Source organism: Dermacentor silvarum, chromosome 1, assembly GCF_013339745.2.
Source record: "Dermacentor silvarum isolate Dsil-2018 chromosome 1, BIME_Dsil_1.4, whole genome shotgun sequence".
Classification (NCBI taxonomy): domain Eukaryota; kingdom Metazoa; phylum Arthropoda; class Arachnida; order Ixodida; family Ixodidae; genus Dermacentor; species Dermacentor silvarum.
This window is the reverse complement of record NC_051154.1, coordinates 100,881,838-101,004,629: the sequence shown is the minus strand read 5'-3', so window position 1 is coordinate 101,004,629 and position 122,792 is coordinate 100,881,838. Positions and strand designations below refer to the sequence as shown.

The 122,792-nt window shown below is 45.4% G+C and overlaps 3 protein-coding genes across 3 annotated transcripts; 1 reads left to right on the top strand and 2 right to left on the bottom strand.

Annotated features, from left to right (window-relative positions):
- Positions 1 to 17,511: 17,511 nt before the first annotated feature.
- LOC119433645 (dynein light chain roadblock-type 2-like) lies at positions 17,512 to 23,261 on the top strand. The gene is made up of 4 exons (XM_037700902.2): positions 17,512 to 17,652; positions 18,055 to 18,130; positions 22,542 to 22,709; positions 23,192 to 23,261. The coding sequence occupies exons 1-4, from the start codon at positions 17,647 to 17,649 to the stop codon at positions 23,233 to 23,235; spliced, it is 294 nt and encodes a 97-aa protein (XP_037556830.1). The 5' UTR covers positions 17,512 to 17,646; the 3' UTR covers positions 23,236 to 23,261.
- Positions 23,262 to 30,592, bottom strand: LOC119433635 (glycine cleavage system H protein-like). Its single transcript, XM_037700894.2, has 5 exons — positions 30,308 to 30,592; positions 29,497 to 29,576; positions 28,540 to 28,603; positions 26,199 to 26,330; positions 23,262 to 23,533 (listed from the first exon to the last, which is right to left on the bottom strand). The coding sequence occupies exons 1-5, from the start codon at positions 30,438 to 30,440 to the stop codon at positions 23,439 to 23,441; spliced, it is 504 nt and encodes a 167-aa protein (XP_037556822.1). The 5' UTR covers positions 30,441 to 30,592; the 3' UTR covers positions 23,262 to 23,438.
- Positions 30,593 to 54,246: 23,654 nt separating this feature from the next.
- LOC119433626 (F-box only protein 22) lies at positions 54,247 to 121,788 on the bottom strand. The gene is made up of 4 exons (XM_037700885.2): positions 121,322 to 121,788; positions 120,262 to 120,475; positions 108,106 to 108,328; positions 54,247 to 55,929 (listed from the first exon to the last, which is right to left on the bottom strand). The coding sequence occupies exons 1-4, from the start codon at positions 121,688 to 121,690 to the stop codon at positions 55,293 to 55,295; spliced, it is 1,443 nt and encodes a 480-aa protein (XP_037556813.2). The 5' UTR covers positions 121,691 to 121,788; the 3' UTR covers positions 54,247 to 55,292.
- Between the last annotated feature and the right edge of the window lie 1,004 nt (positions 121,789 to 122,792).

Genomic DNA, 122,792 nt, shown 5'->3' with positions numbered 1-122,792 from the left:
AAATATTCATAAAGATAGACTGATGAAAGGTGAAGTGCGGAATACCTGTCCAGTAATAAAGGTTGACAAGACGAGTGTCCCGGGGGCCAACCAGCGAAGCCATTACGCATATATACGCCTCTATGCGCCGCATCGCCGTTTCGGTGTCCCTTTCTTGCGCGATTGGAAGCTGCAAAGAGCGAATAAGAGCTCTCCTGCACATTTACTACGGCACAATTCTTGTTACGTTATAATGGACATGTCATACAGTTTTACCGATTCCTAGTAACTGCTGCACTTTCGTATATATGCATGTACATTGCAGCTGCGTTATGCGCGCACAGACAAAAGCACCGGTAGAACCATCAAGTAGACGCCGCCAAAACGCCAGCGATGTGTGCAATCTTCTCAAGCGCCGCCACATAGAGCGTTGTTATCTCTGTTGTTTGTTTACGGATTCAAAGAATTACAGAGACAGATAGCTTGGCGCCTTGTTGTCAAAGGAACACTCCTTTCTCATCGCCTCAGCCTGATAAAAGTGGAGGTCATCAGTTGAGTCGCTTAATTATCAAGCTCGAGGCGACAACGAAGAGTGCTGTTGCGTTCTCTGGTTTCCTTGGACCTTCGCTTCGCAATAGTTTGGCGCCGCTGCTTTGAGCCACGCTTTCAGACAGCGGGAAGTGTATAGCGCGTATAGCTACAATGGTAATCCGTAATGGTTTTCCTTGCAGCTGCGTGTCATAACATCTGGTGGATGCCGATATTTCGTACAGCTACGTACAGTAGACCGCCGCAAGTCTTCGGAGCGCAGCAGTTCTGAGAAAGTTAAATTTGCTGGCGACTTCTCCGCTCAGCCTATAATTTAGGTGTATATTCCAGTGGTCGTACAATGAAGTATATTCTATATCAGGGCGTGTCTAATCGCTCTGACCTTCTTAAATTGTCGTTCTTCGAGAATCCCGAGCTCCTAAAACTTTTGCGGTCGGAGGACAGGGGGAGGGGTGAAAACGTCTTTGTCGAAAGCATTTTTTTAAATTAATAAGTATATGGTCTATGGTAAGGGGGGAAAAGCTGTCAGTAGCAGCTCTGGCTCTAATGGGCGCCCTTTTTGTCAACTGTCGCCCCCTCCCCCTCCCCCATTCAATCCCTCCTATTTTAGTATAATTCAGCACAGATTTGAAAACTGTCTTTCTATAGTCGGTCTATATCTACAGGTCTAGCGCACCTTTGCAAACTTTTTCCCTCATGATTAGCATTTGATTCGCATTTTTTTTTTCATTCTACAGCAGTTTCATAAAAAAATTGCCATGATCACTTTTGAATTATATTCTTTTGTATTTATTATTATTATCATTATTTAAGTATAGGTAATACATACAATTACCTTTGCGGGTAAGAACGCATTGCATTATGTTTCCATTAAGAACCTGTATTGGCCAAACTACCCTCGTGGGTACGTGCCATACGTTGGAGGCAACAACAACAACAACAACAATTATACTTGCACGACGAATCGCAGTGTCTATGGGGCTAATCAATAAGATGTTTACTAAATAACGTTTTCATTGTTTACCTTAAGACACATGTTCCAATTACGAAATTGAATCCAGGCAGCTGCGAAATTATGGCCGTGTTTTGTAGGAAATCCTGAGACTAGCGCCATTATCAAGACATCCGTCCCCCAAAACTGCTACATTGGCGTTTCAGTTAAGATCGTTCATAACTGCTTGACGCACGCGGTTGCGAAGCGGTTAACTGGAACGCCATTGTATTTCGTAGCACACTCTGAGAACGGGTATAACTTGAAAGTGGTGCTACGATTTACGCTAGTAAGCAAACGTGACTTATCTATAGTACTCGGATTCACTTGGGCAATTGCAACCTGCGCCCTGTAGTGAATAATCAAAACCTTAATCAGGGGATATTCTTTTAGTTAGCCGCCTGGACATTACGGTTGCTTACGATTTTTTTTACTTCATTCTGACAATAGTATACGACATGATTGCCACGGCGCAGGAGCTAAAGGCGAAGTAATATGCCTGGCTCGGCTAGCACCGTGTTAACCCAGAGCGCGGCCAGAAATAAAAAAAAAGAAAAGAAACGTGAGTAAAACATAACACATGGCCCCAATGGTGCACAGTACTTTGCATACAATAAAACACCAAACAACACGATTTAAGGTGCAGAGAATGAAATACACATTTCAGTACTACGAAGCAATGTATACCACAGTGATCTGCGTCATAGTGTATATACAAAACAGCTAGTGAGCGCACGAGAACATCAGTAAGATTACAAACAATCCATAAAATACAATTTTTATTGCCTGCTGAACGTGAGCGGAAATCAAGCTTGTTCTATGATGATTATTAGTGAAGAATGAATTTTTAGTAAATTAGAAACCTGTCAAATTAATAGCACAGTACCCTAATTTGTTCTTTTTTGTATTAAAAAAAAAACATGTTTGCTTCCAAAAGAATACGTAGTTATAGCGGTGTACTTAGAAAAAATAAAGTTTTCAAGATCCGCTTTAGCTCTAGATGGCGACTTAAGATTGACATAAGTCTGTCTCTTACCTGTCGCAGTAGAGCGGCAAGTTGGGCTAGTTGGTGGATGTTCATCTTGTAAAAGGGGGATACTACGCGCTTAAAAACACGGACAACACAATTATAAGTGGACGGGACGTACGCCTTTTTTACCTGTCCCCCTTTTTTTTTTTTTTTTTTTTCATGTCCCGCACTTTGCGCCAGAAACAGCATGTTAAGCAAGGATAAATACAATACAAATTGTCTTGTTTTATTTGTCTTACAATTATTATGTACTTTGTCTTACGCAAATCATTGCCGCCTATTCTAGAAATGCAACTGAAAAGGCAGCATAGCGTTATATATCACAGGCATTTTTTTTTTTTAATCTATCCAAAGTAAACAAAAAACTGGTGGTACTGCGGTCCATAGAGTTCCGAACGGGTAGTTTGCAGAAAGCCATCAGTCGATAAACGTTAGTGCATTCCAAGCAACCGCCCCGCAAAGAGCTGTTACAGGTGCGTCTCGGACTGACGAAATGAATGCCGAATGCTCACGTTCGGTCTCTATGCACCTCCATTGAAATGACACTAGAGCCGATGTTTCGCTTTAGTATTGTCATGCTTTAGACGATGAGATCATCGCAGATGATTTTCATAAAGATGCCACAGTGGCAACAGCGAGAGAGGAAGCAAAATAGAAAACAATCACGTGATTAAGAGTAAGGAAAAAGTTTAACATTTCCATTTGCCGTGGCGTGAGGAAACACTATGTTAGTGCAACGCAAGCTGACCTCAGCCCATACTGTTCTTTGTATGTGCTTTGTTTTTAAATGAAAAGCAAGAAAGAAAGAAAGAAACTCGTATTCTCTTTCTCTCTCTCCGCCTCCGACACAGTTCCTTACTTTAAGTGCTCCCTCAAAAACTGTGCCACAGCTTCGTTCAGCGCGCCGCCTCATGTTGTGTGTGTGTGAGTGTGCGTGATTGTGTGTGTGTGTGTGTGTGGGGGGGGGGGGGGGGGGGTGGACGCTGTATTTTGCCTATACCGTGGAACTGGCAGGGCCATACACTTCTGCCACACGATCACGTTGGGCGACGCCCACTAGTACAGTTGTACATATTTCACCGGGGGATGTCACGGCCTACAGAGCACAGAAAAAAAAAATGTTATACGCGCGCGTTTTACCCTCCGATCTTCAATGTCGCCAAAGTGGGATTATGCACGTTTCTCGCACGAAAATGCGATCGCAGAGGGCAGAAGTGTATGTGTATATACATAGACAAAGGCTGACGGACAGCTCTGTATATTTACGTCGGTGCTGCGGACCTGTTTTTTTTTTTTCTCTCTCTCTCTTTTTCTTCTTTTTCTTTTTTTTTCTTTTTTTTTACGGAGTCACGACAATAAAGTATTTCACCTTCAAGTGTCTCGTCTCTGTTCCCCGTGGTTGGTTCCTGATGGAGCGGTTCTGGGCGCTCGCAAACGCCACACGCCATAAAACGCAATAGCAATTACGGCGCTCTCTCGACTCTCACTAACTGCGACCTTCTAAGAGCATGTGCAACTTAACAGCCTTTTGGAGCTTGATAACCAACGAGAGCATAGCGAGAAATCTTAAATGACAGCATGTATATACGGCAGTCGCAGTACTTCATTTCTTCTTACACGGATATTAATCCGTATCTGCGACCTTTGACGATCTTCCACCATGGTATTGCACAACTATCCCCACCAAAAAGACCAAGCTTCGCCACCCTGTTCATCCGGCTCCGGCAACTGGGATGCCCGTATACCTGTATCGGGGACGCTGCATGATCTATACAAGGATGCGGTAGTTAACCAAAGAGGAGGACGCATAGCTCCTTTAAGCCTGACACATCTTCGAATTCATGCTGCTCGTAGCTCTTCAGCACATTTTCCAGAAGTGTTATTAGGGAGTTTTAGAAATAGCGCACCCCCTCGCCCGGCTAGCGTTGTTTTGTACGCCGGCCAGCGGTTTGCGTCCCGTAAGTTTGGGTGCTCAAAAACCTGAAACTCCCTATTACTTGAGGTGCAGTCTATACGCAGTGCGGTTGAAGTCGTCGTCAACTTGCCTAGCGGCAGCTAGGCGCCATCAATATTACTAACTCAGTGCGGTTACGCACCTTGACACTATGAAAAGATTCACACATTTTAACAACTATTCACGTGTTACCATCGAAGCGCGCTGGGTGCATATATATATATATATATATATATATATATATATATATATATATATAATATATATATATGGTCCAAACCACTGTACAAAATGGCCTTGCAGACCGCAATGCTCGCTTTATCTCATCACCTGTAACCCCACCCATTTATCTTCCTTCTGACCCTGCTCCATCCCCATTGCCCAAACGTTTCTCCACCGACGCGTGCTCCGTCCTCCCGTCTGCTCCCTTTTTCTTTTTTTCTTTCTTTTCTGTTTCTTTTTCTCGGGTGGAGGAAGTCTCTCTCATGCAGAGCTACCAATTAACTTCCGAAGCTTTCCGCGGACTCGGATTTTCAAAAATTCTCGAGACTTCTCTGCATTTTCGTTTCTGTTATGGAACTAGACTGCGAATTTTAGAGTTTAAATTTATTCTTTAGCTCTTTTCAAAATATTTACAAAGAAGTCACTCCCCTCAAGCCTTTCGGCGTTTACTTGCCTGCTTCTCCGAGCCATGACATCACAATGTCGATGCTGTCAGTAGCCCGGGATGATCGACGTGCGTCGTTTGCTGAACTAAGTGTTTTTGTCGGGTTCGTGAATTGTATACTCACATATTGTCACGAGCAATGGCAAAGACAAAGACGTTGTAGTGGGGCTGGGTCAGAGGCTCTCTTGTCGGATTGAAACCTGCTGGAACCTGTGCGCTCTGTGCAGTCTTGACTAGACAAGCGCTAGCCGTTTACTGTTAATTAAATACTCCCCGTAACATCTTTTTGGTGGAGGTTGCGGGCTCTATTCCACCCGGCCCTGGATCTTCGGAGCGGACGCCACGTTTCTCCCGCCTCCATGGCCGAAGACAGTACGCAGTCATCGCAGCCCGCGCCCGCGACTCCGGCAACCGTGGTCCTTCCCCTCGACCCCGGCACGTTTTGCGGCACGGACAACAATGACGTCGACGATTGGCTCCTATTGTACGAGCGCGTCAGCAAGCACCACAGGTGGGATGAGACTCTAATGCTTGCCAACGTCATTTTCTACCTACGGGGCACGGCTCGGGTGTGGTTTAACACGCACGAAGAAGAACTTGCAAGTTGGGACCTATGCAAGGAGAAGATGCGCGCATTGTTTGGCCGATCGGCCGCGCGCCAAATGACAGCCCAGAGGAGAGCTAAGCACTCCCGCTCAGTAATGGTGTAATTATTCTCCGACTGTGACAGAAGACGACTAGCATACGCTAGTTCCCGTGACATATTATACTCCCCGTAACAATATTATAATTTTGAATCCTAAGACATACTTTGTTGATCGATAATTCAAGACAAATCGAGGGTAATTATTTTACTTGCGATTCCAATTCTAAAACACCTACGTTCGTGTGACCCGTTTAGGGCGTTAATTAAAATAAAGGGAAACCAATCGCGCGGTCATACTTGATTCGCGATGTACCGAATCTGTATCCACGAGTTCACGATTGCAAGACAAACAAAAATTTTCTCCTGCGCACTCAGACTGGTAGAAGGATCCTGGAGCGGCTGGGGTTCGAGCACCAGGCATGTTCCAAGCAGACAGGAAAATTCCCACCGCGAGTCAGGGAGAGGCTGAGAATACTCCCGTTGCCCAAGAATATGCACCCGGTGCATCACGAGGGCAGGCGAAGGGACAGATCTGCGGCGCTGCAGAAAAGGCTGGAAGGCAGGCAGGATGTGATATACACGGACGCGGCCGAATACAAGCAAGGCAAAGTATACGCAGCCGTAATTACACGCGAAAACGGAGGCCCTGCCTCGTGCTGCAGCGTCAGACCTTTAGGAGCAACGGAGGCGGAAGAAGTCGCCATTGCGCTGGCTTTGACTCAAAAGAATGTGAGAGTTATTGTTAGTGATTCAAAATCTGCAATCAGAAATGTTGATGCGGACAGGATCTCCGCCGCAGCTGTACACATATTAGCCATCGGACAGCCCCTGGCGGAGCAGGTTTCGCTAATCTGGACGCCGGCTCATCAGGGTTTGCGAGGGAACGAGAAGGCGCACGTGCTGGCCCGATCGAGGTCTCACTTTCCGGGATTCCAGCGCTGTCTCGACAACACCCCCAAGCAAGGAACCCCTACAGACCGCTGACGAACTGAACACTTTTCAATAAATTCTTAACCATTATAAGCTGGGGCGTAAGACTTACCCGCGAGCGGATAAGAACCTTACCAAAAGCGAGGAAGTTATGTGGAGGAAACTGTAAACAGGGGTATTTCCGAACCCACAACTGTTGAGCAAATGGCATCCCTCGGTGTATAGCCCTCGGTGTAGGCATTGTAATAGTATAGCGGACTTAGTCCACATGGTTTGGACCTGTCCTAACTTTGATGAGCCAGATAGATGCAGAGAATCATGGGAGTTCTTGCTACTCAACGAAGAAGAAAATGCTCAACGGCAAGTCATCGGTCTCGCCCTGACCGCCGCCGCGTCCCAAGGGATCCCGGTCAACGGTTAGGGAGGATGAGTGTGGGTTTAGGCTGAAGCCTCTACCCCGTCATCTATTTGACGGGTGCAAATAAAGTCTCTTCTCTCTCTCTCTCTCTCTCTCTCCTGCCTTTGATTATTGTCACGGAATGCGGATAGAGCATGTCAGGTGCGAAGGGCCAATTCTCATCACGCCATCTCCGGGATCAACACCCCTTACTCGGCAAGAAGCCGACCTAGCAGACACGCCAAATCCCCGGAAACAAGGTATAGAAAGCTTCGATAAAGGAATTGTGCGATCGAAGGCGTGTATTTGTTGCAGTGAAGGTTCCGTTTGTTGTTTTACCGCGTAATTCCGTAGAGAAAAGAGCCGGCACGTTGGCAAGAGAAGTACAGATTGGATATGCTGATTTGTTACATACGAGTGCTGTCCTGTGTGTGAGCTATTCGGCAAGACATCAGCAGCAGTTGGAGCCACGCGGTAAGCAAAGTCCGGGAATGTTCGCCTACAGAAAGCTTCGTTTTAAATTTACGGCGTATGTTTGTATCGAAAAGCCGATTGGAATCGTCATAAAAGTCTTGTTCCGTGTTTCTACATTTCAATATGGCCATGAATAGATAGAAATAACCATATATATGCACTGCCCTGAAGTCAACTTGAGTAACTGGGTCGGCATAGATAGATAGATAGATAGATAGATAGATAGATAGATAGATAGATAGATAGATAGATAGATAGATAGATAGATAGATAGATAGATAGATAGATAGATAGATAGATAGATAGATAGATAGATAGATAGATAGATAGATAGATAGATAGATAGATAGATAGATAGATAGATAGATAGATAGATAGATAGATAGATAGATAGATAGATAGATAGATAGATAGATAGATAGATAGATAGATAGGCTGAAAATGTCTGAAGTAGGCAAAAAATGCTAATTGCATTAATAATATGGTTATTGTAAGAGTTGAGCAAGCGATGCGCAGTTAAGGGCTTGTAGCATGCTCGCTTGTTATGACATCAGTCAAACTACCCTGCGTAGAGATGCATGCGACTTTAATGCGCGTACACGGCCCAGATCGAGAAGACAAAAATATAAGCGGTTGAAATTTTACGTAATATAACAGACCGGCGATAAATCATCGCTCCGCGATAATTCTGGCGAAAGTTGCAAGCCGCACTCCCCGCGGCGAAGGCTGTGAACAGTATGTTATATTGCGACAAAAGCGCGTATAGCTACATTTATGAAAGATCGCGCGAACTGAATAACCAATATCAAAACATCGGGTTGCTCACTCGCTAAAAGCCTTTGCTGCCCTACACACCAGACTGGGATGTACGCGCGAGGCTGTCTTGTAGCCGAGACGCCACACATACAACGCTTACAACATACAAACACTCATACTTAACCGTGGCTGAACTGGAGATGCCTCTCACTGCTGCTCACCTCGCAGCCGGTATCTTATGATGTCGCTTGCTACCACGGAGATATACCATAACATGGCCCTACTGTATGTCCTCGAGGTCAATCTGGCTACATTAAAATACATGATGTGCGTTTATATGTTAAAATAGTAAAAAAAAATTCACCGACAATTACGATACTCCCTAATGCAAAATTTGAGCGCAGCTCTATACGTGTTTTCATTTCGCTATATATTGGCTGGCGCGGACAATCAGTCTCGTGCGGCACGTTGCAAACGGAGCGAAGTGTGGCGCGACTGCCTCGCTAATCGAGAGATCGTGAGAGAAAGCGCGTGGTTGACACGTGGGCGCGATTCACAGCAGCCGCCGCAGACAGACCTCCGCTCATGCAGCGCTTTGTTTCCATATATGGTATCGGTGGTGTCATCGGTGAACAGACGACGCGCGCTACTCTGACGTCATCGTCGCCGCAGAGCCCGTCTTGCGCGGCACTACGCTTTTCTTCTCACGCTTTCGCCACACCCTCCTCCTCCGCTTTCCTTATCGCGCTCTCTTCGCTATCGCCATCTTTCATCCTTCGCTGTGCTCATTCGCTCGGTTACGAGGGACGCCGACGCAGGAACGGGAGCCGAAGAGCTGCGTTCTAAACGATTCCGCGCTATACCATAGGCGCCGACTACGGGGGGGTGGGGGGGAGCCCCCCCCCCCACCCCGGAGATTCATAGCCTACCCCCCCCCCTCCGCCCCTAAAATGTCATTACCGGAGTTCTGTTACCCACATAATTTGAGGATTCTCTTGCGTTGCCTCCACATTTTCGCTTTTGTTGTGGCTAAAAGCTTACGGCAATATTGTTGGCGCGGACGTGCACGGCTTTTAATTTATACTTTCGCTTTATTTCGGCAAATCCTGACAATAGGCGGACAAGCGCATTAGAATCACCAGCGGCGGCTACCGTATCCGTGTTTCCTCACTTTAACATTTTTTTTTTCATTGCCGCTGAGAACACCACGCACAGACAGGATATATTTAAATATATACAAAGGACAACGTTTATTATATTTTTTAAAGAGAAGGAGGTAGCCAACTAATTGGATAGGGTATATCTAGATAATCAATACATTGATGTAAGTTCACCTCACTTCAAATTAATTTGCGTGCTTTTTTGACCCTGAAAAATACCTGCAGACTTCAGTGAACTCTTCGACAGAGTCTTCTATCAACGGCGTGTGAACAGCACGTGAGTGATATGTGTCTCAATATTGATTCTCTTTCCAGTAGGCAATGCTAACGACTGGCGACAAAATAAAAGAAAAAAAAAGCTCTTCTGATTATTTACAACATTTACGCATTAGGGATGGAAACATCGCCTCTTGCATGCAGAGGCCATAAATACGGGGTGTATCAGCAAACACTTTCAAAAAATTTTTAATGGTTGCCTGTGGCAGATAGCACAATTCTAGTTCATGAGCTGGTGTAGTCGAAGAGGTGGACATTACTTGCACAAAAAATTGAAATGCATAATCGACTAATTTAAAAATCACCGATTCGATTTTTACCATATTTACTTACCCGTGTTGCAATTTACAAATTCTAGCCGTGGAATTCGTAAGGCGGATGCAATAGGAACTAATTCTCAGGATGGAACCAGTTTCGAGATATTAATTCCCGAACATTGCGGAGAAATGCATGCATTGGCGTTCCAGTTACTGTTGTGCTTACCCGCCTTGGTTGTTTAGTGGCTATGGTGTTGGACTGCTAAGCATGAGGTCACGGGATCAAATCACGGCCACGGCGACTGCATTTCGATTGGGCGAAATGCTAGAACACCCGTATACTTAGATTTAGGTGCACGTTAAAGAACCCCAGGTGGTTTAAATTATTCCATAGTCCTCCACTACGGCATGCCTCATAATCAGATCGTGGTTTTGGCACGTAAAATCCCATAATTTGTTCTTTTCATACTTTTATGCTTTGATGCACAAACCGATGTTTTGTTGAGAAAGTGACTGGCACTCCAATGTATTTCTCCGCAAAGTTAGAGAATTAATATATCGACACTGGTGTCAGCCTGAGATTTAGTTTAAAGTGGATCCGCACTCCACGGCTCGAATTTGTAAATTGCAACATGGGCCATAAGGTAATTAGCTAAAACTTAATTGGTCAATTTTTTGTAATTAGTCGATTATGCATTTCAATTTTTTGTGCAAGTAATGCCGGCCTCTTCGAGTAGACGAGCTCATGAACTAGAATTGTACTATCTGCCACAGGCCACCTTTAAAAATTTTGGAAACTGTTCGCTGAAACACCTTGTATATAGAATTCACTCAGTAACCGAAATGATGCCAAGCCGGATTCACTCAAAATCAGAATAAATAGAAGTCTAGAAGTCATGCGCAACAGCGCTTATACTCGGACTCAAAGTACTAAAACAAAAAAAAGAGTGTAGTTTGGCCGGGAAGGCGAAGCAGTATTAGAGAGAGTGAAGTAGAAGACAATTACACGAAGGAAGATTCTTACCGTGTGAAACCGTGTAAGGATCGCACCCGTGTAAGGGCCGCACCCATAACTTGACAGCCAATATTTAAAAAAGAAAGACATCCAACCGAGAAGCAATCGCGTTCCGTGCGCTGATTCTGATCGGGCTCAACAGCGAATTGTAGCGCGTAGCATACTTTCGCGCGTCGCTACTGGATGTCGGGAGGAGACGATCGCGGAGTTTTACGGCGGGTTTTATACTCGTAGTTGGAAAAAGGAGGTCAAATAGCCCGGTCCCATGAAAGGCTCGTCAAAATCGCGACAGAAAAGTGTGGACCTTACACGAGTCTATACGTTAGTTATAGCGGCCATATAAATTGTAGTAAACATTCACCTAAGCACGGACCATGTAAACCTGTAAATACCTCACTGGATGACCTCGAGCACTCGCTTTCACAACGCAAGCATTGTGAAGAACGCCGGCAGCGGATGCGAACGGTTCGTACAGCCGCGCGATTCATCGCAACTCTGAAAATTAGATTCATCATCATTATCTGCCCATTTTTATGTACACTACTGACGGCCTCTGTGAGTGATCTGCGATGACCTCTGTTTCTTAACTCTGCAACACTAGGGGCGCAGAAAGACAGCCCGGCAAGGAAGACAGCGCGCATGAAGTTAGCAGCCATCCCTGGTCGCCCTTATCATTGCACCCACCAATGACTACCAACAATTAGATATGGCACACGGCCCCCATAAGCGTCAGCCGCGCACAGTCATTCACAGTTACAGCAGGGCTAGAGGAGAAGACACGTTCTCTCCTTCCAATTCGCGTTTGATTATGTGACCTACAACTAACCCGAATATTGAGCGCGTGGGAAATAATGCCCATCAAGCCGCCATCCTTTTCGGCTCACTGTTAGATGCTTTTTCCCGCACCCACAGGGTATGGGTCGCTCATGTATATGGCTTTTGGATTTAATGCGGAACATCACGGCGACGACAACCGCGACCATTATTTGCCTGAAGTGTCGATATAATTGCTTTCGCCATAAAGCTAAAATAGAAAGTTGTTAGCAGAGCTAGGTATATATATATATATATATATATAGGCCGGTTTCGGAAAGCTGGTCGGGCTCCAGCCCCCCCTCCCTCCGGAAAAATGAAAACTTTCCGCCTATGGCGCTTACCATTCTTGCTCTTTCGCGTTCTTGCTGTAATTTTGCAGCAAGATCGCATTTATGGTGCGAGTCGTTTAATATAACACTTGGCACTGTTACTTACCCAATAATACAGGCAAAACAGTCGAGGTTTTGCCCGAAAGGCGCTGCGTTGATAGCGACAGCAAAGTATTAGACATCTACACGAAGTAGGGTTCGTAGGGGTCCTAGCTCCATCGGTCGTGTAAATTGCAGTAAACATGCGCCCACTGATTAAATTAATAAGCACGGTATCACGCACGCACAGGCTAACATGAACAGATCTCACACGACGACCACGAACATTCGCTGTCACGTACAACACGCTGGCGTGGTGAAGAGTGCCGGCTTCGGGGAGCGACCGTTTCGGTCTGCCTCTAGCTTAAACGCGTGTCCGGCATTGAGATTACGCGACCTCGAACATGAAGCGCGAGGAAAGACAACGCACGGGAAGCGACCAGCCATTTCGGCTCGCTGAATCTTTGCCCGCTACGTAGATTACCTCCAAGATACGGCACCTGGCCTGCATATGCGCGCAGCCGCGCGAGAAGCCATGCGCAGCCACGGCCGGGATTAAAAGCGGACACGCACGCTCACCTCACCCCCTCCCTCCCTGGCGCGCAGGCTAGAGCACTGCACGGGCCTGATTTTTCGGCCCGAGCCCGGCCCGGGCCTGCTTTACGAGGCCCGAGCCCGGCCCGGGCCCGGGCGTACATGACCGAGACCAGCCCGGGCCCGTGGTTCCAAGCCCGGGCCCGACCCGGGCCCGGGCGTTCATTACTAAGCTTAGCTAGGGCCCGCGTGTGCATGACCAGGCCCGGCCTGTTAGAAAAAAATTCTTTTTTTTTACTTACAGATTGTACCGTATCTGTCAGTCTCACTTTCTCGAGGTTTAATCAGCTGCAGTATATAATCAATAAAAGGCCAAAATCTTTGTTTCTCCCACGGGGACATCAGTAATCCGGCCCATTGTCTGTGCTACTATTTTTCTGGTGGTGCGCATGCACTTACCTCGATTTGTACGATATGGTTTTATGATCTCATTTAGCATGCAAATTTACAGGGCGTTTCATTTTAGCTGAACCAAATTTTTAAAGATTGCCTGTGGCAAATAGCACAGTTATAATCCTTGATCTAAACTACTCGATGAGGCGGCCATTACTTCCACGAGAAATCAAAACGCCTAATTGAAGACTTACCATAATTACGCTAATTAACGTTTTAATTAATTATTTTATGGCACATCTTTCAATCTACGAATTATAGCCGCCGAGTTCGCAAGGCGTATCCACTTGAAACGAATTCTCAGGACTAAACCAGTTTCGAGATAATAATTTTCAATGTGTCCGACGAAATCAATCAAATAAAATCAATTTATTGTCCAGTTTACATGCTGGACGGTCATTTTTGACTAAAAGCTACATATGTAGCTTGACGTGACCCATAAGACCAGGCCAGGCAATAGTACAGCAAACAGTGGGCACACATGCACAATAATTCACATATATTTCCAGCTGTCGCTGGAATTCCTCATAGACGAAATAGCTATGAACGGAAAGACAAAGAATATTTGCGTCACGGCGAGTTAAAAGAATTGGAAAAAGTTTTAACAGAATGCATTTTAAACAACACTACAATAACAATACTAGCTATACAAAACAACGCAACACCAGCTATACAAGATAGCATGAGACTGAATTTTACAAGATCAACATTTGCTAAGAAAACGAAACAGGATTTATATTACATACTCTGCAGAACCATACACAAAGGCAGAATAATAATCACATCAGATACATTACAAGCGACCAAAGTGTCAGCTGAGTTCTTTCTTACTGAAATTACCGCCATTTTTGTATCTGTTCAAAGTGAATGGTAGGTAATGTATTAACGACTGATGCTTATAGAGTGTTCTGAAGTATGGAATTGAGCATATCTCAGGATTTCTTGTGTTCGCATTAATGCGACTACGCTCTAAGGAGGCTAATTGTTTTATGTAGTTCCAAGCTAATTCTGACATGGATGGCCTAATGGATGGTCAAAACGCCTAATTGAATATTTAACATAATTACGCTAATTAACGTTTTAATTAATTATTTTATGGCACATCTTTCAATCTACGAATTATAGCCGCCGAGTTCGCAAGGCGTATCCACTTGAAACGAATTCTCAGGACTAAACCAGTTTCGAGATAATAATTTTCAATGTGTCCGACGAAATCAATCAAATCAAATCAATTTATTGTCCAGTTTACATGCTGGACGGTCATTTTTGACTAAAAGCTACATATGTAGCTTGACGTGACCCATAAGACCAGGCCAGGCAATAGTACAGCAAACAGTGGGCACACATGCACAATAATTCACATATATTTCCAGCTGTCGCTGGAATTCCTCATAGACGAAATAGCTATGAACGGAAAGACAAAGAATATTTGCGTCACGGCGAGTTAAAAGAATTGGAAAAAGTTTTAACAGAATGCATTTTAAACAACACTACAATAACAATACTAGCTATACAAAACAACGCAACACCAGCTATACAAGATAGCATGAGACTGAATTTTACAAGATCAACATTTGCTAAGAAAACGAAACAGGATTTATATTACATACTCTGCAGAACCATACACAAAGGCAGAATAATAATCACATCAGATACATTACAAGCGACCAAAGTGTCAGCTGAGTTCTTTCTTACTGAAATTACCGCCATTTTTGTATCTGTTCAAAGTGAATGGTAGGTAATGTATTAACGACTGATGCTTATAGAGTGTTCTGAAGTATGGAATTGAGCATATCTCAGGATTTCTTGTGTTCGCATTAATGCGACTACGCTCTAAGGAGGCTAATTGTTTTATGTAGTTCCAAGCTAATTCTGACATGGATGGCCTAATGGATGGTCAAAACGCCTAATTGAATATTTAACATAATTAAGCGAATTAACTTTTTAATTAATTATTGTATGGCACATCTTTCAATCTACAAATTATAGCCGCTGAGTTCGCAAGATGTATCCACTTGGAACGAATTCTCAGGACTGAACCAGTTTCGAGATATTAATTTTCAAAGTGTCCGACGAAATGCATGGGCGTTCCAGTTAACTTTTTGAGGGAAACGCTGTTTCATGCTTTGAAGCACAAACGTAACTGGCCTTAGCGCTAAAATAATGCCATAATATCGTCACTGGTAATAGTGCGATCGCAAAAGCGGTAACATGGAAATGGTTTGAGGAGTGGTTCTTTGTATAATTTATTTTTCCTTACGCGGAAACAATGTTCGTTTTTGCGGAAAAGAAAAAAAAATTGCGTAGCTTGCACTGGGCGGCGCAATGCTAAAGAGACAGCGGAGATGATGGGCACCTAGGTAGTCCTGGCTTTTGGGCTAGACTAAGCACTACCAAGTCATCTCCAGCATTTCCCGGAATTTATTTATTATTGATTAATTATTGATTAGCTATTGATTGGCTATCGATTGTCTATTGCAAGGTATTGGCCAAGTATTTGGGATAGGCTAAGCACTACCAAGTTATCCGAATTTATTGATTATTGATCCATTATCGATTAGCTATTGATTGGCTGTCGATTGGCTATCGTAAGGTATTGGCCACGTATTTGGGCTAGGCTAAGCACTACCAAGTCATCCCCAGCATTTTCGGGAATTTATTGATTATTGATTGATTATCGACTAGCTATTGATTGGCTATCAATTGCCTATCGAAAGGCAATTAGTCCCCACCATTCTTAGCTAGACTTATCCAGGCTCAGCTTCGCTAGTTCACAGGTGTATGTGCCATTGCGCTTGGACCCTTTCTGCACTGCTGCCAGGATCGGCCCACATTTTTGGATTCAGCGGACACATTAGGCCCGACTGAAACAGCTCCGCTGTTAAAAGTGAGAACTTAACCTGTTTTACTATTTTCTTTGATAAGATATAGTCATGTGATAAGATATACAGTCAAGAGAGCGGTGTGGATCTGAGAACAAACGGGGATAGCCGATATTCTAGTTGACATTAAGCGGAAAAAATGGAGCTCGGCAGGTCATGTAATGCGTAGGATGGATAACCGATGGACCATTAGAGCTACAGAATGGATACCAAGAGAAGGGAAGCGCAGTCCAGGACGGCAGAAAACTAGGTGGGGTGATGAAGTTGGGAAATTCGCAGGTGCAAGTTGGAATCAGCAAGCGCAAGACAGGGTTAATTGGAGATCGCAGGGAGAGGCCTTCGTCCTGCAGTGGACATAAATATAGGCTGATGATGATGATGGCAGTCATCTTGCACGTGTCACTTCAGCTTGGCACAGAATGCACTGAACCATGCAATGCATAACGGTCGCGTGTGCTCGAAGGCCTACTTAGACCCTTCAATGAGCGGGCCCGAGTCTGGCCCAGGCCCGTGGCTTCAAGCCCGAGTCCGGCCCGGGCCTGCGGCCTCAAGCTCGAGCCCGCCGACAAACGCTTCGGACGGCCCGGCCCGGGCCCGTGCAGTGCTCTAGCGCAGGCTGCTATCTAGGAGGTGTTGGCTTGATCACGTAACCGCACTCACCACAATTCCCCTCCCACCGCCCTGGCGCGCGTTCGATCACGTGACCTCCAACATTGGGCACGCAGGAGCACGTGCATTAAGTCATCATCCTTCCCGGCTCCCCTTGCACGCTTCCCTTGAACCCACAGCAAACGGCGCGCGATCTTATCGCACTTGAACTTCATACGGAACCTCACACCGACAGCGAAAATTCGCCGGTACCAATCCTCCATGGCCTAGACCTAGCCTGGAATGTCCATATAACTGCTATCGCAATAAAATATGCGAAGTTACCTTCGTCGGCGCCTCTTAATGCACGCCTGAGCAATTAATAAAACTGATCTCTAAGGCCATGCTTTGTCGCACCGCTAGCGCCAGAAGCAAGCCAAAAGTGACATACCGCCATGTTTTAAACATCACTCGTTGCGAAAGTCGCAAATGGATGAAAGCTCGCAGTTTTTTTTTTCTCTCGACAAACCAGGCGAGTCACAGTGCCAAGTGAACAATTGAACGATTTAGACCATAATATTCAATATTACTGTGATATTTGAGCAAGAACAACATTGACAGAGCAGCAATAAGCGCAATCTTTTTCTTTTTTTTTTTTTTTAGCAAACAGGAACAGGAAAACGCACACCCCTGTAACGGCAGCCACACGTATTAGCGGTTCCTGCAATCGCTTTCGGCGCACGCAGTCAGCAAAAGCATAGCCTTCGAGACTAGGTTTTGTTAGTCGAAGGACGCTGTCGCTAGACGTGGATTGTGCTGCTAGTCCTCGAAGTTTATCCAATCCGAGTCGGTTTCGGCAGCGTCGCGTGAGAGCGTGAGCGTGAGTCCGTGATCCAAGTTGAGGGGTGCGTAACTGAAAGTGCGATGACGGTAAGCGTAAATTTTGTTGTGCAGTAAATGATTAATGCTGATGGTTGTGTGTAGATGATAAACTTTTACTGATGTGGCTTTCGTCATTTATTTTCGTGTTGAGGTCAAAACAATGCGGCATTTGGAAGTGCTTTTGCGTCAAACCACTTGTCGCCGTTGTTTAGTTGGTTAAAGTGTCCTTTAGAAAAACAACGTCCTGCAAGATTAGCTGTATACGCGATACATTACGTTGTCCCTAGCAGTCCAGCCAGATTTTGTACTCGTAGTGGGCATCTGGGTGGAACAGTGGAACTGTTGCCCCGGCGACTTAGTACGTTGACGTGCCCGTTCAGGTGTGGTGGCCTTCACACATTGGTAAAGAATGAAATATTAAAGCTATGCTTTTTTTTTATCACACTGTAGTCCGAAGTCGAAGAGATATTCAAGAAGCTGAAAGACCAGGAGGGAGTCGTTGGGGTGGTGGTTACAACATCTGAAGGTTAGTACCAAAGATTGCTTGGCGGTGGCAGCCGCGTTTGATATTATGCTTTTTTATGTATTCGGTTGTGCGGATCGTTTAACAGTAACCGTAATACGACCTTACGCAGGCACAGTCAGAGCTCTCGCGATTTTTTTTTTTTTATTGGACCTTCAGAAGTCAAATGTCCGACGTTATAGAAGTATGTAGTTAAAGACCTCAATCCCGTGTAAAAATGGGTTTCTCTATTCTATACTACGTGTATTGGTCTCCTTGACTATGGCATATGCCACGTTGTCAACATGTTTTTAAACGTTACGGAGGATGTTGATTGTGCTGTCTCAGTAGTGACATACTGGTGTCTGCATTGACCAACACATTAGTTCACGCACTTCAGTGTGGAAGTGTACTTTGGTCAACTGCATAGCGTCTGAACACAGCTCTGCCACAAAACACTCCATGGCAGCTGATAAGCCTGTCATGCATGTCATTGACGCATGCATGTTTTGGACTACTGTGATAATACTATTTTGCATAGGTACATGAAATCACACAGAATGTTCCTGGAAACATCACATCCAGCTGTATCATAACTTCCCTTTGGCTTTACAACACTGAAATGACAGGGGTAATTGGAGATCGCTAGGAGAGGCCTTCATCTTGCAGTGGACATAAATATTTAAAGTGACTGTGGAATGAGAAAAAAAAATGGGAGCATTACATTCAAAATAATGCTTGTAAGACCGCATTTATTCAACTTTTAATGGTCATTGTTTTGTTAGCCATCATATCCTCAGAAGCCGCGACATTTATCTTCGAGAATTCATTGCTCTTCTTGCGTTTGTTGCACATTGAAGCTTACATGCTGCGCACAGTACTGTACATCCTTTAAGCAAATGTTAGTGGCATTATTTTGAGGTGATTACAGTAGCCAATTTGTATGATTTTTTTTTTTATGCAAGCACCTAATTATGTGGAACTTCCAATCTATTGTTTTCAAAAAGTGTTCTCTGTCCAGTACTTTCCAGCTGATTGCTCTAGTTACATGAGAGCTGTTAAGGGATAATGTTATGCAGCTATGGCTTTTACAAAACATGTAGACTCAAAATTTGTATAGCAGTTAAGTGTCAAGTTTCACATGTGCATGTGTATATCATGACTAAATGGCAACATAAAATCACTGTCTTTTTATTTTCTTTGTCAGCGAGCTTTTTACTTATTTCATTTATTCTGGTTTGAGCTAAGGGACTCTAAAGATTGATTGATTGAATAAATGTTTTTTTTTTATTGAATAAAAGTGAAGCGGTTTTTACATTTGTTCTGGCCGGCTTCCTCAGTCTAGGAAGCCGTGGTCGTCAGCTGCTCTCGTCGCCCTGCTGGTCAGCCAAAGCTGGACCTCCAGGGTCGGGGCAGACAGCAGGGCCTGCCAGGGTGCTAGGGGTGATGGTAGAGGCCGCAGAACTGGTCTGGCCATGTGAGGACAGTCCAGCACCATGTGTTGCAGACATAGAGTTTCTAAATAAAAAACCTAGAGGGAAAAGTGGCGCTAGTGTCTACGGGGGTTCTCCTGAACGTCGCCTCAACCTACATGGGAATGATGGGAAGTACAGGCTTCGGATTGACTTCTGTCTTGAAACTGGTGGCGTTTGCATGCGGCGCAGTAAACGAAGCTGTATTAAAACATTTTCGTGCAAAAATTAATTTTATTTATGTTGTGTTTTATATAATGCATAATACATTGAATGAAGTTTGTATGACTTTGAGATTGAAGCATAGTTTACCACCTGGGTATGCATCGTTCTGCCTGATTTAGCGCCATTGAATAACTATTTATTTACTTTCACAACAGCAATAAAAACCATGCATGTGCTTATATAAAAAATACTCATCAAATATTTGTGGGAATAAAAATTTTGTATTATGAGAAAAGTGTTGCGCCTTTGAGAGACGCCTGCTTGCTGCGACGCTGCGAGCAGGCGTCGCAGCGAGCAGGCTACGACTAGCTACGACGCCTGCTCGCTGCGAACGCGGGGAAAGTGAACTTTTCTCGCAGACGCACTTGCGAACTCTCTCGCTCTTTCGAAAGGCTGCATCGGCTGTCACGATTGATGAACGTCTTCGAGTACTTTTAAACACATCTGCTGCAGTGCTATCTTGGACGCTTGTGGCCTCTTACGAGCATGCTTCACTATATTTATGTTGACGTACCGCTTCTTCTGAAGTGCGCGCCAGCAACTGTTATGTCGTGGCTTTGCGCTTACCCGTTTTGCGACAGCAGACTACAGCCAGGAAGCAGCAACCTTTCCTACCACAAGTAAGTTTGTGTTCTACGGATTGTAGCAACTGCGCTTGGAGCAAAACTAGCGAAACCAAAACTGACAAAAAATACCTGTAGACTAGTTCGCCAGTCAACAGAATACCAATCCGTAGCCTGTACTTCCCATCATTCCCATGATAGTTGAACGATCGCAGCGCCACATTGCCCTCTAGTTATAGTAATATGAAACTCTATGGTTGCAGAGTATTCGGCTTCTCTTTACAGTATTGATAATGCTGCTGGTAGATTCGGGGACGTATTGCATGTAGTAGAGTGCGGTGCTGCTACGTGTTGGTCTGTAAGTGGCACCAGGTGGTGGCCTGTTCGCAGTTGAGCTTGCAGTGTGGTGCTGGGTATTGCTGGCGTTCCTTCCGGTGGTGTTCCAGGTCTTGATATGTGTTGGGTATTGCTCTGTGTCTTCGGTGTCCAGACGATGTGGGTGTCTTGTAGCAGTCAGTGATGCGAGATGAGACTTGTAGTGTGGCACTGCTGATGATACTTTTTTGGTAATTGTGGCAGGCTTGTTGGGAGTCTTGACTGTTGCGACTGGTTCAGTGCCAGTGCTATAGACAGCTCCTCCACTGCCGCGGAGTTGCGGGCTCGGGTGGTTGCTGTCGTGATCTCTTTGCCATGGGCGTCGACCAAGCTGAGGGTGTAGCTCTTGTGTAGCACCTGGGTATTTCTCGTGTCTGTGTAGCATATGCCGGTGGTCTGTCATGTCATTAGTTGTCGCTGTAGGTGTGTGGCTCTTCTGTGGCGTCATTCTTTATTGTATTCTGGGTGCATGTGGCATGGGATGCTTGATATGTAGAACAGAAAAATTATTTCAGCTCAATAAGGCCACTCTTACTGTCAAAGAGCCTTGGTAGGCCTGAAAAAAATGCTAAAACTAAAGACCCTGAAGTTACCACACCAGCTCGCCATGACTTCATGCATTTTGGCACCGTTGGCTTGAGCCTGGTTCATTTTCTATCTGTAAAGATTGACTGCATTGTATTTTAAAAGAGCTAAATGCTTAGCTTACCAAGTTTCAAGAACATTTATTGAGCAACAACAGCCTAAATGTGAAAAAGTACATTGAAATCCACGACATTGCACTGGTGTTCTGGCGTGAAATTTAAAAAAAAAATTTTTCATTAACTGAGCTTCATTCTCTTCATACTCAACCTCTTACTATGAAGTTCAGGAAAACAGTTTTGAAAGATTACTTTATCAGTCTTAACTAATTCATTGTTTCTTTTTGGTGTCCCTTTAAGCATAATTTGGACAATGACGAACAGTGCCATTCTATTGTAGTTAATAAAATGAATTGAATTCTGGGGTTTTATGTGCCAAAACCACGATTTTATTATGATGCACGCCGTAGTGGGGACTCCGGATTAATTTTGACCACCACAGGATCTTTAATGTGCCCCCAATGCACGAGACACTGGCGTTTTTGCATTTTGCCCTCATTGAAATGCAGCCGCTGCGGCCGAGATTTGATCCCGCGACCTCGTGCTTAGCAGTGCAACACCATAGCCACTAAGCCACTGCGGCGGGATGCAGACCATTAACCAATGTTAAAAATTGTAAATCTGCACATTAGGGTGTGTTTGGTGTCGGAAATGTGTTTACCTCTGGCATTGCACTTGTAATAACTCACTCAAATTTGAGAATAAACAAATTCTTTATATAAAAGTACATACTAAGCTTCCTCCCTGCCTGGTTACAAACTTCAGATCATATTATTGTTGTATCAATTTCGTTTTTGCCAATGAGCAGACTTCCCACTTGTATTATATGAATCCACAACCTATTGATGATATTTGATAGCACTCACTCATTCTTGAAGCTTCCCTATGCATGAGAGGCAGAAAACAAATTTTGTAGAACAGTTTTAAATTGTGAATGCGCCATGTGTAGGATGCAAGCTAACATAAGTAATTCATTGTATCAGAATACACCAAAAATTCCTCTTATTTATACAGGGCATGCAGAGAAGGAAGACTGGGCATAGCAAATTCATGTTGTCAACCATGCCATCCTGCTGTATTGCATCGTTTGCTTTATTGACTTGCTGCCATGCATTGTGTGGTGCTGCAAAAAGCATTGATTTTAAATTCCTTCTTCCAGGAGCACCTATCAAAACGTCGTTCGACAATGTAACGACTATGCAATACGCTACTCTTGTCACACGACTGTGTGAACAGGCACGAAGCACTCTGCGGGACCTAGAACCTGGAAACGACTTGACATTCCTCAGGATGCGGACCAAGAAGCATGAAATTATGATTTCACCAGGTAATAACATTTTTGGCTGTTGTGCACATGAACTGCGACATGCTTAGTTTTGCATTAAATGGTATATTACTATGTTAATGTAAAATGAAGCATGTTACAATTCAAGTACCCGTTTGCCTTTATACCTAGTATTTCAGGGGGGGGGGGGGGGGGGGGAATGCTAAATGTAAAGGCAGTTTAGTGCAAAGCACCCTTCCGTGGATAGAGAGCGTGAGATTAGGAGAAAAATGGGTGCTGAAGTTTGATACCTGTGAGCTACTGCGCTAACTCAGAGAAAGAACTACCCTTTAGGTTGCAAGTTCCTTGATTTGGTATAACATTTCTGACTTGGCTCTGCTGAACTGGTCTTAAATAAAGAAGTACTTTAAGATACTGGAGTGGAATTCAGTGAAATTTGGACACACTATTTTAACGGGACCTGGCAAGCTTAAACAAAAAGGGCAATAAATTTTCTAATCTGTGCTTTCTTTATTACTTTCCAGATAAGAACTATTGCTTGGTTGTGGTGCAGAATCCATCTGGATGAATAAAAGATGACAGATAGAACCTTGGTGGGCTTGTCAGCTGCTATTTATTTAACCTAATGGCCTGCAGGGCCATGGTACATTTCATTTTACCACATTTTGGCGACATCATGCATGAAAAATCTGTGGACACAGAAACGAGTCATTAAAACATTTTTTCATTGTACAAAATTACGGCATCAATTTACAGGTGCAACCAACTATTTCAAGCACTAGATTTTAGAAATTCTTCGTAGGCCTTCTCATCCATGAGGGACTTCAATTCATCAGTATTCTTCACCTTCAGTTTGAATATCCACCCTGTAATTGTTAAAGACCACTGAGTTAGCTCTTCACCTAAATGGTTTACCACAAACTGCAGATAAATAATTAGTTCACATTGTTCTGTCAGGAGTATGACTTCCCTCCACTTATCACAACATCAGCCATGAATCAGTAGAACAAACAATGTAGTGCAGAGAAGGATAGCAGTGAGTGCACACATCACTACCGCAGAGCCTTGCATCATGAGACACTATTTTGGTGTTTTAGACATCCAGCTCCTCACAAAGCTCAATACTTATTCAATAGTCCGTTTGAAACATTTTTATACACATCACCTTTTCTTGGAGCAGCCAAACAAAGCTCTTTAAAACTTGCTAAGCAGAAGAATAATGATAAATTTTCAGTTGAAAACCATGCAGTGTTGTGAAGAATGGGGGAGCAACAATATCAAATTAGACATGTACCTGTCATGTATTATTTTTACAACTTGTGATTCTTCTAATAAAAAGTCAATTGTGCAGTAGGTTTTATCAGGAGCCATATTTTGCAATTCTTTTCCCTATTCTATTAATTTCTCATCATCCGTACTGCTGAGTGGCTGATCCCGGTGATAATGGAGGCACAGTTTTGGGCGACAGTCACGAAGGGGGAAAAAAAATGAATCGCTACAAAATCCCTGAAGTGTATTTTGCTGGTGTTCAGAAACCTGAGGCAAAGACAAAATTGGGACCTGGAGCAATACAAGGCAAGTGATACTATACTTTCTACAAGCCAAATGAACAAGTAAATACATTCCAGGTGCGAAAAAAAAGATACCACTGTTCAAATTTTGAACTGTACATTTACAATCTTAAAGCCATCCACAAATATTGCAAGGACACTTATGCTTCGACTTGATGTCATCGTTGAAAAATGAGGGTGTATTTGGCAGGTTTGGTAAACCTATGTACACAAATTGAGGGTCTCGGATGTTTTGGCCAGTAGACTGCACCACAGGTTTACTATGATCTCCCAAAGGCTAAGAACACTCAAATAACAATAGATGATAAAGCTGAAGCTTAATTTCCTGTTTTGCTTTTTGGACTGGCTGAGATTACCGTGATACATTTACTAAATAAATTAAGTTCAGTGTCACTAAGTAACACATGGGCTACAAGAAATGCCACAGTGTGGGACTCCAACCAGCTGGGATTCTTTAACATGCACCCAAAGTGTGGTAAATGGGCATCTTTGTAAATCACGCTCTCTGAAACGCACTCACCACGGCTGGGGACTAAACCCATAACTTTGTGCTCAGCAGCAGAACACCTCAGGCACTGAGCCAGAGTCACCAGATAAATTACCTTTGTACTTTTATGATACGTTCTTTGTCAGAAATCAGCCACACCAGATCCAACTTTTGTACGTATGTGCACTTTTATACCTACTTGCCTGGAGTGCGCCGTTCTATGCTTTGGAGTGCAGTAGCATTCGTAAGGACTGCTACGCCCAGAACTACTTTCCATAGCTGCCAACTCTGATGAATTTGCCGCAAAGCTTACAAATTTGAGCTTATTGTGCAATTTTACGAATGCTGCGTGCAGTTGCACAAAAAAGAAGTTTTGTTCGGGAAAGTTTCAAAGGTGTTGAAAAATATAGGGTGGCACAAGATTGAAAAAAAAAAAAAAGTAGCTGCAAAAAAGAAATTTTGATGGTACCTGCACCACCCCCTTGTGGCAGCACAAGACGCCATATGCTGCAAGCCATAGCGTTTTCTACAAAAGGTACTAGAAGGAGCTCTGGTGCTGTGATCATTCAGCTACCATGGAAATGATGGGTAGTGTACTACTGACGGTGAACCAGAGATTTGCTTCGAGCAAGATTATTCAGACAAGTTCCTAAAGCAGACAAAACTGGCATCAGCAAGGTTGTTGAAAAAGTCACTGTGCTGTGCATACAGGTAAATAATCATGAATAAAGTGTAAACGTATCCCACAAAAGGTGTGCCCTCAGGGTGAACTTTAAGAAATGCATGCTATTACTCCCTCTCTCCTCAGTGTCGTACGTGTCCACGAGATTTTTACAAATTTTAACATTCACTAGTTGACAGGTACAAATGGGCCAGCTCAACACTCGCCAGAACCCAGAGGCACTCATTCATAACACTATCACATGTGAGAACATACTGTTCACATGCTGTAAAGCACAGACTATTGTGAAGACTGCCATATTTATCTTTCTGCATGTCATCGACTGCTGCTATGTTCATCCAGTTAAAACAGGCCTGGAAGCCTGTAAAAAGCATACCATACAGCTCTCACTGTTTCACACAAGAGCTCAGCTATTTACACCAGTGGCTGCAGAATTCCACCATGAATCCATATTTTTGCATCACTCTACTGGCTCTTCTACTAATGTTGCAGGGCATTTTGGTGGCAGCAGGCAACTATTCATAAAGCCTATATAGGCTAGTTCTCACTTAGAGGTCACAGTTTTGAGACCTCCCAAGATAAATCCATGTAAACTTTTCCCACCAGGTAATATTGATGTGAAATTTCCTGATGTGTAGTTGCTACTATTGTAGCCACTTACTATGCCACAATAACAACCACTTTTGAGATGTTTCCTTAGCCATGTGGAAATTTTTGAATTAAGCACCCTCTGTTCCTTTAGCCCAAGATATTAAAAGCATGTAAACACATCATGGTGTCCAGCTGCCCACCTTCATTATAACAGTCGCTATTCACAAGTGCTGGTTTGTCTTCAAGTGCTTTGTTGACCTCTGTGACTTTCCCTGAAACAGGTGTATATATCTCGCTGGCAGCCTTAACACTCTCAATGGCACCACATTCATCTGCAAGAAATAAGACTGACATAAGCTTAACACATTCTCATACCACATGTATACAGGAGTAGCACTGGAATGTACCAAACAGTGGTTGTCATTATCATGTAGCATTCCTCACTCAACCATAAGAAAAAGCTAACTGAAGAGCATGCAAGCTCTAAAAAGCATGTATATTAACATATGAGCATACTTTGGGAGGCATAAAAAACTGTCTACTTAATAAAAAGCAAAAATTCTCTTCCAAGAGGTATCCTTTTTCCATCACCGTTTTAAGATGTGCCAGTGTCCTTTAAATGCCAACTGCAACATAATTTTACTTTGGCTAAATTGGTTATAAATCAGTAGTATATTGAAGCAATTTTACCAACGTTGTAGGGCTGTTAATTGTCTAATTTCTTTATTAACATCCTTTAAATAGCACCTAAGCAGACGATGCATGCACCTGGTAGTTATGGACGACGGTAACTCCAGACCATTACCTGCGCAATTTCCAGCACGCAAAGGGCACCACCCAATCTCGGAGAGAATGTCCAGTTTCCCGTACTGGTTCTCAACGTTATGAGTTGTACCATGTCGCTTCCAGCAAGTGGTAATAGCAGTGCCTTCGTTTTAAAGTTTTGGTATCAAAACCCTCTATTATTGAGAGCTTTTCACGTTTCATTTTCTTGTAGAATTCAGCTCACACAATCAATGAGAGCATGAAAGGAAAAGACACACGAACAGAAGCACTGACTCGCAACTCATTTTTTATTTCAAAGAAATCACAAATGCTTATCACCTCTGTTCTGCACATGCTGAAATACGTTTGTTGCTTGTTATGCATATTTAGCCTTTTATTCCTTCATGATTCCCCCTATTTACTTGCGATTTCCTTCAAATGAAAAATTTGTTGCATCAGCGCTTCTGGTCATGTGTTCCTTCCTTTAGTGGTTTCATCAATAGTGCATGCTGAATTCAAGAAAATAAATTAGCATCACCACATTCAACTTTCCGTTCTACTTCTCATGATTCATAGTGCCGAACTTAGCATCCCATACCAGTGATTTTCAGCAGCGGATGTGAGGTAGAAAGCATGCGACACATAGGTTTATGCTGTTCGTTTGGTTGGTTGGTTGGGCATGGAGATCATACTGTACATATTAACGCCACACATATGTGGTCAGTACTTATAAACAAACATGTCTTACACTTTTAAAAACTACACAGAGGTCTCAGCTGTATGCTGAGACCTCTGGACAGCACACTAGGTGTGATGTCCAACGATTTACACTGTTTACACAAAGCGCACTCTTCACATCACGTAGCGTTTGGCCCAGTGGTAATTCAGGTTTTTTTCAAAGGTGTTTTATGGCAACTGCATTCCGGTTCTGTCATATGAGAGAAACTCATTATCTTACCTGTAAGCATAAAAAGCTGTTTAGCGATATACCGAAGACAGGCGTGCACAGCAGTGTTGGTGGTGCCACCTCATAACATTTATGTCAACTACAGCATGCAGATCTATGATTGCAGTGAACGTGTTTATAGCCATGTTCTACTTATCTGCTAGTGCAATTGTGTTGGCAGCAACAATCATTAGCGTATACAACTCCTCTCTTCCTTTTTTTCCCCCTTCTGTGAACACAATGACAAAACACGAACGTTTCTCAGGTGTTGTTGCGGACGAAATCTTCACGAGATGTCACTACCAGCGCTCCGCATAGTAACATTGTCTGTGAAAAAGTGCAACTCTAGATCGTCATGGGAAGGCCACAGTGAAAAGACAGCTTCCGCTATCGCTGAATGTAAGCCACATTTTGATCAGAAGCAGCAGAAATTTTCGATAGGTGAGTGAAATGTGAAAGGGTATGCAAATTTTTCTTTTTTTTTTTATAAGTTGAATAACTTTCCTTTGTGCACATCAATTTTCGTAATTCTTCATGCGTCCACCTCATTACAATACAAGGAACGCATTATGGCGCCACGTGGCAGTAAAAATAGTGTCGCAGGGCCCCTTTAATAGGATGCGAGAGTGAAATTCCCAATGCATACTTTGTTTTTTCTTCGTTTTTGCATTGACTGGTCAATAACTGCTGCCTTGAGAATAGCAGAATTAAATTTCTATTCTACATCCATCAAAGCATTATGGCAGCAATGGAGCCATTCCTGCAAACTGCACATACAACGCTGCTGAATATTGGGCAGAACAAAAAGCACCTTAATTGAAACTACAAACCATGTTGTGTAAGTTCCATGCCAATATCTGGTGGCTGAACATAGACTACATCACCAAGTGCTTCCTGCAAGAAAAAAAAAATGACTAATTTTCTTCTGAAAAGCAAAAGCACCAGCAGCCTGACAAAACATGTCCTGCATGAAGTCATTTACAGTTAGCCGATTACAGCACTTGTGCTTGTGGCTACAGAACTGCTTTGCTGGAATTTGTCACAGCACAAAAACAGACAAGCATCAAGCTCTGATACAAAGCAGTGATATGAGGCTGTGTTTAATTTCGGCAAAGCACAAAAGTCATGCTGCTACATTCATCAAGCTACTCCAGATTGATGGTAGGTTTAGTCATAGTTAACAAAAAAGAAATATCACTGTATGCCTGGGATCAAGCACAGTAAAACATAAGCCTTGATAGTTTATTGTAAGACAAAAACATAATTGTGCAGCTGCTTCAGAAGAGCAGCAATAGCTGCCAACAAAAAGCATCAAAGCCATTTTCTGCCTCCACAAACACTGCATTATGATATCCTTGGAACATAGGTAGTAGGGGTAAGTGTGCTAATCAAAGGAAAGGAGATGCTTTTTTTTTTTTTTTTCCTATGCTTGTTGGTGTCCTTACATGATCTGTATGTGAGGAAAGAGGGGGGGGGGGGGGGGGGGGAAGCACATTTTTTGTCCAATACAGTGAAGCAGCATACTCCCAAATAGTTTCAAGCGATAGTTGGGGCAGGGGAGGAAATGAAATATGAGATTTGGCTGTGCTGTGCTACATAATAGTTTGGGAGCAGGGTGTCTTTATTCAGCCAGCATGCATCAACCCCCTCAATGTCTTTGATGTTTCCCTGCATGGTCACGTGCATCTATCCCACAGCCATTAAGTGTTGCACAAATGACTGCAAGCTACAACCAAATGCGTCAGTAAACTTTGGTAAAATTGATGTCGGTTAATGAGCATATATACCTGTGCATGCTGCGAGATGCCGACTGTACCAATATCTCCATCCATTACGACCCACTCATGTTTCTCTGAAAACCTTCGCTCTGTGAAAATGGCGAACATGAAGAAAAGAATACGTTTACAAAGTGTAACGTTGCATATCACCTAACTTAGCTTGCGTGACGAGCGATATAAGCACACACTTCGGCCACATACCACATACATCTGCGCTCTCCTTCCTGCAAAACTAAAACGACATGTGTTGCAAACTTTACGATAGTCAGTAAGGTTTTCGATCACTATACGCCGCGTAAATACAAGCTTGGCTGTAAATTTAAAGCTTCACGCAATTAAAACAACAAATTCTGACAAACTTTTGCGAAGTTTATTCCTATTCACAAAAAAGGGAAAAAGAAACAAAAACTGCCGACTCATCGACACGGCACACGAGACCGCTTCACCCGCAAAGATAAACGGTTTCGCCAAGAGGCGCGCGCTGATAAAAGCTTGTGTAGTATCACACCATTGCGACTTCAAGGGCACGCCACGCCGGTTTATCAAGTCTTCTCTTGCATCGTTACCCGCAATTATTTACTCCTGTGTAATAGAGGAATAAAAGCAGTGATCACGGCAGCTATACTAATCAAACGAAACAACGTATTCGTATTTACCGCGGCACTGCCGCAGCGTAACCGGATCCCGCATAAACATGCATCGCGACCGCGCACTTCCACGAAGAACACGTGCGCACATCGACTAAAATACAATTTGTGACACCAAGAACATGAGAGTGCGCGATGCAGAATGAATTAAATTTTTTTCGTCAAAGACGTACCGGCTTTTGATGATGGACTCAAACTGAAGCATCGGTACGAACCAGCGCATGGCTGCAAGGGTTTGAGGACACTGTGTTTCAAGTAGAGGGAATGCTGAAGCGTAGTCCGCAGGATGCACCGAACAGCTGCCATTATAACCTAAAAATTAGACTCCTACTCCAACCGCCACACAATCTACAGGATGAGTAGAAGCTTCGTCAGCTTCTCGTGCAAATGATAAGCTACGTCTCGTAGATTCGGAAAGGAACCAGACGACGCCGGCCCCCCCCCTTTTTTTTTTTTTTTCTTTTTTTTGCCAAAGTGATGATTTAGCCGCACAGCGACGCCGTCGTCGGGCGAGTGCTGGCAGTTTCGGTTTCAGAGGCAATGTCGGCGGTGCTACAAAAACAAAGTGCGCAGGCGTAATTACGCAGCATTCACATGCAAAATTATTTCAAACGACTCGCAAACGTATTTCATATGACGAACTGCCCTAAACAGTATGTGATGCACAGCTAATTTTGATCGGCTGTTCGTCGGTTTCGATAGTTTCGATCATGGAGGAAAGGTCGCCATCATTCTTCTTACACCGTGGTCGCCACGGCTTCGATTAGCGGGACTAGTTTGAATCCTACGCGGGATGTTGTCGAGATGGCAGTTTTCAATGTATAAATATTCTTAAGACGCAGCGTTTGCTTTTTGCCGTGGGCCTCTCTGCCACCGTCGCTTATGAATGCGTAATGATGCTTAGCTAGCTGCCCTGCCGTGTATCAGAGAGTGACGACAACGCATGACGGTGTTCGGGTGTTCTGTGGGGCTGCTAGCTATCAGCTAACTTGTGCATATGTACTGCAGATAGTTTCATACGAATATTGCTTTAACTCGATCGGATGGCGCTCCGAACGCAGACCTGCTAAAATCCCTATATAAGAAAAGTACCGCCATCCTTTGACAAATGCCGCTTCGCTCTCTCCTGTGTTATCCTGTATCTCCGATTGGACGATGATAGCGCGCGCTTTTCATTTCTTTATATTTTCTTTTTTTCCGCCTCAGAGCCATGTTGAAAGTCCTCTGTGCAACCGCAGTCGCCGGCGGCGGCGGCGGCGCGCGCCCGGCCTGAAAGCTTCAACGTGGACTTTCTAGGTGCGCCACCGTCGACTTGGCTTTCGCAAGCAAAAAGTAAAGAAAAAGCAAGCGCTTTAGGATAGGAGGCGGCGGAGGAAAGAGTAGATGGCGGTACGTTTCTTATATAGGTAGGGTGCCTTGATGCCCGCGCGCGCCGCTGAGGGTGAGGACACGCGCGTCGTCTGCTACGGCGGCCGCCATTACGCCGCCCGCCGCAGCTGGGTAGCATGCGAAACGCGGTACCGCTTGCGGTGCACGGATACGTTCGGAAACAAGTTCACGTTAGCGAGCTTTTCTTTTATTGTTTTTTTTAAAGCTTGGACAGCGCTTAGTGCTGTTGTTCCCTAAATGCTTATTAAGAGAACGATGTACTTCATGTAAGCTGATGGCCTGTGCATGTGTTATGCGCTAGAGGTTGACGTAGACTTCGTTATGTTAAAAACGAATCGTCTTGCTTAGGCCGGAAACAACGGTTTCGATAAGTGTAAACCCTTACTTATTTTCCTCGTAAACTCTGCATTCCAAATAGACAAACAATCGTTTAAAGTACTCATATACATGTCAGCAGCAGCAGTATATGTATCTCAAGACACAAATTTTAGCGTTGCGAATTAAGCTACCTGGGCGCGATTATGGTGGCTTATTTTGCTAAGTTTACAAACAATTTACTCATTTCTTATATATGGCATCATACGTATTGTACACAGGATAAAGTACCGAGGGGCAGTATGGTGCAAATAGCCTGGTAAGATGAAATGACAGCTTCTTTATCATTATTATGCTTGCTCAAAGGATTGAAATACTGAATATATAAACACCTGCCGTTCCCCTATTCATATCTGACTTTCGGTACCACCTCTCCCGCCTCACCATTTAAAGCATGCGCTGTGCTGGCTTACCTGACACATACATGTTAGCGCTCTACCTTTATGAAGCGACACCCAGCAATTCCAGTGTACAGGTCATTTATTTCTGTGCATAAATGCTCCGCTGACAGAAGTCATTTCTCAAATAAAAGGCTCCATGGCAGAATTTGCTCATGACTGCCACTGGTCGCTTCACAGTGATCGTGAATGAGTAAAAAAAAACTGCGTAATGATTTAAGACCGGACGAGAAGGCAACCTTAAAACACAGTAGTGAAATAAATAAAACTTTAACAACTGCACCCGTACTTACATCGGCATCAGACCAGCACAGAAGGCATACTTAAAAACATGGAAATGAATATACAAAACAAGAAGGATATCATGTGCAGACATGCTTAATATGTTCCATGATACAGTTGTCATTACAAAAAATAGCGAAAGCAAAAATCAAAGGCAGATACAGGAACGACCAAGTTCAGTAAGGAATGTTTACCAAGCAAAATGCAGGATTAAAAAGCATGCACACCTGAACCAAAATCTTTTAAGCAGACACCGGGGGATCTCAGTGTGTCCATTTCTTACGAAAGGTTGACAGCGGCACAAGTTTTGCTTGCATGCCCATTCGAACTACCGGCTGGAAACTGCCGCAGGTGGATGCGCAGCCTTATTCTTGCGTACATTCTGTATATACCCTCCTTGTGCTCCATGCATACACACATGCTGCAGCGGTGTACCTTGCTTAGGTAGGCTGTAAGTGAACGAAGCGGCGACTTCATTGTTATTATTTTATCCGTTATTTTATTGGGTCCCTTGGAAAGCGGTACAGCTTCCAGCCGTTCCTAGAATGGTTGGTGCACTGCGGCACGCAACACCCGGGCATGGTGACGGAAGCGAGCGCGTACAACTGGAGGTAAACGAGCACCGGTCTAACAACAAAGCGCACGCCACGCACAAGTGACCGGTCGGGGGCGTCAAAATGGCGGCCACGCTGCCGCCAAGGTCGAGGAAGCGGCACCTGCCCCTTCAAAAGCTGACACCACTCTAAGCGGGGGCGCTAGCATCGAGGCACTCTATATATAGGGATTTTAAGACCTGCGAGAACTGCTGACCGCCTACGCCTAACTTTCGATCACGATCGGCTACTTTGCGCAAGCTGCGGAAGGCAGCCAATCGTGGTCCAGGATTTCGATATGGATTGGACTCGATCGTGATCAAAAGCGGCCACTTCATTGCTGGAGAGGCACAGACCATGTCCACGGGTGGGAAAGAACTGATTTGCAGGTTCCGAGGTCCGAAGCCACCAGTAGGCGCCTTAGTAGCGGCGCGTTACCCATGGAGGAAGGAAAAAAACTCCATGGCGTTACCTTACCTTGCTACGGGAAATATGGCGTCATCCCAAGAGGCTCCGTGCTTGCAGAAGCGATGTGCGATATAATCTGTCCCCTGAACGCTTGCATCGCCCCCGTGAAAACGATACATGAAGCGTTTGTGCGATTTATGTGGCTGAATAGAAATGTGTTTCATATGCTCATACCATAGCCTATACAGATAAATCAGCTAGAATTAAGACTTAATTCCCTCTCCAGAATTGTCAGTACCATGGTGCAATCACAGCAGCCTAATGCGAAATTTGAGCGCAGCTCTATACGTGTTTTCATTTCGCGTGTCAATATTTTGTATTATGATTATATAGGTACACGGTTTATATTAGGAAGAGAACGCTGCGACTAGAGTGCGTAGCTGACACGGGCAATCTGTCTCGTGCGGCACATAGCAAACGGAGCGAAGTGCGGCGCTTCGCTAGTCGGGAGATCAAAAGAGCCTCCCCCCTCGGAAGCGCAGATGAGATCGCCCACGCGGCGGCGGATGCTGTGGTCGCCGGCAACTCGGCGTATGCGCAGGCCGCAGGCCGTCTCCTCTCCGCTTTCCGCCTCATGCTTTCATCCCCCGCTACGCTCCGCTTTCATCTTTCGCTGTGCTCAAGGTGTTCGACTAGAAGGAGATGAGGCAATGGAACATATAAGAACAATGATGACAGAAAAATTTAAAGAACGAAACATAGCCTGTGCTCAATCAGGTGAGGATAGACTAGTCAGTGCAGTGGCTCTACTGGCACAAAGCGAGTGGGAAAGGGCAGAGAAGAGGGTTCCTAGTAGCACGTCGACAGGTCCTGATGGCATCTGTTGATAAAGACATTGGGCCCAGAATCCACGAAAGCATTAAGAGAGGCAGTGAGCAAAATGATATTGGACAGTAAAGCCCCCGACGGGTGCACTGAGCAGGATGAGCATGATATATAAGGGAAGGGGGGACAAAGCCGACATAAACAACTACCGTCCCATAACAGTGACATCAGTGGTTTACAGGGTGGTGATGCAGATTATAAAGGACAGACTGCAGGCATGGGTGGAGAGTGAGGAGGTGCTGGGGGAACTACAAAATGGGTTCCGGAAACAAAGAAGGTTAGAAGATAATCTGTTCTCATTGACACAGTGTATAGCCTATGACAGTGTAATCCAAAAGGATTTGTGGGACATACTGGGCACTCTAGATGTGGAAGATGGAGTAAGAAATCTTTTAAAAGACATCTATAAAAGTAACAAAGTGCTTATAAAATGGGAAAACAAGGTATCTGGGCCTATAGAGATACAGCAGGGGCTTAGGCAGGGGTGCCCTCTGTCACCTCTGTTGTTCATGCTGTATTTACAAGGATTAGAGAAAAAATTAGAGAGGAGCAGACTTGGCTTCAACCTTTCCTATTTCAAGCAAGGAGAATGGATTAAACAGTCATTACCAGGACTGATGTATGCAGATGACATTGTACTTATGGCTGACAGCAAGGAAGACTTGCAGAGATTAATGGACATCTGTGGTAAAGAGGGAGATAGCTTAGGTTTGAAGTTTAGTAAAGAAAAATTGGCAGTCATGATTTTTAATGATAATCAGGGCAGCGGGCATAGGATACAGGAGGTTACGCTGGAGGTGGTGGATAAGTACAAATATCTTGGAGTGTGGATAAACAATGGGGCTGAGTACCTAAGGGAACATGAAAAATATGTAACGGTAAAGGTAGCAGAAATGCAGCTGTGATGAAAAATAGGGCACTGTGGAATTACAATAGGTACGAAGTGGTGAGAGGGATTTGGAAAGGGGTGATGGTCCCTAGTTTGACTTTCGGCAATGCGGTCCTGTGCATGAGATCAGAGGTTCGAGCAAGGTTGGAAGTTAAGCAGCGAGGGGTAGGTAGACTGGCTCTGGGAGCACACGGAAATACACCAAATCAGGGGGTACAGGGTGACATGGGATGGACGTCATTCGAGGGCAGGGAAGCCAGCAGCAAGATAGAATTTGAGGAGCGATTGAGAGAAATGGCAGAAAAGCGGTGGGCAAGGAGAGTTTTCAGTTATTTGTACATGAGGAATGTTGATACAAAATGGAGGAAGCTGACCAGAAAACTGTCAATCAAATATTTGGACTGCAGGAGGGGTGCAAACCAGGAAACAGCGGTTAAGAAAAAGGTTAAGAAAACAGAGAGGGGTCTGTGGAAAACAGGGATGCAGACGAAATCAGCACTGGGAACATACCGAACTTTCAAGCAAGAAATTGCCAAAGAAAACATCTACGATAATTCTAGGGGAAGCTCTTTGTTGTTTGAAGCCAGGACGGGAGTATTGCGGACTAAGATGTATCGAGTCAAGTACCAAGGTATAGACACGTTGTGCTGTGCATGTGGAGAAGAAGAGGAAAGGGCTGAACACCTCATACTTTTCTGTAAAGGGCTTAACCCTACAGTGCAAAGCAACGGGGCTGATTTTTTCAAAGCATTGGGGTTTAGGGACAGTGAAGGCAAAAGAGACTTTAAGCGGGTAGAAATAACCAAACAGAGGTTATCTGATTGGTGGATAAAATCAAGGCAGGGGTGAAATTTCACCCACCACAAAGTACAAAATATGTTAATAGTCATGGCTAGGTGGCGTATGCCACCGCCCGGTTTAAAGGGTTCAGCCTCATCCATCCATCCATCCATCCGTGCTCCTTCGCTCGGTTACGAGGTACCACGAGACACACCAACGCTTAGCACAGGAATGGGCGTCTAAGAGCTGCGCTCTAAAAGGAGCCAATGTAACCCTGATTAGTAGCAGTATAATTCATTTATAGAAAGGCAGCAGTAGCGCACCCAGGATCTCTGCCGGGGGGGGGGGTTGACAGTTTGCCAATACCACTAATTGGCAATACTGCCAATACCACCTAAACAGCACTAATTTTGATTTCTTCACGTGAAATTGTCAAATAAATGCGTTTTGCGAGTGTGCAGACGGTTGCGCATCTTACATCTTAGTTGCAGTACTCAAATGCGTAAGGAAAGGAAAGGAGTTAAACAAAAGGGGGGGGGGGGGGGCGGTTAAGTCGGCCTCAGGGGGGTGTTACAACCCCCGAATCCCCCCCCCGTCGGTGCGCCACTGAAAGGCAGAGAGGTCGGCCCAATCTTGTGCGTTCTAACCAGATAATCTGCACTGGGGAAGGCAAAGGGGAACGAAAGAAAGGTGGAGGTTGATAAAAATATTGGTGCAATGATATAGTCATCAAAACAGCAGCATACTTGAAATGTTGAAGCTAGTCCTGTGTCGATCATGTAAAAATTGTAACATGGCCTATACTAGTATATCTCAGGTGGGGCCAAGGAACCAGAATAACATCCTCTGATAATTACTTGGCATTGATGTTTGCCAGAGAAGAATCTAAAGTTTGCGACTACTGTCTGTATGTTAGGAAGATGCAAAAAAAAAATGTCACAGTTTCGCCCTAAGGGCGAAGCAATGAATGCGATAGCAACACAGCAATGTCATACGAAGTAAGGTGAGCGGCTTTGGTAACAATATGAATTGTAGTAAACATGAGCTGATTAAGTAAGCAGGTGTGCTGCGGCGTAAGTAGACCGACATGAAGAGAGACTCGATGACCACGAGAAGGCGCGTGTGAAACGGTGGTGTTGATGAGAAGCGCTTCCCGTGGGCAGCGCGCGTGCGAAGGGACACACCTGTAGCGCTGCACTGCCGATCCGGGCAGCATTACATGTGTAGCGTGCGTTGGAAAATGTGACCCGACTATTACTAACTGAAGCAACAAGCGTGGTGTGAGCGCGCACAAACAAACATGAAGAGATCACACTGAATGACTGCAGACAACGACTGTCAAAACGCTGGCAGGAAGCATACGCCGGTGCGGGCGAAGGTACGTGCGGTCTATCGCTTCAACAGGAACTGAGCCGCGAATGCACGGCTCATAAAGGTCAGAGCCGTGTGGAGATAAGAGACGGTGCGGCGAGCGACGAGCGCGGTTGTTGGCAGAAGAAAAGTGCGCCCCCCCCCCCCCCCCCCCCCCCCCCGCTTCCTCCGGCGCTGGCTTCCCGCTTCCTTGCTTGCGCGCGGGAGAGATAAGAGACCGTGCGGCCGAGCGACGAGCGCGGTTGTTGGCACAGTAGAAGTACCCCCCCCCTCCCTCCGGCGCTGGCTTCCCGCTTCGTTGCTTGCGCGTGGGGGATTAAGTGCGTTCGCTCTCCGTGATAGCGTGCGTCCCAGCACGCTTGCGCTCGGGCATACGGCGCGCGGTGAAGATTTTATCTATACGGAACCTCACGGCGACGGCGACGACGACGGCGACGGCGACGGCGACGGCTACGGCGACGGCGACGGCGACGGCGACGCCGACGGCAGAAATCCGGTTGAAGTGTCCATATAATTGCTATCGCAATAATATGTGCGTTAAGTGTCTCTATAGTACATGGAAGTGGTCGCAATTGGGGCTGTTTGTGATCAGTCTAGATTGCCAATATAAACTTAATATGAAGTCAGCATAGTGTTTCTTTCCATCTTCTGCATTGTCCCTACTATCGCAGCTTATGAAATCATTTTTAAATGTGCTTTTTTGCCTTCAATGTTTGAACAGAGGTGGGGGAAGAAAGAAGTATAAAGGCTCCGAGTGCATATTAACGGTAAAAAATGTTTTTTGGCAAAAGAATATTTGTGGCCGTAGCATAACTTTACCAATCATCTGTTATTTATTGTTGCAAGGCACATATAGCACTTTTGCATAGAAAACTATTATTTTTATGATTGAAGCTAAACAGTCTGATGCCATTTCCACCGACCAGAGTACCCAAGGCACAAATTTTGAGATATTGTGGTCCCCGATATGTCCTGGTTAACCTCTCTTCCTTTCGTTTATTTATTTCTCCTCTCCATAGAGGACTATTACATAATTTTTCTGAAGGCAAGCAAAGCTCATAAGCTACTTACTGTTGATATAGCGTTAACATATGCTGAAGTATTAGTGGCTTGAGCTTTAGGGGTGTGGTAAATTCACTGTTCCAAAAATGAATCCAACATATTTGATTCACTATTAAATTTACTAAACGCTTCGTCTCAAATACTATGTAAATATTATTTAAATATTATAGGCTGGGAGTCAGCTTTCAACAGCATGTAATATAAGGCACTACTGGCCCACATTAATAATAAACGAAAAGATGTTAACACTCATCAATATGAAACAACTTCAAAAGCTTGTAGCATCACAAAACAATGAAGTCTAATGTTTCTGCCTATTCTAGTCTATTGTTGCTAATGGTTGCCACCACCTGCAATCGCAGTGGCGGCAGCCATTGGGGAAAAATGCATGATTCTTGATTGTAGTGCGACAGTACTTTGTGATACTTGCAACACAGAAGTCAAAGGTGTCTTCAGTTTCTCAGATATAGTGACAGATTACAGAAAATTGCCCTTAAGACAATGTTGAGCAGCTTCTTTCTTGCACGTGACTCCAAAATAACTAAAGATATACAAATAAGTTCATGAACTTAATTATTCACCTAACTTGTATGCCATAGCCAGGCTTGTTTCAATGAAAGTATGCACCCCAAGATATCTATAGAATCTATCTGGGGTGCACCTTAACAAATGTTTGGTGGGGATTAATTTCTGGCTCACTTCACTCAAAAGTTTTGTATAATTTTCAAATTTTCTTCAAAAACAATTTAAAAAATTTTTTTAGCCCATAGTCTATAAAAACCAGCCAACTGCTGGGCACAAGAACGGAGGTGATACTGCCAAAGCCACATGAGAGGTATTGGTGGTTTAAAATGCTATACATGGATACCACAACAGCCAAATATATGTTGGATAATTTTAGAAATGTCAGTAGATGGCACTAGATGTCCACTTCAGATGCATTTCTTTAATTTTATTTTTAACATTTTTAGTTGGGTGCACAATGAAACAACATCCTAATGCAGTGCAATGTGTGCTGTGCAAAAAGACCAACCAAAAAATCACGGCAGAATTCATCGAACGATGACTGTCGACGGTAATGCTCTATCGGGCAATCTAGCGACAGACCATATTCTTGAAGTCACGTTTATTTAACATGTGTAATGGTAATTCCGAGACTTTTGTTGCTTCGGCTACCTGACACATACTCCGATATCGTCACACTTTGCTATGGCACTCGCTTGCCAAGGTTGCCCACGAGCGTGGAAGCATAACAACAACTGTACGATGCCAATGAAGTGACGATAGAATGACGAAAAAGGAATGACACTGATTGAACAACAAAGGCATATAATGACGACAGCATGCCAATGAAATGTTGATTTATAAATTATTACGATGGTATAACGGCGACCACGTGACGATGACATGACGACAATCAATGACGACGACGGTATGACGACAACCGAACGAAGAAGCGGGAATGACGACGATGGGACGACCAAGAAGGCATGATGCATGATAGTGCCTGTATAACGATGACGCAATGAGGATGATGGCATGACAACAGCGGCATAATCACAATTGAATGACGACAGCATGGTTACAATATAATGACGAACAAGGAATGATGTCGATGGATCGACGATGTGGTATGACAACAACAGCATGACGGTAGTCGGATGCCGAAGTTACAATGATGAGAATGGAATGACCGCGATGGCATCCCGACGATGGTATGACAATGAATGCATGACGATGACTGTATAACGATGATGCAATCATGATGATGGCATGACAACGGCATGAAGACAAAGAAATGACGATGACTGTATCACGGAACCTATATGACAACGACAGCATGACGAGAGTTGGATGAGAAAGCGGGAGTGGCGAAAGCGCGACCACAATGGCTTTACGACGACTGTCGGCAAGATAGCGACTGCCTGATGATGATGGCATAACAAGGGTGGCATAATCACAATGAAATAACAGTATGATTTCAATACGACAAGAAAGATAGACGTCAATAAAATGACGAAGGCGGTATGACGACGGCTTGATGACAATGGGATCACATTACTGAAATGATAACAATGACAGCGTGACGATGATTGTGCGATGACTGCATGAGGACAGTCGGATTACAAAGCTGGAATGACGACGATGCAATGACCACGACAGCATCACGATCCTGAACACAGACCTAGTAGCCCAAGCCCAAGCTATTTGACAACTTGGACCACTGGGTTGTGGTTAGAAGGTGTGCAATCACAGTATGAGAGTCAGATAACGAAGATGGAATGACGATTGAATGACCACGACGGCATCACTATGGCTGTGTGACACCGACTGCATGACGACGGTATGTCGACGATGGCATGACAAGTGTCGGCTGACAATCTGGAATGACAGCGATGCAACGACCACGAGAGCATACCTAGTGGCTCAAGCTATTACACAACTAGGGCCACTGGGTCGGGGTAGAAGGCATGATGGCAGTGGCATGACAAGAGTAAGATATTGCGAAGCTGGAATGACGACAATGGTACAACCATGACAGCATCACGACCAGGAGCACATACCTAGTGGCCCAAGCAGGTAGACAACTTTGGCCACCGAGTTGGCGTAAGAGGCTAGAGAAATAGATTGATAGGCCCAAAACGGCTGAAGTACGCAAATACTGCATTCACATTAAAAGCAAAAGAGTGTTTAAGGTGCAGTGCTGCTCTCCACATGGCCTCAGTGTTACAAGCTTTTCCACACAAAATTGAATCTGTGACAGCCTTGCAAGTACCATGTTTTGGCCTCGTTGGTATGACATCTTTTCTAGTGTTCAGCACAGAAACTTAAGAAAAAACGCACATGCTTGTGTGGTCCGTCTTCCGCCCGTTTTTTTTCTCAAGTTAATGTGCTAAACACTACAAAAGCTGTGACTGCCAGTTAAGGTATTGTCAATAAAGCTTATTTGTTTGCATTATTCAGCGTTTACTACAGTAACACAACAGCGGAAGTCTGCATAGCGCACTTACCGGGCAAAAATAATCAGAACGGTTGGCCACATAGCGTGCATATTTGTTAGCCACAGAGTTAATAATAATCTTTATTTTCAGCAGACTTGATACAGAGCCTGCTGGAGGGGCAGAGGCTAAAGATACCTGAAGAAGACCTCTGACCCTTTACAGTTCGTAAGCGGTGATAAAATACAAACAAGCAAAAACAGTCATGTTTTCTTTGCACAAAATCAAAACAATGTCATTTTATGTCTTAATACATTATCAAAACAATATCACTGTAGATACGCATCTATGCAGCATTAATATAGTTATTATTACACATTTAATTTCATAAAATACATGTTTTGGCAGGTAAAAAATACATAGACTACATACCCATGGAGACATTCATACAATACACACATATGTACACATATACACACATATATTTCCTGCACCAATATATCAAAAGTAAGGACACAAAACCATACAAAAATTTATAAGTGTACTTAACTTTAAAGTTATAATTACATTTTGAATGTGGTTTCTGAAAATCTTTGGACTGTTACTGAAGTTCTCTTCAAGCTTGTTTAGCACTTAAAGTATTTTGTATGCTCTTTTCTGTCTTCTGTATCAAGTTCATATTTCTTAAACCAGTCATTTAGGGAATCTTAGACAACAGCCAGAATTTATTTAATCACTTTTTGTGTAAAGTTTGTTTTGGTGTTTAAGTGATTTGCTTGTGATATACGATGCTTTGTAAATAGAGAAGGTGTTCTTAAATCATGCACTTTACCATAATTAAAAAAGAAAAACATTTTCTTTTGTAGAATAACAAGCTTGTTGTAGTTTGTGTAGTGGTGCCCACACTAGTAAGTCATATGTAAGTTTAGGATAGAAAAGGGAATAATAAATAGGCTATATTGACAAGTATTCTATTCATACTAGATTTTGTGCCACAAGTATCTGATTAATATATGTAACCGGATATATTCCTATTAAGCTTTTTAGCCACATTTCAAATTAAATTAAACAGTGATGTCCTAGGCATTTAGGATAGTATTCGAAGAACCTGCTTTAGTACATATATCTTGAAATTTTTGTATATACTTTTTGAAACAAACAAGCTAAGTGATAGCTGAACAATAAGTGAACATAACAATATATCACCTTTATTGTTCAAAACTTATACATATTACACACATAAACATGACAGCAGGCCTCCAAATGAGTACCCATTATATTAGATGATATGCAGTAAAAATAACAATATAATAAATAAGAAGGTATTGGTGACTAATCAATGAACATAACACACTTGTGTACAGTCAAGAGCAAGTCTGCAGACTGCAAATGCCATGGAAAAAAAAGCACACACACACACACACACACACACACACACACACACACACACACACACACACACACACACACACACACACACACACACACACACACACACACACACACACACACACACACCGGGTGTATATTTTTTATGCTACCAGAATTTAAAAAAAACTGCCAGTGGCATATCACACAAATCTAATCATTGAGCTGGGTTACTTGAAGAGGGGGACATTGCTTACACTAAAAATTAAAAGTGCAAAATTGCCTAATTAACAAAATGTCACTGAATGTCACCTAACCTAACCTAAATTACTTGAGCACACTATTGCAATATACAAATTGAAGCCAGTGACTTCACAAGTCAGATCCACTTGAAAGTTTTGAAAAACTAGCACCAGTGTCAAGATAAGCTCTCTCATACTTGCGGTAAAAATGCACTGTTGTTCCACTTAAAAAAAAGAAAGCCATTTTGTGCACTGAACCTAAAAATTACTGGAACATCAATGCATTTCACTGCAAACTTTGGGAACGTATATATCAAAACTGTGGTGGTGTGGAGCAGAGGTAGAACACCGGGCCTCTAATCCGAAGGTCGTAGGTTCGAATCCTCCTCCGGTCCACTACATTTTCAGGCTTGGAGGGGCGTCTGGCACCGCCAAAAAAATTAAAATTTAAAAAAAATAATAATAATTGCCGAGAGCCAGTGGGACTATACTAGTCCAGGTGCAACCAAATTAGGAAGGCCCACTAAGCTTCAACAAAACCACTTCCTCACCAGAACAGGAACAGGCCTCTGGTGCAGTATTCAGCCACTACCTCCCTCATGACTCCCGCAATTAACCCATGGCCTTCAGTCCTTAACGGCTGCAGAGCACCTGACCAAGGCGGCGGTCAAAGCTGCGACGTGGCAGAGGGTGCTAATAATCTCTGGATCCGAACAGGCCACCATTGGAAACTGAACCTGGCCACGTTCAACACACGAACGCTCTCGAGTGAGGCTAGCTTAGCAGGGCTGTTTGAGGAATTATCAGGCATTGCCTGGGATATTATTGGCCTTACTGAGGTTAGAAGAACTGGTGAGGCTTATACAGTGCTGACTTAACGGCCATGTCCTCTGCTACAGAGGTCTTTCAGATAAGAGAGAATACGGGGTAGGATTTCCAATCCATAAGGACATAATGGGCAACATTGACGAATTCTACAGCATTAATGAGAGGGCAGTAGTCGTAATAAAGGAGGTATATAATAAAGGTAGTACAGGCCTACGCCCCAACCTCCAGTTACGATGATGAAGAAATAGAACAGTTTTATGAAGATGTTGAATTAGCGATGAGAAAGGTGCAAACTCAGTATACTGTAGTCATGGGCGACTTCAATGCAAAAGTGGGGAAATAGCAGCCTGGTGAACAAGCAATTGGCAACTACGACATCAATACTAGGAACACTAAAGGAGAAATGTGGTAGAATTCGCGGAAAGCAATAGGCTCCGTATATTGAATACCTTCTTAACGAAGCATAGCAACAGGAAGTGAACCTGGAAAAGCGCTAATGGAGAACAAGAAATGAAATAGATTTCATACTCTCGGCCGATCCCAGCATAGTGCAGGATGTAGAAGTGTTAGGTAAGGTAAAGTGCAGTGACCATAGGTTCGTGAGGGCTAGGATTTCTCTCAATTTGAAGAGAGAAAGAGTAAAATTAGTCAAGAGGAAACAGGCCAACCAAGACGCAGTAAGGGTAAAAGCAGACCAATTCAGGCTGGTGCTCGCAAACAAATATGAAGCTTTAGAACAGAAAGATGAAGATAACATAGAGGAAATGAATGAAACCGTAACTAGGCTGATCTCAGAAGCAGCAATTGAAGTGGGAGATAAGGCACCAAGGCAACCAGTAGGTAAGCTCTCTCAAGTAACAAAGGACCTAATAAAGAAACGACAAAGCATGAAAGAGTCAAACTCAAGAGATCAGACAGAATTCGCTGAACTGTCAAAACTGATCAAGAAAGAAAGTAAGGGATATTTGAAATTATAACGTGGGAAAGGTTGAGGAAGCTGTAAAATATGGACGCAGCATTAAATCAGCGAGAAGAAAACTTGGCATAGGACAAGGCCAGATGTATGCACTGAAAGATAAGCAGGGTAATAATCAGCAATATCGATGTCATAATAAAAGCAGCGGAAGAATTCTACACTGACCTGTACAGTTCTCAGAGCAGCCAAGCTACTTTCATTCGAAGTAGTGATGAACAGGATACAGAGGCTCCTTCTATAACTAGCGATGAAGTTAGTGGGGCCTATCAAGACATGGCCTGGGAAAAAGCGGCTGGAGAAGATGCAATAACAGTCGATTTAATAAAATATGGAGGAGATATCATGCTTGAAAAGCTTGCGGCCCTTTCCACGCAATGCCTCATGACTTCCGGAGAACTGGAAGAATGCCAACATTATACTAACCCATAAGAAGGGAGATGTTAGAGAATTGAAAAATTATAGGCCCATTAGCTTGCTTTCAATACTGTATAAAATATTCACCAAGATAATTTCCAATAGAATAAGGGCCACACTTCAATCAACCAAGAGAAAAGGCTGGCTTCAGGAAGGGATATTCTACAATGGATCACATCCTATGTCATCAGTCAGGTAATCGAGAAATCTGCGGAGTACAATCAACCTCTCTATATGGCTTTCAAAGATTATGAAAAAGCATTTGATTCAGTAGAGATACCAGCAGTCATAGAGGCATTGCGTAATCAAGGAGTACAGGAGGCATACGTGAATATCTTAGCAAACATCTGCAAGGATTCCACAGCTACCTTGGTTCTCCACAAGAAAATTAGAAAGTTGCCTATCAAGAAAGGGGTCAGGCAAAGAGACACAATCCCCTCTTCCGAACAAAAGCATCGCCGCGATGCTAAAAAAAATAGGCGTAAGAAGAAAAAGAAGGCAGGCAAAGCGAAAGTACACAAAAAAAGTTAATGTCACGACGGCACATTCAATGATCGAAGAAGCAAGCTCACGAAGATAAATGAATAGTAGAAACAAAGAAGGGAATGAGAGACAAAAATGAAAAGAAACAAAAATGAGTTACGGACGCGCAATGTACGGCTTCATGCGCACAACATGAACTATGTCCGAGCTCGGCTGTCTTTGTGTCCTGCTCCGTGTCTGCGATGTTGTGTCCGGGACGATGTTGTGTCCGGGACGATGTTGTGTCCGGGACAACTTTGTAGTTTACGTCACTGACGCGGCAGAGCACTTTATACGGACCGAAATACCAGCTCAGCAACTTTTCACAGAAGCCACGACGGCAAATGGGGGTCCACACCCAAACTTGGTCCCCGGGGTTGTAGGACACGTCCCTGTGGCAGATGTAGCGTCATGCGTCTGCCTGCTGCTGCTGGCCGATGTGCAGCCACGCGAGCTGCCGAGCTTCCTCGGTGTCAGTTGTCAATAGGTCAGCGTCTTGACACTGCAGCAAAGCCTCCAGCAACATCTGGACTTAGCGACTGTAGAGAAGGCGAAAGGGCGTGAAGCGCGTCGTCTCTTGCACGGCAGTGTTATACGCGAAGGTCACGTAAGGCAAGATCCGATCCCATGTTTTGTGTTGGACGTCGATGTACAGTGCGAGCATGTCTGTGACTGTGTTATTCAGTTGCTCGGTAAGTCCGTTAGTCTGCAGATGATACACAGTCGTCTTGCGATGCCTGGTGTTGCTCAATTCAAAAACTTCATCCACAAGCTGCGCTGTGAATGCTGTCCCTCTGTCTGTTATTACAGTAGAGGGAGCACCGTGATGCAAGACGATGTGGCGCATGAAGAATTGCACTACCTCTGAGGCCATGGCTCGTGGGATCGCCTGCGTCTCAGCATAGCATGTTAAATAATCAGTCGCGACGATCAGCCATTTGTTGCCTTCGGCAGACAGAGGAAACGGTCCGAGAATGTCCCTGCCGACTTGATCGAAAGGCGTGTGAGGTGCTTTATTAATTGGCTGAAGTAAGCCAGTCGGCTGTGATATGTGAAGTGCGCGAGTGCCGTGATCGTAGTGGGCAAGTGCCAGAAGTGAGCTACAAGCAAGCAAGCGACAGCCATGATGGGGACTTGGAAGAAGAGGGAGAAGAGGATGACCAGGGTGCGGGGGCAGCGGCCGGTCGAGCTCCTGGCCCAAGGCCGCTCCAGGCTCCCACCTGGGATCGACACGACAACCAACTTCTTCCTGCAGTCTGGGGTTGGCGAACGTCGGTAGGGCGTCCGACCCAGGCGGTCCAGCGTCTCCAGCGCCGTGCCCGAGCTCCGGCTGGCGAACGCCGCAAGGGCGTCTAGCCGTTACCCGCCTCCACTATGCCTGTCTTCACAGCAGTGTCGATCATGGCTGCCTGACGATAAGGTGCCCACCGACATAAGAAGAAATGATCCCCTTGTACCGGTCGCAGAGGTGAAGCCCTTGGACTTGGTATCCGGTGACAAGACCTCTACCGTACTAGGGTGACCCATCCAGGTTCCCAACGTCACAGCGAAACTTGCAGAACTTCCTCCTGCATTATTGGATCCCTGGTGTTCGCCTGGGGGCGACCAGGATTTTCTTCGACTGCTTCTAGTTTCGTCACCGCTACTCCACTTCGAGCTCCGCCTGTGTCGCCGCTTCTAGCCCATCCCACAGCTCCAGTGCGAACCATGAAACTGTAGGCCCCCTTCCGACTTTTATGCTTTCTTTCTGGACTTATTCCTTTTTTTTTTGGTGATTAGTTTGCTGAGTTTCTTTTTCTCTTTTCGCTGTATTTTCTTTAATGAATGGCTTGTTGTGGTAACGAACGGCTTCGTCATTTCATGCGCTGAGGCTGTACCTCAGTAGCGAGTAATTTATTGAAAGAACCTCATCACATCGGCTTAATGGATGGTGTCTTGCAGCGCTGGCATTCACGACAGCCTTTAACATACTGTTTGACGCTTGCCAAAAGCCCGGGCAAATAGTACATTTCGCTTACTCTAGCGAATGTTCGTGAAAAGCCTGAATGGCCAGATGTCGGTTCGTCATGGCAAGCAAAGAGGACATCGTCTCACATGTCCCTTGGAACCACCAAGAGGTAAGCATGGCTGGTCGAACGGGCATTCTTCTTATATAGCACGTTGTCTCTCAGACAGAAGGACGTCAACGTGCAGGACAGATGGCGTGGTATGGCTGTGTCGCAGCCCTCTAAATGATCGATGATCGGTCGAATCTCAGCGTCGTCCCGCTGCCGTCTGCTTAGTCCGACGAACTAATGGCGCCCAGGAAGCCATCATTGTCCTCTGTTTCCTGACTGACAGGATCAATGGGTGCAGGGGACAGCGTGTCAGCGTCTTCATGCTTACGGCCAGACTTATAAACGATGGTGACGTCAAATTCCTGTAGCCGCAAGCTTCACCGTGCCAGTCGTCCTGAAGGGTCATGCATGCTTGCCAACCAACAGAGGGCATGGTGGTCCGTCACTACTTTGAAGGGACGACTATAGAGATAGAGGCGAAACTTGATGATCGCCCACACGACCGCGAGGCACTCCTTCTCCGTAGTCGAATAATTTGCCTCGGCACAGAACAGGGAGTGGCTGGCATACGCTATAACTCTTTCCATTACATCTTGAAGCTGGACAAGCACTAGGCCAAGGCTAATGTTACTGCGTCGGTCTATCTAAGTCTATCTAACGAGTCGTCGAAGGGGGCAGTGGATACACGTCCTTTTTAGTCATGTTGGGTAGTCGACGCAGAAGCGTAGAGTTGCTTCTTTCTTTTTGACAAGAACGACCGGAGACGACCACGGAATGTTGGAAGGTTCGAGGACGCCATCGTTAAGCGGACTTGCATACGTATGGCTTCGCGTACTTTTGCGAACATGCGGTAAGGCTGCTGGTGTATCGGGCGTGCGTCTTCGTACGTGATGATCCTGTGTTTAGTGATGGAAGTCTGGCGTACCTTTGAAGAACTTGTGAAGCAGGTCCTGAATTCTTCTTCTTCTTTTTGGGGTTTTACATGCCAAAACCAGTTCTGATTATGAGGCACGCCGTAGTGGAGGGCTCCGAATTCATTTTGACCACCTAGGGTTCTTTAATGTGCACTACAATGCAAGCACACGGGCGTTTTTGCATTTTGCCTCCATCGAAATGCGGTCGCCGTGGCTGGGATTCGATCCTGTCTTGTGCTCAGCAGCGCAACGCAGGTCCTGAATTCAAACAAGAGCTTGCGCAGGGCTGTGTGGCTATCGGTGGACAGATCAGAATAACGCCCAGAGACGTGTCTGCTGTCTCCACGACTTCTGATGTGAAACAGTTGTTAACGTTTGCTACTGCGTCTGGAAACGCTAACAAAGTGCCGCGGAACAGGTGTCGGTGCTGGTTGCTGAAGTTGGTAAAAAAAATGTCGCAGTTTTGCCCGAAAGGCGAAGCATCGATTGCGATAGAAAATTGGTAGAGAGCTATTCGGAGTAGGGATAGTAGTTTTATCGGCTGCATAAACTTGCCCACATTGGCTTACTAACTGAATCAACAATCATGGTGTCAGCGCGCACAAGAGATCACACTGAATGACCGCAGCCAACGACTGTCAAAACGCTGGCAGCAAGCGCAGGTTCGCGCGGTCTATCGCTTCAACGGAAACTGAGCGGCGAATGCACAGCGCATACAAAGGTCAGAGCCATGTGGAGATAAGAGACGGTGCGGACGACCGGCATCCCCGGGCAAAGCGCAAAGAAGAAGTTGTTGGCAGAGGAGAAGCTGCCCTCCCCTCCCCCCCTCTTCCCGCTTTGTTGCTTTCGCGTGGGAGATTGAGTGGCAAGATACGCCTTTGGTGCCGGAGCACAGCACCGCCCGCTTCCCTTCCTCCCATAGCCCGACGGTCTTTCGCGCGACGGTCACGTTTGCTTTCCGCCGAGCGTTTGCTCTCCGTGACAGCGTGCGTCCCCCGCACAAAGCTTCGCTTGCGCATACGGCACGCGGCGACGATTTTATCGCCCTTGAAATCTATACGGAACCTCACGGCGACGCCGACGGCAGAAATCCGGTAGAAGTGTCTATATAATTGCTATCGCAATAAAAGCAATTGCAAATGGAGATCACAAAGCTGTATAACACTTCGAGCAACACAAACACCTTGTTTCAGTAGGTGTTCTAAGTTAGTTTCGGCCACCACTTCGCCATCGCGTAAGCCACAGCATGTGAAATTGACAAGGACTCTGGCTTGTGGAGGAAGCGTTACACTGTCTGCAGAAATATGAAGTACATCACCACGCCATTGGCCATCTTGCAGGTCGACTGCTCGTTCGGCAGAGAAAGTGATACGACACTCTTGCAGATCAGTAATAGCACCGTACTCCTGCAGGAAGTTAACCCCAAGAATAACGTCGCAGGAGCATTCACATAAGACAAGGCAGCTCGCTACGAATGCAGATCCTTGAATCTCAACTCTAGTCGTGCAGGCGCCCAGTGGAGTAATGACGTGGCCACCAGCTGTCCGAATCTGCGAGTTATGCCCAGGACGTGATTACTTTCTTCAGCTGCGTTGCCACTTTCCCGCTTAATATCAAGAAGTCAGCGCCGGTGACCAATAAAGTACTAACGGCATAAACGTCAATAGTCACTGGTATATCGAGTGAAAGTCAGTTGTCCCGTGCAGCTGCAGGCCCGATGTCGGATTGGTATCTTTCCGTATTTGCGTCGATCAGAGGTCTTCAGCACTTCGACCGTCAACGACCTCGCCCCCATAGATCGCCTCAGTTTGTTTTCCCGGCCGGCTGGGCGACCGCTCGGGAGAATACCGCTGGGGTGGAGGTGAAAATCGACTTGGAGACGGCGATCGCGACTGCCGCCCGGCAGGCGGTGACAAACGCTGCTGAGAGAGGTAGTCCTGAATGTCCCAGGGTCGCTGGCCGTATCGGGGTGGCGGCGATTATGCGGAAAAGCTACGAAGCCCAAGGCGCCGGTATGGGCACAGACAGTACAAGTGGTCAGCTTCACCACAGTGGAAGCACAGAGGCCAGTGATCGGGTGTGCGCCAAACATCTGACTTCCGAGGGGGCATGCATCTGTTGTCAACGTAGTGAACCGCTTGCTCCGAACGATGGGCAACTGGAGCAGCACGAGCAAAGGGCGGCGGTGTGTACCCAGCGTCATAGTACGATATCGCCTGCGCCGACTGAAGTGACACTGTAGACTGTAGGAGGAGCACGAACGAACAGCGGCGGAGAGGAAGCAGGGTGCTTTAAAGCTTCCGCGTAGGTCGCACGGTGGTATTCAGGAGGCACTGCCGAAGTGTTATCAGGAGGCAAGGTGTCACGGAGCACCTGGTGCAGCTCATCCTTGATAAAACTTGCTATGGAGCTTACTGTAAGGTGCGGGGTTACGGCAACCTTTTGCAACTCTTCACGCACTACAGAGCGGATGAGTTCTTGCAGACCGTCACCATTGCTTCCTATGGCCGTGAAAATGTCAGCAGCAGACATGCTGTTCACTTGCCGCTCATACAGGTTTGACCGATGCAGAAGCATCTTTTCCATGGTCACGGCCTTGGACAAGAACGCCACAACCGTCTTCGAAGGGCTCCGCACGAGACCAGCAAAGAGTTGCTCCTTGACCCCGCCCATCAGATGACGTAACTTCTCCGTCATTCTTGGATCAGCTCGTCTGAAGAGGCGTGTCATGTCTTCGATAGACGTCACAGTTTCGTTTGGCAACAGGACGCGGGCCTAAATCGCTCGTTCACGGCAATCAGCACTGGTGTAGGTCTCCAAAAGCTGACGACAAAACTCACGCCACAACGTCAGTTGCTCCTGGCAGTTCTGAAACCACGTACGCGCGCCATCCTCCACGCTCCACGTAGAAGTAGACGTGTCTCAGATTTTCCGCATCGTTTCATTCGTTCATGGCGGCCACACACTCGAAGTCGACCATCCAGTCTTCGACGACTTCAAACACTGTGCCATGAAACGTCGTCGACACCCATGGGCTCTCAAGTGTGTACCGGTTCGACATCGTGCTTCCCGTACCGGTTGGGGCACTTTGAACGGAAGCGCTGGTCAAACCGGTTTGATGTGGTGGAAACTGTAGCGTCGACGACTTCTGGGGACAGTCCCCTGACCCTGCGGCTAGCCCGACAGGCACTGGATTCGTAGTGCGGATCCTTGGAGGGGTCTGTAACAGCCGTGAGGGCGTGTACCCCGCACCTCCACCAGTTTGTCATGAGCCTTCAGAAGTAGTCTTGTAGGTTTAATAAACCGTAGAGCAACTGGCTCCTGGAAAACGTGTTCGTCGGGGCTGGCTCTCGAGCAGGGAAGAGGTGCGCGGTCGTCTTTGTTCTCTTGGGCTCGACCCACTCTTGCCCTCGACCCACTACCTACAGGTGGCATTATGCAGAAAACAAAGGTAATGTTCAATGACCTGGCAAGGGAACAATAATTCAGAATCGCCAGTCAGCCTCTATACTCGTGGACAACTTCCTGTGGCAATGAAGGGAAAGCTACGGGCGCATGGATGCTGCACAGGTATTATCGCGCCAAATAGTCCGGCACCGTTTGACTCTGCTTTTGGTTGCTCGGAACAGATACTGAATCGACGCAGCTTCCACGTGCGATGGTTTCGCGTTTGCCCAGACGCTGAAGGGAAAAGCTGCAAAATAAGTAAACTTTTACGCTCGGTGATGTGTTCTGTCTTATTTAATTGTTGCTAATAAGCTGTTTATGTTTTCTCTTCCCCAACCTAAACCAACGTGGATTAAAACGCGAGACTCTTTTCAGAAGCGCTCTCACTTGTGCGTGCTTTGCCTCTGTAGCTTTCGCTTCATTGCCACAGAAAGTTGTCCGCGAGTATAGAGTCTGTAAAGGAGCACGATTATCTAGGTCAATTACTCACAGGGGACCCCCGATCATGAGAAGAAATTTGCAGAAGAATAAAATTGGGTTGGAGTGCATACGGCAGGCATTGCCAAATTCTGACTGGGAGCTTACCACTGTCATTCAAAAGTGTACAATCATTGCATTCTACCGGAGCTAACATATGGTACAGAAACTTGGAGGTTAACAATAAAGCTCGAGAACAAGTTCAGGACCGCACAAAGAGCGACGGAACAAAAAAGTCACAGTTTTGCCCGAAAGGCGAAGCATCAATTGCGATAGCAAATTTACTAGTAGAGAGCTATAATGTGTAAGGATAGTAGTTTTATCGGCTGCATAAACTTGGACACAATCGCTTACTGACTGAGTTAACAAGGATGGTGTCAGCGCATACAAGCAAACATGAATAGATCACACTCGATGACCGCAGTCAAGCACTGTCAAAACGCTGGCGTTAGCAAGCGCAGCAGCAGCGAGCGAAGGTTCATGCGGTCAATCGCTTCAATGGAAACTGAGCAGCGAAAGCACAGCACATACAAAGGTCAAAGTCGAGTGGAGATCGCTTTCAAGATATGGTGCGCGCGACAGCCCTCAGCCACGCAAAGTACAAGTACGCAGTAGCTGGCAGAGTAGAAGCCGCATCCCCTCCCTCCCACGCTGCCTTCCCACTTTCCTCCTTTCACGTGAGAGACTGAGTCGCCTGTTCCCGTTGCGCCCAGTTGCAAGCTACACATTTGGTGCCGCAGCTAAACGTCGCCTTCCCTCCCTCCCATCCCCCCACGGCCTTTCACACGACGGAACATGTCGCGTTTGCTCTCCTTCGTGCTTTCGCTCTTCGTGAAAGCGCGCGTCCCTCGCGCACTTTCACTCGCACATACGGCACGCGGCAACGATGTTATCGCCATTGGACTTTATACAGAACCTCACGGTGGCGACAGCGACGGTAGAAATGTGCTTGGAGTGTCCATATCATTGCTATCGCAATAAAATGTTAGGCGTAACATTAGGATACAGGAAGAGACCGGTGTGGATCAGAGAGGAAACGGTGACAGCCGATATTCTAGCTGACATTAAGAGAAAGAAATAGAGCTGGGCAGGCCATGTAATGCGTAGAGTAGATAACCGGCGGACCATGAGTTACCAAATGGTTGCCAAGTGAAGGTAAGTACAGTCGAGGAAGGCAGAAAATTAGGTGGGGTGATGAAATTGCGCACATTGGAATCAGCTAGCACAAGACAGGGGTAATGGAATATCTCTAGGAGAAGCCTTGGTCCCGCCCCAGTAGACACAAAAATAGGCTGATGACAATGATGATGATATCGAAACTAGGGCGCGATCTCGTACGCGTTCCAAAATGGAACGGAGGCGGTCCGTTCCATCGAGCCGCACACGATTGGTCAATTTGAACCGTGACGATCAAATTGACCAATCGTGTGCGGCTCGATGGAACGGACCGCCTCCGTTCCATTTTGGAACGCGTACAAGATTGCGCCCATAGTGTCATCCCTCACAATTTGTTCCAAGTAGATATGACTTTCGAAGTCATACGCTACAATAAATTTTAATATGTGCAGTAAAGTAATTAGATTTAAAGTTAATTAGTGAAACTTTGTGAATTGTTAAAATTCATTTTGATTTTTCGAGCAAACAATATCCTATGAGAACAATCTAGTTCAAGAAGTACAATTGTATTACATACCACAAGTGATTTAAAAAAATTCTCTTTAAGATTAAGAAAGACAGGAAAAAGAAAAGCTACCACCCCGTCATGTCGCAACCTAGGCATGCGGGTTTGCACCTGTCGAACCAATGCAATGCATGGCTGTCCGAGAAAAAATTGATATTTTTTGCTGATGCTGCAATAGTATCTTAACTTTTGCGATCTCAACTGTACATTCACAACAAACCCACAAAAAGCACCACCTATGATAGTAGATAGTATAACAAGAAAGAAAGAAAATGGAGAGAATTGAACAAGAGAACATTAAGACCTTTCACAACAAACCAACAAAAAGCACCACCCACAATGGCATAACAAAAAAGAAAACATAACAAAAAAGAAAAGAACAAGAGAACATAAGACCCTTTGCAAAAAACCCACACAAAGCATCAATAACAATAGTAGACAGAATAACAAAAAAGAGAAAAACAGAACATAAGACCTTTGCATGTGTACCACTTCTCAAGGACTACAATTTGTTTCAGATGGGTGTGTTGGAGCTGTGTGGTAAAAAAGAAACAAGTGCCAATATGTTCAATTATTGAAATACTACAGTACGGTTGGTAAAAAAAAACCGGGGGGGGGGGGGGGGGGGGAAACAAGAGAGGGTATCTTTTGTCCGAGCACCAACATAATTTGGCCACAGCTTAGCAGAAAACAAACCTGCACTTGTTGTCACCACTGCTCAATCAACCAAAGGACCTTTAATGTAGGACAAGTTCATCTTATTTAGAATTTCACATGGAAACGAATTCACCATGTCCACGATAGGCACTGCAGTGAAAAATGCTCACATGTTAGACAAATGCTTGACAGAATCAGTTACGATTATCGGCATTTGCTCCATGACAGCAGAACAAACACTGTGGTGTAGCCATGAAAGCAATTCTCCTTTCTCCTTACCGGTCCCAACAGCTGCTGATCAGTTGGCAGATAATTAACTCCAATTTCACCGTTTCCAAACACGCCCATGAGCGGCACACCGGGAAAGACACGTGCAAATGCATCTGCCTCAACATTTGTTTTTCCATGATGTCTCGCACCACGTGCCACACAAGCAAACATGAAGCCAAAGGTGCAGGACTTGTCCCAGCTATCAAAGCCAGAGTCGAGCCGGAACTTCGTCAACTCTCGCTCAACTGTCTCGGCACCTTTCACAGATGGAGAAACTACTTTTGATGCAGAACGTACAGAATCACCAGAAAAGCACAACCCAGCACACAGGATTGAGTGATCAATACCATTTAGGCCATTATTTACAGTCATCTGCTCAAGGACTGCTCCTCCAAGGGCAAAGCGCCGCATGCCACAGCTGGCCACAACATCAGTGACCATGTCGTACATGAGCTGATAGTTTTCGCCAAATGCCACATCGCTGACAGTGAACCACAAGACACACTTAACATCCACTGCCTCTTCACCCACAGGAAGGCCCACAAGGTTTTTGAACATGTCAGTGGCAAACCTGCACAAGAGCAAAAGATCAGCAGTTAAGATTCAGTCTTTACTGCAACAAGGACCAGACCAATTTTTTAAAACAAAAGACTAACAAAGGTCATTAGGACATTTGTGCCAGTAGCTCAGGCACAAGTGCCAACTAATGGTGTGTTAAAGTGCATGAAAGTGGCTATAAAAGACTAATGGATGCACACACTCAAAACAAGGCCACAAACACTAGATTGATACTTCGCCCACTTATAAGTTGGGCATGTCATAAAAGTTGCAGTCTACGATGCATATAAGGTAGAGCAATGAGCTCATCTCAAGGCCATTGCAAAACGATTTTACAATCAATACATTCACTGTGAGACCTTTTTCCTTGAGGTCCAGATTTCAGTGCAGCATCACAGATCATTGGGCCATATGCCTCAGTTGCCAAGGTATTTCTGCCTGGTTGTGTCATGTTCACTATAACTTGCTTAAATAAAATTTTTTCTACCTGCATCAATTTTTTATGAAGCCACAGCTTTCACAATAGAAGACAGGCCTGTGCATTTGCTACTGCACTGCAAAAGTACCCAATTGGGCCTAGTCAGTCTCATTATTTCAGAGAGATGGCCAATGATGGTAAAACCAGGTAGGAAGCAAGCACAGGGCTTAAAAAAATATTAATAAAAAAAAGAAGAAAAACATCTGGTGTGAATTCATGCCCAAATAAACGGCATATGTGCAATTGCGCAGAAAGTTTTGCTTACAAATGGAGTTTTCTCACTGTTACCAAGAGTGTAGTTTTCAAGGTCAAGTTGCGTGCAACACACAACAGTAAGACACAGCAAGGAAGGTTGTAATTACGTGGTTTTGCATACCAAAGATACACCCAGATATCACAGTGGAGCGCTCCAGATTAATTTTTGACTGCCTGGAATTCTTTAACATGGACTTTGTTGTAGGCTGCCGCCGACCCACAACAATGTCAGAACTCTTATGTCACGTGGTGCTCCTTAAAAGCCGAGCACCATCCCTTAGCGCACAAGAAAGGAACCTGCTTGGTGAGCAATGAACAGTTTTGCAGTTGGTTGTCATCTATCTGCCTTATCTATCCACCCACGAACATCACAACTGGCAACGAGGATGGCCACATGTGTGCAACACCAACACAAGAAGCTATGGACGCCCAAGCAGCTCAAGAGCAGCCAAGCAAGTCTCTCAAAATGCCAAATTAGTCACATCGGGAAAATTGAAGCCTTCAATGAAGCTGCAAGTGACTGGCTATCGTATGTAGAGAGGCTAAATTCCTTTTTTTGGAAAAACAAGGTCTCGGACAACCTCAAGGTGCACACATTTCTGAGCACACTGGCCCAAAAACGTAGATTATTTAAGTAATTGGTTGCACCAGCTAAACCTTCGGAGAAGACGCACACGAAACTTGGAGAACTGCTTCATAGCTACCTTATGCCTAAAGTGTCTGTCATAGAAGAGCGCACTAAATTTCATAGGCACAGTCAGCTGGAACATGAAAGCATTGCACACTATGTAGCGGAATTGGGAAGCTTGCTCAAATGTGCGTACATATTAGGCGGTTTTTTGTATGAGTCACTTAGAGACTGGTTCATCTAAGGTTTATTTCACACTGACATACAGCGATAATATTTGTTCGCTGAAGACAAGATGCTAACGTTTCAAAACGCCATAGAGCGCATCGTTGGCTTGGAAGAAGCAAATAAAAATGTCCAAGAAGTGTACATGAAAGAATCGAGAAGTGATTTGCACAAAATGAACTCTGATGAAAAGGCTAAAAGAAAGCATTCATACAAGTTTTATCACTAAGGGTCTGACAAGCACTTTTCCAGGGTCTGCCTGCATATCGCAGACAAGTGCACACTGCGGAAAGAAGAGCCACATCCAGCGCGCATGCCGAGGAAGCCAGAAGAAACCAGCCCACTGGAAAAAGTGGATTCACACTCTCCAATGCAATGAAACGGGGACCGTTAAGATGCTGTTGCTGAAAGCTTGCCGTCCCATTATCGTCGACGTAAAAATCGAAGGCATCCGATAAGCATGGACCTAGCCACAGGGGCAACAGTGTCAGTGAAATGAAAAGAACAGTTCAAGAAACTCCAACTCCCTTTAAAGATGCAGTCGACAGACCTGAGTCTCAAGACCTTCACCAAGTCGTTAAACCTGCCAGTGTTGTAAAAGCATGCGTGTGCTATAAAGACCAAGTCGACATTGTTCCCATTTACATACTGGAACAAGATGGACCAGCTATTTTAAGTCACGAATGACTTACCCGTCCTCGCTTGGACTGGTGCAACATTTTGGCAATGGGAAGTACGATATTTTGGCAATGGGAAGCACTGCAGATGAGCACTTCAGGAATCTAGAAGCAGTGCTTCAAACATTTGCAATAAGTGTGTGCCTAAAGCAAGAAACATGAAAATTTTTAAAGCAAAGTATGCAACTTTTGGGTCACGTTACCAGCAAGGCAGGGGTTCAGCCTACAAATGAAAAAGTTGAAGCACTTTTGAATGCTCCAGGCCTTACCAACGTTGCACAGCTACGCTCGTTGCATGGCCTCGTCAACTGCCTTTTGCTGAAAGGTGCATGTTGGTGCTGGGACCAAGGATGCAAAGCTGCTTTTCAAGCTATCAAATCTGTCGTCATCCCCAAGTGCTTGCGCACTACGACCCAGCGCTCCCGCTGAAGCTGTCGTGCAACACATCAGCATATGGACTGGGTGCCGGCACGGTAAGACCAAGTGCCTATTTTTCGAGAACACTAACAAAGGCAGAAGACAAATATAGCCAGATTGAGAAGGAAACGCTCACCCTAATCTTTGGAGTAAAGAAATGTGATTGCTACATCCAGTCGAAAATTTGCTCTAATTACTGACCATAAGCCACTGCGAATATTTCTTGGGTCAGAGAGTGACATTCCGGCCATAGCTGCCGCAAGATTGCAACACTGGGCAAAACCACTTTCAGCATACAACTATGAGCATGTGTACACGGGCCGTATTCTGAAACAATCCACTTTAGCAATAGTATTGCCAGGGCGACAATATCGCCGTCAGGCACGCGCCGATTGGCTGGTTGAGCACAACGTCATTGATTGACTGGTTGAGCACAATTGGATGACGTCGTGCTCAACCAGCCAATCAGCTCATCAAATTTTGCTAAAACAGCCAATGAGCCGTGCGCCGTTGGCCAAGGCGATAGATATGCCGAAGTGTATCGTTTCAGAATAAGGCCCCAGATCTTCAGCACAAAATATTGATGCAGGTTGTTTTTCGCGTCTACCTCTAGAAACATCAGATCTGGAAGGTGGTCCAAATGAGACTATACCCTGCGTTTAATGTCCTTGCCTGTGACAAGCAAACACACTGCACGTCACACAGAGCGTAACACCGATCTCAGTCTTGTCATAGATTTGACCAAAAAGGGCTGGCCTTCCTATATTCACCATAAAGTGTTGAGGCCTTATTTTGACAGGCACAGGGAGCTCACAGTCCACGAAAGGTGTCTGATGCGTGGAATGCGGGTGGTCGTGCCACTGAAACTGCAGCCACTGGTTCTCGAGGAGCTACACCAGGGCCATCCAGGTATCATGCGCAGCAATGAACTACCGCGAAGCTACTTGTGGTGGCGTTCTATGGAAAAAGACCTCAAAGTAAGGCCCTGTCTGGCACGTCAACAGCAGCAGAATATGCCTCAGAAAGCACCTCTCCAAACGTGGATATGGCCGACTCGACTGTGGTCACGAGTACACTGATTTTGTGGGCCCATTCTGTAATGCATGTAGCTAGTTGCCATGGATGCACATTCAAAATGGCCAGAAGTTAATGACATGGCGTCGGCAACTACAGAAGCAACTATAGCTAAGCCACGTGACTTATTTGCACACTGCAGTTTACGAGAAACAATTGTAAGCAATAATGGCACACAGTTTTCGTCATTCCAGTTCAAAGCAATCATGAAAGAGCACGCCATCCACAAGTTTTCACTTCAGCATATCACCCAAACAGCAATGGGCTTACTGAAAGATTCATGAAAATGTTAAAGAAGGCGCTTCGAAAAGCCTCAGCAACAGAAAGTTTGCAAGAAACTTTGTCTAAGTTCCTGATGACATATCGCACCATGCCCTACACAGAAAAATGGGACAAACTGCCCCGCGCGCAGAAGTTCACAAAAAGTTTGATTCGAGCGGGTACAGGTGTTGAACGACCCATTTAATGGTAGATCCGCCCAGTAGTCTCAAGGTACAGGTTCTTGTCTTGCCATCCCTTCCTTTATGGAGCTCCTCTATTCGAACAATGCTCCATAGTTGCCGGGGCTTGCTGGGCTCTTGTAGAAGGACGAGGTCGCCTTTCTTAATTCTGTCAAACGATGTCGTTGACTTAGAGCTTGACATTGTTCTTAACTCCGAGAAGTATTCTTTGGACCAACATTTCCAGAAAGTTCGAGTTTTTTCTTGTTGTTCCCACATAGGTAGTATATGGCAACCATCGGCTGTGATCTCGCCGCGTGTTAGGTCGGGAAGTGCAGATATTCGCTTTCCAATGAGAAAGTGACCCGGGGAGAGAGGTTCCAGATCTCGACAGTCGCTATAAACATATGTGATTGACCGGGAATTGATCACAGCTTCTACTTCAGTTAAAGTTGTTTGTAGCTGTTTCTCCGTAAGATATCCCTAGCCGATGCACTTCTTCAACGTCTTGACCGACCTGATCAGTCTCTCGTAAAAACCGCCCCACTATGGTGCATGATCGGCGATAAATTTCCATTTTATGTGATGGTTTGTGATGAAGTTACAAACTTCTTCGTTTCTCGATGACTTCCACAATCTCGAAAGCTCTCTCTTGCTCTTCTTGAATGCTAAGGCGTTGTCAGAACATATAACAGAAGGAAGTCCCCGCCGCGACACAAAGCATCGGAAAGTGTTGAGAAAGCTTGTGGCGGTCATGTCTTCTACTAGTTCGAGGTGAACAGCTCTAATCACGGCGCACGTGAACAGGCAAATATACACTTTGGCGTAGTCATCTGGATGTTTAACGTAGAGGGGACTGGCAAAATCTAGTCCTGTTACTTGAAAGGGTTCCGAAGCGGTCACTCTTTCAGGTGGTAACCGTGCAGTCACTTCAGAGAAAGGTTTGACGTTGTAGCGTTGGCACATGATGCATCCTCTGATGACCTTCTTGACTAGCTGCCGTCATCGTAATATCCAAATTCTTTCCCTTATTTATACAAGTGTATCCCGAACTCCTGCATAATGAAGTTGCCGATGGTGCTGCATGACGAGGAGCTCACAGTAATAGTGGTCTTTTGGTAAGACGATTGGATGTTTTTCATCGTATGATTTCTTACTGTATTGTAGGCGTCCTGCGACTCAAAGAACTCTATTGTCGAGGAAGCATGTCACGTCCCGAAGTATAGAATCCTTTACATGTTGAGCTCCTTTGGAGACGCGGTCAATTTCAGGAGAAAAGGCTCAGCTTTGAACCTTCTTTATCCAGTATAGTTCACCGGCTTGTACTTCTTCTGCATTCAGGGCTCCCCAGGACACACTTTTCCGCTTCAACTTCGAGGTAAATTGCAGTATACAAGCTGTAACACGGTGTAGTCGCGTAAGAGAGCTGTAGTTATGAATGTCCATAATAGGTGGTTCGGTTTGCATGGCGACTTGCAAGCATGGTACCCAATGAGTACGCTTCTCCGTGACACTCGGTGGAAGATCGGTTGAGTTCGGTCTACGGTGTGGTGGCCATTCATTCTCTTCACAAGTAAGCCAATGGGATCCTGTCCACCAGGCTGAGTTTATTATTAATTCACAGGCCGAAGCTCCTCTTGTCAAAAAATCAGCAGGATATTGCTTTCCAGGGCAGTGTCTCCACATTGTGATGTCCGTTTAACTCTGAATCTCCGTTACCCTATGGCGAATGAAGTCTTTCCATCTGTTAGGATCGCCGGTAATCCAGTACAGTGCTATCATTGAGTCAGTCCAAAACTGCACTGACGTAATGTCCTCGGCTAGCTCTTGACGCACGTACTCGTACATTCATGCTGAGACGAGACAGGCTAGTAGTTTGAGTCTGGCAAGGCTTGTCTCTTTTATTGGGGCCACCCTGGACTTGCACAAGACTAGCTTTTGTCGTTCGTACTTCCTGCTTTGCAAATGTAGCAAACGGCACCGTAGGCTGATTTACTGGCGTCAGCGAAAAAAATGGAGTGCGTATTTGTCGCCAAGCCCATGTATGCCCTGTCGGTAGTATCGGGGAATTTCAATGTCACAGAGCTGTGGAAGTTCATTGCACCAACTCTTCCATTCGTGTAGAGCATCCCGTGGCAACTGTTCTTCCCAGTCAACGCCTTTTCTCCAAAGGTTTTGAAAACGTATCTTCATCCTTATTGTAAAAGGAGTCAGCATACCGAGAGGGTCGTATAGGCGAGAGGTTGTCTGTAGCATGAACCGCTTGGTATCAGTTCTTTGTTAAACAAACTTTATAGCGTTTCGCGGCCTAAACGACAGTATGTCGGTGTCAGGATGCCATACCAATCCCAGGACTTTCAGTACTCCTGTCAGTTGTCCAAGAGGCAACTCCGGAGGTTGTGTCGATAGAGTACCAAGAACGTGTGGGTCGTTCGAAGCCCACTTGTGTAGCTTCATAGCAGCACTTGCGAATATCTCGGTGGCTTCTGACTGTAGTTTGGATGCGTCTTCGACAGAGTCCGCTCCTGTTAAAATGTTGTCAACATATATGGAACCCCACATCCTTTTTGTAGTTTCGGGGTAAGCAGATGACGCTTGATCCAGATGATTACGGATGGTCGCCGCCAAAAGAAAGGGACTACAGGTCGTGCCGAATGGTACTCTGGTCATACGCCAGATGCCAACATTAGACAACGGTTGATCTTACTTGGGTGCTTTTTCCAACCACAGGTAGTGCAAAGCGTCTCGATCTGTGCTGGTGATGCTTACTTGCGGAAACGCTTTTTTGATGTCTGCTACTAAAACAATGCGATGTTTTCTAAAGCGAAGCAGTAGTCCTATGAGATCGGCATTGAGGTTTGGTCCGGTGTACAGGCTGTCGTTGAGCGAGAGCTCTCCTTTTTCATGTGAAGAAGCATCGAAGACCAACATTACTCTTGTGGTACGGTCCTCGCAGATTACTGCATGGTGTGACATATAATACACTGGGTTTTCTGTATTATCATCAGTGACCTTCTCAGCTACACCATCGTTAGTGTATTTACGTATGGCAGCATCATATTCTTGCTGGGGGCATCGGCAAAGCTTTCGAAGAAGTTGATTTAGACGTGTATGTGAGTTTTCTCGAACTGTTGTGGTTGAGAATTGTCGGTTTCCATGGAAGGGAAACTAAACGACGATTCTCCATCTTGACTGTGCTGTTGAAGAAATCCAGAACTGGGTCGGCGTTCTGTGTCTTGTTATTTCCATCGGATTTTATTCCCCATAATTAATAAGTCCCAGTAATTATCTGTGGTGATCTTAAATTCTTCCACTGCCACTTTCAGTACAATTGTCTCATTGCAGTGTGTGACGGTAGCACAAGAGGCTACTGGTCCGCACAGAGTCCAGCCTAAGGAAGTCCAGACAGCTTTAAGTGCGTTCTCCAAATTCTGTACGTTTCCAGTGACAAATGACCAGTAATAGTCACTGCCGATTAAGACATCGACAGCTTTTGGGCTTTCAGCTTGATAGTTATCGGTGAAGTAATAACCTTGGTGCTCAAGCTTGTCAGTAAAGTCTCCACTCAGTCGTGGAATAGATTGGTCACAGATCTTTGTCGTGACGAGAGCTTCGATCAACAGTGTCTTGCAACTATGCACTGAACTCGGAGTGACAGACACTCGTCGGAAAATCTTCTTGTCATGATGCCCTCCAAAAAGTCCTACTGTCAGACACTCGTGATCGAATACTTGACAATTAAGTTTCTCAGCCAATTGCTCGGTCACAAAAGTGTGCTGGCTGCATCCATCCAATAAAACGTGAACCTTTTCACTATCCAGGCCAGCTGCCCAAACAACAGCTGTTTGGAGATATATGAGCCGTTTAGAGGTGCCAGTTCCAGTCATCTCGAGTTGTACCTGTTTAGAGAATGTCTGGGGTCTGGCGGTCGATTTCATCAACCTTGGGTCACACATTGTTTCCGCATGGCGCCAATTGCACTTTCCACATTTTACCTTTCTTATGCAATTTTTTTCTACGTGATGCTCCAGGAAACAACGGAAGCAGCGACGAGTTTTCCTCGAGAGTAATTGCAGAGTTGCACTGCTCTGTACAATGGGTCATTGATTCACAGAAAAAGCTGTCCTTTTTTTGACGAACGGGTTTAGTGGATGAGGTCAAAGACTCTGTGGTTGAGCGTTGATGGCACGGCAGTTTCATTAAGGATAAAGGTGCGATGTGGATGTCACGGTAGTGCAAAATTCTTTATCTTTGCTCTTCAATGCGTCCTCTTGCACAGAAACATGCAGGACTGTTCGTTCTCGAGACTCTATTTCTGTTTGAATAAACAGCAGCATAGAGTTAATGCTCGCCTTCTGTTGCTGGGTGCGCTGTGCTTGTTCGCCAGTGCTTCCAACTCCTCCCCTTTCCTCCGAACTCTGGCGTGCGATGGTCTTGTTGAAATCGAGGACAATATCGTGAGGAAGCGATTTCAGGAGAATGGGGTAGAGTATTGAAGAATAATTATCTTCCAATATCCCGAGAGTCTTGAAGGCACGTGTCTGGGACTGCACAGTGTCGTAAAGGCTTTGAAGTCCACGAAGGTCATTGGGGGATCGAACGGGTTGCAAGTCGATGAGTCGCTGCATGTGATCCTGAATGATCAAGTCATCCTTAGCAAAGCGCCGCTTTAGAATGTCCAGGGCATCACTGTAGCAGCTTGCAGTTGCCTGTTTGTATTTGGTCCACCGGTTTGTGCTATGTGAACGTTTCGCTGATGTGTGCAGACGTTTCTTTTTATTAGACAGGCGCTTGAGACGAATATTATACCATGGGGCGTTTTGATTACATGCAAGGGTGCGCAGTGGGATGTATTTGTTAGTTCAGCAATTTTTGCATCAAACATATTCTAGTTGGTCTGAACGCTACGGTTGTCGAAGTTGTTTAAAAACACGTCTATAAAAGCAGATAATTTGGCGTTGATGGCTTCAAAATTTCCTGTCCCGTAGTTTCAAAAAGATTTGAATTTTTTACCGGTTTTTGGTTGCAAGATATTTGTCAAACGAAAGTGCCGAATGGTGGCTCAAGCCGAGTAAATACGTGATTGCGGAAACTATGTCAGGCCGCAATGATAATACAAGGTCAAGTGTGTTTTCACAATGGATTCGGTAGTTGCATGGGTTGAGTAACAAGTTGTGAAAGTGAAAAGACAGAGCACATGTCTAAGAACTCATTGGCTAATGACGAAAAAGGGCGCAAAGTTGGAGATTCAGTGTTCCATATTATATTCAGTAGATTGAAATCGCCAAGTAAAAATAAAGGTAATGTAGGATGACGAGATGTAACAATGTTAATGATATTGTGCATCTCATTCACGAAATTAGATGAATAAAGGGGGGGGGGGGGGGGTAACAAACACCAATGATTATCTTCTGGCGATTTATTTCAACAGTGGCCCAAACCGTTTCCAAGTTTGGGCCACTGTTGGGAAATCCACTGAGATGGGAAATCTTTAGAAATGGCTAAGAGCACAGCCGCCTCCCTGACGCGCAGTTTGAAGAATTTTGTTATCTCAAATCTGAAAATGTAGCCACGTTTCGGTAAGCACAAAAATGTCAGCATTGCAAGTCTCTAAGGCAGATGCTAAGGAAGCGCACTTATTCATGATGCTTCGAATATTAGTAAAGAACACAGATACGACACATGATTCTCGTCCACTTCCCCTCACATTTTCTTAACTGGGCATGTGCTGGGAATTTACATGCCGGCCGTTATCTCGTGGTTCATACGGCGCATACTCGTTGATGGTGTCTGTTGCCGGGTCATAGACTAACTGTTTTGTATTAATTATTAGTTTGGTGTACCTTAACTGGAAAGGGCATGGTTGGGGCTGGCTTTTAGAGCACTCAATTATTTTTTTACGGACATGGCAGGTGGCGGGCGAAAAATCTTCGGAAATAGAAATGTCCTTTTCTTTAAGCTTTGTGCACGCAGAAAGTACTTTTTCCTTCGTTTTCGTGCTGGTGAATTTAACTACTAATTGGGCGACACTTACTGGCCGTTGTTAGAGCTGGGGTAGTGGCCTTGCCAGCAGTTGTAAGAGTGTAAGTCGGACATATCCAAAGTGGTAGCTGGCGCATGCCGTCGTCCGCCTCATCCACGCTGACGCTGAAGACGTTGTTGAAGGGAGGAACAGGTTCTCATCGAGAACGAAGAGTACAGGGTTTATTTACATTATTTACAGGAGAAGTAGGAGAACGATATGTCTCCTCAGTCTAACATGACTGGATCGAAGCATACTAGATCGAAGCACACTGCTTACCATCTCAGGGCAGATGGGAGAGCACTCCCGATGGCCCCCAAAAGTGCGCTTATTAAAAGCCCCTTTGTCGAAGCGGCGGTCCCACCATCCTCCAATCGGAGCGTCGAGAGTCACCGAAGGTCTGCCTTGAGGGCAAGAGAGCACATAATCCCCCGGCGCCCAACCTTTCATTTTCCAAACGAACCACCTAATACCACATTCGGAGAAATGCCCTCGGGCACACACTGCTCACTCCCCCACATAAAGGAGGAGACACTCGTAGACAGGTGGCCTCGCGCCTGACTTGAACTGACGCGTCTGTTGTTCCTGGAATGGGCCAGCCATCGACGGGTTTGAAGAACGGCCTTGGCGGCCAGCTGGTCTGTCGAGCGGCCGTGAGAAAGCGTCGTAGTAGCTGCCCTTTTCCAAGAGTCTCCTCTTCCTATAGTGTCGAGACACGTACTCTTTGAAAGGTGCAGAGACATGGTGTCGCCGCTGATCTTTCCCGGCGAGACGTTTTTCAGCCTCCCGAAGCGATTCGTCGCAGGTAAACAGGAGATACTTCCAAGATCGCTGCCCCTGCTGGTCGCCGAACGTAACAGCGTGTAGTGACCAATGCAATGAGCACGTTCAATTGCTGCGTCAGACAGGCTGTCAATTATGTCAGTTAGTGCCTCTCTTATGCATGATTTGGACTCTTCCCATGATTCACGAGGGTCACAGATGCCATGAAAAATGAGGTTATTGCGTCGCGATCTGTCCTCAAGCTTGTCAACGCGCAGTAGTAAAGAGTCAAGCCAAGTTGTTTGGGCGTGCGCGGACGCCTGAATTCCAGTAATTTCATCATCGAGATGGTCTAAAACCTTTGTTTTTTCTTCAAGGTTGTCTATTCATTTCTGGATACATTAAATTTTGATCTTGATGTTCTTTTGACCAACCTTAATATAAGCCTTAACGTCGCTAATCAACTCGGCCTGACCCTTAGCAGATTGTACAGAACGAGCCTAAAGGTCTTTTAACAGCCGGAAAAGTACTTCCACCTGCTCAGAAGGATTGGAGGGCAAATTCTGCAGCTCAAGTAATGCCTCAAGTACGTGTAATAGGACCCGGATTAGTTTCCACGTCATCTGAGCCCATTAACAGCAATGCCATAGAGAAACAATCGCCGACAATTTAACAGAGTACTTGTTGGCACGAAAGCAATACCAAAAATGGGTCGTCACTTTTCTTCGGATAAAGCAGAAAGCTTTTACGCACCTGTGAAGTGGAAAGGTGCGCTGTATTAGCCATGGTGCTCCAAATGCTACTCCCGTGCCAACTAAACGGGCTGACGCTCGGACAGCCGCTTAAGTTGCCACTGCGATGTGATGACACAGTTGACGATGATGGTGCACAGAAGGCTGAGCACAGTAGTTGTAGTGGGTCGATGTGGAGATAGTTGCCAGTCTGCTGGTAGATTCTGGCCTTGCTTGATAGTAGCAGTCGTTGCGAAGGGTCATGAGCTGAGTCCGCTGTGTACAGACACAGCAGCAGCAAGAACAAGAACGCGAAGATCGCCTGCGAAGTGGAAAGGTACGCTGTATGAGCCATGGTGCTCCAAATGCTGCTCCTGCGCCAACTAAACGGGCTGACGCTCGAACAGCCGCTTAAGTTGCCACTGCCAAGTGATGACACAGTTGACAATGATGGTGTGCAGAAGGCTGAGCACAGTAGTTGTAGTGGGTCGATGTGGAGATAGTTGCCAGTCTGCTGGTAGATTCTGGCCTTGCTTGATAGTAGCAGCCGTTGTGAAGGGTCACGCGCCGAGTACGCTGTGACAGGACACAGCAGCAGCAAGAACACCAAGATCGCCTGCGAAGTGGAAAGGTGCGCTGTATCAGCCATGGTGCTCCAAATGCCACTCCTGTGCCAACTCCATATAGCATAGGGTAGTCGATATAGCATAGGGGTAGTCAATTCATAACTTGCGTCTGAAAATACCAAATAACAAGAACCATGCACACTGACTAGAAATGTCAGAGTTTATAAGGGTTCAGTTCCAATGCAACTGCTCAATCCTACGGGTACATTTTGGAGCAAACATTTGTTCAGAAAGACTTGCAAATGTGAAAAGTCGAATTTCTTGAAGAGTGACTGTGGAAGATTAGAAGGTCGCTTTCATATGACACATCTCAAAACACAGTACGAGGCAAAGTCCCACACAACACTATTTACACTACAAGCATGTTACCTTGCGGACTATACTGCCAGTGTTGCTTCGACTTTTGCAACAGACAATGCACCAACTTGTTTGATGTTCTTTTACTGCTGTAGATGGATAAAGATGGCGTTAGATGAGCAAGGCCTGCTACTGAAGAATGTGCACGCTTGAGGGGGCAGCAACACCATTACACGCGCCTGGCAGCCACCGTTTTTTAAATCTATGTTGGGCGAATGGAGTCCAAGGCGCCTTAGCAGCTAAAAAGTGAACTCGCCAGAATGTCAAAATGGATAGGACGAGCCTGGGCCGTTAACGGAATTTAGAAAGGGTGCTGAAACATGCAGGGGCAGATCCAGTTTTTTTTTTTCTGAGGGGGGGGGTCAGCTTCTGTCAATGATGATGATGATGATAGTAATCTTTTATTTACCGAAATTCACCGTTTCTGTTCACCATAAACCCGCCTCTTATACGGCTAGTGCAACACCTATAGCGAAGCTGGGGCTGTATTTGGTTTCTCCACACTTATAAGAAAAGGATGTTGCCCAACGCAGCCATGTGCTTGGCGGGTGTACGTGCCTGATAATATATCTAAATCTGTATTGTTTCTGATAAAATTTGGGATGATCTGTTGCTGATTCGTTACAGGTGAGTAAGCACAGGTCCGTCTTAGGAGTTCGGTTGGAACACCTTGATTTCTTTAAGAAACCTTTTTGTGTTCGGCTGAGACACCTTCGTTTGCTTTGGAAGACTAATGCTTCCACTCCAACGCGCCAACCACTACGCTGGTTGTTTACGATATGCGAATCGCCGCGTATGAGGACTCACGACGCCACCTACAAGAAGAACGATGTGGTGTAGTAGCCGAGAGCGCGAGCCAGTTTCTTTTCCTTCAAGTTTTGTTACCCACGAGACGTCATCCTATTACACAAGCGTTCCCATTCTGCTCCCGTTTCTTTAAGTTTTGTTTACCACGCGACGCCATCCTAGGACCACGCACTGGCGTTGGCCGCTGACGTCACGCTCCCCCACTGCGCAGCTGCGGCTCGAGGCCTTCGCCCGCTCGCAAGAACGCCCACTCAGACAAACTGGTCGGGTGGGTTTGAGCCTCCTCTGCTTATTGTACGTCAATAAAACAGTGCGAAGATATAATGCAAAACTTATAGCATACGAACGGTACTCCACTTGTACTGGATGTTGTCAACGTGTAACTGTGATCACAATGAGCGGTACAGTTATAAAAGTTGCCTATGCGTAGCTCTTAGTTTAGTTGCTAGTTATTATTTATATATGAACACTTAGGCAAGAGATCTTTTTCATTAAGCAGGTTGGTCGCGGAACCACAATATTACTCGTAGTTGTGAAACTGAAAGCTGCATGCTCCTCCCGAAGAGAAGATGAGTTATAAGAGTGCAGGGAGAGTTACTCCTTTGATTAAGGCAGACACAACACTCAACTCTGAAAAGCAAAAAAGTGCACAGCTGAATAGTTTAACATTTTATTACGGTTTATCACGAATACTGAAAGCAACACGGGAATAAAACAAAGTATAACATAAATTTACTGCTGCATTTGTGCACTGTTTGCTCCTCAACAATCCTTGAGTTCCCTGACAATCCACGCAGGGCAACATCAAAAGGTAATGAGTGGACCTCGCTTCGTTTATATTTAATTGACAAAGGCTCGTCTCACATTTGAGGTACGGGCTGGGAGGTCTTTCATTTTTGTAGAAACACACGATACAATTTATGTCACATATAGATTGCGTAACAACATGGTATGAAGTTCTTGGTGTAAATCTAGCTAGAACTCACGTGAACCAAAAAAATCATGAGCTTCAGTCGTCAAACACCTTCACTTCAGAAAACAGCTTCAGTCGTCATCCACCTTCACTCTGTGAAGGTGGATGATGACTGAAGCTGTTTAGCACAAGACACACAGGCCTCCCCATTACTACGACAGAAGAGAAGGGAAATTCAAAATGGAAAACGGTAACTTGTCTTTCTGGTTTTTTATATACATTCTCGGGGACTTACTTTAGGCAAAAAGAGCATAGTCATAAGTTTTTTTGTTTTTTTTTTTGGTACACATATTTACCTTTACTGGCTTCAGTGTCTTGTACCGAATGCTTGGACACAAGTGGAAAAATTATGGGGGATGCTCAGAACTTTCTAAGAATGTGAAGGCGAAAGCCTAGTTGGACCCACAACGATGTGGAATGAAGCTCTGCGCCCACGCAGCGATGTATACAAGGCGCCCGAGCGCGCTGTGAGTGTGCTACCGCCGTTTCCAGAATGTTCTACGGGCGCCGCCGCTGACATTTCTCTCCTCCTCCCCAGCGCCGCCACCGCGCTTACCCTCAACGCCCCGCCCCTACTGCGCTGCTGCTATTTCCCTCCTCCTCCACAGCACCGCCGTTGCCCTTTCCGTCAATGCCCTCCCATGCCACCCATGACATTTCCCTCCTCCTCTCCAGCGCCAACGAACGCGCGAGTAGTGGCACGAGCGCGAGGCGAGCTCACTCACTTTTTTTATACCTCACAGCGACCTTGAAACATACAGATTTAAAGCTTTCGCCTTAAAAATGTCGATACTATTTTCTGTGACATTGTAGCACCAAATTCCACGCAGTCGCTACGCGGCATTGAAGGGCAGACAAATGAGCTGCGAAGGACAGGGGGACATATTAAGTTGATGTATTTACTGCTTTGTTGACCAAGATTAGACTGTACACTGGGGCACTCTGACAGGAGACAACATAAAACTCAAAGAAATACGGCGTGGTCTCAGCTTGGTCCGGCTACAGTGTACTAGAAGGTTTTGTAGTGCGCTCAGAAGAGGGTGTGGGCTGATGTGTTGCATGTTGCCGCCAGGAGGAGGCGTGGCAAGACGTTCTTCCTGAAGTTTCTCCTGCATGAGCGACTCCAGACGGTACGTTCGTCCTCGGACTCGTGGTTCTTCGACGCATTTTCCGCTTTTGCACGGTACATGCTTTCGCTGTCTGTGTTCGCGTTGTCTGTATTCAAATTGCTGCTGTCGACACCTCTCCGCTTTGTTAGCTTTTTTTTTTCTCCGGCGTGAACGTGCTACGCCGCACCCCTGGCTTTTCCAGGTAACGGTAAGAGGCAATCGATGACACACCGAGGGGGAACTCAGTTAATCAGGCGCGAAGGTGCTCACGCGGACATCGGCGTGCTTGACAAAAGGGACGTCCCCTCATTCTCAAGATGCCGACAACGGAACGAGTAGGCATGACCGGCACAAGAAGGTCCAAGTGTTCATGAGAAAATATAACTACGACAACATCGCGACACCACACCCCTACGGAAAACAGCTAAGCTTGTGAGCGAGCTAGAGGCTGCTACCACTGATACTCGCGAAAAATGCTTTTGAAGAATGCTGGTGGCCATATTATGACAGGGTGATGGCGACAGGGCCATCACCCTGTCAACGAGGGGTGATGCAGAAATATGAGGGGGGGGTGTCAGGACATCCCCCCTGGATCCGCGCCTGGAAACACGAGGACAAGAGAGACTCATCCATGGCACTTTAAAAAAAATTGTAACCGAGCAAGACTCGTCCACGGCACTTACAGGGTTAAGTAGTGGTTGTGTCCATGTCCTCTGTGCTAATTTAAAGTGGTATTCACTTTACTCTCCTTCTGAATTGTTTCAGCTTGACATACTGTCAATCGGATAGTGCAACGAAGAGGAGGTCTGACAGAAAATCAGAAAGGTGATTGAGCTTTGAAGATTTTTATTCAGGGCCGGAATAATGTAGTAATACTATTCCAATTATTTTCCTTGTCAGTGGTTTTACCGGCACTACACCGAAGTCATCACAAGAACAAGCCAGCCACAAGCGGTGGATGATATTAAAGGAATACAATTCAGAGGAAGGAGTGCTTACATTGTAATGGCCCCAATGTAAAGATAGCATCTAGAAATGTGTAGAAATCTGTATCACAAAGTCAATACACATGATAAATAGAACATGTCAAACTCAGAGAGTGTGACTACCTGGCCTGGAAGGTTTTGTTGGGAACTGAGGGGTTGCAGCGGAGCGCCAGAACAAGAGGACCAGCGTAGCAGACTTCAAGCATTTCTGGGGGTTGACAACCAGGCCAAATTGTTGATGGCATTGAAAGAGTTCCGGGAAGTGACGCTCATGAGCTTGTGGAGTGGGACTCGCGACGAGGATGTCATTGATGTAGGCAAATACAGCAGGGAGGCCTCAGCAATAAATGTTTGGTAAGGTTGAGCTACGTTGCGTAGCCCAAAGGGAATGCGTACATACTCAAACAGGCTGAATGGTGTAGTAATGGCCGTCTTTGGGATATAGGCAGGCTCAATGGGGATTTGGCGATACGCCTTGACAAGGTCCACTTAACTAAAGATTTTGCATCCTTCCAAGGGGCCTGTGAAATCTTGGATGTGTAGAAGGGGATAGCTATCGCGGACCGTGTGAGTGTTGAGCATGCAGTAGTCGCAGCATGGACGCCAGTCATTCTGTTCTTTCTTAGGCACCAGGTGGAGTGGGGAGGCCCAAGTGCTGGATGAAGGACAAATAATGCCCAGCTGGAGCATGTGATTGACTTCCCATTTAGCAATGGCCAGATGCTCACCGAAGAGGCAACACGGATGAGCGGCAACGGATGGACCATGCGTGCCAATGTGGTGCTTGGGTGGCTGATCTAAATTGCAGGGCCTCGTGACCTCAGGAAAGTTTTTGAGGATTCTAGCGTACGAACATGGTGGGATCTGCGTGCAAATGCCAGTGGAAGCGATAGCCAACAGAACACGGGATGGAGAGGCTCGTCTTGCTGTGAAACAGGCGATGGTGGCGCAAGCCTGATTGATGTCGGCTACCATGAAGACCCACCGGAAAGTGCGCTGCAGGCCAAGGTCGAGAGTGAGGAACCGCAGACCATACGTAGCGATGGAGGTAGAGTCTGCCGCACGGAGTGTAGGTCCAGGTGACTTAGAAGTGCGGTCACACTTTGAGGACGGCAGTATGCCGTCCTCGGCACCCATGTCTACGAGGAAGCACAGGCCAGAAATGCGATCCATGACTAAGAAAAAGGCAGCTGGGTTGTAAGGTAAGGTAACATGCTGCTGTCAGTGATCTCGCAGCACGTTCCCCAACCAGTTGCATGGGGACTTGCACTGGTGGTGCCGGTGCTGCAAAGTTAGATGATACCAGCAAATTGGCGAGCTTAGAGGACTGCGCGAGCAGGGGCCGCTCAGGGAAGACAAACGGCGGCTAGGACGTGAGGAGGAGTTGCGCTGATCATGAGAGGATGTCCACAGGGTGTCAATGAAACCGGCGAGCTCGTGGATCTGGGACTCTGAGCGGAACATGACTGAGAACTTTGGTGTTGAAGAGAAGGCGGCGCCTGAAGGAGAAGTTGCGTCGTGGATTCGATCAGCGAGCTGGACGTGGCAATCGAGGGTCAAGTCCCCTACAACGGCCAAGATAAGGCGAGTGGACTGTGGCAAGCACTGCAGAAAGAGCTCCCTTAACAGCACACCATTCGAGTCGACGTTGCTTGTGCCCAGGAGCTGCCGCATGCTGTCGAGCAGCTGGGAGGGGCAGCGATCTCCAAGCTCCTCGGAGGTGAGCAGCTGCTGGAGGCACGCGCTCTCAGGTGCCATGGTGCAAATTAGAATACTCTGTTTAGGTTGCTGGTACAGGGCATCGTCGAAAGGTGCAGCGATGACATCCACTACCTCTTGAGCCACCTCAGGAGTCAGGTTCCAAAGTAAGTGGTGAAACCGAGAAGTCTCCGAGGTGATGTGGTGCAATTGAAGGTGTCTTCGACCAGGGCGAACCAAACTTGCGGGTTCTTGAACCAGAAAGTGGGTAGGCGGAGCTGGAGAGCTGTGATGTCCCGTGGGCACGAGGTAGCATCAGGTGGAAGGTTGCCTGAGAGCGGTAGGTTGCTGGGGTCTGTCATCTCTTAGGCCGGAGCATGGTGCAAGATATATACTCTTTAGGTGTGGACAGTTGCGAGACGCAATCGACCAGATAAAGTAGCAACAGCACACGTGAATCGGCCCTGTGACGGCAGTGGATACCTTTCCATGGAGCAATGCAACTTCAAGACAGAAAAGGTTTTTTTTATCAACCGTTGCTATAGCGAACGGCACTTCACGGGAAATCTGAAATTATTGAGTGATGCACAAAATTAGGTCACCATGCTGAGGGGAGAGCGTGGGGGAGAGGGCATTGCCTTGACGGGGCAAGGAGTTCAGCGCATTACTTCTACGCGCAAGCTCGCACCTGCGTTCTAACTGAAGTTGAGTCGTCCCGCCGATAGGTAGCTGCTGCTGTCACCGGGCTGATGGACGCGCGCCGTTGCTACTTTATCTGGTCGATCACGTCTTGCAAGCAAGCTGAGAAGTGTCCCCACTGTCAGGAACCGAGGGGTTGCAGCGGAGCACGAGAACAAGAGGGTCCAGCATAGCATGCTTCTAGAACACAACTGCCCGTGCTAAGCTTGCGCATCGAGCACGTGTTACCCATCTTTATTTTCCTATACTTTCTCAGCCGGCACCAAGGCGCCGGCTGAGAGCACCGACCTTAGCATCCCCGCATTGCGGCGTCGGTGGGTGCTACGGTTTCATTTGTTTGTGCTCTAAACTTTTCACTGACATTATATACAATGTCTGGTTTGAATGTCTTGTCATCTGATCATATGTGCAAGTGATAACCTATTTATTCATTAGCCCTTCAACTACTACTCCCAATATAACTCGGGCACCCACACACAGCTCCTGTCATACTGAGTATACTCGTTTTGTGTTTTCAGCGCACTCCCTGCCTCTGCACAAGCAACCGGTGCAAGAAATAGCATTGCGAAGCTATATGCACAAATACCTTGCAAGTTAAATTACAGGTGAAGCAAATGTCTTGGTGCTCTGTCACAGCAGCGCAGCCATGATGAACTAGTTTGCAGGTCCATTTGCACTTTGCCAGGCGAAGAGATTTATTTATACTTGAAGAATTATGAATCGAAAAGAACTGACGATGGAGAACCAGTTTCTATGTAGCATGAAATGTCAACTGAGCCAACAAGCGAGGAAAAAAAAAATGGCCGAGAATGAGTATTGGAAGGCCAGTCATGACCATGACCAGCATGGCATGTCAAGTAAAGTTTATTGCAACAGTCATGTTGGTGTTACAGAGTGATAGTATTACTGAAGGAGGTCCCAGAGTTTTGAAAAAGCTGCCAGGAGGGCCTCCTCTGATTACGTAAATAGGGGTATTATACAAAAAACAGCAAAGAAGTATGGTCATGTGAACAATAATAATAATAATTAGGTAAGTTGATTATCTATAACAGGTAAGTGGATACATAAGTTAATTGCAATGCTAATTATTGAAAAATATGAAAAATAATAAAAAGCATGTGAACAAGCAGAATAACAATGAATATTAACAAGAATAATCAATCCGACATCGGAGACCAAACTCGTTTCATTATCAATAATATTAATTACTTATACAAAAACAAAAGATATACAAATGAATATTAACAAGAATAATCAATCCGACATCAGAGACTAAACTCGTTTCATTATCAATAATATTAATTACTTATACAAAAACAAAAGGTATACAGCAACATGACAAATATATTGATAATTAATTCAGATGAGTCGCTTAATTCCTGAATGCAATATTTCTTGGTGCGCACGGAGAGTGTATGAACGTTATGTGATGATTTTATTTCGAAAGATAATGAATTCCATATTGTTATGCAAGAGAAGAGGGCTGTGAACTTGGCCGTAATTCGTCATGACGGCAGGTAAAAGAAGATTACTGCGCAGGGAAAACCGGGTACTGTTGTGTTAGTAATGTGTTCAGCATCAATACATTCAATGACCATGTCGTGTGTGATGAGCCTATATGCAATTATGGATAGTTTCTGACGGAATAATTGTCATAACGGGAGAATAAGTTTAGGGAACAGTGACCTGCAGGACAACTTAAATGGGGTGAAAGTCATTAGTCTCATAGCTTGGTTCTGAAATCGCTGCAGACATTCAATATGCATAAAGTACGTATTGGCGCATGACGATACACCATACGAAAGATGGCTATGAATATAAGCAAAATACAAAGATTGTATGATGTGAGGTGGAAAATAAGTTCTTGTCTTGACGATAATTTGGATGCCAAATGCAATCTTTTTCACTTTCACAAGTGATTGAGTGTGTCCATGAAATTTTAGTTCAGTATCTAAGATGGCACCGAGAAACCGTGCTTCGTTCGAAACCTGCGTGATGTAATAACCAATGTGAACAGAAGGTGGGACGTCGATTGAAATTCGCGGGGAATGGAACACCATAGATGTGGTTTTAGTGGGATTATTGTGCAGATGATTACTTTGGCACCATAAGGTAATATTGTTTAAGTCAGTGGTAAGGTTAGACTGGAGTGTGGCAATTGATTTACTGGATGTAAACACGGTCGTGTCATCAGCGTAAAGTATGCACTTGGTCTTAGCAACAATAGTGGATAGGTCATTAATAAATATCAAAAATAAAAGTGGGCCTAAAATTGATCCCTGTGGGACTCCTACGTTAATTAGCTTGGATGATGAGAGATGGCCATTAACCTGTACCATTTGAGACCGGTTACTCAAGTAGTCTCTAATAAAGTTTAGTGGAGGACCAGATGTACCAAACAATTCGAGTTTAACAAGTAGTAGCGATGATTTATGGTGTCAAAGGCCCTCGTCAGATCGATGAATACAGAGCCCACAATTAGACCTCTGTCAACAGCTTGCTTGATTTCTTCAGTTAAAGTAATAAGTGCCAGTTCGGTTGAATATCCATGGCGAAATACGAATTGCTGAGGTGACAAAAGGTTAAATTTCTTTAAGCAGCGCATTAATCAAGTGTGGGATAGCTTTTCAATCACTTTACCAAAAAAAAAAAAGGATACAAATTGGCCTGTAATACCCTACTGAAGTTTGATCACCTTTCTTGAAAACAAGAACTATTCTACCAGCTTTAAGACAGCTCGGAAACACCCCTGCAGTGAACAGTTTGTTAATGATTAGTGCCAAAACTGACAATATTGAAATTAGTTTTACTTTGCATGAATCAATATGGTCTAATCCAACGCTTGTAGTCTCCAAAGACGTGATGACCTGGTGAACTTCATCTGCAGTTGTTGAATGCAGATAAAAGCAATGACTACACAGAGATATATCAGGTAAAGGACACGCCAGCTGCTACGTATCCATAGATGTGCAAAAATGCTCACTGAATGTGTTAGCTATTTTTATTGTGGTCTCTGAGCAAACATTTTTATTCAGGAACTCTTTTACAATTTTCCAGCAGCGCGTCGTGTTGCTTGCGTTTTTTACAATAAGATCCTGGTAATAATTGCGCTTAGCGCGCCTTAATAAAGAAGATAATGTTGCAGAATATTTCTGAAAGCGGGATTTTAATGCAAGGTTAAAAGGTTGCGACTTTAATTTCTTATGAAGGTTATTCTTTTTATTAATGGCCTTTAACAGTGAATTACTAATCCATGCATTTCTGGGTGAACGAAACCACTTCGTCACAGTATGTAAATGGTGCAGTTTTCTATTCACATAGCTATTGTTTCCAAGAAAGACGCAAAAGCCTTTTCTGCGCAATCCTCCTTGATCACCGATGTCCAGTCTAGTGCATGAATTAACCGCACCAATTTGACAGTCAAATTGCCGCTTTGTCAATGTATTATTACTCTTTATATTTTTAAAGCCTAAGGTGAAAAAAATAGGATTATGGTCTGTAATGCAATGATCTACCACTCCTGCAATGTGATCAGATGAAATGCTGGAGATAATATGATCTATTAGTGTACTGGAGCCCAGTAAATCATTCCTAGTTGGAGCTGAAATATGCGAAGAAAAGCCAAAGCTGTATAAACAGTGCATGTACTCTAAACATGACGCACTATCAGGATTGATGATGTTAATGTTAATATCACAACATATAACAATGTTCTTATTTTTTATTACCAAGTTATTAAGAATGTTGCTTAACTGACTGCAAAATTCTGGATATGAAGATGAAGGTGACCGATAAATGGCAGCTACGATAGTGCTACGATTGGTAATTGGTATCACACTATGGTTAAATTCAAGCTAAACAGATTCACAGGGAATATTGTTAAATGAGATATCACGACGACGCGTGTATGTTAATACGGACGAGTTTATGTGGCACTTCCACCACCACGACACAATTCGTGATTACAATATTCAGAATGATAGCCTGGCAATCCATACAAGTTGCCTTCATTGCCAGATAACCATGTTTCAGACAAACATATGATAGAGAATCAATGATCAAGAAAGAAAGGAACACAACAAGATCATTATGGTGCTTTCTAAGACTGCGGATGTTTAGGCGCAGAAGCGATAATGCTGGTGATTTTTCGTGTAAAACTCTGTCGTTTGTTGGCAGGTGTAGATAGCCATGGTGATTTACGGTCGGTTTTTCTAACGGAAGATACCAAGGTCTTCTGCACATGCAATTCGAAACACGTGGCTGTCATCGGCCATCCGGGCTTTGATTGTGCAATCATCGGTGCAGAGATGCTTCCACTTTTGTGCTATCTTAAGCGCAAGTACCTGCGCAAAGAGGCGTTTTCGCTTTGGCGTGAGGTCATCATTCGCATACACAGGTTTGGGGCTAGTGCTCTGGGCAAATCCTATATCCGAGGTAGACAGCCACGCCTTTCTTGCCTTTTTAGTGAATTCAGCCTTCTTGTTTCGCGAACAGAATCGCGCGATAATGTGGCTTTCATTTTTCGCGGGCACCCTGTGTGCAGTGTCTATAGGGTGATTCCACGAGAGATCAACCATGCATGTCCGCTTGATATTTTTGTTTTGTCTGTTTTTTTTATGTCATGTAGGAACATTCAAACTGCACGTAACCGAAAATCTTATTCCCGAAAAGCGTTCCCAGCAAGCCAAAAACATTTGAAGGTGGCAGCACGAGCGTCCCCCTATTGCTTATCGCAATATTTTCTGATTTCACGGCGGAATTAAACGCAAACTAAAAACGTTGTGTAGAAAAACTTTTCTTTTCATTTTAATATGCTGCACAGTAAATTAGTCCGTGTTTTTTTATGCAGTCCAAAAAAAAAAACGTTTAAAAATTCCAAACATGGCCCAAATCAGAAAAACGTAACTGTGATGCGTCTTGATGCATTTTCTATTTCACAAGGAAACTAAAACGTTCTTTTTGCAACATTTGTACAAAATATTATCTTCCTACATGAAACAGAAGAAAAGAAAAAAAAATTGTTAAATAAACAAGTTTTTTCAAAAAAACTCATTTTCAAAACATGAAAAGAAAAAAAAACTCCGGTTTTAATTTTTGAAAGACATTCGGATGGAAGTCTGCTTATGTCGGGAAAAATGTGGGTGCGATAATATGTTTCCTCATTTGTTTCATTCACAAAATATAACGGGCCAAAGTGGCGCATGTTGAGCATGCTGGCTTCAGTACGTTTGCTGGTTGTCTATCAGGTTGCATTGTACGCAAATCTAGTTCTAATTTCTTTGCTGTTTCAGAAGTTTGCTCTGGCAGCTTCTTTACAGCAAAAATGTATTGTCAGATTTTATTTGTGTCTAGTGTGTGCAGGGTGGGGGGCTGCCGCCCTCTAAAGTGCTAACGCGTACTGAGTTTGCTGCCTACAACCTCTGTGGGCATCACACTTACGCCTCCACTATTTGCTTGTCAACAGCACGTGAGGCACTGCGAGTGCACGTTGTGGCTGACTTTGGCAAAACCTTCCTGGTTTTGCCATTAAATCACCTGTAAGCGGTGCCAAGGCAGGCTAATCCGTGAGCGACGGAGCGCTTCCTTAATCAGCAGGTGTGCCATTATGGAGGTGCGACTTCACTGCCTGCTCCCCATCCCCCACATGCAATGAATACTGGAACCTTCTCCGGCACCACCGTGTGCGAGTCACACTGTGCCTTTCTAAAAACTTATTTCAGTCATTTCCCGAGCTGTTTATTTCATTTACGGTTATCACACGTTTTCCGCGTCGCTCACAGATAACGTCTTCCTGTCTTACCTCGACCTTCACCTCTGCGTTTCAGTAGTCCGAGAAAGTGCAGTGCAGCATGATTGAGCTAAAGGCTGCCGAAGTTGCCTAATTTATGATGTTTTCTCAGCACCATGCTGACGTGCTTTCCCAAGCCGAGAACAGCAGAGGTCACTGGTGGTGCCAGACGGACACTGTCCTTCGATAACGAGCGTGGCTCACACATTTTCACAGTGAAAAGCTTTAGATAGCCTTGTTCATAAAACATGAAATCATGAGACATTCTGGAGGCTCAGTCACGACAGCGGCGCAGAAAAAGTGACAGAAAGAGTGCGGTGCTGTTCAGTATAAACGTTTTGACTTGGTCTAGCTGTTCCCTACACGCGATGCCTGTGGCTCATAGCTTGGTCAGAGCATTCTGTGTCGATTATTTACGCATTCACAAAAAGAAGATTGCTAAGAAAAAAAATTTGCGTTGCATAAAGATTTTGGATGTTGCCTCCCTGCAGAAGCTACTGCCAGAGGCTGAGGATATTCGCGACACCGATGAGGTATGCCAGCACTGCTTTACGCACCTCAAGGAAATCCTGTCTTCATCTAGTGACAGCCGCTACATATGCAACTTTAAACGCTGCATATGGAAGCGTCAGTACACCTGAACCATCTGTGACAAAACGTTGTGCATGCGCTGGCTGGTTAAATAGCTTGAAGCAAGCGTACGAGGCTTCAAGGTCCTATAGAGGTCGCCTCCATCTCTTAACCATCGTGCCACCAGAAGTTGAAAAATAATGCGTTCAAGAGGCAATCCCATCTGTCACGGCGTGCATGCTCAGAAAGGCCCAAAATTGGTGCGAGAAGCATAGAATGCTGTCAGATTTTGATCCGTACACGAGCTCAAGGTTAAGCCCATCGGATGAACAAGCTGCGCTTGACTACTTCACCAAGGACGAACTTTGGTGCTCACGGCAGAGCCCGAACAAGAAGGACGTTGTGTCAATCATCATGAACGGCCAGAGAGAGTAAGTCTCAAAGCGGTTTATGACACGTTCTATCCGCGAGACGTTCCAGATGTTCAAAGCAGCTCACCCCAAAAGTGCCATCGCCCTTGTCAAAGTTTTACAGCCTGTGTCCAAAGTGGGTGCTGCTCGCACCACAACAAGAGGTTTGCGTTTGCGTTTATTGCGCTAATGCCAACCTTTGTATCTCCGCGCTTGAGAACTTAACCGGCATGGAAATCTCATTGGAAGGCATGAAAGCATTGTGCCTTTGCAGCTCCCCAACCACAGATTGTATGTTAGGTGAATGTGAACGCTGCCCATGGAGTGAAAGCATCACTTTGCCCAGTCTGGGAATGGTCGACGAGGACGAGGTCACATTTTCTGTTTGGGAAAGTGGTGACTTGATCAAGAAGACGTCGTCTCCAACCCTTTTTGTGAAAGAGCTCAGCAAATGGGTGACTCATTATTACATACGCCACACTCAAGCTGCAGCGATTCATGAGGCAAAGAAAAGCGAGCAGCACGGAAGCATTGTTCTGCATTTTAATTCTGCGGAAAACTGGACTGTCCTTCTCTCAAGTGAAACACAATCGTACCATTTGCACAAAAAACAAATCTCCATTTTCACCTGTGTCGCCACGACAAAGAAAGCAACACACAGCTTTGCTGCCATAAGCGACGACATGCATCGCGACGACATGCATCACGACGCCGCGCACGCCTGCTATGCCCTAGGTAGAGTGCACAAAGTGTTAGATGAAAAAGCACCCATCTACTGTCACGTAACATACGTCAGCGATAGCACAGCGAGCAATTTTAAAAATAGATACCAACTGTATGAGTTGTGCCACTCCAAGTATACGTCCGCGAGGTGGATATTTTCCGCTACCGGGCATGGGAAGAATGCCTGTGACGGTGTGGGTGGACTCCTCAAGCAACAAGCTTCCCTGCACAACCTGAGGTCAGGAAGCGCCGCCTCCATTCAGTCGGCACATGAGATGGTCTCCCAACTTAGCGGCAACCTCAAGAATGTGGTCCTGCTTCATGTGCCTACTGCAGCCATCGAGGAGCATAGTCAGTAGAAATCAGTGGAGTGGAAATCAGTGCCGTGTGTGCCGGGAATTCAGTCATGGCATGTGTGGATGCGTGCCCACGATCAGTCAAGCGAACATGCACTGTCCATTGCAAGAGCTGCCACTAGCCAGCTGACAGTGATTAAACCCTTTTAAATACTAACTGCAAAGGAAACGCAATAAATTTGGTCGAGCACCCCAACTACTGTCGAGTTAGTTCTCTCTTGGGTCCCAGAAAGCAAAGCAGAAAACATGTTCTCTGTTTTTGCCACAACAAAAAACCCAGGTAAACCTTCCTTCATTTATGGCAACCATTGCATTTTCTTTTTTTTAAAAGAGTAAATATTAACAAACCGGAACAAGTCATTGTGGCACTAAAGCCAGCAAGCTCAACACGCGCCACTTTGGCCCGTTATATTTTGTGAATAAAACAAATGAGGAAACATATTATTGCACCTATGTTTCGCCCAACATAAGCGGACTTCGATCCAAAATTTTTTCCAAATTTGAGCCGGAGTTTTCTTTATTTTATTTTTTCAAAATTAGTTTTTTTGAAAAAACTTGTTTATTTAACTATTTTTTTTCTTCTCTTGTATTTCATGTAGGAAGATAATATTTTGCACAATTGCTGCAAAGAGAATGTTCTATGTTTGACACTTTTTTCAAGTTTCTTTGTGAAATAGAAAATGCGCCAAGACGCATCAAAGTTACAACATTTTTATGATTTGGGCCATGTTTGGAATGTTTAAACGTTTTTTTTTGTTTTTAGACAACATAAAAAAAAACTCATGGAACTAATTTACTGTGAAGAGAGAGAAAGATTCAACTTTTATTGGTGCCAGCAATCACAAGGGTGGACGCAGCCTCCCTCCGCCTAGCAGACGGCCGAGATCCCCTGGCTCTCAGCGGCTACCTTAGCTAGCTGGATGGCCCAGACCTGGTCTTGCTGGTCTGAGCTGAGCAGCAGGGTCTCCCACTGCTGCCGGTTTTGAATTTTGCAGCCCTTGAAAGGAGCCGCCTTCGAACATGCCCATAGAATACGTGGCAGATCCGCCCTACATTTACATAATTTGCATTGATCGTTGTATTGCCCTGGATAGATTCTGCTGCAGGCCACCGGGTTTGGATACATGTTTGTTTGCAGGAGGTGCCAGGCCACCACCTGTTTCCTGGTTAGCGCGAGTATTAAAATTAGCAGAAAAGCTTTTCGACACAACATTTTTAGTTTGCATTTATTTCGGCCGTAAAATCGGAAAATATTGCAGTAAGCCAATAGGAGGACACTCACGCCGCCACCTTCCATTATTTTTTTTGGCTTGCTGGGAACGCTTTTCAGGAATAAAATTTTCAGTTCCGTGCAGTTTCAAGGTTCCTACATGAAATATAAAAAAACCAGACAAAACAGTCTTCGCCTTTTGACTCGGGGATGCCTTTTGCTCAACATTATTGAGTCGCGGATATTGTTCAAGATCACACATTTGTTTACTAAGTTTATCATTTTCATCTCTCAAGACCTTGTTTTCTTTGGTCAGTGCCTCATCGTGACTTTTCACACATTCACAGATGTCATTAAACATCACTAGGTTAGTTCAGCACAAGTCGGCATGCTCAAGTTTAGCAATGCAAAAAGTAAACACAAAATAGAGGCAGCAGTGGAAGCGAGCAAAAACGCAATACAGAATCATGTACAAAGAAGCAACGAACCTGGACAGAGCAATCAGTACTTGCACACAGCCGCAACCACTGCTGCCCAAATGACGAGCAACGGGAAGCGATGGCCTTTTTGTATAGCTTCTTGTCCGGTACATGGCGAATGCAGTAGCTCAAGTTCAGTGATGTGGTTTAAAGACATGCACGTGCTGTAGATATGCAGTAGCCTAACAGCGCTGCCCAGTGGACCGTGCTAATTAGATTCGCTACTTGGGCAGAGCAACACAAGGATCAGCACTTGCACACAGCTGCAACCACTGCTGCCCAAATGTCTGAACAATGACACATGAAGGAATTTCTGAACTGTTCACAAATAGTAAAACAGGTAAGAATGGCGACAAAAAAGTAACACCCTCTGTATAGCTTGAAATGTCCACTGAACATGTGAAAGAAACCTGGCAGGGGCTGTGTAGCAGTCGGAAAAGAAAACTTGGCTGTCAAAGGGTTAAAGCTCGAAAGGCTGCTTAAGACCACGAAGCTCAAGAACCGCCCAGAAACAGCACAGCTGTCACTCCGACATCAACCGCGGAATAGCTCAGACATTTTTCGGTGCTTTTTTTCCCTCTTGTTAACAGAATTTTTTTAAAATCCTCTGCGGCATATAGAAAAAATTTACTCATTGAGATGGATTACACCAAGAGGCAGACATTACTTACACTGTAAATCAAAATTGTATTACCAAAACTGCACTAATCAACTTTTTAACTAATTACTAGGGGTGCGTGAATATTTAGACTTTCAAATATGAATTGAATACAAATATTTAGCTTCGAATATCGAATTATGATATGCACATGTATTGATTACAATTTTTGTTATCTTAACCAGTTGGAACATTGCAATTATATTGTCAATCATAAAAAATTAGACTAGTAAGCAGCTATACTAAAAGATTGTGTTATTGACGCATGTTAATTTGGTGAACTGATAATTTCCAGTAATTGTCTCTTCTCGCCAACCTTCTGCCTAATACAAGATCAAATGCCTGTAAACTCGGCGGCATTTGGCCCTGTGCCAGCCATGACTCATCACATTTGCTGTCAAACAATAAGCTCAGGATTGGAGGTAGTGCTGCAAAAGTAGGAACTTTAGTGTCACAGTTGTGGGTGTGCTACACAAAGAGTACGAACACGAGACGCCGCATCCAAATAAAAAAATCTAAACTTATATTGCAAATCAATAATCAAAATACAGAAAAGAAATATGTTGCCCCAAAGATTTAACAGAAAACAAAGCATCTAATATTTAATGTGACATAACAGGACACAGTGCACGAAGGAACAGGGCGAGAATTTTGCAGCAAGCTCACAGTTTAAACGTTCACCATCCAATGCAGTGCGGCAATGTCGGGTCACCAGTAGAGTTTGGTACTGTGGCTCCTGTGGATGTAGAGGCCTGGTTGATAGCAAGTCTCGGTGGCGGAAGCGGCAGCGACTGGCACAGTTGGTGATGACGGCACCTGGCCTTGCGCAAAGATGCAGGCCAGCTTCGTTCCTGCAGGCCTCTAAGCACCCGCCTGATCCGAAGTTGAAGACGTCTCTCCAACTGACGTTACTGGACTCGCGGTCATCCTACAACAGCCAGGGTGCGGTGTTTCCTGCTTTTGCATGTTTCTCCACCAGACAACCTGTGCTGAAGCACCTTTGCTATGGTCTGTTTTTTGAGGTTGGACTGTCTGGGGACGGTCTTCAGAATTCTGTCAGTCGGCCCGATGCCACTGCCTGGCTGCTGCTTTATGGTGTGGTATCTGGTGTCTTACGGGGAAGTATCACAGTCACTACGATTACCACCCCGCTAAAAAAGTTGCACGGCAAAGGGGGTGTACAACTTTTCATAATTGCGCTGTCTCGATCACACACGCTGCCACAAATGCACAGACAGGGGCACACATGTTCATTGTCGGGTTCACTTGAGGGGGATCCAATATAAGTATAACACAACATTCACATTTTAGAGGGAAGCATATGCACATGCAGATCAATATGTCTTGCCACAAAGAACTATTTCATGTAATGAGGCCCGCACCCTACCTGATACCCTTCATCAGAATGGACTCAGCATAGGCTTATCTGGCCGTAACCCTGTTACTGACTGCTTGGAAGCAGCGCTGTGCTGGGGGTCATCTTTCTGTTTCGCTATCAGATGAACAGGGTTCACTTGCAAAAGTTTTACCGGCGCCATGCGTAACTGATTGGCCATGCAAAAAGCCATTCCTGTGACAACGACGACCACTATCTCTCGGCTGTTTTTCTTGGAAGCAATATTGCAGACACCAGCCACCATGGATATTGACTGATTGTTCAGCTCAGCTGCATCATTCTGCTGGAGTCGGCTTTTTGCACACGAAGGCTGGTATTTTGTAGCGATGTGTTATGCTTTATTCTATACTAGTCTTATCATCCACCGCTCACGGCTGGCTGATCCCATTGATAATGTGAGCGGACCGTCGCTCTAACCACTGACCAAGCGCGAAAAGGCATTAGCATTGGAAAGGCATCGCTACAAAATACCGGCCCAAAGAATCATTTGGCCTCTTTCAGCCAGGATCAGGAGTAGAAGCATCTCACGCACCCTCGACATTTCCCACAACCACGTCAAAAAAGTGGATCTTCCATGCAAGTCACCATTACTCTGCCAGTGAAATGGGGAGCTGTTGTCTACTTTTGCCTCAGGCAGACACATAACCAACTGGTCTAGTAAGCAAATGGTACGACTCTTTACAGCGAGTTTGTCTTCAGGTACCAGTGAGCGCTTGACCATCACTGATCTACGTCCAGTGTCCCGTAATACAACTACGCCATGTCTCTCAAGCACGCCATTTGCCATTAGAATTCTGTTCAGTGACGATTTCGTTTTGTCTCCTGCTTGCATCTTAACTTGAGCGCCACTGGAAGAACAGTCTTTTATTTCAAAAGCACTTAATCCACTCTCAACGATCATAGAGCACAACGCTTGGCCACTTGTGCTCTCATCAAAAGGACAGGCTTCTGCCATGTGGCCACTCCTGAGATATTTTGGGCAGGGAGTCCCCCTTTTGACTAGGTGGTCTAGTTTCCGATCAACAGTCTGCCACTCAATGCCCTAGCTTGTTGCAAAGAAACAGTGTGGCTTTTCCTTTACATTTTGCCCATCTGGGACCCTAGCTTGTCCTGCATACTTTTCCTCTTTGCTCTTTCCAAGGCTGATCACATCCTGAGCTTCGAGGTAGTGATTTGCAGCATCAGCAAGCTTGTCCAGACCTCTGCAGCCTCTTTCTTTCCAAAAGACTGCCAGCTCTTCGTGACATTGTCAAAGAAACTGTTCCAAAATTATTTTAGCTCAAAGGTCCTCATAGCTATTCCCTTAATTAGGGAGTACCTGGTCTTAACCATTTGTTGCCAGTGGTTGAAGTATCCTGCAAGATGACCAACAAACTGTCTCCCTGCTTCGGAGTTTTCCACTCTGGCATCTCAGAATTTCGCCCTGTACCCTTCCTCACTGTATCGGAAACGATGTAGAAGGGTTTGCTTCAGCTTAGCGTAGTCCATGACATCAACAGCCGCCATACGACCCACAGCACTCAGCGCTTCACCATTTAAGAACAAATTGAGCGATAGCACCCATTTATCTCTTGGTCATCCTTGACTATTGGTCACTCTCTCAAGTCATTGGATATACACATCCAACTCGTCCCTTCCCTCATTGAATAGTAGAATGAGCTTGTGCGGGCTTTGGTAACCTTGCGCCGCTAGATCTCAAAACAGTGCTAGCTGACGGATCACTGCCAGCCACAAGAGCTAACCTTGCCTGCTGTTCTTGTAACTTCAGCTTAAAGGGACACAAAAGGCAAATATTATTTCAACGTGGACTGTTAAAATATCATACCAGAAACCTCGAAACGGTTGTTTCGTGCCAAGAAAAGATTTATTTGAAGAGAAAATTGCATATGAAGCATCCGCGTACCTCGAACGCAATTCAAATCGCCCACCCGAGCGAGGAGTGGTGACGTCATGGCCATATAGTGACGTCCCGCCGGTCAGTAAAACGGCGCTCGCAGACAGCGCTACGACTTTTTTTTGTTCTTTTTTTGTGCGGAAAGCGCAAACGTGCAGCCAGAAACAGAGCCAAGACAGAGCCGACAGCAGTGCGAAAACGGAAGTATGGTGGCTAGCCACCATAGAGAAAGGTAAAGCGCGCGCTGAATTGTGAACGCGGTGATCATCGACGCTCGTTGCAATGGACCAACTAGTTGACGACCCTGACAACGACACATTGGTTTGCGGTGCTGGGCTCGATTTTAGCGATTGAAGCTCCGATGAGCGTGACATGCTGCTGAGGGCTCGCGCTGCCGGCGTCGTTGTGTACTACGACGGCAGCCTCGACACCGTCTCTTCTGAGCGCGAAAGCAGCGAGGCCTACTCCAGCAATGCGACGTCAGGCGACGAAGCTGGTCACCGCCGGGACATGCCATCGCGACTCTCAAGCTGCTAGCAAATTCAAGTGCGAGTTTAGCGAGCCTGTAACACCAGCGCAGCACTACGCGATAACAAAACTTCTGAAACTCGAAAGCGCGCGCGGCACAGAGTCGAGCGAAAACGAAACCTTTTGACCGCCCGTGTCGTTATCAAGTGTAACGCCAAAAAGGTATTTTTCTAGGAATCTAATAGAAGTAGACAAGCAGCACTTTCTTCCGTCTTATAATCCAACGAAATAACCTTTTTAATATGTGTGGTTGAGTACTAGTGACAATTTTTTTTAGGAGTGCCTTCGTCATCGGGTAAGTACCGGAATGTCCCTGGGGAGTCTCTTATCGTGTCCTGCATTTACCTCAATTTCTTGATTACTAAAGCTCTGTTCGCGATTATATTGACGCCTTAGACGTTCTACAGCATTGCTCTATCACTTTAGCTTGACTTTTTATTTGACTTTAGTGTCCTTTTAAGCTCGAGAATTGGTTTTTCTTCTTGTAAGCGAGCTCTGGTTGCCTCCTCTGCCTCTTCAGTTGCTGCGCAATCAGCTAGTCCCTTTCTCTTGCCTGCTCATTTATCCAGCTCCTTAAGTCCAGGCACAATATGCCTAATTCCTTGCCAAGCTGCAATAATCTCTCGAGATCCATTCTCAGTCGCCACACACCTGCAAGGTGATGCTCTATAAGGTCGTAACAAGAGCAAGTCCTGTCATGGACACCAGAATTTGTAGGAACTTTAGTGTCACGCTTGTGGGTGTGCTACGTTAAAGAAAATGGGCACGAGACACCACATGCAAATAAACAATCAAAACTTACACTACGAATCAATATTCAAAATGCAGGCAAGAAATATGACAAAAAAAAAATCTGTTCACCTAAAACAAAACATATATCTAATGTGGCATACCAGGAAACAGTGCATTAAGAAACAGCATGAGAATTTAGCAGTGAGCTCATAGTTTAAATGTTCATCATCCGTCGCGGTATGGCAATGTCGGTTCACCAGTAGACTTGGACACTGTGGTTTTTGTGAATGTAGAGGCTTGGTTGATCGTAAGCCTCGGCAGCGGCGGCAACAACCGGCGAAGTTGGCAATGACTGCGCCTGGCTTCGCGCAAAGTTGCAGGCCAGCTTCGTTCCTGCAGGCCTCTTTGCAGATCCGAAGACGAATGCATCTTTCCTCCAACTGCTGCTCCCGGACCCGCGGTCATCTGACACTGGCTGGGGTGCGGTGCTTCCCTCTTTCACATATTTTCCGCCAGACACTCTGTGCCGGAGCACTCTTGTTTTGGTCTGTTTTTTGAGGTTTGGCTGTCTAGGGACGGTCTTCAGAATGCCGTTGGGTCACGCGATGCCACTGTCGGGCTGCTGCTTTGTGGTGCAATATCTCGTGTCTTGTGGGGAAATACTGCAGTCACTACACTTTTAAAGGAACTGCAAGAACACAGTCTTTTCTTTTTCCTAAGTTTTGTACAACATGCAATAAGGACTTCTGCAGCACAGCTTGTGCAGCAAGCCATAGGCATATTTACCAAGGAAAATTTAAGGGGGGGGGGGGGGCAGGGCACTTGCCCCCCCCCCCCCTCCGTTAGACGTGTGTGTGTGTGGGGGGGGGGGGGGGAGCAAAGTGTGCCATTTGCCCCCACCCTACTTTCAAAGGCGGGCACTTTCGGCTGCACGCTATAAAGTCGAACAAAACTGCAGGTGAAGCTAAATTTTCTGTATTTGCTTTTCTGTACTATGTATCCTCTGCTTGGGCAGCGAGAATTGTCTTTTGTGCCTCCTCGGGAAGCGCTGTACCGGGCAACGCGTGGGATTCGCCATACGTGCTCGCATTGCGGAGAAGGCCTGGCGCTCTGCAGTTCCCGCCATAACAAATTTCAGCTTGTGCTACTTGGATCATGCCCAGTCTTTGCGACAGCCTAACCGAAATTCAAAACACAATAGGCTTGCTATATTTAACCTGCGGGTGAAAGGAAAGGTTCAAATAAAGTATTATAATCAGCCGCTTACAACATAAAATCGTTGGTTTATCAAATGCTGGAACTATTGAATCTCTGTCAGAGATAGTCTACATAGCACTGCAGTGTCAGTCTCTCATCGCTATCAAAAATCTCATCAAACCTCTTACAGGTCTAACTGTCGAATTTCATTGTGTAATCACGACTTATCGTAGATATGTTTATGGAAATGACCTTGGTCGAACGTGCAGAGCCATTTTAATACCAACAGAACATTGCCAAATTTTTTCGGAAGGTATGTGTCCCTTTTGACTTTGCCGACTTCATTTTCAGGCTATTTCTAAATAAGAGTTCCACTAGCATTTATTTTCTGGCAGAAGCAAAAACCACAGATATCTCGTATTTTGAAGAAATTGGAGCCATTTTGGTGACGTGTACCGAAAATTTAACTGTGCAGGTTGCTTATGTGCTCTGAAAACCCCAGTTACTGAATACTCGCTTTCTCCAAAATTTTATGCGTTATACATGGCATGTAATTGTTTTTCCCTGGTATCCTCTGTAAACTATGCGGGGCACGGTGTTAATATTTCTTCGAAGCACGAAGCAATGTTCAGAGTCACGAGCAATAAACATTTATTCTGCGTAGGTTCATTACAATCTCAGAAGAAAGTTACTCATTCAAGTGTTCCGGGGTGTCATACTGCAGCTAATCAAAATGTTTCCCAGACTCCTAAAACAACTGCAGGAGATACGGACTTGAAATTCCCTGAAAATAGCGAGAATTTCAAGCACCATTCGTTGCAAAACTTTCATGTTCCTGCTTCAAATGCAAGTGTTGCAGATAATTAGTAAACCTTTATTTTTCCATGTGTTTTTGTAAGAAGCCAACAAACAATGACACCAAGGACAACATAGGGGAAATTACTTGTACTTACTAATTGAATTAAATTGCTATCACCCAAAAAGATCACGTGCTCGTGACGCCTGCGGCAGAAAGGATGTTCCACATCCGCCCCTAGGTTTGTGAGTGGTGGCGCTGGCTAACACTCCCAGGGTTAGTTCTAGTTGTAAAACATAAATACCCCAGAAAGTGGATGGGAAAACGGCTCCGCGGTAGCTCAATGGTGAGAGCATCGCACGCATAATGCGAAGACGTGGGTTCGTTCCCCACCTGTGGACAGTTGTTTTTTCATCCGTTTTCATTTCCATTAATTTATCATTTCTTTAATTCAATTAGTAAGTACAAGTAATTTCCCCTATGTTGTCCTTGGTGTCATTGTTTGTTGGCTTCTTATGATATGATAATAAAAATCGGGCCCCTCGATTCCCTTTCTTCTAGTTCATGTGGTTTCGTGTCACGCGAGATTCCAAGTCTGTTTCTCCGGTGTCCTCAGTGAGCTAAACAAGGCATCTTGTTTATATCTGGGGAAAATTAGGGGCACGGCATGGGTAGTGTGATATGGCTAGTGTGTAATTATAATGTGTAGTGTATGGGTTAGATCAAACACAGCCTTTGTAAAAAAAATTCTTATTCAAGTGTTTGAGCATGCGATATGGCCGCTATCAACTATGCTTCCCAGTGTCGCGACCTAGTTGTAGTTTGCAACATGTTTATTTCGTGGGAAGGGGAGGGTGGTCATGGTAAATGCAATGTGCGACAAAATTTTTACGTTCCTGGTCCAGTTAGAAGCATTGCAAATAATTACTGTGCCTAGAGCGGCCAGTTGCGCAGCAATTTTGCATGTATTCACAGGCTTCTTTCATGCTCGGAAAAACACTTTTATGTAGTAGCACGTATTGAGCAACAGAAAGCTGTATCGGGAATTTTTCATATTGCGCTAAAATTTCCTCATTGACACTTTTCATCTAATTAAAATATTTGAGTTGATTAATTAAATAATACTAATTCTGTAATTAGGCAGAATGCAAACAATAATCTGAGTATCTCCAAGCAACGGCAAACAACATTATCTTGGTTCTGTCCAGCTACGAGGCATTTGCATATTTTTAAATCTTGGTGCATGATATTTGGGACACCCTGTATGTATGTATGTATGTATGTATGTATGTATGCTATATATATATATATATATATACATATATATACAGTAGACTCGCGCATAATTCAAACAAATTGCAAATTTTTCTTTGGCCCGCTATGTTTTCAATGTATTTTAAAGCCGCCCAATCCAAACTTCGCCATTACGTTAATTCATACTTTTTGCTTGTCTGTGCCAGAAAATATCTGCTGCCTTTGTCGCTTCTAGCTGAACATTTGCATTATTATATCAGGAACAGTCGCAAGCAAAGCTGATTGCCTGCCTACATGTTTCAAAACGGCCAAACTAGCCAAACCGTGCGGACCGACAATCGTGTGTTGATTCAGGTAAAGAAAACAAGACGGCAGGCGCGGCGTGTACGAAAATGAAGCGTGTGACCCTTGGGCATCTCTCCTTTTCCGGTGTGTGCATGTGTTAAAGCGGCCAAATCGCACGCACCAAAATAATCGCGTGTTAACAGATAATAAAAAAAAAAATTTAAAGGTGGCTGAGATGGCAGGCGTGGCATGTACTAAAAATTACGCGCATGACTGTCGGCAACTTCACACACCAACGCATTTTATGGTTCCATCACCGGCTGCGCCGCCGTTCGCATCATGCCACCTCAAAGGAAGTATCAAACTCTTTCCGTAAAGGAGAAATTGGGTGCCGTAGAAGTTGATGCTGGAGTGAAGACTTCAGTAGCACTGAAATATGGGATATCGAAGAGCACGCTGACGACCATCCTGAAAGTGAAGAACAAGCTTCGGAACAATGCAAACCAAATGCGGCACGCCTCCAGGGCGGAGGCGTGCCGCGTACCAACGTTACTAGAACCAAGTTGGTTCTATTAACGTTGCCGCGTACAGCATAAACAGCATGGCGCGTGGCTTGCACTGACGCGATATCAGTTGCCACAATGGCATCATTCTCGTTTTTGCGCAATTGTCCGTGCGACACTATGTGCGTTACATCTGTTTCAACAATTTGGAACGACCACCTATCTTTCCACTATGGGAACAACGGCCGCCCAAGCGTTCCTGTTGACGTGGCCCGAGTAGACTAAGAACGCTGCACCACGCGCTGCTGCCACGCAATGTTGTAGCGCTTCGTTTACGCAATGCCGATTGCTAATAACGGTTTGCAGTGACGTTTCACCTTTTGAACATCGTATTTTTTTTCGCCCGAAGCAACGTAGATAATGCAATTTTACCGACTCTTATGTGGCTGACGCACAGTCGTAATGCTGAGACCATAATGTCCGAGACCTTCGCAGAATGGCGGCATGCCACAGTAGTTTCCAAAATTTACGCTTCCAGCCAACTAGAACGCTTCGCTCTCGTGTGCAGAATACATACAGTCATGTCCCGCTGGTAGTAAAATATATAACAAGCTCGAATAAAAATTGCGGCAGCACTTGCAGTTTCTAAATGAAAGTTCATCGGAACTGGGCGCCGCTCTGAAGGAGCCACACGATGCTGCATTTCGTTCTTTAGATGGACGTTTCTAATGGAAGTTACCATCTAGGCATGGAAACGCACCGGGAACAAAAATGACCCTTAAAATCTGTTTTTCGGACCAAAGTGCTGCCGAATTGTAACTGCTGATGCCAGCTTACATGCAATTAATTTTTAAGCGCTTTTAAGGGCAAGTCCATATATAACGAACTACTGATATAATGACAACTTTTCTCGGAACTATCGAGTTCTTTATAAATGGTTTTGACTGCATTATTGACTATATGTGAATGTTTCATTACAACACAAGTTTGTATGTTGCCACGAGTCGTATTTATGAGAACTTATGATAATTCAAACAAAATCCCGGGTCCCCTCGAGTATGAATTATCGAGAGCATCTGTGTACAGTATAGACCACTTCTAACGTAACCGCTTATAGTGCAGGACCGGATATAGTGCGGTCTTTTCAGACTCCCGTTAATTTTCCCATAGCACTCCATGTATACACGTATCGCTTATAGTGCAGTTGCGAGAAACGAAATACCGGTTACAGTGCGGCTGCCTGGGAGTATGGAAGTCAGCGGAGACGGCGAACGCTCCACTCAAATGGGCGCCCCAAGGAGTGCTCGAGGAAGAAAGAGAGACGAAGTGGAGGAGAACGCACGTGGTGCGAACGAACAGCCACTGAGGCTGAAACCAGAATCTTGAGTGCGAGTCGTGAAATTTCACGGCGCACATAGCGAGCGAGGGCCACGAAACTGCCAACCCCGGCCACCGAAACTTCAGGGAGCGGGCGGCGCCGGCACAGCACGGCGAAGGGCGCACACGGGGACCGTGGAATGTGAGGGAGGAGGGCAGCAGGGAAGCGGATTTCGCCTCGGCAACTCCGCCGCTGCGGTGGCTCCCCTCGCCCTCCCTCGTAGCTCCCTCACTTTCGACTGTCACCGTGCGTGCCCGCCGCCGTGCACGCGCCAGCCACTCCAGCCGGCCCGGAGCCAGCTCCTCGAAGTTTCGTTTTCTGCCGTTATCGGGAAGCGGGCGTTTGCCGGCCTGGGCAGCTTCGTTGGCCGGCCTGGTACAGCGCCGCTGCTTCTCTCTGCGCCGTAGCCGCAGCGTGCAAGGTCAAGAAGTGACTAGAAAGTAGAGGAAACATAAAAGAGAAAGGAGGGTTCACTGCCATTTTCTACGCGTGGCTACGGTAGCGTGGCTGAGAGGTCGGCGCATACACGCATGTTCCCGCATAACGCAGAATCGGCGACCTTCCATTTGAGAGAGGGTGAAATTTCCGCCGCGTTTTTGTTTTGTTTTGTTTTGTTCGCGCGTGACATTGAGGGGTCTCTCCTAAACTTTTACTCTATGGTGGTGCCGGAGCAATGCCGGTCGGAGGCGCCGCTGCGTTATTTGGTTCGAATTAACGAGATTCGACTGTAAATTGAATGCAAACGTTCTAGCTACATTCCTCAACTGTCGCATACACGTGGCGGCTCGGTGCACATGTGCACATGTTTTGCGTATGTGTGGGCCTTGAAAATTGTTGCTTTAGTTATAGTGCAGTACCGCTTATAGTGCGGATATTTGCGACTCCGGCGACTTACGTTATAAGCGGTCTACACTGTATATACAGGGTGTCCCAGCCAAATGTAGCCAATGTTTTAAAAACGACGCAGTGTGCTCTAGGAGGCTCAAACCAACTAAGTGGTGTTGAGGATCGCGTGTCGTAATCCGCGGTATTTTTTTCGTTTTGCAAAGTCAATTAATTAGTATAAACTAATTGCCCAACTTTTTAAATATTGGCTTCACCAAGAAAGTGCCAATACGAACGTTGCAGATCACATTTAAAAATGGACAACTGAAGTGTTTGCAACTAAGTACCATTGATGGAGTTTCTTGCAATTGCCTTTAAAGAAAGCGCACGAAATACAAAAACAAGCGCGTGATAGCACCACTATTTCAGGGCCCCCAGACGACCTCCTCCCACTCAGCCGTATTCTAGTACACTCCTTGGCCGTTCCGACAACAGCGACAACAGCCGGGAGTGGCCGCACGCGCGCAGGCCACTTGCATGAAGCACAGAAAAGTCGTGTTATAAGCAGAAAATTACGAGAAAATCAGAGGGATGGGAACGGCTGCACTCTTTTTCGCAGGACAAATCCGCTCACTGTTCGCGGTCAGTGCTGGTGCACACATGCCGAAGCCATTCTGGCGCAGCGTGGCGCAATTTCGGTCAATTTTCTGTGTTAGGTGCAGTTTGGCGCAGAAACTTACCATTTGTATCAAAATGGCGCAATTAGCACAGAAGTCCCACCCCTGCGTATGCTTCACCGCGTAACATCGCTGTATTGCGGTGAAGCTGACTTTTGGGAATCGGCCCATTATGCCGAGCTCTTCACGCTTCGAAGCCATTGCTGACAGCGGCGAATTATTTCAAATAAAAATATGGCACCGAACAGCAGGAACCTTGGTAGCTAACGTCAAAGCAGCTAGGCCTAACGTTGCCACTGTGGCGACTACGACTGTTAAGTAGGCCTACGAGTGCACCGTTTCGAGGCTTTACCCAAAGCCCGGCGGATGTGGCTTCGATTAATGCCGTTTCAAACCTGGGGTCACGGCAAGAAGTCAGAAAAATCAGACGGCGAAGGGTTTTTGCGTCCAAAATTTCAGACGTTCTTATACATTGTCTCTATGGGCTATGTGGGGGTGCCGCGAAGGCGTACGAATTAATGGATGTCCGAAAAATCCGTCATTGACTGTATTCGATAGTATTCGAAATTTTCGAATATTCGCACATCCTTGCTAATTACTTTAGCACACACATTGGGATGTACGAATTGAAGCCAGTGATTTCACAAGGTACAATTTTGAAATTAGAACTGAAATTGCACTGTTGTACAACTTACTTTTTTAACAAAATGCTTTTTTGTGCCTTAAAGCTAAAGAATTACTGGAACATCAGTGCATTTCGTCGCAAACTTTGCAAACATAGTATATCTCTAAACTGGTGTCATCCTCAGAATTCGTTCCAGGTAGATATGACTTTCGAAATCTCCGGCTACAATTAGTAATTGCAATACAGGGTACATTATGAAAGTAATGCACATGATTTTATTGTGACATGACTATTCATGGCAGCGCAGTAAAACCAGTTGGGCAATGAGGTGAAGGGTCTGCACTTCCAATGCAGCCGGTCGCCAGTTTTCTCCGAGCAGTGTGAGCGGAAAGACTTGCCTCCGCAAGAAGTTTTTTTTTTTCGACTTCGTAACACGGCGCGATGAAACATTCGCTTGAACAGCGAAACGCTATGAAGTTTTGCATGAAGCTTGGAAAGAATGCAACCGAAACATTCCAGATGCTTCAAGAGGCCTTCAAGGACGACTGTATTTCAAGGTCACAGTGCGGGACGCGGCACTAGGCGTTCAAGGAGGGCCGGGAGGAGGTCGTTCACGAACCCCGTTCTGGACGCCCAACAATGGCCAGAACCGACAAAAGTGTGGATTGTGTGCGCGACGTTTTGTGTTCCAACCGTCAATGGAGCATCCAGCAAATTGCTGACACCCTACACATGTCCACATTTGCGGTACATGGGATAGTGACCGAGGATCTGCAAATGTGCAAGGTCTGCGCCAAGCTTGTGCCGAAAGTGTTGACGGAAGATCAGAGAGAACTTCCGAGTTTTGCGCTGTCAAGAATTGTTGGATTTGATTCAAAATGAGCTGGACTTTCTTAACTCTGTCGTAACCGGAGACGAATCCTGGATGTTCGAGTATGACCCAGAATCGAAAAGGCAGAGCAGCGAGTGGCACACAAAATCATCCCCCCGCCCCAAGAAAGCACGAATGAGCAAGTCTCACATCAAAATGATGCTCATTGTTTGCTTTGACACCCGAGGAATCGTCCATTTTAAGTTTGTACCACAGGGAGAAACTCTCAACTAAGCCTTTTACCTGGAGGTGCTCAAGAGATTGAAATGCCGAGATCAGCATTTCAATCATGGTCAAGCTCCACCATGACAAGGCCCCCAGCCACACGTCCTTCATCGATGCCAACTTCCTGGCCCAGAGCAACACCCCGGTGGTCCACCATCCATCCCCCTTAGAGTCACGACTTGGCACCATGCGACTTTTTTTTTGTTTCCCTGACTGAAAAGAGAGCTGAAAGGAAAGCATTGGGAGACCGTGGAAAACATCTAAAAGCATATTACAATGTTCCTGAGAGACATTCCCATCGAGGACTTTCTGGGTGCCTTCCAGGCGTGGCAGACAGTCTCCGCAAGTGTATTGATGCAGGGGGAGAGTACTTTGAAGAATTTTAACCATTTCTACAGGTCTGTTCAATAAATCTACTTTTCCCAGAAAATATGCATTACTTTTATAATGGACCCTCTATGTGCCGTAAAGTGATTAGCTTAAAATTAAATTTTTAGGCAAACATTCATCTTGATTTCTCACGTAAATAATGTCCGCCTCTGAGAGTAATTTAGGTTAAAAAGTATCTGTTTCGATATGCTGGAGGAACGTTTCAGTTGTGGACAGTTCAGAAGACCATTTACTAATGGGTTAATTACAATGCTAATTAAATATTTACTGTAATATTATTTCACTGTCTTTTTGTACAAAAGATTTCCATGTGGAGGACACAAGGAGGCGAACGTGGCAGACTGTTTACATCGACATACATCCATTGTCAGCCTAGCGACATCTTTTTTATAAAAGCATTTGGAGGTCAAATCAAGCAGCTCGATAATACTGCCCCTTTCGGGCTCTTGGCAACTGGTAAATAAATCCACATATGCTACCTGAAGGCAACAAAATAACGCTGTTATGCACAGGATATCATTTAGTGTACTCCGAGTCTGATACCTAAGAATTCTGATTCACCCACAGAAAAATTACCACATGTCCTATTTATTTATTTATTTCGTGTACCCTCAGGGCCAAAGGCATTAAAAGGGGAGTGGCTACATTAGATACAGAAAAAAAAAGTGCAGTGCAGCAAAGTGGTTAGTAGTACAGAAATAGATGGCTCTCGGTTATACAATCTTTATCTAAGTGTTCTTGTAGTGCTGGTTAATGAAATGTAATATGGTGCATACAGTGCAGTAATACAATGTTACGGTAATACAAGACAGTAATACAATTGATAGTACAAAGAACATGAATGAAATGCTCCTGTTTATAGAATGTTATCTAATACTGCCATGAAATGCTGATGGTCAACAATAGTAGCGGTTAAGGCGGGAAGGCGATTCCACTCAGCAGATGTACACGGAAAGAATGCATGAGACATGACATCGGTTTGGCATAATGAAATTCTGACTTGTTATTGTGATCTAACCATGATGAAATGTATTGAGGAGGGGATATCAGTTCGTTGCGAAGGGAAGGATTATGAAATATCTTATGAAAAAGTGAAAGTCTAAGGTCTTTATGGCGGCTAAAGATGGCAAACCAAGGTTTAATTTCATTGCAGAAGTGCTGGCAGTTCGGTTATAATTACGCAATCATCGGGGAATAAATGAATGTTAGAAGAAACACATGAGGGCAGATCAAATTAAGAAAAGGAGCGGGCCAAGTACCGATCCTTGAGGTACACCGGACTGTACTCTGCTTGGCTGTTGAGTTTGAGTCATTAGCAAAGACAAACTGTGAACGGTTGGAAAGAAAGCACTCAAGCCATGCAAGCAGTCTGGGATCAATGTTAATTCGATGCAGCTTAAACATTAGAAGATTATGGCACACTCTGTCAAACACTTTCGAAAAGTCTAAAAATATACAGTCGGCAGTTGAAGAGTGGTCAAGAATGACGTTTAGCTTATGCGTAAATAAAACTAGTTGTGTTTCACATGAATATGTCTTGTGGAAGCCATGTTGCGATGGTGAAAAGAATGAATTAGTTTCAAGAAAGCTAGCAAGATTAGAGGCAAGTATATGTTCTAGCATCTTACATGAATAGAAGCGAGCGAGATAAGGCGGTAGTTATATGGAGAATGCTTGTCACCCGACTTATGGAGTGGAAATCACCTTCTCGATCTTCTATTCAGCAGGCAAAGAACCCTTGTCTCGCGACTGTTGGGATATCATTGCTAGAAAAATGGAAGAGCAACAGCTAGTGCTTTTCAAAAATTTCGCATTTATAAATGCGAAATATTAAAGATGAGATAATTGATACGACGCCCGCTGGCTCAATGATTATGGGAAACATTGCTTGGTAATCGTAGTCGTGCGTGGATGGAAGAGTAATGTCTGTGTTTGATGAAAAGTTGTGTATGAAAACATCATTAAGTGTGGACGCACATTCATTAGTTGGAATAACATTTCCAGAGCTGTCAATAAAGGTTATGATGTCATCCACCTTGGGGTTAATGACGCGCCAGAATTTCTTGGTGTCGGTTTTAAGCATTGATGGCAAAGTATTGCCAAGAAAGTGATCCTTGGCTTGTTTAAGTGCGGCTATATACCGTATTTACTCGAATCTAGGCCGACTCCGATTCTAAGCCGACCCCCCAAAAGTTCGAAGTCAGAAAAAAAAAAAAAACTTACCTCGAATGTAGGCCGAACGAAAAAGCGAGGACAGCATTCGCAAAATAAAACAGCATTTATTAAATTTGAACATGCCGAGCTCATTCTATGTCACCATCGCTGCTAGCCTCGTCGCTATCTTCCTTACTGCTGACATCTTCAAACAGTGCTCTATATTCAGTACCATCAAGCTCATTAGAGATGCTGCATTTTTGGAAGGAGCGCACGATCAATGTTCCTGGGTAAATTTCATTCTCGTTGCGGCGCACACAAAAAGCATCTCCCGTGGCCCCCTCCAACGACAGACCGATGCCGAAGTTCCGCGCGGCTTGAACGTTTGATGATGCCTCTACGGCTAGCACAACTACCGTATTTACTCGATTCTCACGCTCACCTCGATTGTAACGCGCACCCGTTTTCCGTGAGGAAAAAAAAAGTCCTTTACAGTACCGCGCACCTCATGCTTTCAAACGGAAATACAACTTTCTGTCATTTGGAAAAATATTTTTGCTCTTGATGCACTGAAGTGGCGATGAATAAAAAAAGTCGCAGTTTCGCCTGAAAAGCGATGCATCGAATGCGATAGCAAATTAGTAGACCGCTATTAACAAGCACGGTGTCACGCGCGCACAAGCAAACATTTACCACATCTCGCTCGTTGACTGCGGAAACGAACTGTCAGAACGCTGGAGACGGAGCGCGCCTTCGTGCTAGCATGCGACTCGCTTCAACGCGGCGAAAACACGGCGCGCGGCGGACTTTACCCGTCGCAGATTGCTTTCAAGATAGGGCCAAGGCAATCGTATTGCCGAAGTGGATCGTCGCAGATTACGTCCTGCTTCGGTCCACTGAAACCATTCCGCGTTGCTTTGCTGGCGAAAATTACAGTGTACTAGAATACCTTGGGTAGTGGAAAGAGCGCGTGGCGCGGCCTATGGGAGAGCTGTTGCCACTTCTGTAACCGCCGCGCGTGGCGCTGGCGTCAAAAAACCGAGGAGATCGCGGCCGCAGTAGCGGCTGTCAGTGAGGTTGCAGACGCAGTTTCTGCTTTTTTACCGCGTTTCCGACACATTAGATTTTCTTGCGCTATCGCAAAATTCCGCAAAATCTATTTTAACGCTTTCTTCTGATTTCCACTATCTTTGTTTACCGTAGAACAATAATCGGTGTAAGTTTCCTTTACAAAATTAAGATGCCGTATACCGCCTCTAAATTTTTACTTACACAGTTCTGGTCTCGCTGTGTCACCTCTATGTTCTTTTTGCAATGCACCTGAATCCATTGATCACTTATTTTTTTTTTCCTCCTGTGCCACCGAACATGATACTTAGTAGCGCAAAACTCGAAATAAAAGACAACAGTGAAAGACGAGAGGAAAGGAAAGAGGAGCGCTACCGTAAACACCAACTCGCCCAACAAGAAGTTATTCTGTTGTGCCACCGAATTTTAAGACTGATAAAACACTTAGAAATTCCATTTGGAATGACTAACCTCGCCAACGATTCTCTGTTTTTGGGGTGACTTCACTGGGACACAGCCACAAGGATGCTTTTCTTGGAGTTTACAATTTCATAAGAGGCACAAAAAGAGTACCTTGCTGGATTTCTAGAATTATGAATTATTCCTATTATTTACCTTTTTTATGTCAAAATTATTTTATCTTAAAATTCTTTATGGTATTTTTCTAATTTCTGCTATACAAATTTAGTTTTTGTTTAAATTCTAATAAACATAGTTGAAATCACCTGATTCTTGGCCAATCCCCCATAGTGGGTATGAGCCAACAATTGGGAGATGAGATGAGGTTGCAAGAGCCGGTACCCCGGATTTCGTGAGCTAAATGAACGGACGTTGTCGTTGTTTAAAGCCCCAAAAGACGAAGCCCAACGAAATCAGTGGAATAGGAATTTGCACCGCAAAGACAATTAGGCCACACTCGGAAACGTCGGCGGTTTGCGACTACCCGTCTGCACTTCATTGTAAGGGCTTTTAACCGCGCCGGGTGCCAGAAACTGGAAATTTCTAACTACCTAAAGCTAAGCTGCTGCACATGAGCGTGCTTGCTTGGTTTTCAAGGAACCTTACTCCGTTCCTTTAAACTTTCGTGTGAACAGTTTACGCACACCAACTTTGAACAAATTGTGTTGTGATTATACCTGGTGCACATGTCTTGAACCAACGGATTTAAATAAACAGTTAGTCTGTAAAAAATGTCTTTTCTTCCCTTCAATTTTGCATTTTATAGGCTTCAGTATTAAATGAAACGATAGCTTCGTGTTGTGTTTGAGGAAAAAGAGAAAACCGTAACAAAAGAGGAGAGATTTGCCACTCCAGGGACAAAACATTATGCCGCCGTGGTAGCGCAGGGGCTTTGGTGCTGCGCTGGTAAGCCCGCTGTTGCGGGATCGAATACCGGCCGTGGCGGCCGCATTTCGATGGGGGCGAAATGCATAAGCACCCTTGTACTGTTCATTGAGTGCACGTTAAGGAACCCCAGGTGGTCTAAATAACCCGGAGTCCCCACTACGGCGTGTCTCATAATGAGATCGCGATTTAATTTAAATTTTACTCCAAAATATAAAAAAAGAAACGCGCAGAACACCTGGAATTGCTGTCTGTTAGTGCTGCAAAGGCGCGTGCCTGTGATAAGAGAACTGGCGGGAGTACGAAGTGCCCGGAGCGTGCACTCGGGACGTGATGTATGCATCTCACAGTGGCTTTTCGTATTAACACGCCAGTAAATTGACGCAGACGTCGCCGTTCCACGCAAGATCTGCTAAGACGACTTGTTACTGTAAGCGCGAAGCTTCACGCACTTCGTGCCTTAATTGGCGCCGTCCCCTCAGCGGAAGTAATCTGACGAAAGCTTGGCCCTGCTGTGAAGTCATATTGCTTTGATTAATTCGCTCATAAGCTAGCAATGACATTTGCAGCGAGAGTACTATGCATAACTGCAGTATTAATAAAAGAAAACTTCCGTGCTTGCAGCTGCCTGACCGCTTTCGAGCGCTTGCTGGTGCTCGGTTAGGAGCCGCTGGCGCCACCTGGTAGCGTTAACATCAAGTGCCTCACGCGCTGCCCGCCGCTCTTTCCACTACCCAAGTATTCTAGTACACTCTAGCGAAAATCCTCTCCTTCTGTTTGCGCCAGTCCCGCTCGCAAGTTTCGGATTCTCCGAACGCCCGTGATGCGGCCCGATTTCCGTCCGTCTCCGCACAGATGATCACTTTCCTTTTAAATGCGGCATCGTGATGAACTCGGTACTTAATGCTGATTGATAGAGCAGACGCTGAGAATGTGAAGACAGACGGTAGACTTTTGCCTAAACACGTGTACTGCAGCACACGGAGGAAGCTTCCGCATGCTACGGTAGCTAGGCTCGACGCGCGTGCGAGGCGGCCATTCTGAAATGCCGACGCAGATTTAGAGTCGTGTTGAAAGTGCGCGTTAGATTCGAGTAAATAGAGTATTCGTTTAGAAAGCGGCACTATAGTGGCATCGCCCATTTGGTGCCATTACGATAACGCCACACCGCGCGCCGATGCTGCACCATACCGATACAACCGATACGACGCAGGTCAAAATGGCGACGTCGCTCGTGTACTTCAGTTGGCTACTGGCGCGGCTAGTAGCGGCTGCGATATTAACTTTTCTAGATGGCGCTAACTATGCACCATATTTATCAGTTTCAGTTAAAAACTGCCGCGTTTTTTTAAATCCTCGAATCTAAGCCGACCCTAGAGTTTCGTATGTGATTATTTGAAAAAAACTATCGGCCTAGATTCAAATAAATACGGTACTCGTCTGCCGCCTGTTTGTATCGAGTCTACCGGTAGTTGCTAGGTGAACGTTTGGCTGATTTGTGCAAACGTTTCTTTTTATTAGACAGGCGCTTGAGACGGATGTTATACCATGGGGCGTTTTGATTACATGCAAGGGTGCGCAGTGGGATGTATTTGTTAGTTCAGCAATTTTTGCATCAAACATATTCTAGTTGGTCTGAACGCTACAGCTGTCGAAGTTGTTTAAAAATATGTCTAGAAAAGCAGATAATTCGGTGTTGATGGCTTCAAAATTTCCTTTCGCGTAGTTTTGAAAAGATTTGAATTTTTTACCGGTTTTCGGTCCCAAAATATTTATGTCAAACGAAGGTGCCGAATGGTCACTCAAGCCAGGTAAATATGTGATTTCGGAAACTAGGTCAGGCCGTGATGTTAATACAAGGTCAAGTGTGTTCGCAACGGATTCGGTAGTTCACGTGGGTTGAGTTACAATTTGTGAAAATGAAAAGACAGAGCACATGTCTAAGAACTCATTGGCTAATGACGAAAATGGTTGTAAAGTTGGAGATTCTGTGTTCCATATTATATTAGGTAGATTAAAATCGCCGAGCAAAAATAAAGGTAATGTAGGATGGCGAGATGTAGCAATGTAGATATCATGCATCTCATTTACGAAAGTAGATAAATAAGTGGGGGGCTGGTAACAAACACCAATGATTATCTTCTGGCGATTTATTTTAATGATGGCCCACACCATTTCGAGGTCAGTATTGACATGAATACACTGAGATGGGAAATCTTTGATAATGGCTAAGAGCACGCCGCCTCCCTGACGCATTGTTCGGTGACAACGATACAGTGAAAAATGGTGCTCAGTTTAAAGAATTTCGTTATCTTGAATCTGTGAATGTAGCCACGTTTCGGTAAGCACAAAAATGTCGGCATTGCAAGTATCTAAGGCAGATGCTAAGGAAGCGCGCTTATTCATGATGCTTCGAATATTAGTAAAGAATACAGCTACGACGCATGATTCGCGTCCACTTCCCCTCACGTTTTCCTAACTGGGCATGTGCTGGGAGTTTACATGCCGGCTGTTATCTCGTGGTTCATATGGCACATGCTCTTTGATGGTGTCTGTTGCCGGGTCATAGACGAACTGTTCTTTATTCATTATTAGTTTGGTGTACTTTAACTGGAAAGGGCATGGTTGGGGCTGGCTTTTAGCGTACTCAATTAGTTTTTTACGGATATTGCGAGTGGCGAGCGAAAAATCTTCGGAAACAGAAATATCGTTTTCTTTCAGCTTTGAGCGTGCGGAAAGTACTTTGTCTTTCGTTTTCGTGCTGGTGAATTTAACTACAATTGGGCGACACTTCCTGGGCATGTAGTGATGAATACGATGAGCATGTTGGACCGCTGTGTCATGCAGGCTGTCAATTACGTCTGTTAGTGCCTCTCTTATGCATGATTCGGACTCTACCCACGATTCGCAAAAGTCACGGTTGCCATGAAAAACGAGGTTATTGCGTCGCGATGTGTCCTCAAGTTCGTCAACGCGCAGTAGTAAAGAGTCAAGCGAGTATAGCCCCTTCAGTCACGAATTTTGATAGACTTTCGATAAATGTATGAAATTTACAAATATTTATGCCAAGGTAATGCATGCTCCATTGAAAGCAAATCGAGGTATAGTGGAAGGACTGCCTTGTGCATATTATGATGACTCATTATAATTATAGAGTTATCTAATATCTGCTTAGTGATCAGTCAGTTATACTACGTTTCTTCATAAAATAAATTTAGTAAACCACTCGAATTACATACACAATTTAATTATTCGCTGCAAGCATTACTAGAAAGGAAAAAAAAGTTATTTCACAGCTGCTACCAAACCGCTTCACGTCGAACAGCCCGTCAAACACGGTAGTGCCTTCACCAAAGCGGTCGTCTATAGTGACACATTGCACTCAGAAATAAAATGGAGGTGCGTTAGGTAAGCGGAATTTTCAAGTTACTATAAGCTTAATGTTCGCGATCTATTACTTGACACCACTGCAGAGAAATTGCGAAAATAAGTCGCATACACAAATGTGTACGCCGTGACTGAAGGGGATAGTATTGTTTCTGACACACTGAAGTTGCAGTTACTACATGCAGCACCATACACTGACAATGATGCCAATGCCATTTTTCTTGTAGCTGACTTTAACCCTTTCAAGGTCAATGGCGTACATGTACGTCCTCCGCGAACACCTTCAAAATGGTCAATGACGTACATCTACGTCATCATTTGTACATTTAAAGAGCGCACCTCTTTCGATCATTCCTTTCGCTTGGCATGTGCTGCCACTCGATAGAAACACATGAAATTTTTTACTTGCACCAATGCCTCTCAGTTTTTTTGTTTTTTTTTATAGCGTCGGCACGTCGGCTACAGTTCGCTCATCCGGGCGCGCACGTGGCAGCTGCGGCAAGTTACGGTTTTCTCCTGCGGCGGCTCCCGCTTGTTGCACGAGCTAAATTGATGGCCATCTGGTTTCAAATCTCTCACAGGGTGACCGCTTGTTCCTCGATCATTTATCGCTCCCCGCGGCACGATTACACCTGTTCCCGGGCAGGCGCATATATAGACAAACGATGCTGCCATTCTTGAGTTTCCTTTTTTTTTGGAGACCACAAAAGCTCTATCGCACCTTGTTGGCGATAAGACGAAGGCTTCTCACGTGTTTCGGTTTCCGGAGGTGCACACAACCATTTTTCAGTGCGCTTATCTTCTTATTCATGAATAAACATTGTGTATTTTACAACACAAACGATTTTTTCGTCACTTTACTGTCAATTTTAAAAAAGTACGACCTTTTTTTTCGAAATAGGTTCGTTCCAAGAATTTAAATCAGCAATAAAAAAAATCGACCCTGGGGGGTCGCATTTGGCAAAAAAATTCGACCCTCAAAGGGTTAACAATGCTTATGCTGAGATTTCACATCTTTAGCAATGGCATGTTTGACCGAAAAACAATGCTAGACACATGGGTGTGCTCAGGCTGTCGTTGATAAGATAAATTGGCTCTCTCTACCATGGATGAACCTAGGTAATATTCGGTAGCAGTTGTGCAAAACGTGCGGACTCATCCACGGAGCTGTCTATGCCATCAAGAGCAAAAGTCTGGACACTGTGGCTGTTGAAAATGAAAAAAAATTTGTAGACAAACATACAACAGTCTCAAATCTTATGGAGCAGTGTACCACTTCTGTGCTACAAATACAAGACACCTTCCTATTGGTGAGCATGTGAGCTACAGATTCTCCCCCCCCCCCCTCCCCGTTATTATTCCTGTGGTATGCCCACTTCTGCACCAGGTAGTACATCAGTCAGGTGTTAGTCTTATATGCTGCAGGCCCACAATTCCATTTTGCTGATTTTAAGTGTATATACAAGTATATGAACATTATAAAGCTCAATGGATGTCCTCACCAGTCGTTGGGTCTGTTCTCAGGGCTGATGTGATCCCTGCGCACCAAGAAAGGTTGCGCACGAACGCCCTCAGGCAGCCTGGCTGGAAGCAGCATTCCCGAGACACCTTCCCCACGTTCCAGCTCAACAGGGCACCCTGAGGCATTGATGCCGATGACTCCTCCGGCAGCTCCAAGCAGCAGGAAACATGGGGGAGGCAGGAGGCTTGCTACACGCTGAGTTACTGCATCAAAAAGCCGCCTTAACTAAGAGAGAAGTACATGATGCCAGAAATGCAGGAAATTCGACAATTAGAAAATTGAATACTTGTCTAAAAGGCAAAGCACTGACAGCAATAGCAATGTATTATGACTATTACATCAAGTAAGGCTTATAAGTTTAATGGGCACTGTAAATTGCATAAACATTCGCTTACTAAATAAACACAGGAAGGTGTCAAAACGGCCAGAAATACACATGAACAGAGTTAACTCAATGACTGCGAGCACTTGCAGCCACAACACTGCCGTGATGAGCGCTGGCAGTGGGGGGTGCACATGCTCGTCCCAAAGCAGACATTTCATGCTGTAGCTTCCTTCACCATTTTAACTGTGTCAGGCCTACAAAACTTGACAGATCACATCACCTCCAACCCTGGGTATGCACTTAGCACGGTTCAAAGCAAAACCTACTTGCTGTACTCGCATCAAAACGTCAACCATTGCTTGGTAGAATGGCGGCCCTCAACTTCTTTAGTACTATGGCTAGCTTCCCTTCTACCATCTTCCTCTGCATCTGCTCACTCTTGAGTTCGCTTGCTAGCCTCCTGACGTGCTTCACTACTTGTTCCCTTTTCTGCTCTAGGTGGTCTAGTGCCTCTTCCGCCAACTGCATTTTTTCCAAAGGGTAGGGCACACTCACCCTCTACACAACGCACGCTAGGGCTCCTCTTTCCCATGATCCTGTTCTACCTTCATTGTATAAAAATAGCACTACTTCTAGAAAAAAGATTGCTGTAACCTACTTCAACTAGAGAAAATGAGAGAAGCTGGAAACTATAAAAAAAAAAAAAAAAAAGTTGGAAGGCAATGCAACCTCCAGTTGAAGTCGATGAAAGACAGCCTTCCCGAGTGAGTTGGAGGTGAGAGAGGGGTGGAGTCACTGTGTACCGCACTTTATCGCGTCACTCCTCGTGTGAGGGAAGTAGTAGGAGCATCGGAGTGGTGGTGGTGGTAAAAACTTTAATTCGTCAACAGAAAATTATTTATGCGATTACATGTGGGAAGTCTTGATGGCTTCGTGAGGTGGCCGTCAGACCGTGTCTTACGGCGACTTCTAAAGCCCAGGTCACGGCCTGCAGTTGAACCGCAGGTTCCGAGCTGGTCACCGCAGCCTCCCACTGCTCTCGGTTGGATAGCTGCCATTCGGCTCTAGGTTTGAGCTCAGGGCATTCATGCAGGATGTGTGCTAAATCGGCTTTGTCGGCCTCGCATAGCGTACATTCGGGGGAGTGTATCCCTGGGTAGACTATGGATAGTTTGTACGGGTTTGGGAAGGTGTGTGTTTGGAGTTGCCTCCACGTTGCCTGCTGGTTTTTGGTTAAGGATTTGTCAGGGGGTGGGTATTCGAGTCTTCCGTTTTTATAGTATTGCGTAATTTCGTGGTAGGTTATCATGCGCTCTTTTGCTCCTCGCAGGATCGGTTGGCTCACTGCCCGGTTGACGAGTCCTCGGGCGAAATTGTGAGCCGCTTCGTTCCCAGGATGGGACGAGTGCGCAGGGATCCAGATGATTTTGATCTGGCGGGGCGTGAAATGTGTTTTCTTCAGGATTTGTAGCGCCGGTTCGTGAATTCTGCCTTTGGCAAAATTACGCACTGCCGTCTTGGAGTCACAGAAAATTATTTTGGCTGCGGTATTTCTATTGCTATCGCGGCTTCTTCCGCATCTTCCGCGTGCCTTCCAAAAATGGTGAGCGCGGTGATTGGTTTGAGGTCGTTTCCTACCACCCCTGCAGAGAAAGCGTCGCGTTCTCCGAGTTTGGCTACGTCTACGTAGACCGCCTCCTCGTGGTTTGCGTAGTGTTTCTGGAGTGCTTTGGCCCGGGCCTGTCTCCGTTTGCTGTGATACTCCGGGTGCATGTTCTTTGGGATTGGGTCGACCCTGAGGCGACTGAAGATGTCTCTGGGTATTTGCTCAACGTTTGTTTGAGTGCTCTCGTACGGGATGTTTAGTTTCCTTAGGATGTGTCTTCCCGCAGGTGTCTTGGTTAATCTTTCGTATTGGGCTGTTCTGTGTGCTTCAACTAGTTCGTCGAACGTGTTGTGGATGCCCATTTTCAGGAGTCTCTCGGTGGATGTGTATCTCGGCAGGTGGAGCGCCGCCTTATAGGTTTGTCTTATGAGGCAGTTTACCTTTTCCTTCTCCGCTTTATACAGGTTGAGATATGGGAGGGAGCACACGAAACGGCTGAGCACGAAAGCCTGGATTAGACGCCTAAGATCCACTTCCTTCATACCACAGTGTTTGTTGGCGATGCGTCGGATCAAACGGTTGGTTTGGTTCACGCATGCCGTAAGTTTGTTGATAGTCACTGTGTTTTTGCCGTTGCTTTGTAGGTGCATACCTAGTATCCGGATCGTTTGGACCTCGGGAACTAGGGTGTCATCCACGTATATTTCTATAGGGACTGAGGTCTTTGTGTGGCCTCGTGGATTCTATCTCATGACGAGAAGTTCCGATTTTTGCGGGGAGCACGATAATCCTATCTTTCTGGCGTGTTCTGAGACTATGTCTGCTCCAGTTTGCAGTAGGTGTTCGATCTCTCCATCGTTTCCCTTGGTTACCCAGAGTGTAATGTCGTCTGCGTATAGGGAGTGCGATAGGTTTGGTATTCCTTCGAGCTGCTGTGCCATGGGTATGAGCGTGACATTGAAAAGGAGGGGTGAGAGTACTGATCCTTGCGGCGTTCCCCTGCTTCCCAGTGTGAAGGGGTCGGATGTGAGTGACCCGAAACGTATCTCCGCCGTCCTAGCGGATAGGAAGGCTTTGACGTAGGTGTGGGTTCGCTCGCCTACTCCTAGATTTGAAAGGGCTTCCGTGATAGCCTCGTGCTTGACTTTGTCGAATGCTTTGGTTAAATCCAGAGCTAGGATTGCTTTGGTTCGTTTGCTGTGAATAGGGTTGATGACCTCCTCCGATAGTCTGAGCATGAGGTCTTGTGTGGAGAGGTGTTGTCTAAAGCCTAACATTGTGCTGGGGAAGAGTTCGTGCTTGTCCATGTGTTCTTGCAGGCGATCTAGAATCACGTGTTCTAGCAATTTGCCCAGGCATGACGTGAGGGAGATAGGTCTCAAATTTTGTATTTGTAGACTCTTCCCTGGTTTCGGTATGAAGGTTATCTTTGCGTGTTTCCACACTGCCGGCAGCTTGCCATTTTCCCAGCATTGATTAAATAGTTCTGTGATAGCGTTGATTGATTCCTCATCCAGGTTTCTCAAAGTTCTGTTTGCGATTCCGTCCGCTCCCGGGGCAGAGGATGTGCGGAGTTTGTGTAGTGCCACCCTCACCTCTGCCGTCGTTATTTCCTCGTCCATTCCAGGATTCGGAGGTCCTTTGTACTCGGGAAGCATTTTCTTGTCGGAGGTATCTAAATATCTGCTCCTGAGTTCGTCGAGGAGTTCGTTGTCTTGAAGGGGGTGTTCGTGTATAATGCGACCGATGTTCTTGTTGTGTGCCATTTTACAATTTTCAGGGTCTAGGAGGTACCTGAGTAGGTGCCACGTGTCTTTTAGGCCCAATTTTCCACTCATCTGGTCGCATGTTTGACCCCATTGTTGTTTGACGAGCTCTTGTGCGTGGTGTTCTACTTCTTTAACTAGGCGAGTAATTTTGAGCTTAAGTCTTTTGTTGTGTTTTTGTTTGAGCCATCTCTTTTGGAGGCTTTCGTGTGCTTGCCACATGTGTAGTAATCTGTTGTCTATTGCGTGTGTTTCCGCTGTGACTGGTATGCTTGCGGTTGCGGTTTTGACGTCCTTGCCCAGCTGTTCAACCCATTTGTCGAGGTCATCTATGGTGGTGGGTTCGTCTCGTGCTCTGATGAGTCTAAATTTGTCCCAGTCGGTGATCGTGATCTCTTTCCTTCCTCTCTTTTTTAGCTATGTGGCCCGGATAGTGGTTTCGATTATATAATGATCACTGCCTAGGCTGCAGGCGGTGTTCCTCCATTTCCCTTCTCCCACGTTCTTAGTGAGCGTGAGGTCGGGGCTGGTGTTTGTCTGCACACTGTTTCCTATTTGCGTGGGTTGTAGTGGATCGTTCAGTAATGTTAGGCCTTCGTCTTGGATGTAATTCCATATTGCCGTGCCCTTCTTGTTGTTTATTTTGTAGCCCCAGGCCATGTTCCTGGCATTAAAGTCGCCTACTATTAATAGCGGCTTGTGTCCGCAGAGCCTGAGTGTTTTGTTAACGGCCTCTATTGTCGGGGGGTGGTTCGATCGGGGTGCGCTATATATGTTGAGAATAAATAGGCTCGCTTGTCCTCTCCTCTGTGGAATTATTTCCACGAGGAGGCAGTCCGCGTCCTTCGTGTCTATTTCGTGTTCTGTGGACCAAGACGGCCGCACGCAGATTTTGCGCTCCCGTTTTTTCGTATGTTTTATAATTTCCGAGTTTGACTTTAGTTAGCGTTTCTTGCAGTGCTATGATGTCCGGAATTTCCAGCTTGTCTAAGTTTTGGATGTGGAGTTGTAGGTTCTCTCGCTTTGGGCGTAAGCCCCTGCAGTTCCACTGCCATATTTTGATTTCCTTAAGATTTTCCTCCATGTTGGTTTGCTCTTTGTACCTGAGCGTTTATGAGACCAGATTTGGATAGTGAGATCGCTACGAGTTGCTCGGCATGATCTGTGAGTTGAGTTTGTATCGTGGCTACGGTAGCCTCTGTTTGGCTTAGTTTGGTCTCTAGGGCGTCCATACGCCCGTTTAGCTGCGTAGCTAACGCGCCAATTTGTTCCTTCATGTCTGCCCTGATTCTGTCTTCGGTTGCTACTATCTTTTCCTCCATGCTATCAAGTCGGGTGTTCAATCCTTGGATTAGGTGAATTACATTGTTTAGTGTGGGGCTTTCTGCGTCTTTGACCGTTTCGATCGGTCTCTTTTTAGCCGGGGGGCTTCGTTGTGGTGACGAGGCACGCGAGGATGCCGCGGAGGGGGGTACTGAGCTGTTGGATTTCATAGAAGGGGTGTGTTGTTTTGAGCTTTGTGCTTCCTTCTGGGGGGTGTTTCAACCCTGTAGGTTTACAATCATTTTCTTAAGCTCTTTGATTGTTTCATTTTGTCTTTCAATTATAGCCCTGAGCTCTGCGTTGCCATCTCTCTCTCGGGAGGTCTGCGGTTTCCAGCTCACCTGTTTTGGGCTTTCTTGGTTGTCGGCTTTCGGGAGGGGAGGGAAGGAAGTGGAGCGGCTCCGACTTCTCCGGTATCTTTGGCTGGCATTGGACCTTCCCCGGCTCCTGGAACGGTGTCCTCCGCTGTCTTGTTGTTGTCCTAGTTGCCATTGGCTTTCGATGGGTGTTCTTCCCCTGTAGTTGGGTCTTTCGAAGCGGGCCTTGCAGCTTCTGGTGCCCGTGAAATGGTCTCCTTGCACAGGATGCATTTCGGAGTGCAGTCCGGTGTCTCCTTGGCCGGGTGTTGCGTGCCGCAGCGGTTGCATAGGTTGGTCTTTTCTCTCGGGCAGACGTCAGCTCTGTGTCCAGCCCGTCTGCAGTTAAAGCAGGCTTCCGTTTTGGCACGGAAGGGGTAGCACGGGTATAGTCCTCCGAACAAACAGATTTGGCTTGGTACCTTGTGGGTTCCAGTAAAGGTTATTAGTAACGATGAGGTCTTGCCTAGCCTTCTTGCTTTTGCAATTTGGCACCCTTTGTTGAGGTCCTGGATGTCTTCAAGGATTTCCTCGCGGGTTTGGTCGTCGAGCACGTTGTAGGCGATTCCCTTGATGGCTTCGTCCGGGGCCGGAATGTATGCATTGACAGGGTATATCTGGTCCATGATTCTGAGGTTTTGTAGACTGACGTATTTCTTGACTCTCTCCGCCGATGGAGAGCTCACGGTGAAAGAATTATTGGTTGGATTGACACGCACCTGGTCTTGCTTTCGAGCTGTAGCGATGTCCGTGTCTGACCCCTGGCATACCGTTTGCAGGAGGGTGGTGGCAGTGTGGGAACGGAGATCGAGGCCTCCTTTCGGTCGGAAAACCACTTTATAATCCGTGGCCGGAAGGCGTGGAAGCGGTCTCCTTCTTCTGATTGTTGGTCGGCCAGCGGCCGATTTCTCTTTCTCGGCAGCCTTGCCATTGCCGTCGTCGGTCGTGATGGATGACGTAAGCGGCGTCGCAGTTTTCTTCTTAGGGTGGACGAGGTCGTGGGCCTTGATGGCCAAGGTCCAGAGCTTTTCGTTGTTGTACTCTTCCGGGGAGATATCCTCCCCATCCACGGTGCACTCCATTCGGGCTCGGCGCCGGCGGCGGCAAAGAGAGGCCCTAGTCGAGCTAGGCCTAAAGTAGGCCCAGCTCGACTACGTGCGGCTCGGGGGAGAAGTGCCCAAAATCGGGCTAGGGGCAGGTCTTAGCGGCGGTTGGGTGCACGTAGCGGTTGGGTGCACAGCACCCTCACTGACCTCGGTGTGACGTTCCCGGGTCCTAGCAGTCTGTAATGTCGCCAAAAATTGGTCGAAACTCGGCAGCCCATGCGAAACACGTCCGCACTGCTCTGCGGCAAGATGGCGTCCCCAGGAGCATCGGACAAAATTTTTTTACTGCAATGCAACATGTCAAAACTACGATCCGAGTATGAGGCACGCCATTGTGGGGGAAAAGGGTCCGTGGTGTAATGGTTACAGTATCAGGCTTCTGTGCTAGATGTCCTCTGTTCGAATCTGGCCAGTGGAATAAATTAATCAATAAAATTATTCATTCATGTATTAAAAAAACACAATTTCACCACAAGGGCGTAACAGTGAATGTGGTACCCATATGTTAGAATATTACACGAAGTAAGGCTGCTCGTAGCTTTAGCGGCAGTATGAATTGTAGTAAACATATACTGGCTGAGTAAATGCATGTGGCGTGAGATTTGCAGTCACATATAAACAGAAAGAGCTTGATGACCGCGAGCAGCATAGGCTAGAACTACAGGGTCTTGTCGGCGTTGTTGCCTTGCGTTGACCTCGCGTTCCTCTACTGCAACTCCTCACGGCCGCCACGATGTGCAGCTTTTGAACTGCAGGGTTTTGTCGAAGTTGCTACTTAGCCTCGGCCCCCTGGTTCTGCCGCCCAACATCTGGGCGCATCAGGCGATGAGCTGCAGCGTGCACCTCACACGCAGCAGCAAATTGTTTCTGTATCTAAACTAAAGGAATTGTTATTGCACGTATGCGGGCCCTCCTTGCTTCAGGGTGATTAGCATTTCGCAGGAGCTTCTCAGCTGGCGCTCTGACAACAAGCGGTAGTATGTTGGTGTGAAGTGAGGTACGCGGTGTTTCAATGCAGAAATCCCACATCAACAGGTACTACCATGGCTACTACGTGTGGGAAAACGATGGAACAAGCTGGCAGGGCATGCGTAGCTGTGTTTCAATTCGTTCTAGCAAGCAAAGCTGTCTAATCTGAGGTCTTAGAATACAACTGCTTCTGTGCACCAGTCTGTTCAATTGAAACACGAACATGCTTGACATATTTCACCACCCCGCCTTCAAATTCTGACGCAAAGGGAAAGCTTATTAAAACTAAACAAACCAACATTTTTATGTGCAATTATTGCTGACTACGAAAGATCGCATGGAGTGTTCATATAATTGGTATTGCAATAAAATGCACCACGCACCTCAACACACTGGCTTGCATGTGGGAAATGGTTAAGGATGTTCTATTCCGCGTGCTGGGGCATGCGTCCATGGTCTAATGGTTAGAGCATCAGGCTGCTGTGCTGAGGGTCCTCTGTTCGAATCCTGCCATCCGACAACATTAAGTGTGTTTATTTATTAATATATATATATATATATATATATATATATATAATGAATAAGTATACAATAATATGCATATATATATTTGTACCATCACAGCGACCAGTGGTCCCAGGGGAACATATCAGCCCACATTTTTAGGCTGCACCATCTCAGAGATCAGCCCACGATACGAGGCTAGAAAAGTGGTGGTAACTCGCTGCTTATCCCTTTGGTGTGCTGCTTCAGCTCCGCTGAAAGGCACGTCAACTTCCGTCGATGTCACTTGACATCATTGATTTTGACAGTGCCTTCTATGGTTTAAGTTAATTGTTTATCAATAAAGATGGATCACACTGGATTCTAAAGGAGCAAAACACTCAACCTAGTATGTTCTAAAAACATTTTTCTGTGCCAGAACACCCAAATACAAACATACATTTAAAGATGTAACGCCAATGTACCAGTGCTGCAGTTTGGGTGCAAAATTAAAGAAAGGGAAGTTTGACGTTCTTTTCATCCTCTAGTCATCGATGTCTTTGCACCACAGGTATAAAAATAGACCTTTGGAAGAGTAGTTAATGTGTGAAAACTGACTTAATGTGTGTGTTCTCTCTTCTGATCTCTGTGTGTTCTGTCAACTATTAATGTGTTTGTTCTCTCTTAGTCCGTCGTCGTCTTCGCACCTTCACTTCATGGTGCCCTGTATGTGTGTTCTCTCTTCGCCCGCCGTCGTCTTCGCGCCTTGTCACAAAAGAGCACGTAATCCAAGCGCGCGCCGCATGTCACGCAAGCCAGCGAAAGAACACGCCGGCCCTGCAGCAACTTCAATAGAGGGGGAGAGCACATACGCCTCAAACAGCAACGCGAACAACGACGCCTAGACGTCTAGAAGAGCATCGACGAAGCGACGTTAACCGGAGAGAGAGAGAGCCCACGCGCGCGCCGAGACACCTTCTCACCCGGCGAGTCGAGAGAGATTGCTACAGCGTGAGCGTGCGCCAACAGGATGAGTCATCAACCCCCCCCCCCTCGACAACGCTCCGACAGCGGCGGTCGAAGGTACGAGAAAAGACTCGAAGATTCCCAGGCTTTGGCCATGCTACGAGATCACGACTGATAGGAAAGTTCGAGAACGCCTGTGTGTGGAAGCTATATAACCACCGTGCGAGCATCATCAGAGGAGTTCAGTCTGCACCAGTGAAGTGATGTAACGTGAAGACCGAGCATCTGCGGGAGAAGGGGATTCCCCAGCAAGCTAGTCGACGAGTTCATTGAGCGTCTGCATTTCCGGAAGAAGTTCCTTCTTCGAGATTTGCCCCGAGCTACGCCGAGATCGTCTGACAAGACCAACATGGGTGAATACAAGTGGACACTTAATGTTCCTATTCATTTCATAATTTACGTGTTGGACTCTTAGTGCTTGTCGTGAATTATTTTTCTTGTGTTTGTTAATACCCATCTGAATTGTATTGTGTGGTGTCTAGCCTAAGTGTGCACGTGTGTGTGTAACTGCCTTGTGTGAAGAATATATTTTGTTGTGTTTTGACAACTCTGGGCTCTGACTCGGTCTTAGGATAGCAACCGGCGTTCGCTGGCGCACCAGAGGGCCCATTCTTAATTGTCCTTGCTTTCATGGGATTATTTTCGGAAGCTGATAAGTCGGCTTTGGAATTTGGTCCAGCGTCTGCGCCTTGTTCACGGGGTCTGTTACACGCTTTCACTTCAGATCATGCTTAACCAACACGCCCAACTATCCATCCTAACTGGCTTAATGTTTCTCTTTAGTGCCCCTTTAAACATTCACAGAACCTACAACTGGAGAATGCAATGTCCCTATAGTCTAACATTGCCTACCGCTCTCTACAAAAGACATGTTAGCTATACCTACCACTGACACACTCATGAGGCAAATAAAATATACCAGTTAAGTATGGGTGACTAGCATTAACTTAAAAGGTCCCTGAAATGTTTTGGACAAATATTGTAGGCGCGTATGGTACTACTACAGTTAAACATTCGCACCACAATTTAAAAGAAGCGTCTCATTTTAAAAGAACCCACTGCGGCTGCTTAATGGCTTTGGCATTGTGTTGCCAAGCACGAGGTCACAGGATCAAATCCTGGTCGCTGCGCCCGCATTTCAATGGGGGTGAAATGCAAGAACGCCTGTGTACCATGCATTGGGTGAATGTTAATGAATCCGAAGTACATCACTACAACTTGCCTCACAATCAGATCGTGGTTTTGGCATGTAAAGCCCCAGAATTACGATTCTTTTTAATACAAAGAGAGCTACAGACGATTACAAGTCACCCTCCTCCCTAGCCATGCTTTTCCGCCTCAACTGGTGTGCCGAGCGATCGGGGCTAAGCTCCACCTTCACTGGCTCTGCGTCATGATGCGACATCGTGTCATCTACTTTCAGTGTTTTGGAGCCAGCACATGAAGCCTCTCCAACCTCTCCGCTAGCTGGCCATCGATTCCCAGCGAGAGCTATCAAAGTAGCGTGTGTTGCGGCAGCGCCGAGCATGTTTGATATTCCGGTAAATGCAGGCAAGCTGGGCGTTTTGACGGATGGGCAGAGGCCTAAACATGAGCGGCTTGCATGGTGCAGCCACCTGGGGGTGCAGAGCTCAACCAGCCAAACACAGAGCTAATATTGGTGTAACCAAGTGTAAAACATTTGAAGCATTTAAATAGACAACGTGTTCACGATTACGCTGCTGGCAAAAATTTACACCAGCAGCAAAGCAGAATACACTTGGGGACTGCTATATTAGCTCTATTTGTCTGGTTGAGCTCTGCACCACCAGGTGACCGCACCCTGCAGGTCACTCACATTTGTGCCTCCGCGCATCTGGCAATACACCCAGTCCGCCTGCATTTACCGGATTACCGGACACTCTAAAACTCTCTGACGTGGCAGTAGTCCTCTGGTGTGAAGTGACGGTCACAAACACATAGATCCTGGCGCCGATCGGATACCAAAGGCCTGATATGCTGCAGTCACTCTGCTCACCTGCTGCGGGACACTCTGAGGGACACGATGTCGCAGTTTGACATGTCGCCAGTAGCTAGATTTGCAGCCCAGAATGCAACAAGAGGGATTCATGGTCTTCGCGAAAAGAAACCTCAAGACCAACACTGACCGCGCAGCTCGCGGCAACACGAAGCACGTTGTAACACAAACAGACGACACTTGTGTGCCGGAAGTGCTTGAGTGTAGTGATAAATTGTCATTGTATATTCGCTTTCTGTTACTTCTTTTTATACCAACAAATTGAACAACATTCCAACTATTATGAACAACATTTGTTCACCATAAAGTTGGAAAAATTATCGATGACGCAATCTGAGTAGCCAATCTGATAGCTTGCCCAACTGGCGTCACATGCGCCAGCTATGTAGATTGTCACATGTAGATTGTGATAGCAATGCACATTTTTAAAACCTTATCATAAACAATATGCTTTACGTGGAGTGCTTAAATATGTCACCTAATCATCAGAAGGACCTACCCTAACAACTCAGTACATTTGTACAAAATCATCAGAATCATTTCAGGGCCCCTTTAAGAGAAATAAATGAGAGCATAAAAACCACATTTATGATCAATCTTGTTTAGAACTACCCCTGATTATTTAATTAGTTTTCAGCACTACAAACTGCGGGTGTTTGTCAGGATATGTGCTGAAACAATAATTGAACTTTCATTTGCTCTTGTATCCACTAATAAGCCCGAAAACCCGATTTCCCTCCAAATATGAACTTAAATGTAGCCCTTTATTTTTTCTCACTCTGGCAGAGATACTAAAAGTTAGTCCTAAGTATAGATGTTCCGACTGGACTATTGTCTAATCCCCCTTCATAACCAGTTGAAACAAATATAAGCCAGCAAAAAACCAGCTGTGCAAACTATGACTTGAACAATAAACTAATTTCAACTGGTTACTTCTTTCACCTGGTGAGGCATAAGTTGATGTTTGACTATAGTAGCCATGGAGTTTAAACAGGCAATAGATGAACAGTGAAAAATTAAGAATGCCATGCCCCAGTTTCATAAAAACAGGCCCCTTTATAAAGACAGGTTCAGAGCCAACAAACTACTAACACAGCTAAGTAGCACAACAAACGGAAACTCTAAAACACACTGGTGTTGCTTAATACAAGCCATGTACCTTCACTCCAGTATGCTACATGACGTCGATTTCCTGGGGCAGCCCTCTGTGGAGGAGACAGGTAACGGTAGAGGTATCGAGTGCCGAAAACCAATGCACAACCTGGCTCAGACCATGCATCCATCATGCTCTGGACGAAGCTCTTGGATGCATTTCCAGAAAAGTCTTTGCTGTGTTCCCCTCGACAACCTACTTTGCGTTTGCGCTTCAGAGGCTGCAAAAAGAATAAAAGGAACACTTCCAAGTCATCATTTCGGACCAAGATTGGCCCAGCCGGGTAAATGTTGAAATTAAAAACTCCCTTTATAACAATGCAAGTTTTCTTGACTGTCATTAACTTCCTCCATGATTTAATAATAAAGCGGGTGCAAAATTAATTGTATCCAAACATAAGTGCACTTCACTAAGAGATCGACAAATCAAAAACGTGCTTGCAAGTTACACGCGAAACATAATTTAAGTACACGCACAGGAGCTGGTTGGTAGTCACCTACGAAAAATTTAAACTTGGTACATTTGCCATTAAACTTTTTTTTTTTTTTTTACTTGATAACGAATATAACGCTTCTTCGCAATAACAGAAACAAGTACAGCCAATCACCATCGTTGATGTTCTCCTGCCAATCCTCGTGACTGTTTCAAGGGCTCTTCCAGTTGGAAGAGTTTCTATGCCACTCCATGCATACTTCGAAAGCCCAGTGGAATCGCGTAGCACATAAATATTAAAAAGATCGGGCGACTTCTGTGCACAGACGAAGCAAAACTTCCAATGGAATCGCCTTCGTCTGCTGTCATTGCTGGTTTCGTGTTCATTCCACAGGCACTCCATACCGAAGGACAATTATATAAAACGAAACCAGCATGCGTGATATATGAATTCACAACAAATCTATGCGTTCGAAAACTAGAAAGTCGCCATCACTTATTACGCAAAACTCTGCAAGCGATCATAACTACTGCATTAAGCGCCGCACAGCACTGCGACGTTATCCAGAGAACAACAAGCAATGCCAACAAGCAATGCCTACCCAAAACGTGCAAAGCAATGCACGATTATTACCTCAAAACTGTGCACTACGCTGCTGCGTTTGCTGTTCAAACGCTTGGCAGTGGTATTCCAGAGAGAGCAAACCTGGGCGCAAACACACAGCTGGCGACTGCTCATATAACTTAGTATACGCTCAGAGATCTCGGCAGAGGTGCGCAACAAATTCCCGAAAGTGGGATTATTATACACTTCCACCGCTCTCATTCCATCGCCCACAGACGCAGCCAACGACTCCATTCTCGCGCTGCTCGCGTCTGTCGCCTTTCCTTTGCCGCCGTTCGCGCTGCGGATGTTCCGACACCCCGATGCATAAAGAACCACACAAACGAAAGTATGATCGCCAAATGAGCGAGTGTTTATTTTAAAACAGAAAAGCTTCATTTTTGTAAATGTTATTTAAATAAGAAATCTCGCATATTTCCTTCTTAAGCCTCATGAAAACACCACCGTACGGGCCTGACCTGAGCCGCCGAACGTAGCCAGTATTGTAGCCAGTGAACGCATAGAGTAACATACGGTAGTGCACTCGTTCAACATTTTACGAAATAGTGAGCGATAATCGGCAATCTTACAATGGCGATTTTTGAAGTCTCGCCGTATATGTGCCCGGGGAGTACGGTTTGTTCGGACAGCGCATAAACAGGGTGGTGCGAGCAGACGACATGCGGATGCAGGCACTTTTCATGTGATGCACTTCGTGGTGATGAAGCTCTGAACTAGGTTGAATACAATGAAATGTTTGTTCAGTTTGGCCTATTTATCAGCCCCTGAGCACGATGAAATATGTTACGCTAGGCACTTTGCACCGCTTTATAAGGCGAGGGAGCACTAATAAGACCACTGTTCTGTTACCATGTACGTCCCATAATTCATTTCCCCCCTAACCTACCTATTCTCAATTTATCTTATTTCTTTTACGTTTAAATTATATTTGTGCTACTCGATTCTTGGCCAACCTTCTAGAGTGCGTACGTGCCACTGCCTTACATTCACAATCGCACCTCATTTCGCGTTTTCCGCATCTTGCGCACACTGGAAGTCGACCGATACATAACCCCTAACTCGAGCTGAAATTATTCTGAGGCAAAATGTTTGACCTTACTGTTACTGTCTTCCACACATCTGACCTATAAGCTAGCTGATGCAGCAAGAATTTACATTGCCTCCTACGTCAGCATATATGTGCAGACTACGAGTTTGCCAACTGGATTCAGTAGTGTCCAGATGCAGTACATGCAATATGGCCACATCTACATGTGGTGAATTCCATGCAGAGACTACACCTGCCAGAATGAACTGCACAGAAACTGGGTCTATAGATTCCACTCACCTACAATAGTTTTGCAGGTGTACAATGTTTTAGTGTCAGGCCAGATATCAATCAATTATGTCCATTGCAAATTTAGTTGCACCAAGTTTCTTGCATTTTCAGAATTGTGAAAGTTTGCATTCAGCTGCAGAATGGATTAACAACTTTCAATCC

Bases quoted from the DNA above. Each gene is read 5' to 3' on its own strand.
- LOC119433645 (XM_037700902.2), top strand. The intron at 18,131-22,541 runs GTTAGTACCAAA...TCCTTCTTCCAG, and splicing joins GGTGGTTACAACATCTGAAG to GAGCACCTATCAAAACGTCG. The intron at 22,710-23,191 runs GTAATAACATTT...ATTACTTTCCAG, and splicing joins TGAAATTATGATTTCACCAG to ATAAGAACTATTGCTTGGTT.
- LOC119433626 (XM_037700885.2), bottom strand. From the start codon at position 121,690: ATGAAGCTTTTCTGTTTTAAAATAAACACTCGCTCATTTGGCGATCAT. The intron at 120,476-121,321 runs GTAATAATCGTG...TTCTTTTTGCAG, and splicing joins GCGTAGTGCACAGTTTTGAG to CCTCTGAAGCGCAAACGCAA. The intron at 55,930-108,105 runs GTGAGGACATCC...GCTCTTGTGCAG, and splicing joins GAGAACAGACCCAACGACTG to GTTTGCCACTGACATGTTCA.
- LOC119433635 (XM_037700894.2), bottom strand. From the start codon at position 30,440: ATGGCAGCTGTTCGGTGCATCCTGCGGACTACGCTTCAGCATTCCCTC. The intron at 29,577-30,307 runs GTACGTCTTTGA...CCATTTTCACAG, and splicing joins GAGTCCATCATCAAAAGCCG to AGCGAAGGTTTTCAGAGAAA. The intron at 28,604-29,496 runs GTATATATGCTC...TTTTTCTTGCAG, and splicing joins GCATCTCGCAGCATGCACAG to GAAGCACTTGGTGATGTAGT.